The sequence below is a fragment of the Oreochromis aureus genome, linkage group 6, assembly GCF_013358895.1.
Source record: "Oreochromis aureus strain Israel breed Guangdong linkage group 6, ZZ_aureus, whole genome shotgun sequence".
NCBI classification, from domain to species: domain Eukaryota; kingdom Metazoa; phylum Chordata; class Actinopteri; order Cichliformes; family Cichlidae; genus Oreochromis; species Oreochromis aureus.
In genome coordinates, this window is record NC_052947.1 from 28740472 (window position 1) to 28884650 (window position 144179).

Below are 144179 nucleotides of genomic sequence, written 5' to 3' on the forward strand. Positions count from 1 at the left end.
AGTAAAAGTAAAGCAAAAGTAAAACAAAACAGTAATAATTATAAATAACTTACGTGTTCAAAAAGCAGTAGGAAGAAGCATAAACTTATTTAATCCCACCCTGTTTCCACTATTTAGTAACTAATAGTCAACATGTCTGTGAAGGTTCTCAGGTTCTAATAGTCAACACTTTTTCGTCTTCTTTACGCGTTATCCATCATAAATTCTTCCTTACAATTTGTTACATGTATTTGCTTTTATAACCCCAGTAACACACCAAAAGAAATACAAATTTACAAATATTCCTTACTTCTTATAAATAATTACACAATTTGTATTACCTTTTACAAAGGGTGTACTCCTCACTGCTCGTGACTCCTCTCGGAGGTGGTCGGAACCGCCAGCCATCTTGGACCTCTGTCAATGTATAAGCAGGGTGGTCAATGTAAGACTGACAAAAAGTGTAACCATTAATGCTAACTAGATTATACAATTTCTAGAGAAACTATGCTGGGATTGTTGCTACTGCTGGGCATCGCCTTAATGACTGTTGCAACTCAGCTTTTAAAATTTTCCATTTTTAAAAACAAGCTGGTCTTCTATTAAGAGACATTTAAGTTTAAATTTATACACTGTCAGTTCTTATTTTTAAGTTTGTCTGTTGTCCTTCAGTGTGTCTGAGAGAGACAGCTACAAATCACAGCCTAAATACTTAAAACTGTTTAAAAGATCTGCCTTTAAACTCAAATATAATTGGAGCAGGAATTTCATAATCTAAATGAAAAATGTGCATTCATATTTTCATCCTTAAAAACACACTCAGCCATTTATAGTGACACACAGGTCCATTTCAGAGGGGAAAAAACAAAACAACATTAATGTCATTTTTTTTTTTTGTCATGGTACACATTTGCTTACCTTCGTCCTGGTCATCTGTGTATTCTGGTGCCATCTCCCCTTTTACAGCCTGACAGAGACGGGGGCAGAATGAGGAGCTTGGAGGTGGTGCATAGATTTTTACTAATATGTCAACTAGTAACTTGAGATACATGCATCCCCTGAACCTTTCCAGGCATTACCCAATGGAGGTGCACATTTGCATGAAAATGTCACACATAGTTGGATCCAACATTAAATGTGAGAAAGGGCAACTTTGGACAATGTTCCAGTCTGACTTTCCTGAGGTTATCCTCTGTTCATGTGTAAAAACAGCTCCAGATACTTTGGAACAGATACTTTGGCTAGAACCAAATCTTAATTATTTCGATCTACAAGCATTAAAGAATTCCCTGTAAAACCAAACACCACATGACATGAACAAAGGAGGATGACAAACAATAGGCACGTACCTCTATTTCAGATAACAGCATTTTTAATCTGCTCAGGTCTTTTGCAACAATACCATTCTGTTGAGAAAGAAAACAACTACTTTAGTCCTTTTTAGTCCGCAAAAAAGCCTTTGGCTCATGCATTTATGGCTTCCTTACAGCTAGGGTACTTAGCAATTCAATTTCTTAGTGAATTATTTGCTAAATAAAACTCTTGTTTGATTGTACATTAATCATACCATTGGCTCTCCATACAAGGCTTTAGACAGGATGCTGGCCACCTCCTGCAGGCTGCCATCCAACAGCATGGAGCGCAAGTTCGCCTGTAGTGAACCATCTCCCCTGGCAATTTCTTCTGCCAGGACTATCAGAAGATGAAGAGGAAAGAGGAGTGGGTATGGAAAGAATAAATTCAGTTCGGTCAGTTAGATATTTTTCAATGTTCTGTATGTGATAAGTCTCGATGCCTGCTCTCTAGAAAAAGAAAACATGACATTTTAGGATTATCGTGGGCTTGTATTTTTATACAGGCTGAAAAAGGCTACATTGTACCATATACTTTTCTATGATGCAAGCTTCAGCAGTCCCCTGCTATGCCAGGTTTACTGCAGTAAACGACTCACTGGACAACACTGGGACACTATCTTTGACCCCAGGCATCACCTGAGTGCTGACCTAAACATTTGTTTTCTTCTGTTTTTCAGCTATAACACTTAAAGTAGATGCAAAATTAACATGTCAGACTCTGCAAAGTAAATGAGCCCAAAGTCAAGATTTCTTCTATTGCCCAGACCAGGACATGGTGAAACTTCTACCACGGGTACAAAATTACCTACTACATTACACTAACTTACAGTATCAGCACTGCTCACAATTTGAGTTGCCACTCACCATGTTTGCAGTCTTCATCTGCTTCATCATAATTTTTCTGTTGGCAGAAATGGGGGAGAAAATTTATGACCTTTACAAATGAGAATACTTGGTGATACTTCCTCACATTATCAGACTTATAAGACTTAAGTAGTTTCCATAATCTTCAGCCTCAAGCAACAGGTCTAATTTTAGTCTTCAGCAAAGATGACCTAACAGTACCCTGGAAAAAACAAGCAGACTTCTGTTTTCTCATTTTTAATCTTCTCTTCATTTTACAAAGGTTGATTCAAAGCACAATGGTCAGTTATTTCAATGTAATGTAATAATTTCGAGATGAGTATTAGATGATAATTTTATATTTCACATTATTACTGTTAATGAGTTCTGGCTCTATATTGTGATTTGGGGGGATTTTAAATAGTTGTAAAAATCAGTCGTGTCCTCACCAGCTGCAAGAAGGCAGCAATTCGGTAGAGCAGGGCACGGCTGCGGAGGGGTCCGGTGGCGGCGACAAGAGATGGAGGGCTCAGCGGGATGGGGGTGCTGGAGGATGGGGGTTGGGGTGCAAGGACCACCAGGGCATCCGTGCTATGGCTGACTGCCGCCTCGTACTCCCGCCTGGCTAACGATCTACTGGCTTCTTCACATGACTTCTCCGCTCTCCTGTCCGCCATGACTTAGGGACAAACCGTCTACAAATAAAACAAACAGCACAAAAATAAGAACACTTAAAAAAAAAAAAAAAAAAAAAAAAAAAAACACAGGGCTAGAGAAAAGATAACAATTTCCTTTTTCTCCAACCCCTCTGAAATTGTCATCCTGATTATTGTCAAACAAAATGTAAAACGCAGCCAACATCAGCTGCCTAACTTTCCACTGAAAACTGAATTCAGCTATTTGGGTAATATATAGTTTGTTGCTTCCTATGAACTCCCTATTTGATAGGTCATTTTTATTTGCTTTTACTTGTACAGAACACACAGAACATCATTATTTTTAACTAAAGTAAATTTTTTTTTCCACTCCACATAACGTCACAGTCATAAATTATTAACTTATGTTCACTTTAATAATAAATTATATATTGTGGGTTTTGATTTGGAACAAGTTTGTTTTTGTTTTGTTTTGGGGGTTTTTTTTTTAAAAAAAAGGGGGGTTCTACAGTAAAATGTCATTTTACAGTGGCAACAAGCAAGAGTCAAGGTCTCATGTGACTGATGTTTGCCATAAATCAACAAGAACAGAGGATAAGACTCCTTTGAGTGTTTCTAACATACCTCAACCTCCGCCTGTGCTTACACAGTGTAAACTGAAATACATTTGCAAAGAGCAGAGAAAGATGTAGTCATGTGAGATGTCTTAAGCAATATAAGAGACATTCTTCTTTATGATCAAGCTCTGAAGTCAGTAGTGGAGTCAGCTGTCTGGTGTCAACTGACTCATAATGGGCATAACTGATCATCCAGAATAAAGGGGCATTGCTGAGACAAGATAGTGGACATGCTGGACAGTATGCAGAGGAAATGTCAATATAACCTTTATGTTGAATTTCTAGTAGGCAGTATTTTTATTTTTGCAATGTTTCAGATAAAACCTCATCATAATCTATCCTGATGAGGCTTGCGTATTTTGGCACTAGGAGTGTAATGGTACTTGCCCTCAGCCCATCGGTACAGTGTTCAGTTCAATATTGCCCCGTGACAAAAACCACTACTGTGAGAAGTTTGCACTTATGTCTACACACTTAGATTCCCAGAACAAAAATTCCAGGCTGAGAGCCACTGGGAAAAGCACAGCAGTGCACCTTGAAAGCAGGTAAGGCATTATACGGGGACTTTATCTGACAACTCACACAACCCGCTGAGTTTTTAATTTAACTTATTGTACCGCTGGAATCTGCAACTTCCCTGCTCACATTGTGGGACTCCCCAAGGATGGATCTTGATAAAATGAAATTATCAATGCCAATACAGTTTCTGGTTAGGGATACGATCATTTCACTTTGTATATTCCTAATCAACTTTTGGAGAAAAAAAAAAATAGGAATAGGAAGTTTTCTACATTTTAAATCAATGTAGATTTATTATCAATAAATATAAACATAGTATAGAATGAACAGTTCAAAAAGCCTCACATGTGACTCCGAAGCACAAAGGGCCCTGTGTTAACTGTGGGAAAACATAATAGCACAGATAAAGGGAATTCATAGGTTCAGAGACACATGATTCAAATGGTCTAGACAATTTGGTAACCATTCAAAACCAATTATCAGTTCCAAATCCTAAAGGTCACACTAAATGTAAAGACCAACGTTGCTTTTATCTAGTGACAATCACCGTTTCCTCAGTGTGGGCAAAAAGACCAACTGTGCTTTGTACAAATATTCAAACTCAAGTGGCACCACTAGCGTTTAATTGTTAACACGAGATTTTTACAAATATACATACAAATATGTTGCAATCATATTAGTTTCACTTACTAAACCTTCTTGACAGTATGCAAAACTTGAACAAAAGGTTAAAGTTTCAAAGTATATTTTTTGTTTAGTTTTTCCTGCTGTAATGAAAATGTACTGAGCCATGAACGTATTAATGTTCTAGGTGTTGTGTTTTTTGTTTTTTGGAGTGGGGGGGGGGCTGTTACCAGTAGTTTTTCTAGCAACTTCTAATTAATATTTTGTACAAGAACATGTAAGAAACAGCCTCAATCTGCAATTACAAGAAAGTGGCTTTTTTTTTTCCAGGATAGGGAGGGTACACCGTGAACTCCTGTCAAACGCCAAAGCCTCAAATGCTTAGCCTTGGATAACAGCCTAGCAACTTCTGGCCCAGTTTCCAACCACGCTGGTTTCAACACCAGAACTGCAACTTATCTCAGGAAGGCAGATAAAGAGCTTTTGTCACAAAAATACTACACTAAAAGCCCCTATTATAGCTACGTGCAAAGCAAACTGAGTTTCAACAGTTAGCTGATGCTCATTTTCAATCCAAGCACTCACCACAGTATGGAATTTAGATTTTGATTCTGACTACCTCAGAGGAACAGGGAAGCTGTCACCTACAGCACAGTAATTTTAGGCATATTTGGAACAGGGCGTCCTTGAAAGAGAGTGAGGAGACACCAAACTACTATATGCTAACTGTGAAGTTGCAATTTACACCTGCATCGCATGATGAAGAAATTAAACAAAAGATCATTTGACATTTCACACATTGTTAAAAAAATGTTTTCAACATCAAAATCAACCATGCAAGAGGGGGTGGGTGGGGTAGTCTGTTAACCCTGTAACAGTGTTTGAGACACTTCTTCAACATCCACTAACATACAGCTATGTTAGTAATAGCTGCTCTGGCTCAACATGTCTCTTAGAACCATAGAGAGACAAGTTTTTCAGCTTATGTGCAGTACATGGTAATACGCATGACACACAATACTGTATTTGAAGGTTTTTTTCACTGTCACAAAAAGCATATGTGAAGCAAATAATGCAGTCATTGCACTTATATTAATTTTAACGCTAACAATACCACAACCATAACCATTGGCCTGGACAGATATTCCATGAGTCAGAAAAAACATAAGCTAACCAAGCAGGGAGGGGACCATAAGCAGCTAATTCTTTGCCATTTCATTTAGGAATATGACACATTAGGTCTGCTGATCTTCAAAGAGTGAACTCCTGATGTGAACGCTTCCTTTCCAAAAAAATTAGAAAAAAAAAAATACAGATGAGGAACAATGCTGCATTTTTGATTAGTATAACTAGTTTTTCGTCATCATGCAGACATGAAACTAACCAATTTTGCCACACCTCGTCATCACACATTGTCTGGAGCATTTTGCATAAAAATGGTTCATCCACAGTTTCAGAAAAACTTAAAATAACTTCTGGGATTTAAGTTTAACGTAGCTGTGTGTATTTGTAAAACAACTTTCTGCAAATATAATAATTAAAATAGTCTTAAGACTAAGGAGAAAACATGTAATCATCCAAACCTAGCTGAGAGTTAAAAGTTGCTTGACCAGAGAATGATGGCTTATGGGAAGATGAACAACAAGATTGGAGAACAAAAAAAACGAAAACAAAAGAGATGCATGACTGATATTAACACAGTGCTTGCTACGATCAAGTAGGATTAGTTTAAAACCAATGTAGCGATTCACAGCCCTATTTGTTACTGTGGGGATATCCGTTACCTAATATTAGTGCTTGCAAGCCAGCCACTTCACTGGTGCAACGAAAAATAGTTTGGCGGGATGCAGCGGGTGGGCAGCTGTTTTATTTTTGGTGTCCAGTCGTGGGACTCCACGATTACAATATACAGTGGAAGAAAACGCTGATATTTATAACGGAAAATAGTTGTAGAGCAAAGGCGACTGTCTCCGTTGTCCTCAGATAACGTTATTTGGCTTGACAGTATCGTCAGCAGCAACGTGTGCAAAATACGGCTGTAAAAACTTATTTCCCTGAGCTTAACTGGCAGGAGGCAGCAAGAGTGCATACATTAAATAGCAAATAGACTGGAGTGGACATGATTCGCCTTTCAGTAGTTAGTTATAGCTATTGTTTGTCTGGCAAACTTGTCATGACTGCTGCAAGTGAGAGCGATGACGGCAGCGTCACAAAGCCTTACAAAAAAACAAAAAAACAAAAAAAACGTCCCCACTCAAAGTGTTGGTCAACTTATCGCTCGCCTTTGCACAGGGCACACAGTGTTGCCACTAAATAGAGTATGCGTAGCTAGCAGTTAGCCTGCTAGCCAAAACACGGCCTTTCTTGGAACCAAACTGGGAAGCTCACAACAAGAATGGCTGTCTGGTTTGTTAATGTTAGCGGGCTAGCTAGCTAGGTTCGCCGAAACAAAACGGGTTCGGGCCTGTGATTTTGCCACGGTGTTTGGACGCATATAACTGGTATGACATCGTGTTGTTATTCGTGCATAAACTCAAAGCATTCGCCATTATCCTAATGATTTATGGTGGGGTTTCACGGCAGTGCCTTTGAGATGAAAAAGACAACTGAAAGGGCTGAAAATGGGAAGTCAACACTTACCTAGCTTTACTTTCTACGCCATCTTGGATCCACTTGTCAGACCGTCATCGCAAAGCATAGTGGGATGTACAGATCTGAAGGTTGAGGGGACCGAAACGTGTGTTTGCGTGCGCGTCTATATATGACAAGCATCCTTTTTGTCATAGTTGTTAGTTTTATTCCCTGCAAGCACACAGATATGGGACTCAAATTCAAGTAAAGTGTGTCTACGGGTCATTCTGCAATTGGAGCACAATTTAGGCATCGTTTTTTAAAATTGGTCTTTTATTTTATAATTCTCTGTTATGTTTTTAAGAAAAACAAGTTTTTTTAAAAACTTCAAAAACATAGATTTGTCCATCTCAGGTATCAAAAGTACACTTTTATATGACATTTAAGTTGCTGTGTGCTTGGTACAGCTTGGTACATCTCACACCAATACTCTGGAATATGAAACAGCATATTTTATAGCATATAATATAAATTCTTAAGACTTAATTTATATGCATTTTTGAAATCTACTTTCCCTAACTTTTCATTTAATTTCAGTATTTATCTTTCCTCAAATACACTGTCCACATATATAAACCCTTGTGAGCTCATTTTATAATAATAATGATAATATTTTATATACTTTTAATATGTTTAGAACGTTTATTTTATATATATATAGTAACAGGGTTTCAACTTAGTGCTAGTTTTGGTGTTTTCTCAGAATAAAGGTGCCAGTTGAGTAACATAATGGACTCCAACAGTCATGAATAATTGTAGTTATATATATATATATATTTTTTTTTAAAAGGAAGGAAACACTGAAATTAATTTCTCTTCTTTTTGTAATACAGGTAACAGTGTTGCATTGGTTAGAGTGACACAGTCTAGTCAAAAAAGATTGGAAAAATACAAAATATGCCAAAGAGAACAGACCTCTGGACTATCTATAGTGTAATCACAGGACTCGTTCATATTACTTCTTTTTTGTCGCCTTCTAACTACTTTATCTTTCCCTTTTCCCGGCTAAATAGGCTTCACTGACATAGTTGAACAAATAATCTGGGATACAACCACTGTTCTTTAAAGTATGCTGATGTTTTTAAAAGTTGTTTTAACACACGTGCCAACAAAATGAAAAGAAAAAATTTGTTTATAACATTTTAATTGTTGTATTTGATATGCAATTTGGTTTTAAAGAAGTTGGGATAAGAGAAAAATGCCATTTTCTTTTGGGGGAGGGGCTTCTCAAGAGTTCTTCCATATTTTAAATAATAATTTTGGAACCACTTTATCAACAACTAGGTTTACATTTTGTCTTGTTTCATGAGTGGGACAGACAATGTTCTACAACTGTAGATTATCTTATATCTCTGAATATATAAAATCTGAAATGTAGCATTACGTTTAAAAAAAAACTGAATCAAATTATGTTTATTAAACTAAAAAAAATTTGTATAAAACTAAAAAGCATTTTGAGTTTATGTCTTCTAGCTTTTATATATGGAACAACTAAAAGGAATGACAGAAGTTAACTTTGCTTAACCTAAAGGGTTTTTCCTTCATCCATCCAGTCAAGCCTTTTAAAACTCTCGGGAATGTACAATGATATGAGCTGATTTCATGACACAGATGAGGTGTTTCTAGTAAATCCAATCAAGTCCTCAAGGTGACCAAAATTAAAAAATTAATCTATATGTTTCATAGAGCGCATTAAAAAAAAAAAAAGACCACACACACAATAAGTTGCATGTGTAAGATTAACCTGTGATGCATTTAAATTATATCCACAATAACATTTGAATCTTTATGTTGACTTGCCACATTACATTGTGGACATAAAAAAAAGAGGGAAAATGTAACTGAGCTTGTTAAAATTGTATTTTCCGCACTCATGAGCCAAGAAATGAGGGCACATACACATAGTAAAAAAAGCACAGAGGTAATTGCTATGATTAAAAGCAGTTTTCCATTCAAATAAGAAGTTCCAGTATTCTGCTATTGGGCATGCTAGCTCATTGTTATGGTTACCCCTGACATTTTATTATCCCGAGACACATTTAATGTCATTAGTTCTACCTGTGCTTTTGTGCTATTACCACTCAAAACGCCTACCACGGTGTATATTGGTGCACAACTGGATGCCAACAATTTGTTAATTGTCAATATATCTGCTGGTGGAAAAAAAAACTTTTTAATGTGGTGTATGAATGTCTCAAACATTTCATTTTGGGCCCCGTGGAGAATAAAATCAAAGTGAAGAGGGGGAGCTGCAATCTGGATAACCCATTCTAATTAACGCATCGGCACATATAATTCATGGAGTTTGTGCGCCGTACGCCCTTGGTGTTTTTCACATTAATCCTTTTATCACCTACTATACACTCATGTTTTCAGGGTTTGTCATAATAGAATCAATGTAAGTCAGGTTACAATAACACCTACATATATAACTGTTAACCAAATGTCAGAAGTTTATTGTTTACATTGCTAGATGTACATTGAAAACCAGGTTTTTATAAGGAAACAGAGACTAAACTACTGTATATATTACATCAAATGGCAATGTGTAACACTTTGAATATCCAGTCCAGAGTGAGATGCAAAGGATAGGTGTTTGCATGTTTATGTGTTGGAGACTTTCTTTGCTAATTCTATCACATCGGAATTAGATTGCTTTCACAGGCTGCCATTATACTGTGTATTCAAAAACATTTCCACAGAAGGGAAAACAAAACATGGATCAAAACATAAAATAAAGCACTTTGTTCTTGTTTCACTGCAGGTTATGAATCATTTCCTCCTTGGCAATGAGATGTGTGGTCTTGTTGACCAGAGACATAAGTGAGTTGAGTTTGTGTGACCAGTCGTTGAGCAGGTCATTGGGGTCTTTGGGCCTCTGAAAGTTGATGATGCCAGCCAGCCGGTCAACCTTGGCGTAGATGGTCTTGTTTACAACTAGGCTGGAGAGGAACTCCTCCGATTCCTGATGAAGTATTTAATGAGAGACAGAGCTGGTTAGGGTCTCTTATTTGTTTCTTCCATAAACCCAAATTATCAAATGTAGTTTTCAGTCTTATCTGAACACAAGTTTCTCAAGCAAAAAAACCAAACAAAAAAAGACACCACCTACAAATGTTCATTCACTTTCATTTCGTATACAGTTCACTTTTGGCAGTGCCGAGTTACACTCAAAAACTACATTTAAATTAGTTATTTCACTAATAAAAACACAGATTGACAGAGCACATGATCTGGCATAAAAATGAGATTCAGATTACAAGAAATTACTTTTTTTTTTTTACTTACATCAACAGAGAGGTCAAGGAGGTTAGCCATCCTTTTCATTGTGATTCTCGTGTAATATTTGGCCATTATTCGGATGTTCTGGGGACAGCAGAAAACATTATCATCACATACCTCTCTCTCTCTCTCTATATATATATATATATATATATATCTATATATCTATATATATATATCTATATCTATATCTCTATATATATCTATATCTATATCTCTATATATATCTATATCTATATCTCTATATATATCTATATCTATATCTCTATCTCTATATATATCTATCTATATCTCTATATATATCTATATCTGCATATGTCTGAAGTTAGAACAAAAGAAAGTCGCATAAACACATGAAAATCATGTCACTGTTACCAGTGCACGTACAATGTACCTAAATATAAGAGCCACCCTGTTTATCCACTGAATCTGCATAAAGTTTCAGAGTCATCTTTATCCCAGATGCCTCCAGTGTATTTCTATTGTATGTCCAATTGTGTTCCATTTATTCCTATTGCATATTAATGATCATGTTCATTCAGTGGGCTAAATTCAGTCATTGTGCAAATATACTGTTTATAAGGCTGGGGAAACCTGCAGTTAGCTGAGACTGAAGAAGTCACCTGGATGAGTGACAAAACGTTTCTCCCACTGAAAACGCTACGTCCAGATGAAGGGAATCAACCTTTTGGGTTTAGTCCTATAAGATTGTATCCATTTAAATTGAACTCAGTCTCTTGATCATTATAAGAAAAAAAAAAGGTTGGGGATGGTCCTGGCAACTACTTTACTTTAGTAAAAAACAAGGGGAAAAATGTCACCCACCGACTAGTTTAAAACTAAGAAAGCAATCAGAAAACTGTCAAAACTGAAACGAGTCTAACAAAGTGTCATAGTTGTGTGTTCAAACTCCAGGTGAGGAGCCCCTGCTCTCGACAATAGGACTTACATGCTCCACCACTCTATTCTTCAGGTCCTTCCATCTTTTCTCCCCTTCCTCTGTATAAGAGAAGACATCTGTTGCAGGGCTGTTGGGTGAACCCTCTCTCAGCTCTTTCCCATAATCCTCCACCAAGGAAGCCCAGCGCATTAACTCCATGGTAGTGAACTGTTTCAGAAGGTCCCTGGGACAAGAAGAATATTTATTAACAAACCTCCCCCCCAAAAAACTTGTATCTACGCCTTGCTACAGAGAGGACACCCAGTGTCAACATATGTGAACATTGCTGCGGTTAGCTCTCCCGAGTAGCTTAGCTTAGAAGGAAGTACTGCCTTGAACTGTTTTGTTGATTTATTTGGATTGTTTGATTACGTAATTATGTAGGAAAACAACGGCAAAAGATAAAAAAAATGAAGCAAAACACAGTATAATACTGCTCCACCTTTTTTGACTCAGTTTACTTATCTGAAAAGAGGTGGGAAGAAGGGCACACTTATTTCATCACATCCTTCCTTCATAAGTCATCAGATACTATTTACCCAGCTTAATTATTGTTTTAGACCTCAACAACAACATTATAAATACTTCTAATAACAGAGAATATAAACAAAATGAAATACACAAAATAATAATCATATCATCTTATTTTTACAACTCCATATCTGCACATCAAAGCCAAGTAACTCCAGTTTTGGAATGTTAATTACAAAATCCAAATAAGCACGAAGTAACAACCAGAGACACATTCACTGAAATTCAACCTCGGCCCCTTCTTTATATCTTGAGGACCTTATCCATACCACATCTCACTTTTTGACCTGCTTTATGTTTGGACATTGATTCAACCTTTAACTGTTTAACTCCACACACTGAAACTAGAAGTTTTCCTGGTAGTATACACCTTCAGTGTTGAAGTTGCAAAAGCCCCTTAAATTATAACTTCTTTCTCTCAGAAAAAAAGCTTTGAATATTTCCTGATAGTTCATTATTTTTTGCTCTGAAAAAAAAAAAAAAAAAAAAAAAAAAAAAAAAGAGCCGTCCAGAATTTCACAAGATCTACAAATTTTAATAATTTAACCTGTAAAAATAGTCAATTTATAAAGTCATTATAACCTGCATTGTAAATTAAATTATAACTGCCTTTACAAAAAAAAAAAAAAAAAAATAATGACAGTGAATGTGATGTACTTTACTTTTGTAGTTATTGCCCCAGACCTCTGCACAATAGCTAAAATAAGGTGAAGCCAGCAAACCATCACCTGAGCAGAAAATATTACCATCATCAGCAAACAGCACCATTTTTAAATACAGTTTTCACCATTTTCTTAAGATAAAAAGCATTTATCAACTTTGCTAAAATAGCAAATACCCACTGTGCGTGGGACTGTTCACAAAGATTCATATAGTAATTGAGAAAAGGTAGCAAGCCACATTATACTGTAGCATATATTGCATTTTCTTTGTAATTTCCTATTATCTAGCCACGTCACATCCATAGCTTACTTTTTAGAGTACAACAGCACCAAAAGCAAAGAAGCAAAAATTATTTCTCACTTGTATTTCGGGATTTCTTCCAGTTTCTTGTCTCCACTGATTCTGTGCACAAGGTCTGACTGCTCGTTGTCATAGGGTGAAAGAATCACATAGAGCACCACACTCTTCAGGGCCTGAAAGACATAAGTAGTTGCAGCATTGAACAAGCAAAGTAAAGCTAAGATGTAGACATACAGATTTGATGGTGCTTAAATCTATGACATTGTTTCTGTTATTCCAAAAGATGTTCACATGGTTTGCAGGTGCTTCTTGTACTGTTTAAAAAAAAAAAAAAAAAAAAAGGACCTAATTAACTGTTTTTAATTAACGTCTCCCTCCAATACTTAAGGACACATTTAGTCAGGTTAATCAAATACACTTGATTAACTGATCTCCCTCTTTCATTTCTAAGTTTTATGTGTAAAAAAAAAAAAAAAAAAAAAAAAAAGTAGTATCTGGTCCTTATCAGGTCTTAAACTTAGGTAAATACAACCTCAACTGAACACCACCACAGGAAATATTACACCATCTCATTATTTATTCAACAAGTTAAAATGCAGAAGCAGTGAGTGAAAAATTAAGTACATTCCTATTGTTTGCATAGGAATTAAGAGTTAAGTAGCAGCCAGGTACTTAACTCTTAATGTAATCAAATACACTTGATTAACTGATCATCAGCACGCATGATCACCTCTATAATGGTGGATGGTTTGCTGGACAATGATCCCAAGGACACCAGCAAATCTATAACAGATTGATTCTTTTCTTTTTCAGCCAAAGTGTTGCAATGGCCCAAGTCAAAGTCCAGTCCAGATTAAAATGCTGCAGGGTAACCTTAAGAGAGCTGTGCATAAACAAATGCCCACAAAGCTTAGTGATCTGAAGCAGTTTTGGGAGCTGAGATTCCTCCACAACACTGTGAGGGTCTGAGTTATACAATAACTATTACTTCAAGTTATTCCTGTCAAAAGTAGCTCTGCTACCCATTGAATCGTAGGGCGTACTGGGGTGCGTGTACAGGGGTTTGTGCCCTCTCCCCCGGAGACAGACAGACAGACAGACACACACACACACACACACACACACGCTTTTGTCAAATAATTACATGATGCAATATGTGTTGTTGCTCATCTGAGGTTGTATTTATCTTACTTTAAGACCTGCAAATATTAAAATACAGCATAGTCTCTAGCATAATTAAGTCAAATTTGAAAAACTAGTAATAACAAAAGACAACTAATAAATGACCACAAAAAAAACAAAACAGTATTATTTTCTACAGGAAAACCCTGTCATTATTTTTACACACACATACATACATATACACACACATACACACACCTGTTGCCACTTGCTGCTGTCCTCCAAGATGCAAGGGGTATCATAAATGGCCCTGTAGTGTTTGCAGATGGACAGGTAGGAGCCCTCATGCTGGTCCACCTGAATCATCAGGTTGTAGTACTTCAACTTCAGCTCCTGAGTTGTTCATGAGACAAAAGTTTGATTAGGTCAGCCCTTGAAGCTAAAACTTACCAAAACTGATACAACAGGGTATACAGAGGCCACCCATGAAAATACATTCAAATATATTTCACTGCCATTTTTAATTAATTCGTGCCCAGTTCTGGTCTGTTTCATACCTCTGTGCCCTCCTCTTGAAAGAACTTGGTGTTTATCTTCTTGCTGATGATCTGGGTCCGAATGTAATCCTTGACAGCAATGCAAAGCCTCATCTGTTCTAATATAAATTCCACCTTCTCCTTTTTCTCCATAGAGCCATATGTCTCCACCTGATCAGAATATATGTGAGTAATGAAAGAGAATATTTATTTAATGTTAATCTATGTATATCTAAACCATATTTATACACATTATTAAATATCTCCCATACATCCAACATGAACAAGAAAACAACAACTACTGTACAGACTTCGTCATCTTGGAGGTATCAAATTGAAACCATCTGTTCCTTACCTGCAATTCTTGAAGAATGGCAGCTGCCTCTTTGACCTCTCCATTTTGCTCCTTGATATTAGCTAGGGTCTTTGTTAGCCTGGCACGCTCGATCTCCACATAGATCTGTGATGTGGACACATTTAGAGTATTAGTTAAGCAAATAGTTACTATGACCTGCCTTTAACAGACATGACCACATTCGCAAAATAGTTACTGTGTAAACCAGTACACATCAATTTGTGACTGGAAGTTGAGGCATTACACATGTAAAAACAGAAAGAATTTTTCATTCTGTTTTTCAGCGAATTGAATTTTTCAAGATTTTCGTTGATTACAAATAAATGCACCTTTCAGATATTAAGTTACTGTGATCGTATTCAACCTGCAATGCTTAAGCTACCCCAATCTCTCATTATTTAGCTTTAACTTCTTTGATAGCTTTCCAAATCTATACAAATTTTATCTCCATTAGATCCCATATATTCCAGACCTTCCCAGCAGTCACAGTGCGAAGTGTGTCGATTAGCCTCAGCTTGATGGTGAGATCAGTCACAGCATCCACATACTTGTAGCATTCTTGGACCATTTTGGCAACAGCCTAATAGCGGAAAAACAAACAAATAAACAAAAACAACAAACAGATTCAGGTTGTATTAACTTTCAAAGAATGGTTGTTGGTTATTAAGTTAAGCTTATTAAAAGAGCTCTGAATTTAGGGGCTTGTCTTGAATACATTTTTGTCTGAGTGGTATTTTCCAAAAAAAAGTGTATTTAGCATTTTACCACTCAGGGGAAATCATTTCAAAACAGCTCCTGATCTTACACTACAGATAACATTGCAGCATGTTTCATTAAAACAGTTACAAGAGCAATAATTATGATTGTAATACAATTTGAAAAAGGGCTTTAGATGCACGATAAAATGTATCTGTATTCAGACTGTAGATTCAAAACTATGTTGTAGGAAAGAACTGATATAAAATAGGAATCAAGACAAAAGAGGTATGTAACCTGTTTGAGCTGACTCCTCCGTTTGGTGAGTAGCATGATGTTTTCATTCAGTGCATCCCAGTCCTTGGCTTCATAACACATCTGAACCACAGCGACAAGGATTCTGGAGGTTGATACCATGTCCGATGCCTGCACAAAGGTTAAAGGCAGATTAAAAAACAAACAAATAAACCAAAAACAACAATAAAAAAATACATGTTAACCAATATACATTGCAATCATGAAAATTTCTTATTTCATCAACACATCTTTCAATTTTACTGTTTTACAAAAAAGACTTTGCAAAGAGAATTATGTGACACTGTTCTCTGGTTAACCGCGTCCATTCATTTACACTCCTGTGATCAGCTGCACCTATTAAAGACTGGGTCTGAATCTCACATCTACAAATAGTTTGAGAATGGAAAAACAACTTTACCTTAAGAATGTGTTTTAATCTCAATTTATATTATCTATGTTATTGTCACTTCGGACCCAAGTTCTTAGATGTATTTCTGCAGCTAAATGGTGAAGAACACAAATTGCAACAGTGTACATCGACTTACTGTTCTGGTTTGCTTCTCCAATGATAACAAGCTCTCGATGGCTTCTTGCAACTTGCCCTCCTGCGACAGAAGAATGCACAAACACGGTGTCAGATATATTTATTGCTGTAAGCTGACAACAGGTAAGTCCTGCTTTTGTACCAGCAAAATGTTTAAGTCACTTTTCCAGGTTAGCAAACTAGCTAAAGGTTTAGCTAACGCTAAGACTACTAGCATGCTAGCGAGTATAATAACAAATAAATATCTGCGTGTGTGTAAACAGAGTACATTGGAAGTTTTTGAAAGTTAAAAAAATCCTTAAAATACAAAGTAAAGTATATTTAGAGTATATCTGGTCATAAGAACTATCCAGACAGAGCCAGTAACGCTAGATGTTAGCCTGAATGCTAACACTGATCTCGCTGCACCATGACTCAGCCGGCGCTGGCCTCTTTTACAACCCGCTTACTTTAGCCATTTTTTCACATTCCGGGAGACGCTGGTCTACAGTTGAACTGTAGTCGATCTCCATCTTGACAATCTTCCCATCGGATCTTTCAGATCGCTCCTCAGACATCTTTGCGGTGTACAAATGAAGATAGCGCACGGAGCTTTCTTTTCCTGCAGACCACTGTTTTACTTGTCAAACGAACGATGCTGCGAAAGCGACCAATCAAAGTCGAGAACTAAACTTCTGTCCGAGGCGCCTGAAGGACCGGCTATGGACCCCCGGTATTTGTCAGGCAGACCTGATAAAATCCTGATTTTCCCTGATCGCTGGTCAGTAAATTTATAGTTAAATAATTTAAAGATTCTGACGTTGAGTGGAATCAAATCGCTTTACTATCTTTGACTAAAATTCAGAGGGATGCATACGAATCTTTTTATCTTAGTTATAGAGACAGAATACAATAAAAAAATGAATTAAAGTTTCTCTAATAATAGATTTTAGGGACTCGTGGACAGGTGACCAGTCTGTCCCAGTGTTAATAATATATAGAGAGCCAGACATTAACACCTATGGTCAAATTAGAGTCGACAATTAGCTTAAACCCATGCATGAAGGAGGAGAGCAGAGTACCCAGAAAGAACATGCAAACTCTACACAGAAAGACACCGGATTAGATTTAGATCAACGACCTTCTTGCTGTGCGGAATAATAATATTATTATTAATAATACAATTTAAATTCAAAGACTTTTACTCAGGCGGTCATTTTAATCTGTCTAAGCTGTTCTTTTGACATTAAAAAAGACGATATAACCATGCATCACCAGCAGGATGTGCTGAGTCACCATTTTAAAGCAAACCGCAAAATAACTTCTTGAGTGAGTTCGAGTTTATTACATTAATGATGAACCCAAGTGTGCTTTTATAGGGACACAAGTGTTTGTATGGTGTAGTTGGGTGTAGGCGACCTGTGGCTGCACTCTAATTACTTCTTCCGGGCACTCCATTAAAACCTTATTGTTACCGTTTAAATATTTGGCTTCATGTGATTGCATAGTTTCTTATGATGAGCCGCTTGCTTCTGCTTTAACTGAAGAACCTACTCACATATTGGCATACATACTGGTGATACTTATCAGTCTTTATTTCATAGATATTTGCAACAAGCCTGCTCATATATGTTTGACATGCTCCGTATATTTGTTATGTGGCCGACTGAAAGAGACTGCCATATCAGTCCGCCGCTGGCATCATGTGAAAAAAAATTATAGTGGATATAAACTGCCTGGTATGGCTTTCCCTCCATAATAAAAAACACAAAACAAAACACTCCTTTGGTAGTAAGGCTATGCTGTTTACATTGCTGTTCATATTTTACTTTCCTTTTAATTTGCTCTTAGACACGAGGGTTTTGGTGGAATCACCACTGACCACATACATATAGCTTAGAGGAAATAAGAAGCCATACTTTAAAGAATAATAGTGGAAATCATGTCGGTGGTGAAGACTGAAATGGAACAGACACATTATTTTACCATTCACAGAATTAACGTGCCTCACGTGCTTGGCAATCATCAATCAAATGGTCAGGGTGAGTAAAGAACTTAGTGAATGGACAGGATTTGATTGAATAAACACATCGTGTAATTACAGCAGTCCACCAGGAGGTGTCCTTTTAATGTGTGCGTTGATGTGTGCTTTGAAAGGCTCCCAGTAAATAGAGCCAATGTGGGTCAGTGATTTTCTTCCTCGTGGCAGAGAAAGCCCCTAAGCCCTGAACTAGAATCAGTTTGATCCCAGGGCAGGCCCAGCATAGACCTCAGAGGCCTGGTAAACTGAACATGACTCGGCTCTGTTGAGAGAAAGATCAAACAGGAGCAAGAACTCTGATTGAGAAGGCATAAAAATAATCTTAGCATACTTTTCAGACTTCAAAACCATCAGGAAGAGCTCAGCATGAGATGGAGCTTCAGATGGCCTCACCATTATTGTGATCATCAGTACAGTCAGCAACAAAAATATCATAAATGTCATTATTTTAGCCAGACATTTGACAACTTTTCCTGAAGTGACCCAAACTACAGAAAAATTAATGTATTTTAACATTTCATACTGTTGTACAGGTGCTAAAGAGTTTTGTGGATCAGTGTTCATCTTTATCTACTGAGAAGGATTTTAGATCCAGCAGTGTGGGACAAATCAAGGAAAATTGTATTTTTAAGGAATCTTGAAACTATGAAACTCGAGACGGTATGCCTGTGTGTAATTTTTATAGGACAGTGATTAGAGAGTTCAGTGGGTACCTTGACACTGTAATGAGAACTGTATTCCCACCATACTTGCCCAGGATCCCACAGAGACAGGCATCTGCTGGTCTTTAAAGGATCATGGGAGATTCTCTAAACACTGTATCAGTAAAACAGCATAAGTGATCGTGTGTGGTGCACATGAAGAACAGAGCCCATACAGAGGCCAGAGGGTCCATTGACAAAGGTACTGAAAGGCTCTGAAATGGGGTGGCATGCTCCAGAGTACTTCAAGTGGGTGTCCTGTGGTTACTCTGGCTTCCTACTAAAGACCAAAGACATACATGTAAGGCTAATTTGTGATTCTAAACTGGCTGTGGATGTGAGGTTGTTGAACTGTATAGTTAAAGTGTAACTTGCAGTTGGAAGCTTTTTAAGCGGTCAGTAAAACTACTCTGTTGTTGTGAACCTGCAGGCACAAATACCCACAATATAAGAAAACCTGTAAAAGTAAGCAAATTCAAAACACCCTGAACTGAGATTAAAACAGAGCTCAAAAGAGGGTTTTAGAGGGGTCATAAGATTATAAAAGCACCTGTGCTGCCATTTCAGTGTTTGGGAAATGTCCAAATCCCACACATGCAAGTTTTCCTGTCACTGCTTTGAATGCACAGACTAGTTTGCAATGAGTAAAATTTGTGCTCTAACTGTTAATTCTTATTATTATCTAATTATAAATAGACATTATGATGATTTTTTTCTAACACAGAAGTGAGGACAACTTTTAATAATTGCAGTGGTTATACACTTCTAGAATTTTCTTGCTATTTTCACTTCCAATGAAACATAATTAAAACCTTATGGCTTTTGTGCTATCTATACATTCTAAACAGATCTGTAGTTCAAAATGTAAGTGGTGGTGGTGATTTTCTGCTAAAAAGTTCAAAGAAGGTTAGCTGTTTTTCCAAGCTCACATTTTTATTTATTTATTTCTGTGTTAATAATGCAGCGCTGTAGTTCAGATGACATCAGGCGCTAATCTCTTTTCTAATCAACACAGACGTTATTGAAATTTTTGGGCCGTCTTTAGGTCATGGCAAGTAGTTACGCGAAAGACGATCACTGTTCGACAGCCGGGGGGGTTTAAGATAAACACAGACTGTCAGAAATTAAATACAGACTTTAGATTTTAAGAAGCTCTTCCTTGTTTTATGTGTCACTGACTAATGAATTAAACCTTTGTGTGACTGTGCTTCATGCAATGAATGAGTTTTGTGATATCTTAGGACATGTCTTAAGACATGTCTTAAGACATATGGTTTTGAGGCATTTAAAAGAATGTCATATTTACCCAGGACATGGCTATAAAACAGTTACACAGTTGTATCTTAGGCTTCTTTTTAATGAAGGCATGAAGCACATTTTTGGTATTCCCCTTTGAAATCCATAAAAAAAAAACCAATACCTCCCATGCATCTCTGGAGTGGTAACAGTATTCGAATACAGCAATGATTAAATTCAATGTAGTGTACTGTAGTACTGTGGAATACTATAGCAGCCGTGAATGTGTTTCTGTGCTTTGGGTTTAATAATCCTTCACCTTACTGGGCTGTTTTAAAGCCAAATGTGAACACAGTTACATTGAATCACGGTGTATTTTATAAGACATTCTTTTCAGTGCAAGCTCAGGTAAATTTAGCACTTAAATTAATATTTGGAGCTTCCCGAGGTTCACAAAGAAGCGCCACATGCTTTATTGCTGTGCCAGCGGGGTTAATTTTCTCGAGTGCTGTATTATGCAAGTTCTTTCTTTGAAAATGTGACTCAGTTCATTCATAAGGCCCAAGTAAAATGGTGCTACTTAATGTTAGACCATTAACTAGAACGCAAGAAGGAAAACTGTAAACATTTCCCTCAAAAAAAGTGTTTTGAATCAATTTTAAATGTCTTGAATCTTCATTCAGTTAAGTTCATTAAGAAAGATAACTTGAGCTGATGAGGAGCTGATATAGGCTCAAGCTTTGTGTTAAAGTTATCTTTTGTTATTCCCAATACATGGTGTAAAAACCTACATTGCTGTGAGGAAACTCACATTACATGATGCTTGTTTTCATATAGCTCTTCTGTAGCAACTGTGCCACCAGATATTTTGAGTTAATGTTAACTGAGCACTTATTAATGTATCCCTGTAAGCAATGCCTTTAAGAGCATTAAATGTTTTAGCTATTAGGTGTGTGATCTGTACTTTAACATTAATGATGCCACAGTCATGCACAAACTGGTCACATTTGCGATTTTTTTATGTACTTACCATGCTTTTATTAATTTAAACATTTTTTTAAAATAATGTCACACATTAATTAGAGCATTAAGAAGATATTTGGGATAGTTTAAATTTAAGTGCTGATTCAGGGGATTTGCTACACTGGCATGAATATGTTTCTTGGGAAAGATACTGATAATCAGCAATTTTAGTGCTGAAATATGAACACGGGGTTTGCTGAGTAGATTTGGAAATGCATTAATGAATCCAGCAGTACGACATCTATTTGAATTTATTCTCTGTGTTAAAGTATGACAGATTCTAGCAGGTGTAGCTGACACTAATGGACAGCAGCATTACTGTCACTGACAAAATTTCTTGTTTTCAAAAGGAACTCACAAACTACAGAAATCCAATTACAAATACAGAGTGTTATACAAGTACCAGAAGGTACTTACTGAACTCTACTGGAGTCAGAAATATCATACCAATATTCTGAAAGTCCTGCAAGGTTTTTCCCTTCAACACTTAGTTAGGATGAGACAAAGATTTGTGCTTGTGTTAAAAGAGGACACTGGCTGTCAATGTTAAAATAATAAATGAGGGTTATGGAACAGTATAATAATAGTTCCTGGATCCTTTAGGCCAAATGTTTGGTCAAGTGAGCTAACAATCCCGACTTCCTCTCGTCAGATATGTTGTGAAACCTGTGTGTGTGTGTTTTTAATGGGTGAATTGTGCAAACTGTACAGGTCGTTTACATCCCACTGAAAGGCCAACATTAGCAGTTTATGAGGCATGTGTTTGCTGTCTTGGCTCTCACATATGCATCAAAACCCGTGTATTTAGCTTCTCCTTAATTCTTCTCCAGCTATCTGAAGCCATCTGGACTAAGAACGCAGTCCACAGCATAACCCCTAACTCATTTTGCTGTAGTGTCTGATCCTCTCAAAATGTTCCCATCATACGCACCCTGCTGTAACTATCTAAAACTCTTTATAGCTCACTCTCAGTGGTCTGTGCATATGTGGTAAACGCGTCTGTGATCGAGAAGCAAAAGGGGTGATAGCACTATGTAGACGTGTGAGAGGAGGTTGGGGGGAGTGCAGCAGTGAGCTGATGTTTCCTGTGCTGTGGTTGAGCAGACCGATGTTTCCAGCAAGCCGCTTCGTATTTCAACCGGCCAAGCAGAGGAAGGAAGGGGGGCCTAGACTGCTGTTAAGTGCTTACATTTTCCGATTCCCCTGCGAGCTGTTTTTACAAGTATGTGTGAGTGTTTGTGTCCGGGGGGCGGAGGGGGTTGCAGAGGGCCTCATTCTCATCTGACTGAAGGACTCGTTTAAACCGCAACTCTGCACAATAAGTTCAAAATGCGAATTTCCTACAAGCTGAAGGCTGCTTAACAAACGCTGCTCACATTTTACCCGTCAGCAATTTAGCTTTTTACTTCTTGTGGTATCCCCGACAGAAAGCTGTGCAGCCAGCATGCAAAAGGCAAAGCCACATCCGGTGAATTAGACATTTCAAAATAATAGCTTAAGGAAACGCACCTTAAAACTTTAGAACACTTTTATTTATCAGAAATATTAACCTACTAAATCTTGAATAATCACTTTTTTCCTTTTCTTTAAAAAAAAATACATTAAAGATCTTTTGTTTTTAGTGCAAATAAATTTGCTTTTGCATCTTTGTACTTAGTCATTTACAAATTAACTGAAAGGCGAGTTCGACCAGTGTTTGATACCCACAGATATAATTAGTTTTGGCAGTTTGATGATAATCAGAAATATTAAACAACTTGCATAATATAAACAAATTCAGACTAAAAATTAAAGGCATTATTGTATTCTGACAGAAATATGGAGAAGGTCAGAAGCAGTTGCACTATGTCTTTCTGGATCTAGAGAAAAAACACATGATAGGGTGCAAGGAGAGGAACTGTGGTAGTGAATGAGGAAACCAGGAGTGGCAGAGAAAGATGTAAGGGTTGGTGCAGCATACATATGATGACGGTGAGACAGTGGTGAGTGTACGGTAGGAGTGACAGTGGGAGTGGGATTACATCAGGCATTGGCTCTGCGCCACTTTGTTTGTGATGGTGATGAACAGGTTGACAGATGAGCTCATAGAGGAGTCTCCCTGGACTGTGATGTTGGCAGAAAACACTAATCTGGAGTGAGAGAACCTGGAGAGGTGAAGGTATTCACTGGAGAGAAGAGAAATCAAAGTCAGAAGAAGTGAGACAGAATACATGTGTGTGATTGAGAGGAAGACGGGTGAAACAGTGAAGATGCAAGGAGCAGAGGTAGTGAAGGTAGATGCTAGTGATAGGGTGAGATGGAGGCAGATGGTCTACTGTGGTGACCCATAAAAGGAGAAGCCTGAAGAAGAAGAAGCCTCACACGTGGCAACATATTCATGTAACACCATACTGATGCAAATTCTTAAAAAAAGTGGTCTTCTTAATAAAATATCCTCCTCTGTGAAACCAACATCCACTCCCCACTACTTTCATCTTCTTTGCGGACTTCTTTTCCCCCCTCCTGCCTGACATTCCCATGTTTAACATCCGTGATCCAATATATCCACTATCCCTCTGCTGCACATGTCCAAACCATCTCAGCCTTTCCTAATGTTGTTCTCAAACTCACTTCCAATTAAAACTAAAAAAAAGTAACCTGTGCCTTTTGACCCTTTGGAATATGGCGTTCCACTTTCTGGTAATACAAAATAGAAGTATATATAGTTAAGTGAAAAAAATGTCGCCAAACAACAACAATAATGCGTATATGTAGAAAACGGGATCAATTCAAATTGCAGTCGCACACTTCTGCTCTTATTTTAATGGTTCATATGCTCACTTCCGGTTGTGGCCAGCGTCATTTGCTTCGAATTGACGCGTCATCAGTGTGTTGGGAGGGAACAACCCAGAACCGAGTTCACTTCTCCCCTCACGTTCAGCGCCGAAGACTGCGTCCTCTGGTTCTGATGAAAGAAGTGAGCTGGAACTCCGGGAGCGTTTTATAACTCGGGCTAAGCGTCCCCTCACATGCTCTGACACGTCTCCAGACTGTACACACATCCCGTCGGTCGGCGGAGGGAACCTTTACTCAGCTGGTTTGACACATTGTGAATAAACAGAAAAGAGGGGGGAAGATGCTGATGAAGGAGTACAGGATATGCATGCCCCTCACAGTAGAGGAGGTAAGTTCTCCACCACTTGTTTCTGTTGTTATTTTTTAAATCACGAGCGGGGTTCAGTGCTGTTCGGACGACCTTAGTGGCTAACGCCGTGGGTTTGCTTGTCCCAGACATGTGGCAGGAGGTCATATGAAGTGAGAAATGCGTTCAGGTTAACTTCACTGGAGACTAATCCGTTATCTGCGCTTTATGCACACTTCTCCGCCTTTATCGGCACTTTTCTACTCGCACTTTAAATCACTACTTTTTGTCTGATAACGCATTGCAACACAAAGAACTCCCAATACAAGCAGGAGCCTTTACACAGCTCGTAAAACGCTTCCATCAAATATAAAACCAATTATAGATCCGATTGTTTGATCAGCTGGTGGTAGAATTGCGAATAGTGGCAGTGTGATCTCACTGTTCCTCTTACGGCCGCACACTCTGACTTGCTCACATGCAGGCAATTACATGCATATTACATTGCATTGATGTAACGCTGCACATGATGACACTAACACAATGCAGAGCAGGGGTCGGCACACTGATACCTGCATGCACTTGTACCGCACGCAGCGATGTCAGAAAGAATTGTCCTTTGTCTGTATTCAACCTATTTGTCTGTTTGGTCCCGTGACACAGTCTAAAATTAGAAGGTGAAGACGATTGCTGCTCTCTTGTCCTGGCATGCTTGCTGTGCAGCACAGCAGCATCTTTTTCAATTGTCACCCAGGCCTTTGTTTTTCTTATTCATCTCCATCCCTCTTGTCGTTGCGATGTGTGGGTGTAGGGGGTGGTTTTCTTATAGCTGGGGGCTGGTATAGTCACATCGAACAATGCTTTCCAGTGGCATCTCCTCAACCCCAGACTTTAAGAGTAAAATCCACATGAGACTTCGTCACCTCTGAGGAAAGAAACACGTATTTTAAAGTTGAGCAGATAATGAGACCACTCTTTTTCAGGTCTTTTACGGGGAACTTATTCATTCATATTTTCCTAATTTTTGCTCTTTGATTATACATGGATGTGGTGATTGAGTTCTCCAACAGCAAACTTGTGTAACCTTCATTATATTCTTGTTTTCTGACACCTTTAGGATTTGAGGAAATCATGATTAGAGTTGAGGGAAAAGAAGATTTTGCACTGAAGTGCAATTACACGCATCCCCCGTTTACATGTACGGCCTTACACAGTAGTTTTACATTCACCGGGAAAATCTTGCCAGATAAGTTCACTTTTCTTCCCATGGTCAGCAGCAGTTTTCTCAACACACACACTACGCAAGGTTTCACACCAACAATTCATGTAGGGACCAGCGGTTAAAAGAGAGAAGTTATTTTCTTGCACACGGGTGTTACAGGGACAGTGTGCTCATGCCTGTGTTCTTGAATACCTTTGTGGTGTGTGTGTGCGGTGATATAGCATCGTTCACACGTTTGTTTTTTTTCCATTCAGTAAAGCAGCCTTTCCTGTGAACATTTTATAAGCTTAGAGGAATAGCGAGCGCTTTCTTGTCACGTCGGTTTAACTTGTGAACAGATGGTAGTTATGAGAAGCAAGAACAGTGTAATCAAAGGCTCAATCTGCGATCGCGTTTTCAACAAGAGGGTCACCCTAGCACGAAAAATTCAAAGCACCACATAGGATGCTGCTGTTTTTTCCTTTATTTACAAGTCTGCTGATACGTGGGAGCACCTGACAACCGCTAAACCTAAGTTGTTATGTCTATATTTATGAGAATATGCTGAGCCAATGACACTTTAATTTACCAGTTCTTACTTTTAAAAATGCTGTTATAGTGAGGCTTGACTTTTTGGCACCTGCTGTTGTAACTTCCTGTTGCTATTTTTTTCCTTCCTCTGCAGTCGGGCTAGACCCAAACTATGAAAAGCACATGTAAACCCAGGGTGAACTTAAACAAACCCAACCCCTGCTATTTATGGTTATTGTCAAGCTTTAAAAACCTTATTGAGGTTTGTATGATGACGTGCAATGAAGCTAAACAAAATACTTAAATATACTCTTAGAAATACAGTAAAATTGGAAGTATAAGAAGTATAGCGTGTATGTAGTTAAAGGTGAAGAAAAAAATAGTATGGACCAAAACGCTCAAAAACACTGATGCTTTTGTACTGTACTCAGAATGTGATAGTTAAAAAGAAAAGGGGGATGGAGACATTACTCTTACTTTTCAGCAAACAAGGAGGAGAGTGGTCATCCATTACTGATCACACAGGCCCCGCGCTTTACTTCTTTTTTATTTGTGAAGATAAATCCCTGTTTGGATGAAACACAGGAAGCAGGATACCATTGTTTGCTGACAGTCCTGTTACAGAAAGGAACCTCCTTAATGATCTGGGGGAAAAACATATTAGGCTGTAGTTTGGCCTGTTTGTTCTTACTATTCTTATCAAGCCTGCACACATTGAGCTGAGTGTCGTCCCCTCGCTCCTGAAAATCCAGTTTCCTGCCAGTCCAAAGGGATAGGAAGGATGGATTAAGATAATGAAAGACGGAAGGGTAGAGTAGACAGATGATGCGTAAGGACAAACTGCGTTGTGCTGCCGGTTGATGCGCTGAAAGAAGGGAAAGGATGGCAGAGAGGACAAGAGGACAGGAGTGGAGTGGGGGTAATGGGGGAAGTTCTGGGAGATTTTTTTCCCCTTATAAGCGCCCCTGTGTCATAAACCGATACTGCGTACGTACGTGCACTTAGATTCTTAGAGTCGTGGGGACATGTAAGGTCACATCTCTCTGTGTATTGTCTCTGGGAAGAGATCACTGTCTGCTGCTTGCTGTGTTGCGTCATTCGAGCCCTACTACTGAGGTTGGACTAGCTATCCGTGCTGTGTTTATACAAGTTTAACAAACATCATGCGCACTGAAGGAATCATTTAGCAATACCAGAGCGTATGAGCTGTTCCATGAGGCTCAGTTCTCTTTCCTCTTAATCATCTCTGGGTGATGATTAAGACGCCTGTCTGGGTGTGTTCCTGACATATTACTGCTGCAGCATTTTTCCATCCATACTCTGCCTTTCTCATTCTTCTTTCCAACTTTAAAAAGAGGAAAGTGGTCTTCCCAATTTCTTTGGAGATGAAACTAGAAAAAAAGAAATCACACAGAGAACACATTATTATGTTCACGCGAACATTTTCCTATGCTTAGCGTAAAGATTAGAGTGAAAGGAAAGAAATCCAGTTTGCACAGAACCTTTAAAGCTCACTAATTTCCAATCTTTACCCCTTTTTTAAATCTCAAATATGAAGTGTAAACACAGCACATCATGGTCTTATTGGAGATTATTTTCTCTGTTCAAATCTAATCTTTTAACCACACATTTGAGTGGCAGGCAGCAGATGATGTCACAACTCTCAGCCAAGAAAGAGTCGTAGACGTTACCAGACGGCTGGTTTGCTATACTAGCTGAACTTTAACTAGACGTTTCAGTATTTATGATCAGCCAAACTAGCTCCTGCTTCTCATCTACATGTTAACACCCGAGGCCTGTACTATGAAGCTTTGTTAGTGGAAGGTTTTTGCATGGGGTTTTCAGTGTTGGTGAGGTAACTTAGTTTATTTGGTTACATGGCCATAGTAACTTCTTTGGTGCAGGTTATTTTCGAGGTAAGAAAATGACACATAAAAATACATGGTGACCAGTCAGTTCTCTTGAAAACATCTCCTCATTTCCTGAAAAATCTCACTGTGTGCATATAAAGAGAATCTGAAGATTCTCAGTAGTTGAGACTGTAAACGACACAAAATACATAAGGTAAGACGTGGCACTCCAAGAATCTCGACTTTGAAAAGCAGAATTTTTCCACAGAAATAATGGTGGTAGAAGTTTTTTAGTTTTAAAACAAAAATCAGATATCACTGGTGACTTATTGCTTTTTATTTGTTGACAATATATAAAATTTGTGTTAATACAGCCAGGTTTTTAGGTGAACTGACAAGGCTAGAGCCGTGTTACACAGACAGCTTTTTTCCCCCTGGCTTTACACTGACAGCACATATGTGGCACTTTCCTGATAGTTACTGTCCAGTCAAAGTACTTTGTACTAGAAGCAACATTCACACATTAACATATGGGACTTTACCTCTAAGAAAGTCTTACATGCTTTGCTTGCAAAACTGTATTCAGTGCACCATGTATTATTATTGCAATATTCTCTGTAGTTTTTTCTTTTCTCATAGCTAGAATGGAAGAGCCTGGTTCGACTTATCGTCTTGATATCCAGGTTCTTGTTACTGCTTCGTGTGATGTAGCTAAGTAAAGTCATACAACGTACATTTATAGTACAGACCAATCCCTTGTATAATGTTATGATAAATTATGGTTTTTGTCAGCAATAGCTGTTGACAGAAAGAGGGTCTTTTTGGAAGATAAGAGCATCATGATGTTAGAGGAGATTAAAGTCAGGCACCATGTATTAGTCAGTAGACTGAATAGCCGATGGACAAACAAAGTGAAACATGTGGCGTGGACAAGTCGGGGCAGAAAGAGAGAACTGTGTTTATCACAGGCTTGGACTTATATGCATTCCAAGTGGTAATATTGTTAGATTTGCCTCAGAGATGAGCTCATTTCAGCCTCAAACTTAGATTTTATAAGTAAGTATTCATAATTCTTGAAATTGCAATTGCAAAAGTTTCCACCTAAAGGCTCGCAAGCCTTGTTGTAGATTGGACTCACCTAGCAAATGAAAAGATTTGCTCCTATTAACTTTAATTTTGTCAGTGTAATAATAACGGCCAGGATGACTCGGTGTAACTCAAGCCTTTGAAGCAGTTCACTCACAGTGTAGCTTCTCTGTTTGAGTTTTGGTTTAAAGTTCCATCTCAGAAGATTTACATGTAATACTAACCAGAACCACTTAGCCAAGAAATAATCATTTTCCCTTTTAAGTGCCTTGGGAATAAATCTGCTCTCTTCTTCTACGAGCTGAGCCATTCATCAGCCACCGTGGCGCTGAACCATTCATCAGCCACCTCTCTATCCTTTCCAGTAAAGGATAGGACACAGATGGATGTATTCCTCCTTCTCCTCTTTCTGTCTGTCTGCCATTATATCTTTTTCCTTCTGCAGCAGCTCTCACTTGCACCTCACTGTCTTTGTCTGATATGTATTTTTGGTCAACCTTTGGCTAACCCGAGTCTCTATGTGGCACCATCAGCACAGTTGTTTGAGATCGTAGCCCTGGTGGATGAATTTAAAGTTTTCATTGCGAGTACAATTTCACACTGTAATAGCTTTATCTGTGTCATGAAAAGGGCACCGGAGAATCTCTTTGAATTGTGCTCAGATGTAGACCTAGACCGTATCATTTGAATAAGGTTGTCACAAGAGCGCATGATGTTTTCAGGGGAAAAGAAAAAATGATGCAGGGCCTCATTGCAGAAGGTCAGCCTCTTTTTTCCTTATTAACTGTAGTGACTCAGAGGATAATGACATTCAGCAGAGGATAGTGAAAAACACACCCTCTCAAAACTGAATAAACTGAATATCCATGAGTTTTTAGTCTGTTTGGTGTAGTCGACAGACAGTAGTACCCTTTGGCTGAATGCCTGTTTGATGGGGTGTTAGCGCTGGCAGTAACTGAAGGATTATGACAGCATCTGATTGCGAAATGCTGTAATCTCCTCAAAGACTTGAGCTGGGATAACATCTTTTTTGGGAAAAGAATGACATATTTAGAGGAAACCCGGAGGTATATCCATTATTGACCGCCATGTTTATCATTTGGAGGGAGTAGTAAAGCTAGATTTTGCAGAAACTGCTTGTTTTAGGGGCTAGAGAGAATGGATGTCTTGATGTATAGAAGGGTGACTTAATAAATGGGAAGACTTAGGGTTGGCCGACTGCTTGAAGGGATGTCTGGATGGTAGGTTCAAAGGACACCTAGGTGGCTTTCTAACTCGCCATTTTTTTGTGGTATTCATATGTTTGCAATTACCAGTTTTGTATAAATTCGTTACAGAATGCATATCATGATGTAGCATGCCCACATACTTGCCAAAAGAAACCTGCATACCTTACTGTAGTGTAATTTATGTTTGCACAGCTTAATTTCAGCTGAACACCTGCTCTGCTTCGACACAGCTGAGATTATCATTGATGTTGCTGACTAAAAGCAACTTGGACACAGAAGTGCAGTTAGCATCTGTTAGCTGTAGTGTAGCGGATATTTACAAAGCGCCATAATAGGAGTCATTTTGTGATTTCTGCCATGAGGGAATATCAGTAGTAAATGCACATGAAAGCGTTCATATTGTTCTGACATTGTATGAGCCCTCGAGCTTGGCAGTTTGAACAATTTCACGCAACACTGGCTTCCATCGCTTGATGTACTTAGTGAATTTTATCTCAGTAAAACTGTTCAATAGACAGTAGAGGGTTACATGTGTTGGAAATATTGTCTATTTCCCCAGGATATCTAATTTGTGTTGGAGGGGAAAAAAAAGATCACTCTCTTTAACTTGATTGGCTGCCATTGTCAAGTGACACTTTGGCCCAGAGCAAATTTTTATGACACTAGCAGTTATTTTCCATGTGTCCACAGGATGAAAGGCAGAAAATATGTAAGAACAAATCTGTTATGGCTGAATGAAGACAGCAATGCTTCTTTGCACATTAAACTTTTTTTTAGGCAATGTAACTCAAGAAGACTGTCCTTGGATGACTTGGTGTTCCTGTGGTTAGAGTGGATAATGTAAAACAGTATAATAATGAAGTTGCAAAGTGAGGTATTGGTGATTGCTGTAGGGAACTTCTCTTTTTGGTCTTGTTAGATGAGTGAGGCGGAAGTTTGAGTTTTCGATTCATTACTTGCCTTCCGTAGTATATTAACGTAACCTCAAGATGACCCCAAAGCTCCATGATATCCCTGTATCAAAATACCAGTATGTAATTCAAAAGCAGAGCTGCACATTTACTCAGTATATTGTTTTCACACTTCATTGTTAGATCCCTCCTACCCACTCCAGAGTTTGTTTGGGAAACAGGGCCCGTTACATGCTGTTTATTTCGTTGGTTTCGTGGTAAGGTGCAAGACCTTTTTGCCATCTGGTATACATGACAATGCTATGATTCAATCAGCGTCTCATTTACTGCCATTTACTCTTCTAGAGGAAACCATCATGGGTTGTGACGGACCATTATCCTCGGATGAAGACTATTCTCATTTCCTAAATGGCTGTGTGTGTGTGTTTGTGTGCCGGTGTGCTAGTGTATCTGGATTGTATTGGGACAAAGGCCTTTTCATAACATAAGAGCTCCATGATGTCGTCATGCAACACTGACAGCCTCGCCTGGACCGATCCTCTCCTTTATGTTCCATACTTTTAGTTGGAATGAGTGTATTTGTGCCTCTTTTTTGTTTTCAACAGTAAAGCACATGATCATTGCAAGCTCTTCAGTGATCTGTGCTCTATAGCAGCATCAAGCACTCGAGCCCTGAGACGCTCATGCGAGACTGATAATGAGCTCAAAATGATGGACAGCAGTTCCCAACATTTTGCGAGAGAGTGAAAACCCAGTGATCACTTACTGGAAATTTGCATGACACACAAAAAACCCCACTCGGATATCATTAGGAGTATTGCTTAATCATTTTCTGTTTTCCCATAAAGTCACATAAAAATAAGTAATGGAGTTAAATGAGTGCAGCGCAGGCTCTTTTTGATCAAGCTTTGGCATAAAACAACCTCGTGTCACCATGGAGAAAAAAAGGATTTCTTCCACCGCACTAGCAAATCACACAGGAGGGATAAGAGACGTTTTCTACTGGCAGCCACAGTTAGAAGGCGGCTGCTAAATCTGTAAAATGTGGCTATAAATAGAGACAAAGCAGCTGATTCTTTACACCAAAGCAACTTTTCTTGCTGTGTTCAATTTGGGAAATGTCACTGAAAATGCTTACTGTTTGCTACTTTGGGTGCATATGCCAATACCGTGTCTCGGAGATGCTTTATAAAAAGAAAAAAAAAACATGCTGAGATTAGAATAAAATGTAAACGTCCTTTTTACTGTTTGCTCTACATCCTGCTACAAGAGTTTGAAGGGTTGCTCTTCTCTTTGGCCCTCAGTGTAATTGCGAATGCTCCCTTGTATAAAATCACCAAAATATGCACAAATGTGATACGAGGATGAGAGGCTAGAGGCTAGATAGAAGATGAGTGTAAATTAATTTACACAGCCTCTTTACAGCACTTGACATTACAGGCATTCATTGGCTGCTCTCAAGTGGATTTGTGCAAATTTTCTTTGTTGTTTATGGAGAGAGCTTTCACAGGGGTGTGGTTGAAGAAATTTTGCAGGAAAGATGACAGGAATTACATGAAATGGTCTGTGTGAATGGGATTAGTCAGTGCCAGTAGCAGACAGCAAGGGCATCAGAGAAGTAATGCATGACAAATTAAGGATGAGAGGCGAGCTGATGATGATGTAGTGTTGATATGCATGATGTGTACTACTAATAACGCATGGAGACATGGGGAACGCAAATCTAGTCACGTGGAGTGTGTGCATTCATCATTGTGAAGTGATATGCATACACATAGAAGCACTATAGCAGCAGCTGACCTATGTGAAGATCTCCTTTTTAGTTTCTTTTTATTAGGAGTGGCCAAGGTAGCCTCAAAACTATATCACAACAGAAAGAATTTGTGATAGCGATATTTAATGTAGTACAGAAACCCCCCCCAAAACTGAACAGTATTTTGTTGATGCTTGCAGCTTGCACATAGCAGCATCGATAAGTAAATAAAGGGCATTTAAATTCTCCTTTTCCAATAAGCTGCCATCAGTGTCACTTCCTAATTTGAAGTTTAACTTCAATGGAAAATTACAGTGACACAGCACAAGTCAAATGTAAGAGCAAAAGTAGCCCTGGTAGTGTTCTGGCTGGAAATTTTAAGTAAAAGTATGACATCATTGCCTAACACAGCTTATTTAACAATAGCTTAAGCAACTTAACTTTGTAACTCTTGAGGAGCTGCATGTTACAAACTGAAAACTGAAAAAACTGAAGAATCTTTTTGGGATGTTGCATTTTGGGTCGAGTTTTTAAACAGCTGCTTAGAATCCTGTTTTTCCAACATGTCAGTAATTTGCATCCACCGTTTGCTCTTCCTGTCATATGGGATGAAGCTAGCGATGCTTGGTTGTTTGCACATCACCAGCTGCTAATATCTTCTTCTTCGTAGCCTGGTTTTACTTGAAGGTTGTTGCCCCAGTGGTTAAACTAATTTGAAATTGAAACCTTTAAGGGGAACAGTTTATGGTCGCCCGCTCACCCCAAGAGCTAAACTGGTGCCCAGATTAGCTCCCTTCTTTGGTAGTAAATCGTCGGAGGAGGACAACACTCGGCTCTTGCTCCCAGACGTGCCTGGGCTTATCTCATTATTGCGTGCACTGCAGGAAGTAAATGCATCAAATTGCTATAGCAACAATATCACAGTATGACATTTTTTATATCACGTAAAAATTTATACCTACATTATTAAAGACGATATGATATGGCTCAGCTCTGTTTTGTTTTTGTTATACCTTAGGTGTAGCATAGAACTCTGTGGAGCCTCAAGAGCTGTCACAGTACGGCTGTGTGTAGGCAAGAGAAGGACCCAAACGCAAACTCGCAGAGACAAAGGTAAACTCAAAAACACAGCTTTATTGCTGGTATAGGGGGACACGATAAACAATACAAAACTAAACTGGGAAAACTAAAGCACAAGGAGCCACAGGGAAAATCACACAGCTATGAGGGAGAACGCGACACAGAACTGAGGGAGACGCAGACATAAATACACAGAGGGTTAACGAGGGAAGTGGGAGCACACGGGGAACACAGGTGACACTGATAATCATAACGAGACATGGCAGGAGTAAACACGACACTGACGGGAGACTGTCAAAGCAAGACAGGAAGTACACAGAGGTGCAGACAGGAGGAGAGAGAGCACGGGGAGAGCACAGACATAACGGGCTGGGGAAAACATGGAATAAAACACAAGGAGAGACGAGGGCTCACAGATACACAGAGGGCACACAGGGGGTAAGAGTCACAAGGGGAAAACACATAAGGAACAACGTAACAGAGCAACCCAGGAAGCATGGCCTAAATAAGGAACAAAATACATGAAAACTAAGAATACTGGGCCAACATGGCCCAGGACCATGACAAGAGCGTCCCGAGAGACTACTCAAAACACTTTTTACAATATGTGGTATTTATTAATAATAGATTTTAGGGTAGATACTCAATAATATTTCATTAGTAAATCTGTCCATTTTCCCAAATCATTTGTGAAAACAGTGGAAAATTCCCATTAATTTTTTTCCTGCACTTGAGTTGGCGCCATTTAATGTCCCCTCCTGTCTTACCATCGGTGCCAAAACATCCCCATTCATTCAAAAGCGAGACATCGACTCGCTCTCGCTGCGATGTTAAGGCGATATGAGTGAATGGGTGATTAAAATTGATTGATTGTACGAGCAGTGTCAGAGTCATATCGCCCACAACGCACTTATGTCTGCAGCTGTCAGTGGGGTTCTGCTCTCCACAGCAACCCCTGCATTTCCCAATGATCACTTTAACCAAGCTCGTGCACACTCTATTATTTATCTTGCCACAACCGAATTTCCACAGCCCCTTTTTGTGTTTTATGAATTATTGAGTAGATTCCTGCCAAAAGCAGAGGGGTGTGTGTGGGTGTGCAGGGTGGGGGATGGAGGGGGTTGAGTGGTTGGGGGGGTTAACGCGATAAACAGAGTAAACACATCACTTCTGTCTGAGTAAAGTGTTGGAAATTACGGTCCTACAAACGCACACAGGAAACTAGATTCTGGCCGTGACGCTGAAAGTGATTCTGAGAGGACAACTATTAGCACTGTTAAAATTTCAAGGGTGATTTGATTTCACTTTTAGGAAGTTCCTTAATGTATTTTGTAGTGCTACATGGTGCTAAATCCAGTTGTGATGCTGATCTAACATTACACTATTAACAGACTTGCTGTCCCATCTTTTGAGAGTAAAATTATCCGAGTGAACAATCTGTGAATTTCAAGATCACGCAGTGTCTTCAAATCAGTTATATTCCACAAGTGTTTATTTATACAAGAATTATAACATGCCAGCATTAACTTTATACAAATGTAACTGACTGTTTACATGAAGTAAACTGCTATCTGGGAAGATTACCTCTATTGACTTGTGGCCTCTGCTTTTGGGGATTTGAATTTGTTCACGGTCTCCTGAATATGTACAAACACACTTTAGCAACTCAAATATAGACTTTGCACTTGTACTGTGATATTGTGGATAATGAGTCTAAGTTCACACAAGACTATAGACTAGAGTCGGTTGCTGTCGACAGTCAAGACCTGTTACAGCAAAGACTGGCGTTCGGCTGCAGAAGAGCACAAAATAAAAATGACGGCATCACGTAACATGTTAAACGATGTTTTTAGTCACTTCCTTTTGAACTGTAGTGCTCTGGTTTTGAGAGGCAAGAGGGAAGGTTCCAAATAAATACAAATTCCACAAGTTCCAAATAAATACAACAAGGTGCTTAAAGCTTGATTTAGGCTTATATCTTCAATACTTAGCGTTATCAGTTTGGCATTTGCCTATCACCTTTAGTATGAAAGTGGCTTTAAAGTGGCCTCGTGCTTGGCTACACTGTCTGTGGTTGGCTATTTACTGTGTTCTGTGTGTTCTGCCCTGATTAGGTCTTTGGCCTTTCTTTCTTGACTAGCCTTTAGCTCTATAATCTATGAAGAGTGAGTTGCCATCTGATTCAATTTAATGTTCCGGTGGTCCTCTTTCACCGTCTGTAGTTTCACATGTTGTGCGTGTGTATTTTGTATTTGTGTACGTGTATACAGGCATAGAGCCGATGTCCTTTTCGCAACCTGTATTTGTACAGTAGCTGCTGGTCCCTGCTGTCTCTCCACAGAGAGACTTAGAGAGAAAGTGCAACACAGGATTGCAGAGAAATGGAAAATTAAAATCTGCAACCCCGTCCCCCCCGCTCCCTCTTTTTTTTCTGCCTTTTTTTTCTCCATTAGTGCGTGAAGAGGCGAGAAGGAAAGATTTACCAAGATGCGGTTAGGGTATTAAGATGGAGATGGAAAGTGGAGGTTCACCAGAGGCTTTCATTCAGTGAAATACATGCAAATAAGAGGAAGAAGGGGGAGAACAAAGATAGACTCAGATGGTGTACTCGCATGAAATATGGAGAAGGAAGGATACGTTTAAAAAGTCATCTTTGGTTTAGTGCTGCTTACTGCTACATTAGCATGATTTCACTGCCTGACACTGAAATTATAGCAGCTTTAAGAGTGTTTTACGAATATAATGTGCTTTAGTTTTTTGTTTTTTTGGACTTTGCAAACTTCCGTCAGTTACTTTGCCGTCTTCTGAAATAAGTAAGGCTTAATTCCTCAGGTGCGTCAGTCCCCGTGTGTGCAAAAATGCATTTGGCATTAATGTAGCTATGATTCACGAGTGAATCTATTTTGTACTCGCTTTTAGAAAAGTTTCAGTTTGCTCCCGCCATGTGTAACTGAGCTGCTTTTACACTCGGGATAAGAATACACTTGCGCACACTGGTCATCATGCTGTGCTGCTATGCCTGCAGCCCACACACAGGTGCAACGCATCTTTGGAAGAACTATCATCTCAGCCTACACACGCACACACACACACACACACACACACACACAAATTAGACAGGCTATAGATAGCTATATGCTGACACGCTTCATTATCGTCTCTGGTTTCTATGGTAACCAGCACCATCCTTCCCTACCATTACCCTGATCGCGGACTGGATTATAGTGATTATGGTGTAAGGCTATCCCTAGGATAACTGTCAAATAATGAGGCAGTTGAATGAGTCTTACTTTACCCCAAACCTGGGATTTAGCACCAATCACTTGCTTGCAGTGTGGATAATTTCAGCTTAGACATATTGATGCCAAGGTTAACAGGCTCTGCTATTTTTTTTTTAAGCATTTGTTTATGTTATGTTTCAGCGGGGTGTATATTCAATCCAGCACATACCTCTAAACGCAGCAAAATTTAAATGAACCATGAAATGTCATAAGCTTCTTTCTCTTTTCTGACAACAAAAAGACAACACATGATGACGGAGCCCCAGTGAGGAAAGAAATGAGACGTTCAAGTGGTTTTTAATGTGCATAAAAACTGTTAATGAGAACAGTGCGCTAATAAGATACATGAACTAACCTAATATTTTTGTGCTAAAAAGCTTTTGGGCTTGCTGGGGGTCCTCCCGCTTGTGATTAAACTGGTAGAAATCCTAGATGCATCCAAAGTGTTGGACTGATTGAATGACCTTGCAATACTCAGACACTAGATTTTACTTGCAAGAGGTGATTCTTTATTTAACCGGCTGACAAGAAATGCCACGGGAGTAACACAAGCTTTCAGATGGTAAGAGCTTTAATCTGGATGTGAATTAAAAGCTTACATAGCCTTTAAGTGATTATAATGAGAGACTTGATATTTACCATCATCTGTGCATCGAACAACTTCTGCAGTTTGTTTTATAATTGATTGAATATTTACAGCACAATAACTGCTATTCAGGTGCACATTTTGAACTTCTCAGCTTGAAAATGAGCCTTGTCCAAGTACGCTGAGCTCTCCTTGGGTACAAGATTTTTAAGGGAGTGCTGTCTTGCAGTAACCTGGGCTAGATGTAAGGCCAGTATTTCCCCTGCCACCTCTGCATGAAGGAATTCTGATGAAGGAACACAGAGATCACTCGCTGAATGAAGCTAATAAACTTCATGTCTTATCTTAATGGGCTCACAATGACGCTCAGGCAATCTCTGCAAGGGACTGCCTGAGCGTGAGAGAGAGGGCAAATTATTTTCCACACCGAGTTACAATTCCCCACGTGATTGTAAAGGTAGGTCATGTTTTGAACTCCTCCTTTGAAAAAGAAGAGTTGGTATTGATTTCTTCCCTCACTGGTGCAGGTGCGTGTGGCGTGTGTGTGTGTAAATTTTCCCCTATTTTAGTGTCCTCTTCCACCGAGTCAGCCCTGACCACGGTTGATTTGCTGTGTGATTTGCAGGATTAAGCAGCGAAAATGCCAGCTAAGATGCATTGACCGGAGAAAGTGTGTGTGTGTGTGTGCATGCATGGAAGCTACATGGTTCAGAGTAGGGGGATGGAGGGGATAATGTTTAGAGGAGCAAGTAGAGAGATGTGCTTGTCTAATCATTTAGATAACAGAATGGTTGATCACATTGATAGTTGGCAGTCAGCTTGTAGGAAAGTACAAAAGGAAATCGATGTTTTTAATTAGACACTGAGCACATTGCTTCTCTGTGCAGTTTTATAAAAAGAAGCGGGTAAAGAACAGATAATAAGAATAATGATTTTTATTTTTTGTATATATGCATTTAATATTTGAAGGTATGGCTATTGTTGGTTTAAGAAGTTGTTTTCTCATTTTTGTCATTCTGATTGTGTTTTAAACACTTAGTATTCATTTTGTTTTGTTTTTTTATGTGTGACGGTCACACTCCTGGTTAAATAAATATTTCTATTTTTTTCTCCTTTCTGACAACAAACAGATAAAAAATGATGATGGAATCCCAGTAAGGAAAGAAATTAGACTTTTGACCTGTTTTTGTTTTTTTGTTTTTTTTAATTATATGTGTAAAAACAGTTAATGGCAACGGTGGGCTAATAAGATACATTAGCTAATTTAACAGTTGTAGCTTTTATCCTAAAAAGGGGTCATCTTGCCTGTTGGAAACCCTATAAGTGGCTTGTTTTGTAACATTTTAAAGAGATTGTAGTCTGTAGCAAATCAGAACCATGTTAGTGGTTCTGTGAAACTGTACATGGGTATAGCAGTGGTTTGGAGCTACTTGCTAACATTAGCCTGCTAATGCTCGCTAACTGAGCTTGTTGAAGTAGTGCAATTTCCCCAGGTGGGTCCTTTAAGGTCATACCAGTTTTTGTGCCAACTCATCCAGTATGTTTTATAATTGGCAGGATTAGGAATTTGATATTTTACCTGCTGGTGGCCCCCGTGGAGGTCCTGCGTGGATGAAAGCGCTACGACAGGGTTGTAAAGTTTTGCAATGGTAAAATCACCAGACTCGGCCCAGCTAGGATAATCAGTGATGAGGACTGTACATGGCAGCTGAAGCTAAATGACCCAAAGAGACCCTACCCCACCCCTAGGAATGCAATTATAGCAATACTCTGTAACATTTCACAAGGGATTACTAAGGAACGCGGACAAGATTTATTTTTATATATGTAGGAAAGTTAAGCAGGGTTCAAGAAGACTGTTGTCTGTTTGTTTCAAGCTTTAAAAAACGTGTTATTTGTTATTGTTGTTTAGTTTGAATCATTTCTACATTACACTACAAATGGACGTAGCCACAGAGTAATTCTCACAGACTTTTATGTTCCCTTTTAGACTTTTCTGTTTGCCACAACATTGATATATGGTTGAATCATGTTTTAAAAACCCATATTTTTGAGCATTCTCATAGACAATGATTCTAAGGATTTTTTTTGTCTCTGCTAAACTTCAGATTTAAAAAAATAAGAAAAATCCTAGGAGTAGCTGTTCAACAATTACATGGCATGATAGATGGCAACAAGAATTTTAATTGCCCATGCAAAGAGAAATTCTTATGGTGGAATTATGAAGCTGTGTCCACACTGGAAGAGATTTGCAGTAATGTGGTGACCAGAGACGTTCGACCTCAAGGGACGGGACCTGAAATAACCTTTTCTCAACTTCCAGGCGAGCGTTTGCAATGATCACCAGTGAGAGCACAGTGTCCTGTTAATTGACACATGACCTGGTAGTAAATGCATTAGTTGGTTAGGCAACCCAATCCTCGAATGTTGACAAGTAACCAGCTGTCAGCTTCAAAGCAATGCACAATAAATAAACTGCTTTCAGTGTGGATGAAGCAGAAGTTTCTGCCTGTCCCTCATTATAGTTGGAAGAAGTGAATGGAAATGGAAAAACCTTTTTAAAGTTGCGTCCACACTGGAAGTGATTCAGAGCAATGTGGCGACCAAAGACCAAGACAAGTGACAGACATACGGTAACTAAAAGTGATTCCAGGGAAAATAACTGCTGGCATGGACATGTGGGCACAACTTGAAATGAACTTTTCTCACCTTGAAGGTGAGCAATCGAAGCAGCTACCAGCACAGGATACCGCTGATTGACATATGACCTGGTAGTATATACACGACAGGGTTACCTAGGAAACTAAAGCCTGGAACGTCTGCAAACGACTGGGAATCAGCTTCAAAGCTTTCAGTCTGGATGCAGCTTGATAGAACCTAAACCAAACACCACCACCCTAGACACAGAGAACATCTGTACGTCAAGATTTTAATTTGAAATCGGAATTTTTACTGAAAAATATAGCAAACATCATGACCAGCAATGTTACCATACACCTATACACAGAATCAGAATTACTGATAAGAAACGGAAGTGATACAGTAAACACCACTGTACAGTGTACATGTTGGTGGTTTCGGTTCATTTTGGAGACTGGTATAGGTCGCTATGAACATCCACTGGAGGGGAAGCTGTTCAGTATAAAGAAAAAAACCCCAAACAAACCAAAACAAAAACCAGAACCAAAAAAGTCTCAACATTAAATATCATTTTCTTAAATAAATTTAAGAAAATGATGGAATCTTTAAATTGCTATAGCAATCTTTAAATAAAGATTCCATAATGGTTTAAAAAGGGGTAACTACCAGCTTTGTTTGCAGAGATGTCCTCATGTTTCAAACAGCTGCTGTTTGGGATCACTAGCATATAAAAATTACATAATGCTGCTTTAAGTTGTCTCCCGTGTGCTCTTCATTTTCATTCTTATTTGAATTTCCATAACAACAGTGCAGTTTTTCTGTTCAGCCTCCCTCAGTGTAGCAGCTGGTGAAAATGGAAAAAAAATACTGGGGAAGTTTGATTTGTATGCCCAAGTCACTCTCTGTTCATTTGATGCTATTGGTTCAAGCCATCCAAGTGTGCATCTAATAAAGACTATCTCCCTTCTCTTCTATCACCATTCACTCTCCTTTCTCTTTCCAGGCTTTACAGCCCCAGAAAGGCAAACAGGGGGCAGATGTGCAGGCTCTTTAAATAGACCTAAAGAGGCCTTAAAAAGCAGGCTACTTAGCTCTGGCTCTTGTTAAAGTCTGCTTGCCCCTTATGGCCCCTCAGAAATTCCACAAAGCCCTCAGTTGCTGTCATTTATTCTCTGTTTACTTTATTTTCCCTTTTTAATACCATAACTTCTAGTACACCTGTTATTTGTCTGCTGTAGAACAGCTGGCACCATTTCTAAGGAAATATAATTGTTGCTGCAAGCAGAGAAGCGATTGATTTACTTTACTTTGTGTAAATACAAAAACCAGCATGCACGTAATGCCCACAAAGTCCAAACACTCAAGTGCAAGTGTGAACTTCTAATACTGATTGAACATCAAGCCAGCAGTGTGGGAAGGGCAGGGTTCTACTACAAAGTAGATTCAGCCTGCTAGGTAAAGGTTTATATGGCATATGTCACATCCTTGATCTATTTTTACACAGCCGTTTCCAGTTCTTGGTGCTTTAAGTCTCCGTGGTTTCAGTCCTGAGCCTTTTTAAAGAACTTATAGAGGTTACATGGACTCACCGGCTCCTGGGATGATTCATCTCATATCGATCAACCTGTGCTAATTTTTTACTCTCTCGTTTGTTGCTTTCTGGCCCCCAGAGTGTAGCGTTTGTTTGGTGCTAACACATCTGCTGATCACTTCCCACACATTTCTTTTCTCGGTGTGCACGCTCGTATGTGTTTGTATGTGCATGACTCACTCTCATCCCACATCCTTCTCCTCAAAGGACAACCCCTTTTCAAAGTCCAGTACCACAATCCCAGAATTCAACAGGGAAGGGAAAGAAAGGCAAGTTTAGATTTTTTTTCTGGTGTTTGAAAGTATAGAAAACATAAAATACTATATGGAGAAACCCACACGGTAGTGTGCATGAATACTGGTATATTTAAATCTCTATACTGACAGGTGTGTAAATTCCATATATACAAACACAGAGAAGATGTGCAGCAGGTTATAAACAGGTCATAAGGATGTGCATTAAGAGTAATTGAAGACAGAATATGGAAATGTGCTAACCAGTGAAGAGAGTGTGCTGAGAAGATGTAAGGATTACTTTAAGGAGCTGATGAATGCAGAAAATGAGAGAGAAAAAGAGGATGGATGGAGGATAGTTAGTGAATCAGGAAATGCAGAGGATTAGTAAGGAGGAAGTGAGGGCAGCTGTGAAGAGGACGAATAGTGGGAAGGCAGTTCATCCAGATGACTAGGAGGGAGGGCAGTGGACAGGTTAACATGATTTTGAAGAGTGAAGGGATGAAGGGGAATGGAGAAGAAGTGTACTGGTACTGGTGATGTGCAGAGCTGCAGTATCCACACAGGGATAAAGCTGATGAGCCATACCATGAAGATATGGGAAGGAGTTGCAGAAACTAGGTTAGGAAGAGAGGTGACAATCAGTGAGCAGCAGTAAGACTTTATCCAGAGGAAGCACACTACTGATATGATGTTTATCTTAAGAGTGTTGAAGGTGAAGTTTAGAAAAGGTCAGAGGCTTCACTATCTTTGTGGATCTAGAGACAGCATATGGTAGGGTGGCAAGAGAGGAACTCTTGTACTGTAGGTGGGAGTCAGGAGTGGCAAAGGAGTATGCGACAGTGGTGCAGGACATGTAAAGGACAGAGAGACAGTGATGAGGTGTGTGGTAGGAGTGACAGATGGGTTCAATGCGGGGGTGGGATTACATTAAGGATCTACTTTGAGCCCTGTCTTGTTTGCCATGGTGATGGACAGGTTGACAGATGAGTCAGGCAGGAGGCTCTTATTTGCAGATGACATTGTGATCTGTTGTGAGAGTAGGAGAGCAGGTGGAAGAGAGCCTGGAGAGGTGGAGGTATGCACTGGAGTGGAAAAGAATGAAAGTTAGTGGGAGTGAGACAGAGTATATGTGTGAATGATAGGGAGACTTGAGAAATGGTGAACTTGAGAGGAGAGACCGTAAAGGTAGGTGAGATTAAATGCCTGGGGTCAGCCATTCAAGACAGTAAAGGAGAGAGTGCAGACAGGGTGAGGTGGCTGGAGACAAGTGTCAGGGGTCAGCAAGAGTTAAAGGGAGGTTTACAAGGTTGTAGTCAAATCTTGCTATGATCTATGGTTTGGAGACGGTGACACTAGCAAAACTACAGGATTTAGAGCCAGAAGTGGCAAAGTTGAAGATATTAAGATTTCATTGGGAGTAACTGGGAGGAGCTGGATTCAAAAGGAGTAGATTAGAGGGGCAGCTCAGCTTGAGCGGTTTGGAGACAAAGTTAGAGGCAAGGCTGAGATGATTTGGACATGTGCAGAGGAGGGATAGTGGATATATTGGACAAAGGATGTTGAATATCGAGCTGCCAGTTCATCTTCTACATGCTTAATAATGATCATAAAGGCTTTCCTCTGTGTGTTTCTGTGGGAATGTGTGTGGGCATTCCTTCTAATCATACAAATAAAGGATTACATCTAAGAGATACCAGTGAGCCTAACTCAGAATGGTCTTCATTTCTTCAGTTTGTATCGAGCTAAATCTCTAAAAACACAAAATAACAGCAAATGTCCTTTGTCTTTTGCTGCACAGTGTTCACACAGTGTTTGGGCTCTGTTTTAAACTGTCAGGTTAGAAAGGTAGCTGAAAACAGAGGTGATACACATGCAGAAACTGTTAGGCACTAATCAAATGTTGTTTTAGTTACATGAGAAGATAAGTTGGTGTGTTGCTTCTTTTGGAAATGTGGGAGTTCTGTTGAAAAGCAGGATCAGTGTTACAAATATTGATCATAAATTAACTGCTACTGTTGCAATTAGTCAGAAGAAGTTGCTGAAGAAAAATAAGACTGTGGCATTGTGATCTTTCTTATCAGCCTGTTTTTTAAAACTTTATCCCAGAAGAAATAACAGCAGCACTAACAAAATAACAGTAACCTATTACTGAGGTCATGTTCCTGACAATGCTGCCCATGCATTATTCATGGAGAATCCAGAATTGGTTTCTATTTGTGGTCCTTTCTTAAAAGGGTGAATAAATAATACAGGTGGGCCCATGTTGTTAAAACTAAACAACAGAGCAATAATGAGCTGCCTCTCCATGAGGACGGCAACTGAACAGTCTTGGAGAGCAGTTAACGACGGCAGTCTTTGTTATGCCCTGCAGCCTCGGTGAGCTCAGTGTAGCAGCATATGAGCCAGTTCTCTGCTTCCTGCAGATTCTGGGTAAAGTGAACCTTTAAATTTGAGAACAAATACTGTTCTTGCCAGCTGTAGTCCTACATGATGGACGTCAAGTCTGCTCCGTTTTGGGAGGAGAGACACAACAGTGACTTTATCAGCTTGAAAGTAGGGGAAAAAAAGAGGGGGAAGTCTGAGACTAACTGATGAGGATTTGTTTTTGCTCGAAAAATCATTTTAAACCATGCTTTTTTGGAGTTTACTTTGTGGTGTGGTAATACAGTCACATTCCTGCTGAACCTGATCTTCTTAACATAAATTGTAGTATGATGTATTGCATAACACAGTAATGTCTTCCAAAATATTAGTACTAATAATTCGGTACTGGCTCTAGCACCAGTTTGAGATATGCAGAGGCAATAAAACTGAGTCAAGCCATCATTTAAGCTCACTCTGAGACTCTTGCGTTGTGATTACAAAGATCGGCTCTGTCTTTTCTCCAACTCCAAACATTTTCTAACTTCCTTCCCCTTTGCACCCCCATTGATGTCACTGCAAAGAGCCACACGCAGCTAAACACACACATCCAAACTCACATGCTCACACATGCTGGCCAAGAATCAACAGTGCAGATACTTTGGAAAAAGCTGAGTAATTTCCTCGAAATACAGAAGGGAAGAGAAGCATTGCTGCCGGGCTGTTTTGGCCTTAGCAGGGACTTGACGTCAGTGGGAGGTGAAACTGGACTCTGATACGCATTTCTGAAAACTGGACCCAGGAGGCCTCAGTGGATGATCCATTGGATTCTCTTTTTTTTTTTCCTGTTACTGTTGCCAGTGGTTGACATTTTTGTCAACCACTTGATAAGCATTGTTATGAGTGGATTGTACAGAATTCCAAAAGTGTAAAAATAGCACTTGGAATTAAGCACTTGAACTGCAAACATAAAGTTCATGATGTGAGGTAACAGTTTCATTATAACTTAATAAACCTGTAGTTAAAGTGACATTTGTTTATCTTTTGAACACATTGCAGTAGCCGTCAAGTTTAATTTAGTCAGTTATTAACTTCACACTGATATGAACTTTTAACTGATAAAAGTAGGGTTTTTTTGAGGATCTCGCATCCAGAATTTTTTCTGAGTATCTTGTGTACCTAAATAACATTACATGCAAAAGTAGATGGATTTATATGAACTTTGAGGCCATCATTTCACAGACTGTGTTGTGGTACAAAGCACAGTTGCAGTGCATTTGCGGAGGATGACGCAAGCAGTTGGTTATGGAAGTGTGCCAGAGTGCTGACTCTGAATGTCAAGCTCCTTTCTTTGTTTTTTTAAGGTTTTTTTTGGTTTGTTTTCTTGCTGGTCAGTGTGAAGATATGTGGACGGGGGGGACACAACAAAAGGAATTTGTGAAGAGAAAGAAAGTAAAAAAGGGAACTGTTTTTTGAAGGATTTTGTAGGAGGTTGTTAGTGTTTCACTTAAATGATAACCCCAAGTTTCTACTTTGGGCTTGATTACTTGGAACATGATCAGCCCCACTTTGAGGTCTTAAAGCATGCTTTCAGATGGCCAAACACAACCTGGTGGCATTAATTATACTGACAGTTCTCTTCTTGTGACATGATTTGTTTTTTGCATTTGCCCATGATTTCCTCATGTTTGGGGTTAGTTTAAGTTTGTGGGCTCTGGGTTTTGAGAAGAAGGAAGTGATGCTTGGATTTGTGACTGCCAGAAGATTCGTCACCGGTCGCTCCTGTTTATGACGCCAATATTTAATGGAGAGATGAGATACATGCATTGAGCAATAATTGTTTATGTGTGTGGCTTGTGGTTATTGGCCTGTGGTCACTCAGCGAAAGCTGAAGCAATGGCCACAAGGCCTCGATGATCTGTGTGAAATAACAATCCAATTTATGAAGCCACAGATTCAGCATCATGGAAAATCATTTAGGGGAGCACTCGAGGGTGGGCATATTCATGAATTGCCTTTAGGGATGTAAAGCTGTCATGTAACTTTGAGAGAGTGAGCTGGTGATTCTCACGTTATCAACTATTAATGTGACTTGGATAAACGAGATGTGATTAATGGTGAGGAACTTTTGTAAACCTGTTTAAACACGACAATGTTTAAACACATTGTTGACCTGTAGCTGTTTCACAGTCACATAAGAATGAACTCTCTGTCTCAGAATTATTAATGTGGTCTAAGATTGAAGACCTCTCCGCTTGTTCTAAATGTTATATAAACATCATTCTTGCATAGCCTGCTGTAAACACATTTCCTCAAACCACAAGAAACACACTGTAGACACTGGAATCTTGGTCTCTATTATCGTCCTACTGGTGGGAAATTAATGTTGGTTTGTGGTAAAAATGATTTTCTTAGGAGTGCCTTTTATTTCGAGCAAACAAAGATGACAGTCTAAGCCTGTGTTTTGCTGAAACACTGTTTGTTGCTTTGAACGATGATGGCTTTTAGTTCACATTTAATCGCTTGATATTTTGACAAACTATATATTACCACAAAATTCAAAGTGTGCAGGCCCGAGGGTGTACACATTGCACATGGTCAACCTGCTCTGTTTCTTTTCTAAAAATATTTTTTGACTTCTTAACTGCCTGTTTCTTACGCTCTTCCTCCTGTGTGTTTTTGACCTTGGAACAATGGCTCCGGTTAGCAACATTGTTATGGAAACATGGTTAGCTTGACAGATAAAAAATCAACAGACAGAAAATCAAGGCCAGTGGACAGAAAGCTTTTAAGTCAGTCACCACGCTTTACCAGCAGCTGTTTGTCAGACATTTTTGCTGCTGAAGAATCAAATAGCTTCATGAGGCAGCTTCTTTCTGCTTGCTGACCAAACAAAGCAACGAGTCTTATAAAAATTCCAGAAATAATCACTGATGCTGGTTACTAGTTCTTGCTATAATAGATACAGTAGTGCTGGAGATATATTGATTTCTGTACAAGGCTTCCTGCTTATGTAGTAGAATCAGTAGCCAAAGTTTCTGCAATTAGCTTTGTGTGTGTGTGTGTGTGTGTGTGTGTGTGCATCACTTGCATCACTTTTTGTACGTTCAACGAAATGTACAGCGAGTTTGTGACGGCTAACATGTTTTCCTGGTTGCTTATCATCTCATATGTCATATGTTGTAATGACCACCCCCACTTTGAATGCTTTCCTGCTGTTTGCCACCAGTGTTGTTGCTATAAAAAAGTTTCTAATGCTGGGAGTAGTTATGTAATGCAAATGAAAGGACCTAATTACTCCCCGTATATAGTAATTTGTTTAACTACTCTTCAGATTACTTTTGCATCCCTCTGCAACATGGCTTGATATTCATTTCTCATAATTACCAGTTGTGGCCCAGTGAGGATGCACAGGCTCTTTTGTTTCGTTCTTAAGTCTTAACATTAAACTGACAGTGAAGTTGAAAGCCAGACGAAAGAGCAGTTCACAAAAAAAAAATGTTGTGGCCATAGAGATAAAACTCTAGAAACAGAAATGGGTGCTACACTGCTGCAAGTCTGGCTGCTTTTGTTTCGTGTTAAAAATGTTGGCAGCTTTGTCTGCTTGGCTTGAGTCGACATTTGGGATTCTTTCCTACGAGCTCTGAGTTATCACTGTGTCTTTCCAGATGCTTGCAATGAGTTGTCACGTTAGCAGTAACGCGCACTTGTTTCTGGCTTGGGTGCAGTTTGCACTTAACCGTCACATTCTTGTGCTTTGTGTAAAAAGACAAATTAAAAGTAACGTCTGCCACTCTGCTATTTTTTTCCTCCTCCACACAAACTGAAATCATCTGACTGTAGTGCTAGTGTGCACGGGAAAAATCAACTATTTTTTTTCTGTGTACCCAGTTTACAGATGATTAAGGAACTTATGTAACCCAAGTAACAAGATAACTTTGTGATTAAGAATTGTAATGTGATTACTGAATTTAGTTGCATTATGACATTACAGAAAAATGTAATGTGATTATAGTAAAGCGTAACACTCAGCACTGTTCCCCATGTAACTGGCTACAGACGTGGTAATGGGGAACTGGGCCTGTCACTTCCTGTTTAAAACATTAACAATAAACCCTTTTGTTTAGGATTTCTCTTCTCACCCAAGATTACTGAAGTCTTTACTCCTTTTGTGATTCCAGGCTATTACTGTCTTTGATCACACAATCAGCAATTTACAGCTGATGGCCTTTCTGATCACATGACCTCATCCCTTTCATGCCACTGTAACTTTCTATTTTGCCCTCTCAGACAGACATGCATGCACACAAACACACACACATGTATATTTCCTATTTTAATTATTAATTGATGCATTTAATTCATTTTGGTCCATAGATAGAGTCCATTACACTCGGAATTCTTTGATTCCAACAGTCTGCTTATGCCCGCGTCACATGTCTCTCCCTCTCCAGCTCTCACTGTTTCCTTTTGCTCCATATATAGACTAAATCACAGCAGGACTGTTAGTAATGTGATTGTATGAAATGTCACTCTTTGTGGAAGGTTAACCTGGAGAAGCCCTCTGCTTTTCGGAAGGCAGCAAAGTTGTCGGCAGTAATGATTTTTTGGTCAGTACCTGTAGTGGGCAGCAGAACCTCAATACAAGTTGATAGATGTTCATTTTATGGAAAATGCTGATAGCAAACATTTGTCCATATTCGCAAACAGCAGATATAGAGACTTACATTATTTGTCCTGTTTTTGGTTTCAGTTCTGATCTGATGTGCATATTCAAACTTCTTCTAAAATTTCATGTAATAACGATCGCATGAGTTTGAAGCAGTTATTTAAATGCGCGCAAGTATTGCTGTGGACCTTAAATGGTTAAATTCCATTCATAAAAACCTAACAAGTGTCTCGTGAGTGGAAAACGGCAGTGTCGAATGATAAAAATGCAGCATCAGTGGCTTACCCACTGTGAGTCACTGGGGAATCACTGGTCAGCTTGGAATGAAGACAGATTTGCAAATTGTATTTTTCTGTTACTCAGCATAATGTCAGAGGCACTTTATACTCTTTCTATTCCATCACAGAAATATCTGTTGCTCTTGTTGCATCAGTTTAGACTCTAAAACAAAGAAATATGTGGACTCGTATCCCAGACACGCACAAAGATTCTGCCTTTCTTATCCTTCCTCACACGTGACCCCGCCCCTCAGGGAGCCACTACAGTGGACACTCAATGAGGAGAGCTCTATTGATCTACCTGCTGGTGGGGAGGTAAAAGAGACCCCATTACTGCTTTAATAACAAAGTCTCACTTTGTGTCGGCCTGTCATACACACTCTGTGGCACTTAGCCGGTCCTGTCACTCAGCCTGAGCCGTGTACAGCATCGTCTAGTGACTGACACTGAGGCTGTTGTCATGGTGCACTGACTGACTGAAATCATGTGCTGCTACTATTCATCACATTCTGCTATGTTCCAGACAGTCTCCAGCCAATTGTAAATTTGTTTTTCTTTTAATTAAAGTTTCATTTAAGAAAAACATGTCCTGATTTAAATTGAGAAATCTTTAAAACAGGGAAGGGAGAGGAGGCGTGCATGTCTCAAAATGATCTTGTTTTCCAAGATTCCCGGCATACCTTAACCCTGCTGACTGGCATTACTGAATGGGCTTTGTGCCTATACAGGCTTTGATTAGCGTGCATACTTTAGTTTTTTGCTGTTATTCTCATGTAGAGTTATATACTGTAAAGCTGCTGTCCCATTTTTCTGTATCCTCACTTTGATTTCACTCATACATTGTGGCACCTTTCCTCACCTCTGACCTTCACCCATTACCATTACCATGGCAATCGGCATAAACCTCCAATTAGCAGTTCTGGGAAAATCAGGTCATTCATTGCTTCCCAGAAAGCTCTGTAGTGCTCCAAGGGAAAGAAAGAAGGGCGATTTGGAAACGCTCTGGTTCCCATGTTGATACACCGCCAGCTGAGCTCATTTCTGTGCTTTCACTGTTCTTCAGTTTTCAGGGCTTGTTATTCGTCATTCATTGGCGGAGATTTTTGTGCTCTCTGTTTGTAGCTCGGTTACCCAGGCAGTGGGTCCTGTGAAGCTAAAAAAGTTTGGAGTTTAGTTGGTTGTCAGCGGAAATGTAGGCGTTAAAAGAAGTATTTCTGAAAAGACACTTTGGCTGGCTTGGTCTCTGCTTCCTTTTCCTGCTGCATTATGCGTGGTCTGCCTGTTGGATAGTCAGAAGAAATACAAAACAGCTGGTACAACTTATATAGGAAAACGTAAACCTAATTCTGAAAAAGTTAGGAAACAGTGTGAAATATACATTAAAATAAAATGATTTGCAAAGAACATAGAATGTTTGAACTATTTTAAGAAAAATATTAGCTTATTTTCAAGTTCATGGCAGCAACACGTCTGAGAAAAGTTGGTAAGGGGGAAAGAAAAGACTGGAAAAGTAAGTGGTGCTAAAAAAGACAAGTTTTACAACTAATTAGGATAATTAGCAGCAGGTCAGTGACATGATTAGGTATTAAAAGAGCATCTTAGAGAGGCAGATTTTCTTAGAATTAAAGATAAGCAGAAGTTCGCCAAAGCTGTCTGCAAATAGTGGAACAATTCAGAATAATGTTCTTCAACTTAAAATGACAAAGACTTTGAATGTTCCATCTAAAAGTGTGAAAACTGTTCTGTGGTCTGGTGAATTGAAATTTAAAATTCTTTTTATAAAACAATGAACATTGTAGTCTCTGGGCTAAAGAGGAGCGAGACCAATTAACTTGTTATCAGCACTCAGTTCAAAAGCCTACATCTCTGATGGTATGGAGGAGCATTAGTGCCTATGGAAGTGGCACCTATCACATCTGGAAAATATCATCCATGCAGAAAGGTGTATACAGGATTTAAAGCAACATATGATTCCATCCAGATGACATCTTTTTAGTGAAGGACTTGCATATTTCTGCAAGAAAACGATAAGCTGCATACTGAATCTGTTCCATAGTAAAGGAGTCTAGATGCTGAACTCGCCTGCCTGCAGTCCAGATCTTTCACTCACTGAAAACCATGCGGTGCGTCATGAAAGGAAAATGCCACAAGAAGACAGCTAGAATGGACAACATCCATCTCCCAAAAGTCCAGTGCTGTGAATTTCATGAGTGTGATCAGACAGTACCTTAAAGAAAATATATTTTTTCTATCCCTCAGGTAAAGTTTACAGATGTATTAAAAATCAAAGGAAATTGAAGCTGCTCTGGCACCACATGGCTGCTCAGAATCATTAGTTGTGCATACATTCACCTAAATACAAATCCTTTAACTTCCAATCAAAGCTAATGGTCCAAATTACAGATCTCTGCAAAACTGGTGTCACTTTGATGCTTTAAGCAGACACTGGTACGCTCACCACTTTCTTCATCCACCATGCATTTGTATGAGGACAATTCACAGTGACACTGCAGGGAAAAAAGTAAACTAGTGCAGCTCTAAATGACATCAGTATGCAGTAGCCTAATGACTGTCACTCTCAGCTAAAATGACCTTCAATAATAATTATGTTTGTTGTGTAAAATACCTTTTCACTTAATGTATACATTAAGGTTGATTTATTTGCTACTTTAAAAAGAAGCTTGAGTCATTTGTTTGCGTTACACATTAAAGAATGATTCATGCTTTCTTATTATTTCTTTTTATTTTAATATTGGCACTGGATCAGTTCGTGGTATTTTTTGCTAGGGCTGTGCCATATCCTACTGTCCACAGTAATTTTGATGTGATGTAAAAGTGTAATATTGCATTATCAGTGATATAGTGTCATCCATTCCCTATGGTGCTCTACAATAACACAAGCCCAGACATGTCTGAGACCAAGAGCAGTGTTGCAACGTCTCAGCCTCCGATGATGATTTAGTACCTTAAAGGCGAGCTACTTCCACAGTAACCTCCAACTAAGCACACGGCTTTACAAAAGATGCAAGAAACTGCTCCTGCTTAAGGTGGAAATATAGTGGCTGAAAGTAACTGATGCAGTTACACGGTGGTAAAAGAGGGCTTTAAGTAGCTTGTTTAAAAGCCCAGCTCAAAACAACAGATAGAAAATATTTTTCAATTACAATTTTATTATATGACGATATTGTGCAGCAAGTTACTTCTCACTAAAGAGATACTTCAGTGATTGTTATTGTTAAAATAGGGTGTTAAGCAGTAATCTTATGCTTCTACTCATAATTGAAAAACACTGCCTAGGTTACTTTTGCATTGACATTTGACCCAAACTGTGTCACCACGCTGTATCACCGTATGCTGTGTCACTATAGTATTTCTGCTGCTTCTCCCTTGTGGCAATAGATTCTCACTTTGAATTAGGTTAATTCAAAGTGTGAATTAGGTGTAATCAATGACATTGGGTTATTGGAAAAGAATGGAAAATGACGTTCATTTTGTTTGTGCTAATAAAAGCTGCTGCCAGCAAACTACAACCTCCAATGAAACCTCGTTAATGAAACAAAAATATTGTTATAAATGTGGTTATTACAAATGTCCTTGTAATCTAATTTTGAAGATATAATGGCACACCCCGACTCTAGAAGGTACAGCTTTTTATTTATTTGATAAGGTCAGCACCAGACCCATGAAAACCATAATGCCAAATAGACGATCATCATCAATTTGTAGTTTTGGTTGCTCCTTTTCCTTTTGTTTTGCTTTGTTTCTTTGTCTCTGTTTAATTCTATGTTGTTGTACTTTTTCAACTTGTTCAAAATAAAGAATCAATCAATCAATCAATCATATTAACTATCCAGGTTTGAACATATCTTCATTTGACCTACTGCCTACCTGAGACTCTAACAGTCTCATGCACATTTAAGAAAATACTGCTTTTAATGTCAGCAGTCACTGGTTAAGATTGCTGACATTAAAAGTAGGCATACATGCAGACCTACAAACCTTTAGTGTAGCGCCTACATTCACATGGATACACACCAGGATGGAAGCTTATTTATACTACAGTGTACTCTGGGTTTACAGAGTAACTCCAGTATGATTGCACAGATGTCCTGCACTTTTAATTTCAGCAGTCTGTGCTGTTCAGTGCATGCTGGGACTGTTTGTAATGAAGCATTTTAAGGTTTTAGGTCCCAGCGAATGTTTTCTTTTATTACTTTTACTTCATTAATTAGTCATTAGCTTATTATTATTTTTGTTGAAATGTAAAACATAAAACTGGGAAGAGCAGTGAATTTTCATACTTGAGAGGCTAAAGCTGAATTTTTTACCAACCCAACTGAAACAGGTAACAGATTGTTAATTAAGTTTCCTGAGAAATGAATGAACTCTCTCAGTACTGTTTTATTAATACCTTTGTTATGAGGGTTAAATATCTGCTGTTTTGTCAAACCCATTGGCATCCCACAGCATACTGAACGTGTCCTTAACTGTTCACTCTGTGATACACTGAGTTAATAGTGAGACAGATCTCACACTTGCGCTTTTAAACACAGGGTAACCTAAATTATAGAGACTGATTAATGTTCTGAGGGTTGTTTTTAACCTAAACTATGATCTTTTCTTAGTCCAAACAAGTAGTTTTTCATTCCTTAATCTAAACAAGTACCTTGTGATACATGAACTTGACCAGTGAGTAAAGTACTTGAAAACTAAGCTAATAACATAGCGAATGCAAAGCTAAACAAAGTAGCGGGAGCATTCCTCTTAGGGCTACATTACACTGAGTAGTGTAGCCCTAAGAGGAATGAAAGATTATGAACGTCAATAAATGAAATGGAGAATATAACATAACCATTTATTTCTTGTGTTCAGACTCTATATATGGACTTATCAAAGTGCTGTTTGGCTGCAGTTCCATGAGGAGACGCTCATCCGTGAGTCCAATTTAAACAGGGTTAGATTCACCATAGTGGGCTCAGTAATTTTAATTATTATTAATCCAGCCACAGCTGTAATCCACTAGGCATCTGCCATATCAAATCTAAACAAATTACCTAATGGTTTTCGGTCACTTAGAATTTTTATAATTCCCGTAATAGCAGTGCGCTCAAATAGACACTGCTGCAGTGCAGAAGTGTGCCGTTTTAAGGCTGAGCAACATATTGTGCCATCACTGTGTGTATACGTGTAAATGCATCCGTGTACCATTTTGAGCTTTAAGCAGTGGCTGGAATACTGAAACTCTGGCTCCCCTAAGTACTAGATCACACTTTGCATCTGTATCTGGCAAAGCAATGGATTTATTTAACAGTTAAAAAACAAGTTTGAATAATTCTGCACAGATGCCGGTTTATATAAAGCGAAGAGGTTATTGTTGAAGATGGCTATGGATGACTGCACCCACTTTTCCACCAGAAGATAATGGTAGCTGTCCAAGGTACTGAACTGTGTTTACAGCCCAAGGGGTTGGTACGCACACACACACACACACACACACACACAAACACAGGCGCACTCAAATCCTTGTAGGATAAACTGAGAACCTCCAGTCAATCAACAGTGTTATGTGATGATCGTTGTTATGTTTTTATTTTGTTGTAGTTTTAAATTTAAAAAAAATTGTATTTTTTTGACTGCACCAAGAGTATAATGTAAATATAGATATATATAGGAAAAAAGGTAAAAATTTTTGTGTGTGTATGTGTATCTATCTCTGCATGGACTAGCCTTTCACATTCCTTCCCGCAGTCCTTATTTTCTATTTAGTGAAAAGCATACCTCAGCCTCAGGCTAGAAAAGGTTTCAAGGAAGAGGGCTTGTCAAGATAAATGACAAGTGTGGGGTTGCATATGAGACCAACTGAGACATAGGACAAACAGCATACACTCTGCCTTAGGGCCAAGAAGTTGCACACTGGGTATGTAATGAAATGTGAAAAGGGGTTGTTTTGTGCCATAATGTAGCTCTTTCAGAAAACAAAGAATTAAAAAGAGGAAAAGCACAAGAAGAAGCAATGAAAATAAATTGAAAAGTAAAAAAAAAAAAATTATTAAAAATTTAGACTTTTGAAATGTTCACCAGATGCTCAACTTTAAGAATTCCAGTCTCGCCTGTTTCCATGCTGACAGAACACACTCATGCTCTGCTCTTATGCAGCAAGGTGGGAAAGTGTTTACTAGATGTGCAATTTTCAGAGATAAAATGTTGGCCATGTGGTTTGTCTTGAGCTACTGCTGATTACATTCTTCAAGATGCAAATTGAGGAAAAGCACCACAGAGATTGGATAACAGTGAGCAGAAATAGGCTGGTCAGAGGAAATAGCCTTATTTCCTGCCTTGGGTCCAAACTGATTTAGCGTAACTCTTATGCCAGCTCTCTTTTTCTCTTTGTGGGTTGATCGCACCTCTTACAGTGTTAAGTCCAGCTGCTCTGGCTGGTTGGAGGATATTAAAGGCAGAAAGGGTCTGAAGGTCTGCTGTGCTTAATCCAATCCCTGCACTTCCTTTTTCAACATTGATTAGTGTATTTCTGTCAGCAGTAACCACGGTTAATGTGTGCTTCAGCAGAAAATGAGAAGTAGAGAAATTTTAGAAAGCTTCCAGCTGCTTTATTTATTTTAATACTTCCTTTGTAGATTTAATATTTACTTTTTTCTCGGGGTGCCAGTGTGGTTCACTGGGTTAAACAGGCGACCCATGTGCCATAAGGCGATTGCAGAGGCCCATTGCAGTAAAGACTAAAAATGTGATATTTAAATGTAATAAATGTATTATGTATGTTGAGCACCCAAAAGAATATTTCCTGAAATTTACAAGCAGAAGTTGGATGATTGGAATATTTTTGTGGCTGCTGTGAAATGCTGATTTGATGCTGATGCTGTTTATGTAGTTCAGGGTTAGGCAACTCCAGGCCTCGAGGGCCGGTGTCCTGCAGGTTTTAGATGTATCCTTGATCCAACACAGCTGATTCAAATGGCTAAATGACCTCCTCAACATGTCTTGAAGTTCTCCAGAGGCCTGGTAACGAACTAATCATGTGATTCAGGTGTGCTGACCCAGGGTGATATCTATAACCTAAATCAGTGTCCTGGAGTTGCCCACCCCTGATGTAGTTTAATGCAACTCCAGCATATTTTGTCAGAAATCTGCATTTAAGTATTTTTACATTATTGAATCTTTTAATGTAGCTGTGACACCTACACATGCAGCTGAAAGTAGCTATAAAGAAAAGCCCAGCCTTAATAGTATCTTGAAAGGGCATTAAAAAACTCAGTTACACACTCTGATTCAGCAGAGTCACTTATTGTGAAATTATTTGGTTATATACTTGGGATGGGATTGATATTGTTGCCACATTCTAGTACTGAGTATGCAGTATATATAAATAAAGTCCACAGTTATATATCCATATGGAAGTGTTTTTTTTTCATCCAGCTCTAAAATCCTTCTGGACCGCGTCTTACATGTCTTTGTATTTTGATGGTGTTTATATCTATTTCCATCTATGAAATGCCTTCAGTACATCTCAGCGAGCATATGTGACTGATTTTCAGTGACTTGTTCCTTAAGCCGTTCATGTAGAAGAAATATAGGCTGCTCATTAGCATATTATCAGAGAACAGTTACATGTGCTTGCATTGCCACAGATAGCTCCTAATTACCAAAAATACCACATTACCCAGTACAGGTCATTTATTAGCATATACAAAAGGAATATTCAGATTTGTGATTTTATTCTAGGAGGAACTTCTGCAAGTAAAATAAAATACTTTCAGAATAAATTGAAAGTATTATACATGTTTTGTGACTGAAGCCCATGTGTTTAAATGAGAGTTGTTACTGGGAAAAACAAAAACACGTGGTATTGCCTTTGTGTATGTGCAATCATTAAAATCGTCTGTACACACATATACGTGACTCTTTATAGTAGGAGGTTGAGCAGCTGTGTTCATTTTCACATAAGCACTATGCCCGTTGACTTAAAACCTGTAAGGACTGGGATGTATTGACAGCTGCTTTGTGTGCTTGTCCTTGTAAGTGTGCCTGAGTTTCATCCTGGAGTCCATAGCTGTAACTATAATTAGCTCTTGTGTTTTGGTTGCCTTGGTAACGCCACAAAGTCCTTGTGACTGTGGCTGTGTGTGAATGTGTGAGCGGATTTGCCTTAACAAGTGCGCTGTGGCATTTTCCCCTTATTGTTCAGCAGCATGCTTACATAGATATGGGGCATAAGGGACTAAGCCAAGCAAGCTTGTAATGCACAGAGGGCTGCTCTCGGAGTAGCACGTGATGCTCATGTTAAGAACAGAGGAAAGATGAAACTGGACTAATTAAGGAAATGGTTTTTCTGGGAGTTGTTTGAGCTATTTCAGCAATCGTAGTAGATAGAGAGTGAATTCACATCAGTAATATTTGTAGCAGTTTATTTGCACTTTCACAACCTCCCAAGGTTATTGGGAGTAGTGCCATTTAAACTCTGGTGTCACTTTACTCAAATAAAGCACCTGAAAGGATCTGGTCCTCATCCAAGAGAGCCACAGTGCATTCATTAAGAAAAAAAACTCTTATCCAATCTGACATGCAGGGTTTTGTAGGTGTCACAAGACTAGTATTAAAGCATGCTAGAGCTTCTTAGGCTTGGACAGATGAGCACAATACAAAAAAAAGGCAAACTGCACAGAGCCTCTGCTATGTCTTGCAGGTCCTCTGCTATGTTCCTTCCTGGGATTAACACTGACACAATATTAATGACAGAGTACAGGCGAGACAAGTCAGTGTGTTTAGTTTAAGTTACAGTAACTGGAGTCAGATTTGTTTTGAAGTTCCCTTCTGATGCCAGGACGACTGGTTGCCAGATTTCTCTCCTATAATTTTGCTACTTGTGGGAATGGAAACTATTTATAAATGCTGGTTTGCATTAACACACCAGTGTGACTGGAGACTAGAGATGGCACGATACCACTTTTTTATGTCCGATACCGATATCATAAATTTGGATATCTGCCGATACCGATATGAATCCTATATAGTGTATTTTGTAATCAATAAAAGTGTTTTTTTAATATCTTGCTGCATTTTGTATAAGTTCATACTCAAGTTTAAATAAACAACAACACTAAAGCTATTCTGTTATACCTGTATGTAAAAAAATACACTGCACCCAAAATATTTCATAGTTCAGCAATACTGATCAATCTAATAAACTTAAACCTACTCCATCCTCCCTATTCTGGTATTTTAAAGAGTACTTAGCAGAAATATTAAGCAGCTTAACTAATAGGGTTGCAAACTCCCAGCAAAAAAAAATAGGGAACCTCCCCCCACCCTCCACCTCATGATGCTTAATCGATGAAATCAACTTTAATTTGATGCAGTGTGGAAAAAAAAGTGCACAGAAATAAATTATTTTTCAAGAATAATTAAATAGATTCAACATCTTTCTTCAACAGAATTGCAGACTGCACAGATGGTACCTTCCCAAAGGAAAAAGTACTATAGCTTACTAGGGTATATTAGACTTAACTGTTACTATATACAGTAATGGACTTCTATACATTTTACATCAGAGTAAAACTTTGGGTGTAAGATTCAGATAATTATTTATTAAAAGCTAGACATTTTAAATGAGAATAAGAAAGAAAAGTATGTCTTTGTGCCCCCCTTTTCCCTGTTCATGCCCTATCGGCCCCTCTGGCTACACTTTGCTAGATCCGCCCCTGCACAGTTACCAGCTGTCAGCTACGTAGAAAAGGATCCTGGTGTAGAAAGTAATATTAAATACATTCTAACAACAGCTTATCAAGGTTAAACGTGCTGCTGTTGTTCAGCTGCTGGTTTCCTCTTTCTAGCGCAAAGTGGGCCAAAAACAAAGAAGAGAGACGGACTCGCGACAGAAAAGCCGATCAGCTGATCATTAAGCAGTTTCACGATTGAAGTAGTAGCGGCAGGAGAGAGAGAGAGAAGAGGCAGTCGCTCCATATATTGGTTGTCAAGCTTAACATGGGAATGCTTTATAAACATTCAGAGATGAACTTACACACTTGCTTTACTTCTCTCTGGGATAACTTCCTCGGAGATGAAAATGCCGGTTTGGTAGCGAGGCTACAAATACACACAGCCGCTCTATCATGTGAGCATACTGCTCCCACGTGCTACGGTTATGAGCCGAGTTACGCCATGTCGCAAGTTTTGTGAGGTGCTTTTTTGATATTTAATGGATCGATTACATTTTTTATTTCTCTCCGATATCCGATCCAGTAATTTACGTCAGTATTAGACCGATACCGATACGTAATATCGGATAGGTCCATCTCTACTGGAGACTGAACCATGTACAGAATGTTTTATGTAAGCACAGAATTATATCCATCAATAGATTTGGATCTAATTTGGAATGGTGTAGTTATTAATACTCATTCTCTCACCTGGTCACATTGCTGGTTTAAAGTGGTTAGGTCAGATAGAAAAGTGCACAATTAAAAATGGAGACCAAAGTCCCGACTGGCCTCTTAGAGTTAAAAGATCTTATTGTGTGGTAGATTTGGCATGGCATCAAACAGATATGAGGCATTATGAACTCTTCTATTAAAGGTGAGTTAATATTTTGAGGTGGTGAGAATTAAAACCACAACCACAATCTTCTACATTTGCACTGAAAATAAAATACAGGTAGTTAATAAGGTTTAATTAATAAAGCATTGGTAGAAAGTACATTTGTGAAAGGCAATTTCTTTTCCCTTCCTCTTTTTGAAAACAATGTCTTTGATAACCGAGGAGTAAGTGAACATGGGTGGTGAGAAATCCACCTCGGCTTACTTGCCATGCCGTCATGCTGCATGGGGAATCATTAACGCGTGTAGAATTACACCACCATGGACAGTAATGCTATCTGAACCGTCATTATGCAATAGCCCAGCAGGCCACTCACAAGTACACTGAATCAGTAATGCGCGGGTCACGTGAGGTGCCCCATGCATTAATGCATGATGAAAGTATGAGGCATGGAGATGGTAGGGGGTGGAATATAGCAATATAAAAGGGGGAAAAACATTTCAGCGGTTATTGTTATTGCAACATCACATTAAACAGATAAGAGGTGACGTTAAAGTCAGGAGAGAGGTTGGTAAAAGTGTTTTCAGATGGCTGTATCCGCACTATATGGAAGCAGGGTTTATCATTTCCTAAATTCTATTCTGTGGTAAAATGCCAAAAGCTATGTGCTAAATGCTAAAAGTCTTAAATACTTAAGTCTTAAAGACTTAAATGTTACCATTAATAGTTTTGTTTCATCCTGTTTTAACCACACCCTGCAAAATCTGTCATAAGCTCATCAGCAAAGTCAGTGTGTAAAATGAATAATAAATATTGAGCAACATTTGAGAGTCATCAGTGTTGAGTAGTCTGTTGGCATGAATGAGGCAGTGAATGTGAGTCTTTACTATTGAAAAGGATTTGAATGCAGCAGTTTATTTCCAAAGACATGGACTGTCTGTTTTTCATTAGATTGGACCTGAAAGCCTCCATCAGCCAGTGCAGTGGTCTCTTAAGTAAATCTGTCTCTCCAGTGTAATTTGTCTGCTTACTGTAGAAAGGGAAGACCAGGATTTTTATTTGATGGGCATACTTTGATTTGATTTTTGGTGAACAAACATCGGCAACAGAAATAAGATTTGTAGCAAAGTTTCACTGCGTGACTCTCCCTGAACTGGTGGATAATGCAGTGCAGCACAGTTTGTGAACTAGTGTAAACTTTCAGGATGTTACAAAGCAACTGGAAAGATCAGTTTCATGATGAATGAGAGTGACACAGATGAGAATCAGTTCACAGAAGCTTTACACAGTTTTCTTCTTTCAGAATAAACCCGTTCGTTCACTCATTTATACAGCAGCCACTACAGTTGGATGATGTGTCAGAAATTTCAGTTGCAATCAATCCCAACTAAAAAGCTTATCTTCTGATCATGAATAAATTTGACTTGATCTTATTTGTAGCAGATGGCTTGGTTGTTTTCGATGGATCAGAATGGTAAGGTTAGACATATCTGCAGTTTGTCAAGACCACATCTCTGCTATTGTTCTTGCCCTCAGTGATATAGGTTATTTGGGTTTCTAATGCTAAAGCCAAACTAAGAAAAACAAAACAAAATTATTCCAGCCATGTGTAATGAACTTGTACTCTTGTTACCTTATTAAAGCAGTTGCTTCAAAGGCAAGGGCGAGGTCTACAACCACTTCTTCAAAGCAGCTTTGTTGTGTCAAGACGGCAATAATATGGCAGTAAAACGGAATTAGTCTGCTATCAGTTTGTGATTGATGAGGTCAAGATAGCAATTGCATGCAATCTGTTTGTGATTATAAAGCCATTGACTGTAATAAATTGGTGACAATCACAGATCTGTTACTGTCTACTTACACAGAACTTTAGTTTCATAATCCACCCTGAAAACCTCACAGATTTGAAATAAATAACGCTGCACAGTTCACAGTGGTGATTTACCTGCAAAATGACAGAGGCACTTAGCTGCAGAATACAGCCAACTGGGTCACAAATACATGTATCAGCGAGTTTTTTGGTGCAGACTGAATGAGATTGATTGCAATGTGATGGAGACAGGTTCCCTTGCACCTTGCAATCGAAAATGGTTGTCCAGAGTATGTGGGTGTTGCATGTGCAACCTCTGGATGGCAAGTTGCTTGCGACTGGTTGCCAAATGCTAAAGAAATTCTTTGCAATCATTGGGCAACCACCAAATGTAGTGGGAAGGAGGTTGCTGCCCTATTTTTGCTCTGTGACTAACCCACAAGTGTAAAGAAACAATATCAATAAAGGCCTATTCTTACCTTTAGAGGGATAAATGCTTTTGCTAAAGTGCCAATAAATTTCCTGATTTCATTCATAGAAATCAATAAGCTCATCCTGGCAAAGGACTGTTATTTAGATTTTATTCACTGTCAGATTTTCACAGCATCTCATTCAGACCTAATCAGACATTTAACAGCTTAATTAATCTAATCAGCTGTGAGTTGAGATGTTATCAGCTTAATAGTCATTTTTTGTTTTCCTTCCTTAAGCTAGAGAAACTGGCTCTAATGTTAAGACTTCTTTTTTTTTACATATACTTTACAGCTTTTTAACAGGATTAAGATTACGTTTTTTTTAAGTCTTAGAGATGGAGGTAAATATGGAGAAAAACTGTGAGGTGGAGAAGGGATAAAGACGAAGGAAAGGGAAAGTGGAGGAGGCACTGAAATTGATTGTCTTTAGTCCCCAATGATGAAGTAAAACCTCAACAAGCAAGGCTAAAAATAGTACAGTGAGTGGCCCTGCTGATATCACACACACACACACGCACACACACACCCCAGTGGGGATTCCCATCAAAGCTGCTATCAGCCATCCTGACCTTTTCATTTAAGTTATGTTTGTTCACTCTCTCAATCCACCATTCATATTTACAACCTCCCAGTGCAATACAAACCATTCACCTGCACTCCTACACCCAGCCACTACATTCATAAACACTAACGGATTCAGACACAAAAGCAGTCGCACACAGGCTTCTTGCTATTCTTTTATTCATACCCTGCCTATATGCTGGAGGCCTGTGATTTACTGTGTTTTCCACAGCAGACTTGTTCTTTGAAAATTCTGTTGAATTGCTTTCATATTAGTTCCCTCAACATGTAGTACACTGCAATGATAATGCTTAAATAAAGAGAAAGCAAAGTGGCAAATTATCTTAAATGAGCACACAGCCCACTCTGCAATGTATAGCCAAGGAAATACGAGAGAACAGTGAAGCCTCAGGGGATTCTTTGTTGCTTCAAGTTGACAATTCATTTTGAATAATGTAACGTTTCAGCCATCGCCATCACTTTAGGGCTATTATAGAAACTGTGCGTGTGTGTGTGTGTGTGTGTATATGTATATGTGTCTATATCTAGGCTCAGTTTTAGACAGTGTTTCTACTCTGCATGACTTCTGCTAGAACAGTCGAGTCCCAGCGTAGGACATAGAAAAAAAACATCTCTCAATTGAACTGTGACTCATGCAAAGATGCAAGTCCAAGAATACAAGTATGGAGTTGAAAATAAACATAATATGGGCCCTTTTGGACATCTGCAAAACATAGAAATATAATGCTGATTTCGTAAGCTGTTGAACTTCTCGTCTTGTCTGGCAGTAAAAATATTACTTCACAGCGACTTTAATTTATATACACACATTTTGCACTCCGGAGGAAAAAGTCTCTCTTTAAAGAGGTTTTATGGCACTTGGGGAAATAATAAAATACACATATTATCTTTGTTGGAGGGAGATAGATGTTAGTTAGAGATAGATGCACTGTCAGCAATGAATGACATCATTAGTATGATGTTTCTGGATTTACAGGTGCTGATTGGCAGAAATTATTCCCTGGCAGATTTTCTCTGCTTACTGTCTTTACATTTTAAATTCAGTTTCAGTTTTATCTATATAGTGCCAAATCACATCAACAGTCGCCTTAAGGCACTTAATATTTTAAGGTAAAGACCCTACAATAATACAGAGAAACATTAACAATCAGACTGGAAACAGCGGGAAGAAAAAACTCCCTTTTAACAGGAAGAAACCTCCAACAGAACCAGGGACTACCAGGCTACATCAGTATGTGATGACACTTTCACTCTCAGCTTCTTACTCTGCTGGGTGCTCGCGCTCATTCTCGGTCTCACACTATTTATTTTCGGTGTACTGCTTCAAAACCTGTTTTTGATTATTACAGTGACAATATTACAGTAATAACTCAGTTATTATTTTTCACTTGTCAATACTAATTCTAAGGTGTACTTAGTGAGAATTAGCATAGAGGGTTGAAACAACAGCGGTAAATTGTAAAGACTAGAGAAAAGAAAGTTAGGTACTCAGAAGAAAACCATGGCATTTTACAAGGTTAGTTACATAAAGATAATTATATGTAAGAAGTATTGTTATAAGTGGAAAAAAGACATTACCAGCAGGTAAACCTCTAAACCTTTGTTCTGCAGTGTCTGTTCATTGTCACTTTGTAGCTTTGTCTAGCTTCTGTAGTCAGTCTGGAGTAGTACCTCTTTGGCTACTGTGTGCAGTGTCTCTGAGCAGGAAGTACTTTCACATATGCATACATTTATGTGTTTTTGCAGCTCATACATTACGTTTAGCTCTTTTAGTCTGGAGAGTAAAAATAAACATGTCAAGATGAACTATTATTCTCCATGTTCAGGAAATTCTCACAACTCCAAGAAATCTGACCATCTGCACAGTGACAGTGTGAAGAGCAAAGCACCGATGTGTGAAAATGAAAAACAGATTCAGAGTTTCACTGACATGGAAGTAAATCGAATTAGATTGTAGGGCAGTGGTGAAAAGACATATTAGTGGAGTGAATGAAGTGACAGAAGACAGATGACATGATTATAGTAAGTTATAGAGAACGGAACTATATAGATAGAGATAACCCCCTTTTTTGGAAGCAATATAGAAGCTTATAGTTACTGACAAGCTCAGATGACACCAAGGGTGTCCTGGTCAGCACCTCATCTACTCCCACACAGGCTTCATGCCCCCTAAAATTGGATTCAATGCCCTCTCATGGCAACCGCCCATGACGTCGTTAGAATCACAGCTTTTTGTTCTTGTACAAGAAATGCGGGAAGCATTTGTATACATTACTCCTAATATATTTAACCCTAAAAATTTGTATTTCACCAGAAGTGCTGTACTGGTTAAAGCCAAGTTCAGTATTGAAGCCAATCCACATTTTTTTGCTATTCTCATGGTATAAAGTCCTCTGGTGCTGTTGGTAATCTTACTTACAAGTGGTATATGTGTATCAGGAGCTGTGAATACACTGCTTTATTTAAAACTATGGGATGGATTGCTACTAAACTTGAGATATTTATGGTTAAAACAACATCAATCCTAGTAACTCTGATGAATCGTGTAGATTCTACAAAGCTCTTTTGCAAGATTCTGGACATATTCAATTGAGAATTTGATTTGGTTGATAATCATCCATCTGTCCATTTTACCACTTATCCAGTGGGGAGGGGTCTAGAGAGCTTTGCACAGTTCGCAAGTCTGTCACATGGCTAACACCGAGAGGCAGACACATTTACACCTACAACCAATTTGGACTCACCAATTAACCAAACATAAACTTGTTGTGAGGTGACAGTGTCTCCCAGCAAAAGCTCAGGTTTGAAACAGAGCTAAGGGTTTGTTTACATCCTCTCAAGTTTCGGGGGGGGATTTACAGTCCCTATGTTGGCTAGAAAGGACAAGGAGGGAGGATCCATTGAATCAAGAACAGTTTTCCTTATCTGCATCCTCTTCCTCCATCGTGATTTATGCTTCTCCTCAGTTCCCCTCTCTCTTTCCACATGAGATGAGGCTTTTTCCTGCCTTTTGTGAAGAAGCCGTTATTGAGACTCTGATTAAATATCTCGACAGAGTTGAAAGCCGGGCAAAGGGGTAAGGTCCTCCTTTTTTCATATCATTTTTTGGCTTATTGCCTTTATTGGACAGTAAGTGAAGATAGACAGGATAGCGGGGAAAGAGAGAGTCGGTCGGACTTGAATCTGCAGCCCTTTGCTGCGTGTCGTCCCATCTCCCTCCCTGCTTTCCTGCCATGCAGCAGGTGGTGGTCTCCTTACCCACTGAACTAAACCGGCGCCCAGTGTAACCTTTAACATCAATTTAATCTACTTATTTTTGTCATTCTAATCCGTTATTAGCTAAGACACAAAACATTATGCTCCAAAGAGTTAGCCAATCAGCAACCACAATACAATATTGACATTGTGTTGCTCCAGTGATAATCTTCAATTCTCTACCCCAGTATTTACAGGAGTGTGATTAACATGCAGTAAAGGGATAGAGTACCGTATTATGACATGCAAATTGCAAGCTAATATTAAATGTATTTTATTTAGGCCAGTTCAGAATAGTCAGTAATTACATTTTTGCAATTAAGAATCACAAATGTCTCTGTGGGACTGAACACAGCACAGAAGAAGTTTATTTTGATGTTTTGCTGATGTCTTCTGGTCCTAGTTTTTAAAAAAAAGAATTAAATCCCCAAGAAAATGAATCTCTTATGCATGTGGTAATGGTTTGTAAGGGTGAATTTTTAACTAAAACCTAAAAAAGTAGTTTTGAAGTTTTGCCTTAACCCAACCGAACAGCGAGTCGAGTACACTTAAATATAGTAAACACAGTGAAATTTTTTTTGCCCTAATCTGCCAAAATATGACGTTACTACCACACATACGCACACAGATACAGACACACAGTCAAATGAACAGCAGTGTTCAAACTAGTGACGTTAGAGACTGCAGTGCACTATTTTCATGTGACAGGAACTGCAATTCATGGCACACTACCATGACCTTCACCCAGCCCACCTCGGGATTCGACTCAACTTTCCTTATTATATTGAACTTTTTTCTGTCCAGATAGCTGTAATATTATCTAGGAAATCCAGCATTTGAATTAGGGACATTTTAATGTGGAAATATCAGCCAAAATATCTGGCGTCTCTTTAATGCTTCAGCCTCTGTTACTGGAAAAAACAATTATCTAAAAATACTAGTCGAGGGCGAAACATTTCCTGGTCCAGCACTTTCCATGACTCTTCATTTTCTTTATTGTGCCAGAGCCATCATCTTAGCCACAGCAAAGCAGCCATCTAACTGTCTCTGGCATTGGATTTGTGTGTATAAATGTTACAGTGCATCATCTGGGTGCTAAGGCCTGTCTGCTTAGGTGATGATATGATGAATAATAATAGTTTGGGTGATTAATCGTACTGTCTGCAGCAAGATGTGCATCCTGGTCCTATGCCTCAGCTGGACAGCACTTTATCCCACATTAGTGGGAACTTGGAGCTGACAGGTATCAGGTTAAGTCACAGGTGGACACCTCAGCTCAGTTTGTTTTACTTAAAGGTCAAGGCAGTAGCCTTCGAAAGCAATGCACAACAACTGAAGCATTTTTAAATAATTACCTTTTAAATGCAATAATTCAGGAGGGTTTAATGGAATTGACATTTGTTCCATTCTTCCTGTTTTCTATAGTTTAATATTCCATCCGTGCAATTCAGCCAATGTGAAAAATGTCAACATTTTCACATAGATGGATGTTGCGCCTTGTTTATGGCATTAAATTGATTGTGAATCATTCTGTTTTGACTGATGACTGAGGTTGTCAGGCAAACAGCGTATAGTCTGAAAATGAAATAAGAGCACCGCTGTTCTAACTTCGGCACACATCGAGAACATTTACCGACTGCCCCCAAATAACAGGAAACTTTGAACTCAAAACATTGAATCGAAACGGATTCGAAAATTCATTTCATAATTTTGATCAATTTTGCGAGTTAACCCCTTTGTTAAACCCTTTTTGTAAACAAGTGCAAGTGCAGAAAATAAATTACTTCTTACCAACAAAGACACACAGTACACATTCTCCGTGTGCCCACTTAACAGGGAGCAGAGAAGGTAGGAGAAGCAGAAGCATAGATGGCACTGCAGATGTGTTTGCATCCTTCACACTGATTTCTCATGTTTATAGTGCTCTGCTGGGCAACACTGATAACTTGTCTTTGTGCTTTTCTCTCTTATTCACTCAATTTCTATCTTTACCATCTTTATCTGTGTTGTTCATTTACCCTTTCTCCCTTGGCCTAATACACATACACACACACAAACACTAATTATGCCCCTTGTCTAACCTATTGACTGTCAGGCCTACAGCTAAAGGATAATCTTATCTGGAGAGTGCAGCTCAGAGCAGTGCACACTGCCACCCAGTTGATTAAATGCGCACAGAACAGGGCAAGAAGGGCTGCATGTGTCTGCCGCTCAATGTGAGTTTGTTAGTTTGTTTGTAATGAAACGGCAAAATGATGGCCCCGTGGGTGTGGCAGCAGTATAGGATTGTGGATGTATGTATTTCTGTGTGTGTGTACCGGATGTATGTGTCGTCTTAGTGATTTTTCTGTACAATGACATTTTCTCTTATGGGTTAAGAGAACTGGAAAACTAAATTAAACTATTTTAAAGCCCAGAGCAGAATTATCTAAATGTGCTGAATTGCAAAGCTGAAAAACAGAAGGAAGAAAAAAACACTTTTTTTGTTTATTGTGTAAAAATGGTGCAATGAAATACCGGACAACTGTGAATGACTTCTGTGGATTCCAGCATATTTAAAAAAAATGTGGGGATGATGAGCAATTGAATAATAGTTGATTTTTGTTTGCACGTACTTTTGAAAATTAGAATCTGGAAAAATAAATATCTGCAGCTCATGCTTAGGAAAAAAATTGGAAAACAGCCAAGAAAACTGCAGCCGGTGCATCACTAACTACGGGACTTACACTAAACTCTTAGTTTTGTCGAAATCCCAATAGTATTCACAAAGTGAGTAACCCACATTGAAGCCTACATAATCACAGGTCTTTAATATGCAGTCACTATTTACACTTACACTTCCCCTCACAGGCTCTTTCACCCTGCAGCTAAGAGAAACACACTGAGCAAATTAGCTCACAACCCTGCTTTCCAAGTTGCTCTTACAAGTTGTCAGTGTTGTAGTACCTGCCAAGCACAAAATGGTCTCTCAGTTTTGGCTGCCACAGTACTCCCAGAGGGCATTAACGTGGCCCTGTGCAAGTGGAGCACAGTGATTATCAGAGCTTTTAGTGTAGACTGTTACCTCACATTGACATTCAAATTGAGAGGTGTGCTGACAAGGCTGCCGAGGAGCAGCCTTGTTAAACTGCAGGTTAATTATGTGCTCACTGATTCCATACTCATTTAGAAGAGTATTTGGCTAATGTCAGAAGCTCTATGTGGAAGGTCATTTTACTTGCTCTGGGAAAAAAACATCTAAAAGATTTATAGATTTCTGAATGTAACAAAAAGTCGTCTCACTTTAACGAGTGCGACCTTGTGTTATTAATGGGAAGTTTCTCGAGTTATTGTTGTCTCAATCTGATGGGAGTCTGGTGTTTGGCAAGGCTACATATTTCCATCTTACACCTTTCTATCTTACTCAGCTAATGATAAATCACCGTGTGTCTCATTAGTGAAGGCAAATTTCATTTTCTCTGCAAAACATAATTTGCACTCCATCAGATTAACCAGTAATCTGTGCTTGGAAAGCAAAGTATAATTTAAACTAGCGTATTATGTGGTTCAATTGAACAATGGGATTCATCTTAATTACACAACGATGGTAAAGTGTGCTGTAGATTTAAACTCGTCTCATTTGTCAGGCTCTTTAAGCCAACTCAATAGAGCAAGCTTGATACTGAGCTTGATACTGTAGCGTGTGCCTAGTTTTATTGCAGTTAAACGAATCATGGAATAAATGAAATCCTGTCTGGGTAAGTAAACTGCTTGATAATAGCATTTTTTAAACTCCATCATATAAAATCAGGTTTGCAAAGGTGGACTGAGTATTTATTACATAGTAAGAGATATAGATACTTTAATTACGTTTATTGAAATGAATTTTCAGCTTTATTAATCAAAAATTTGGAAATTTAACTAATATGTGTGGTATGAATGAATCAGGGTTTATATTGTAACATTATTTTGTGCCAATGATGATGTTGACTGGACATCAACATCATAATATCAAGCTATTTATTTATGTCTGCTGTATCTGCAAGAGCTTTGCAGACACTCAAAATCCAACTGTTGACCTTTTGCTGAACATTTGTTTTCAAAAGGCCAAAGAAATGACATGCCTCTTACAATGACAAAATAATTTTCTGTGATGTTTCTGTTGCTCTTACACTTAGTCTTTTTAAGCACAATTAAACTCATTCTTAACAGCAACATTAGACTTAGCTTTCATGCTAAATTGATTCAATAGGTCTTTTGTTTAAGTGCTGCAGCCTAAGTCTTATCTTTAATTAAAAGCTAAGTTCAAGATCTTTCATCACTGTGTTGTTCTGAGGGTGCAGGCAGAGCCAAAGTACTCAAGACCTCCACATCTTTGATGAGAGATGTTGTCACACAGGAGGAAGATAATCTCTCAGACAGTTAATAATTCTATGTTTTCCCCAATCCATTCTTGTCTGTCTTGATTTATTGCTCTCATTCATTTCAGTTCCCTCTACTGTGTATGCAGAGGCCTGGAAACAGAGTGACATACACTGCTAATCACACCCCCTCTCTCCTTTTCTGCTAACTCCCTATCCCTTCCCTGTCCCTTTCTTCAATAATCCCTCCCCTTTTTTTCCCTTCTTCTCTTTTATCTTTCTCCCTCATTATCCGATGTCCACTCCCAATCGCTCCCAGCAACAGACGATACAAGGATCAACTGTTTTATCAGTATTGCCACTGCAGAAGCATGTCTGAGTCTAGACACTTTAAGCCGTTAGAACTGGTAGCAGAAGTACTCCTTTTTTGGTTAATGACTCATTTCTGTTTATGGTGTCTTTAGGTATTACAAATTACAGTTTGGACAAAGCTTATGTTATTTCTTTAAGGCAGTAAGTGGGCAGAAGAAAAGTGAAGTATAAGTGAGATGGGGGAAAAGGGAGGAAAAAAAGAAGAATCCATATTTGAAATTATGTGATAATCAAGTGATAATAGTTTTCTGAGGGTGAGCTCAGACATGCTGAATGCAAATTAGTGTTAGATGTTTTAGCGCTAAATGACTCCTCATATTTTATGATTAAGAACTTCATATCAATGACAGTGATTTTATTATTTCACAGCAATGATTCCCCTCTAGATATTTTTGTTATTATTCTTTTACATTAGATGAAAGAACCACCAAAATAACATCTGCCACTCCATTCTTTGTACCTTATGGATGTAAATAAAACTCATGGCAAAGTATTCAATGGCTGTGTATACTTCTATAGGTCTCCTACTATGTTCAGTGCAGATATCACTACTTTTCAAAAGTTATAATATATCCATGAAAGCCATAACATAACTTTTCCCCATTGTGTTGACTATTTTATCTTCATTAGTCACCATATGGAATGCATTGGTGACTTCAGTGCGTCTTTGTGGGCTTGATGGATATGCCGACGTGCTCTACAGGCTAGCTTTTATGGACACCTGAGCTGATGTTGGATTGATTCATGTTAGCAGCCTTTGTATTGTTTGTTTTGGCCTTCATTATAGTGCCTTTTTATGGTCTGTTTACAGGTGGTTCAATAAGTTAGTTCTGTTGCTTTGTGGTGCACTCACAACTAACTTTCCATTAATGTTGATCAAGTTCAATTGACAAAGTTTCCGCTATCTGCTATGCCAGACATTTGATTTTCGTGTCGATGGTACGTTATTCAATTTTAGTTCAATTCAGTTTTATTTATATAGCGCCAAATCACAACTACAGTTACCCTGAGGCCCTTAATATTGTAAGGTAATAACCCTACAATAATACAGGAAAACCCAACAATCAGACAACCACTTTGAGTGAGCACTTTGGCAACAGTGGGAAGAAAAAACTCCCTTTTAACAGGACGAAATATGCTACAACTGGTTGGGTTGATTGGAGGGAGAAGGGACAAAAGACATTAATTAATAATGACTCATAATTAAGTGGTATTATTTGTTTTTGTGATGTAGTGTTCAGATGACATTCAGGAAACTTCAAGGGGACAATTGTGAATGGCACATGCAGGAACTTCTTCAGGTAGTGACTTTTTATTGGCAGACTTCCAATATTGGTCGATCATGTTCATTTAATTGTAGAAATCCAAATAATTGAGATTAAATTGGATTAATTCTGCAACCCTAAACATCAATGCCATCAACACTTTTCCTTACATGGAAATTTAGGGATGATTATGCAGTTTGCACATGCAGGCACTCAAGCAAGATACCGTAGTTGGTTCGTCTCACATCTGTAAGAATGTAGTCATCTTAGTTTGTGAATTTGGGTTTCAGTGAACTTGCCCAGGACCTCGTAATTGGGGGCGATGATGACAACACACTCTAGTTTATTAGTATTGATTAATGAGCAACAACAAACCAGAGTGCCTTGTTATCGGACAAATCAAATAAAGGCAAGGCAAGCACTGGCCAGCTGTGTCATAAAGCTAAATGATTGATCACGCTGCGAAGATTTCCAGAAAAGGGACAGAGTGCGTGTACCTCAACAGAACAGCTTTCACAGAAGTGATTACTTCAAAGGGAGAAAATAACAGGTTATTGAACTAATCAGTACAAGACTTTTTTATTCTTTTTTGTTGTTGTTGCCGTTCAAAGCTTTCTTTGTACTGGGCAGCCTCTTTTTGGCTTCTTCATGATTGAGGATATTAATGGTGGGGTGTTTTTTTAATATTTTAAAATCATCACACTGACCCACAAAAGAGGGCAAGATGACGTATGCTAGTCCTTGATATTTTTTAGAAGAACTACAACTCATCAATGACAAAACGAGTGGACGAGGACATGTCTTGTCTAAATGAATAGTGAATTAAGATGATGTCACACTTGTATAACCTGTTCAAAGCTTTTATTTCAAGGTGACAGTACCTCACTTGCATTTACTTTAACTTGTCATTACTCACAAAACTCCGGATATCTTCATGACGCTCCCCTTAGTTTGTCCTCTGCCACTGCAGTGTCTTTCAGTTGACACTACTCACCTCACTGGGTTTTTGTGTGGCGCACAGAAAAGCAGTGGAGTGCAGATGCATTATTTACAGCAGCTCTTAACTTATCAGGCTCGATCTCTCCCACAGCCCAGAGCTGTTTTTAGAAATGCAGCTTTTGAGACTTCATTGAAGAGGTGAGCTTTTATTAATGAAGCAGCCCATGGCTCAGATTAGGAGAGACAAAACTGACATGATGCAAAAATAACATGCATTTTGCCCTGGATGTTACTGTAATGGCTTCTTGACAGTGATGTAAGAACTTGATGTAATAACTTCAGATCATTCAGCTTTGGGTATATGCTGTAATAATAAGTTAATACAAAACTTTTATTTTTTAAAAAATATTCTATAGCCCAAAAATTCATATAGTGTCCATTGTCACTGCTGATCTCATGGACATTCCATCCAGACAGCTGTTTTCTCATTGCTTAACCAATTCAGGGTTGCGGTGGCGCTGGAGTCTATCCCAGATGTGATAGAGTAAGAGCCAGGGTACAGCCTGGACAGGTAGCCCGTCTATCGCGGCGTATACACATTCTCCATGACAGATTTATTGTCTGTGACTGAGCTATCTGAAAGTCAACATATTACAAGCAGAGTGAATGAAACCATTGACTTGTTTAAGTGTTATAACCAAGGAAATAAATGCTAAGTGCTGTTTACATAAGATTGAATAGGCCTGCCCTTGCATAACACTTGAAGATTGGTTATGCTTTTCAGGACTTCAGTCGAGGTTGTGAAGTACAGAGCACTACACTGTACACGGGTTATTTCAGGACTGAGCCTGATGTCAAAATGTCCTGAAGGTATGCTGTGAGTGCAGAAAATGTCCTATGCCTGATGAATTTCATAATCTTGCAACATGACAGCCCTGTGCTAGACTGAACTCACTGAACTTCATTGAACTTCACTGAACTTTTTAGTGGGTTCTGCACCGCTGCTGCTAAAGTTGGCTTAGCAGCAGTGGTGCTTTTTAGATGTAAGTGGCTGTTAAAATGGCTACGTGTTGTCATTATTATCAGCTTCGTTTTTGTTGGCTATATTACATTACATTCACTATATTATTACTGTTGTCAGTTGAAAGCAACTTTGGCTATTTGATGGACATCGAGCAGCTATTAGTGCTGAGCTGCATGAACAGTTAGAATCATATATTTCCAGAGCTAAAAAGAGATTTAATATTGGCTGTAACTTTCAGTAGGTAACCAGAAACCCAACTCCAAATGAGTGACAGCGATTCAGGAGGTAAGAGCAGATAGCCTACTAATCAGAATGTTGGAATGTTGGCGGTTCAATCCCACCAACCTCAACATATCTGCCGTTCTTCTGCAAGAATTGAACCAGTGTTTTATGACTCAAAAATGTCATAAAATGCAATCCTGTGTTGATGTGTATGAAAATGACTTGTAGTGTAAAAGAGTTCTGAGTGGTCAGCAAGACTAGAAATGTGCTATCTAAATGCCAGTCCATTTAACACTAATTACGTGAGCTGTATGTGAGGCATTGACCATAGTATGTTATGTAATGAATTAAATGTCATATGGTGTTTGGTTCACTGCTTGGCCTGTCTCTCCTCATGGCTCACTGAAATTCAAAAACTGTGCAGTACCAGTACTTTGAAAGCTAACTAAATGAAATGTGGAAGTATTGTAAATTGAGACGTTGGAGAGAAAGTTTTTTGTGAAACTATGATTTATACACAATTATTACTGTTTTGGCTTTAATGTGAGAGCAACGCAGTACAAGGCACTTCTGAATCTCTGTAGAGTTGTAGTATTTTTTTTCTTACTGTTTATCGGTGCTGCAGCAGTAGTGGTTGGAATACTTTTTTTAAACTTAGCTTCATCTCGTTTCAAGTTTGTATGAGGAATCTTAAACTGTAGTCTAGGTTAGAGTGTTTAACCAAAACCATTCGTCTGAGCCAGTGTTTGTTATGTTGAATACAGAGGGGTTTTTTTGTTTTGTTTTTTCTAAAATAAAATTCACTTTGTTTTGGCTTTTATTTGACCAGTGGAAGGAGGGACAATGCCTGTGCGTCTTAATCTTTGACTGTAGCCTGCTTCTGTATCCAGATCTGCACTGATAGTGATGTGCTTAGACAACTATCTTTATGGTTAGTTGGTATGTGTGCATAGTGTGTGTGTGTTCACGGATGTAATGTACGTGCATGCATGCACATGCATGCATATGTTTCTATCTGTGTGAAACAACAAATACATATCATTGACCAGAGCAGTGTGTGGACCAAACAGCCTCAAAGGATGTGAGTCATTGTGTTACTTTCACATTGAAACGAGTCCACCACAGAGGATGCAGAGCCAAGGTGATGCAGCTGTGCCTGTGACCTTTAATGCATAGATTGCATGAATGCATGGGGGGAAAAAAGTGATATAGCTAAGGAATGTAAGCACGGGAAACACATTATGCCAGGTTTAGAGGGGGATTTCATTCAACAAAAGCACTCTATTTAATTGTTGCTTTGGTGTCATAACAGAAAATGTATGTAAAATAGGCTTATTGTGTACTTTACCTATGTGCCTACATGCTGTAGTTTCGCATATATTTATGTGGCTTTCTGCCCCTGTTGACGACATCATGTATCATGACCTTAGACAGAGTCTTCTTTTCATTAAATCGATAGCATTACGTGAGGGTATGAAGTGTTTAAAATTCAAAAGGGATGATTTTTTCTTTCCTCGTGGCCCACACTTAATCAGAACTAATCAAAAGCTATACTAATTCATCATCTGTGTCCTACTCTGTGTATGTGTCCTGCTCTGGTGGGAGTGTCTGTTTTTCAGATGATTACACTCTTGTCCCTGAGGCTCTGTTGGCCACTGAAAGCTCTGTTAAGCATAACAATGACCATCACCTCTCCTCAGCAGGACACTTAGACTTATTAGTTTCAGGGAATTAACATGTTTGTTAAGCCATAATAACACAGTGTTGTATTTTATGTTTTCAGCAGACTATTAGTTAATTGGGCTAATTAAGTCATAAATATAAACTCACACTAACATACTATGTTGTATGTATATTATTTGACCCCCATGCAGCTACTTTGAGGTGTTGTGTGCAAGTACATATGTACTGTATTTGACTAAATATGGCGGCCTGGAAATAACTGTTTGAAAATGTTCCGTGTTAAACATTCATCACGCGAGTGATAAAGTTAACCTTCTCATAACCACACACGCAAAGCCTCCATGATGAAATCTCTTGTGACTGCTTGGTTTCGCATTCTTCAGAAAGGTATGCACTAATAACTTTAGGGGTTTAACATAACTGTTTCATTTTGTTTTATTTTATGCCTGTTTATTAAAAAAAAAAAAAGAAAAGAAAATTTAGAGCCCTGCTGGGAGCTTGTTTGGGCGACTATCTGAGCACCTCTCATTTTCCCTCGACAGCACATCACAGCTTAGCTAACAGCTGAGGCTGGAAAAGGTCAGGCGAATCCACAGAAATATGGTTAATTTGATTTACCAGGACAAACTTTCCTTTTGTGAAGCTAGTATCTGTTAACGAAGAGCTCAGACAGAACAGAAAGCACATGCAAGTGAGACTGTTTATGCCTCACCTTTATGTTTCCTTATTCACTTAATTATAATCACTCTAGAATTTACAGTTGTCTGTATCCTCGGTATCTCTTTGATTTGCCATCCTTTGATCGTCTTCAGTCTTTCACTCACACTCAGCTCCTGACCTCCTCTTTAAAAATCAGTCTTTCTCCTTTTTGGGTCTTTTTAAACAGAACAATGCTTTGGATTTATGCATAGCTACACTTATTTGATTAATTGAAAATGTTCCAGTGTGCTGCAGAGTCATGTTCTATAGAACAGGAGTTGCTTTTTTTACCTTTGTACAGAGATCCATTATTGCAGAAGAAGCATCTGAGACTTCACTTTGTTTTCTATGTTTGCTTTCAGTCAAATCAGGAGTAACATTAAATGCAGTAAATACACAAAGATTGTTGACTGCAAGATAAGCAGGTGGAATTCATTGTTGCATAAACATATAATTTTTACTTTGTGATTGTCTAAAGTGTCTCTTCAGTTAGAGTTTAATTACTCTTTTATAATTTTAGCTTTGTAGAGATTCTTGAAGTCATCTTACTAGAACACAGTCCCTGTCTGGTTGTTTGCCTACAAACTCCCACATGAGCAGGAGTTGAGCAACCCAAATTGGTACGTAGCTACATCTAAGGCCCTGAAGGTTCTTATCTATATCAGATATTAGGATGTCCTCATGTTGCCTATCAGCCACCTGGCAATGGACTGAAATCACAGACCACACAATACTATAGCATGTGCTATTAATTAGTTATAAAATTTAAAATTCAAATGTTAAGGCTAATGGATTAAGAGAGTGTATTTATCTGCTTTACTTGTAACATTTCTCTGAGGTGATCCACAGTGCTAAAATCCACAGAACAAAAAGAGTCCTGATTCTTGCTCCAAACTACCATGCACGTATTCCTGAGGTAACTTGTGCATCAAAAGGTGTAGAAGTGTATAAACCAAGTCTGCCGTTAGCATGGGTGCTTTGATGCCCTGCTGAGTTCCCTTTGAATCTAGTTCTCTTAAGATCTACATGTGTAATCACTGACTAAAAGGAAGGTGACCATAACTGCTTTTGGCATATGCTTCTCTGTGGCTGCAGTGATAACTTCTAACAACAAACATTTTAGACTGAGTCAAGGGTGCAGTTAGTGAAGCACAGTTCGAGGCTCTTTTTTAGGTGTCATTGATGAATCATAAACTGTGGATTTTTTTTCTTGTACTTTTTGTTAGTGTTATTAGATTCTGGTAATGGTGTTATGATATTATCAACTGAATATTTGCTTTTAGAAATAAAAAAAATATTACTGGCACACCTTTTCATTTGTAATTTAACTGTGGATGAATTTTTTCGGTGAAATCTTTTGATATCAGTGTTTCTTTCTGATTCTATCACAGTTTTGGTTGCTTCACAGTGTGAACTCACCCTGTCTGTACGTTTTGTCTTTTAGTACCGGATTGGGCAGCTGTACATGATCAGTAAACACAGCCATGAGCAGAGCGATCGAGGGGAAGGGGTGGAGGTTGTCCAGAACGAACCGTATGAAGACCCGGCACATGGCCAAGGACAGTACACAGAGAAACGAGTCTACCTCAACAGGTCAGTGGAATATTTTCCTGCTAGTTGAATGCCTGACATGTGATTAATTAGTAGTGTGTGGGCTACTTTTACATGCTGGCCACCGTTAATCTAATCTAATTGTCATTTGGTCTGCAACCAGTTCCTGAACATTTCTTGAACATTTCTGTTTGCTATCTTTCTTTGGCAGAATCTTCTTGTCCACAGAACATATTTTGTTTGCTTGTTTCAAAAGAAGTGGTAAGAACAAATTCAATCCCTATGGTTGAATATTTACAGAAAAGACTAATCAGTGAATGCAATGAATCAAAATGAATCAAAAACTTCCCACACTGACTGGCAGAACTAAACTTTGTAGAAGTTTACCAGAAAGCCAATGCTTGAGGGATTGTTGTTTTGAAGGCTGTTCTCGCCACCTGGGACCTAATTCCCTGTTCCTAAATGCATTCAATCAAATAAAAGCAATGCAGGGGTTAAAATCGTGATATAGTTTAACAAGAAATACTTCAAATTGCCTAAACACCGCTTGCAGTGTTTCCTGGTGACGAACTACTTGCTACATTATATTTACAGCATTTCTTCCCGATGACGCGAGCGCTTGCAGGATGTGGTAATTTCAGGTAATTCAGTAAAAAATGATTAGACCTAAAATTGTGCTTGTTTGTCTGAGGCAAAGATGTACAATCTAATCACAATGGCCTCTGCATCAAGAAGCATTGAGAAGCATCAAGTCCATTCGTTGTATCTTTGGCTGTTTAATGACAGTACTGGCAATATTTTTATGTTCTTTTTTTAATTTTAATGAATGATTAATTACTTATTTGTTATAATGAATTATTATTTAAATATATATAATTATTATTACAAATTAAAATGAAAGTTAGCAAGAAATACATTATTAAAAAATGAAAAGGTGGAAATTATTTTGCGGAAAAAAATATGACAGAGCCTAAACAAGGTCAAGAGAGAGAAAATGGAAGAAGGCAGAGATGCTGTAGGCCATTTGTCTGAGCACAAATACCCATGTCAGCATTCGCTATGCCAGGGAACTAATTATGTTGAGTCAGCACACCTCTGCTCTGCAGAGGAAATGAAGAAGGCAAAGGCAGCATACAGAGATCGTCTGGATCTCCATTCAGGTATTTTCAGTCGGTTTGCTTTGTATTGAACTAGAAATTTAAATAGATAAATTGAGTATTTTGAGCAAGAGTGTTCAGGAAGGCACTTGCTTGGAGCTTTGTTTAAACAGAAATGAAAGGCAACAGTTGCTTTGTACAAAAAAAGACCTTAGGCTATAATCTTCATCCACACTTTAAGGTGGAGCAGTTCTTTAACTTACTGTTATTGGGAAAATTTTTGTGAAATTTTGCCAATATCTAAGGAGCGATATTTACTCATTTCAGAGCAGTTCATTCATGCGCACAAACAAAATTGTCATTCAGGCAAGGAGAAAAAAGAGGGAAAGAAATGTATTCTAAACATTTAAACTCTCAGCTTTGATGAATGTTTGCATTTGCAGTTAGATGGAGCTCTAGAAAACACTAACCTTTCCACAGCAGCTGACATTTTGATGGAGTGAAATGTATGAGTGCGTAAATGTGTGTCTGCGTTTGGCAGAATTCAAAAGCTCCACATATTATAATCCTGATGAACATCCCTGTGGGTTAATTCGAAACCCTCACTTCTCAATGGAAATAACAGCTGCGTTCCTCTGTCAGCCACTCAAGCTGCCTTTTATATCTCTGTCTTATAAAATATGTAGTGAAAAAATTATCAAGGAATTCTTACTAGATAGTAAGTGGTGCATAATCATGGAAAACAACTGATGTGCTTTCACATAAAACAAACAAACACACAAACCCGGGTAATCTCAGCAGAACCCAACAGTGTAAACATGTAAATAAATAAGTAAATAAAACCATTGTTAGGAAAGTCTGTTTGTGTTTTGGGTTGACTCTACTGCCAAATGCAATAAAATTCCCTTCAGGCGTTCTTGAGATATCAAATTGACAAGAAGACGTAAAAAAAAATAATCTGTAAGTAATATTGTTATATTTTAATGATGTTATTTGTGTAAACTTGGCAAGTGTAGCAGAAGAAACTGTATGGATGGAAGTTAGGCTTGTATAGACTCAACAACATAACTTTACTATAGTTAGCTACTGTTCTGTTTACCTTAACTGGTCGTCCTTCTGGAGCTGCAACAAGTAAACATTAACTTTAAGTCACCAGCAGGGAATCAATCTGCCAATCTGTCACACTTTAACCGCCTCATTAGCCCTCACAATCTGCTCTGCACAGTACTTTACTATTTGGCCTGATTTCATCGAACCTGAATACTGTTTTCCTTTTTTATTATCATTGTTTTTATTATTATTATTACTATTATTAAGGTTGGTTGATTATGTTGCCATTCCTCAGATGCGTTGAGATAAACCGGGATGCTTTTTTTTTTTTTTTTTTAAATATAAAGCAGGCATCGATTACGCTTGCACGTTTGGCAACATGGGCTGGCAAAGATCTTTACAAGAAGAAGAAGGAGGGAATAGGAGAAATCAACAGATGGAGGTGTAGGAGGGGTGTCAGTCTCTTTGTTGGAAGAGAGAGAGAATATCTGGCAGCATTCACAAATTTTTTATTCACAGCAGTCACGTATTTCACGGAGTGCCATTTTTGTCCTGTTTTGGAGAATATGTCAGTCAAAGTAGGTGGCGGCTTTCCAAAGTACATAATCGAAGATAAGTGAATGTCAAGCACAGACATGCATTAATAAGTCTCCCGAATACACATATTGGTAGAGTACTGAAACAGTGACCTCATGGTGGATGATACAGAGATCAAAAGTTTCAACAAAGTGCTTTCAGGCACAGAAAACTCAAATATCTGCGGCTACAACTAATAAATAGTGTGATATTTAAGGAATACTGCTTTGCTTTATTTTTGAGAGTTTATGTTACTATTTTGTTTGTGAGATAAGTATGACACTACCTTGACATAACTTAACCTGCTTCGTGCTGATTCCTTGTGAAAAAGGGGGAAAAGCCAGAAGCTTTATTAACTTAGATTAATATGTTAGTGAAACAAAGCTGTGAGATGTTTCAACTCGGAATGAGTTATCGGTCAGTGTCGAGGATTTGAATTGTTGAAATGTCATGAAATAAAATTATTATCAATTATGTTGCTGAGCAGCTGACGGGAAAAAGGGAAAGCACCACTTGTTCCTTCCTCATTGCTGCCATTAATGTGTCTTTTGGTCCCTTTAGGTCCTTAAAGCCCAACTGCTTCAACCATCGTTGGAATGAATGTGTTTAACTGTGTATATATAAAAAAAGAGAGTGCTCCTTTCAGTTAACTGTCCTGGATAGACCACATTTATATCAGCAGAATAAATTGTTATAACATTTTTTTTTGTCCGTATGTTCTTTTGTTGGTCTTTTGGTTTCATTTATTACATTAGAGTGGCTGAAAATCCTAAGCTGCCATTTGTATTCCCCTTAATCAAAGCTTTACAGAAGCACTCTTTTTTTCATATGGACTCTTTTATTCAACTGTTTTATTCTGTGAGTCCATTTTCCTTTCACGCGTAAAACAAGTTTTTGATGATTGCTGTGCCAAAGGAAGCAGTTTCAACCTCCTTCCCTCCTTCACTAACACAAGCTCCACATCTGTCTTTGTCTCTTTCAATGCCTCTCTGCAGTAAATTACCCAGCTGGGCTCGAGCAGTGGTTCCTAAAATCTTCTATGTAACAGAGAAGGCGTGGAACTATTACCCTTACACCATAACCGGTAAGTATACCGTCTAAAAGTATTTCTCAGGATGTCATGCTGTTCACAGCTCATGCTATATCAAGAATTGAGTTAGCTGTTGTAACTGAAGGAGGCCTAGTTTTGCCTTCTCAATACTTGGTGTTTAAAGCTACAGTCAGATTGTAAACACAATATTTTTTAAAGGTCAGCTTCTCAGGACTCGCCAGCTACTATAAACACTTGGCTGCATGTTTTACGTAAACTGGAGGAGTGTGAAAAGAAGATATAAAGGTTTAAGAAGCTTGGAGATAAAATCTGGTCCAAGATTGTGAATCTTTAATGGACAGTTTTAATAGATTGTGCAAAAGCATATATCCTTTTTTTAATCTAGGTAAAAGTCACTGAGAGCCCAAAGAAAGCTGAAATTACAGCAAAATAACACGTATCAATTCAACAAGTAAAGAAACAAATACAACCGACATTCAGTGCAGGTGAACACAAACATCCAAATCATTTGCATTAACACATTATTTAAATAATTTCTTGCATCAAATTTTTATTGGACTCAAACTTATCCATCATAACCAGCTCTAACAGTTTCAGGTCCGTCTGTGGATTATTCCAGAAAAAAGGAGCAGCATATTTAAAAGCCTTCTTTTTCCATTCCGACTGATACAATTTCCAGAAAGACCAATAAAGAAATGTTCATGCAGCGTATAAGTTTAAAGCAGCAATTTTTCTGAGTATTCGAGATTTGGATGACTTGATCTGTTAATTAGTTGTGAAAGATTATATGAACCCCTGTAGATGTAACACTGTCTGAGGCAGCAGTGCCAGTTAAAATCTGCTGCCGGGAGACTTTCATTAAAATCGCAGGTTAGTGGTTTGTTACAGATTCATAAAAAGGCTCCTGAAAAGTTGAAGTTTGAGGCAAAGAAATTAGCCTGCACTTCAACATTATTGAAGCAGTGTGGGATCAGCTTAGCAGAGAACAGAACTAAAGGCAGAAACAGCCAAACGAGAGATTTGAATGGCTGTCGAGAAGCCAGGAGGACTTTTTTTTAAGACTACTTAAAGAAATTACAAGAAAACCTACCTAAGAGAGTTCAGGCTGTGCTGAAGAATACAGGTGGTTATACCAAATATTGAATTTCAAGCTAATTAGAATTGTAGAAACTCTCTTTTTACCTTCCATTCATCAGGTGCTGGCCTATCCCAGCTATCCCAGCTGCCATATGGTGAGAGGTGGGGCACACTGTGGCTCTATCGCAGGGCAATCATTCACACTCATTGCCAATTTAGAATACCTACCTAACCTAATCCCATTCATGTGTGGCTGTGTGGATTTTCTCTTTGAACTCTGGCATCTGCACGTATTTCCCATTTTCCTTACAATATATAAAGAAATGAGAGGTGGATCAAGACTTTTGCACAGCACTGTAAGAAAAAGTGAATAAGTGGTCAGAGCCATCAAAGTTACTATGCAACCTAAGTCATAATTTATGGTCAGATTCCAGCAGCTCCATGTGTAATCTCTGAAGGACATTTGGAGGTTTCACCACATTAAGCCTTCTAGCAAATTTGGGCACAGTGATCATGAGCTGGATGCAGTGACTTTGGAAATAAGAGCTTTTATAGCAACTTAAGCAAAATGCTAATTCAGTGTTAAAGGTCGGTGACTGCCATAGATGAAAGATGAGGGAGGATTTTCAATGTTGATCAATAAAGTGCAATCTTAAACTCTACAAGGTGATGGCATTTACATGGGACAGCATCTTCAGTCAAAAAGAAAACTGCAGACATTGTAAGTTCCTGAGTGCCCTTAATGCTCGCACGCAACATTCAAGGTCAACCAGAATGGGATGTTACATCAGCTTTCTGGTTGCCAGTGTTTCGGTTTGGTAGCAAAACACAAAACTATGTAAAAAGTATGAACATGTCACTCATTCATGTGTGACCGCGTTTAAATCTGCAAATGGTTACATGCTTACAGCCGCCAGTGCTTTTTATCCGCATTGAGCACAGCGGTGGAATAAGCTGTGCTGCGTGAATCACCAATATTACAAGCAAGCAGTAATCAGGAGTCCAAAGATCAGAGGCACAGTGGCCAGAACAGAACATTTCTGTGATGCTTTAATGATTCTGATCATTAAGAAGAGGTGTTACAAGATGATGAGCACAGATTAAAGGGAATGAAAACACACACTCTAGTGAGGAGGGATGATCTGGGTTTTCAGATATTTGACAGACATTTTTTGTATGTTGTAGCCTTCACTTATATGCTTTAATGATGTGTAACTAACTTGCTTTCTTTTGTGTTCTCCCATGGCTTTGACCCGATGTCACCTCATGCATTGTTCTGAAGAATACACTGTAAGTATCCTCAATCATTGTGGAATATTATTGTGGAACTATTAGGAGCTAATTGAGTATGATAGAAGGGGCAAAGATGTTTACCTCACCGGTAGATTTCAAACAAACGAAGGGAACCAATCTTTTTACCCCATTTCTTTTAATTAATAGCACATAGAAAAATTGATTATTAAGTATTGTGTACTTAATAATAGGCCCAGCAGAGACTCCACTCCGGCCCACTGGACAGGTTTGGAGAACGTGAAAGAGTGCATTTAGACCCCTCCCTGCCATTGAAATTCATACTAGACCAAAGTAAACAAGTAATAAATAAACAATAACAACAATTTGTTTGTTTGTATTTTACAGTGAGTTCACAGGGGGAAACATTTTTCCGGAGTTAACAAAAATTTCAGCACTTTTAGTAGCAATTTATTACATAGTTTCACTCGTGCAGTCTGGTCCACTCGAGATCAAAGTGAGCTGTATGCGGCCCACAGTATAAAATGACTTTGACATCCCTGCTGTAAATTGTGTCCGCTCGTCTTTCGTTTCAAACATCTGACTGCTTGTTACATGTCAAATGGTACAAAAATGCCAAAATTTACATATTAAAGAATTTTCCATTTACTGATTATGCAGTCTTCTGCTGTATGCAGCGTAGCCGCAGTACGGTGGTGGCAGCTCTGTCAGAAGGGTTTGTTAGTCTCTGCAATGATCAAAACAACTTACATAGCAACCACACACACAAACACACACACACACACGCTTAAGTTTTCTCCAATAATCAGAACTGCCTGTGTGACCCATGATTAACCCTGATACATCATTTAAAACATATGAATGTGATTGGGCTTAGCTATAGGGCTTCTGTTATGCAGAGGGAGAAATGTCAGTAGCGTGAGTCACGACGTTTTTGGGTGTGGGGATAAGCGGGGAAAGAGGACAGTGTTGTGACAGCGAAGGAATGCTTGATATTGTCTATGTTCATGTGTGGGAGCATACTGTGCTTATGTATGAGTCAGTGCAAATACACCCATGCAAAATTAGTTTTTAAGCAGGCTAGCAAAATTGTCTTGGTTTTTGTCACTTTTGACAAGGAGATTTAAGTACTGCGCTGTCACAGCTCATTTTAAACTATACAGTGATAAACATACAGATGGAGAAAAAAACCTTTGCAACTCAGACACTGTGCTCATAAAAGCACTTTGAGAGGTGTTACAGCAAGGCATGTATGAATAAGTTAGCCTTATGAAGAACAGACTTCATAAGCTCGTTGCTTCTATTTTTGCTCAGCTTTGGAATGCAGAAGAATAATAAAAGCAACACCGCTTCTGTTACGGACATTAGTTGATTAATTTGTCTTTACAAGTGGTTAAGCATCTTTTTTCTTTCTTAATCCACAGTGCTCGTTCCTGCCCAAGTTTTCCATCCACATAGAGACAAAATATGAGGACAACAAAGGATGCAATGACAATGTAAGTATACGGTGTGCACGTGTGATAGGCGCTTTGAACTGTGGTTTGGGTGTTTCCTCTTAGTCACATGCTGAGTGGAACACTGTATAGTATGACTGCTCTGTACATCTGCAGTCTGTTGCATGAATGTCTCTGCAGGCAGATGGACGCCTCCTGTGTTCCTCCTCCAGATGGTCTAAAGGCAAATAGTTTTCCATGCTGCAGAGATTTTAAAGTGTTTTTGAGGCAAACTTGTGAGTTTGGGCTATACAAGTTATATTGATTTGACCTCATGATGTGTTATTAGTAATGGCCTTGTGTTCCATTAGTTCTGGGCTTTCTGTTCTAATATAAAACCGTAGCATATGCACTTCGGTGACCCATAAGCAGCGCAATGGAACAAAGTAGAAAATGAAGCTTTTAGTTTGATCTTTATCGTGAAATGCACTGTTTGTGGTTTCCCAGCGAACACCCATACAGCTAATGTCAGCCCATATGCCCAGTCAGTTAATCAGGCAGGCTCTCACTCCCACGCAAATCTCTCAGCTTAATGTAACACTGCTGACTGTTTGCTCTCTTTCTCATAGAGAAATATGTAAAGCAAGATAACCCTGTCTAAGATAAAATAGCACATAATGTACGTATGGTTAAAAAAAACAAGCTCTCTACAAAGGCTACATGAGTAAAATTATCCAGGCAGAACTGGCAGCAAAAAATCTTTCTGTGCAATCCCATCATGTAATAATGCCAACAATGCATGAGCCTTAAGAGTCTGCCAAAAAACGGCTCCACTTGTTGGACACCTAATTTCATTTGGGTTGTTGGAATTGCTAACTCTCTGTATTCCCATTTATACGGGTATTAGTCATCAAATGAAAGGCTGCCAGCGCTCAGACATTAGGAAAAAGGAATCATGGAGTGGTGTGCCACATACAGATAGTTTTAAATGCATTGTGGTTACTGGTAAACAGGTTAAGATCACTGAGTTTTAAAATGATGTGTGATTTTTGCGATGTATACGTAGAAAATGGTTCCTAGTGCTTCAAGTGCTTTGTTTGTGTCTGGAACACACCACACTTGTACCCTTAAAGCAGGAAGACAGAAATGACCAGACTGTCAGTGCTCATTGAACATGCATGAAACGTTAGACTGATGCTTGCTTCATCTGACAAGACAAAGCGATAGACCAAAGAGTTTTTAAATGAAATTTAAAGAGCAGAAATCGCCTTCAGCAAGTGCACTTTGTGGATGAAAACAAAGAGAAATCACAGTTGTGTCGGATAAATATCTGGTTTCAATTTGAAATGCCTGTGGAGACACACACAGACACACACAGACACACACAGAGATTTAGCACAGATTTAGTAATGGAATAATACAGCTTTGCTACTTTGTATAACATCTTTAAGGCAAGTAAACAAGAGGCTTTGCATTTTTTATGACAAACAGTAACCAGTCTGAGTTATGTATGTTTCTATAAAGGATGCTGTGAAATGATAAGAATGCAGCTGTGTGTGTGGGGTTTTTTTTTTAAGACTTCAACAAACTTTCTGAAGAGTTGTCCCCCATAGTCCAGGGGTGGGGGAACTCCAGCAGGTTTTAGATGTGTCCTTGATCCAACACAGCTGATTTAAATGGCTAAATTACTTCCTCAACATGTCTTGTAGTTCTCCAGAGGTCTGGTAATGAACTAATCATTTGATTCAGGTGTGTTGACCCAGGGTGAGATTTAAAACCTGCAGGACACCGGCCGTCGAGGCCTGGAGTTCCCCACCTCCGCCATTCTTACGACATAACTTGCATTTGTCCACTCGGCTTGTTGTTGATAAACTAAACTGTAAAACATAGTGAAAGAGAGAAAGGTCAACTGCATGAATATGAAGGAAGCATGAATGGAAACAAAAAAGGAAAAGCAAGGAATCTTGAAAGTTAGGAGGACAGGAAATGAGTAGGTGTGCCTGGACAGAATGCACTCTTTGAATTGAGGGTGTGGTAAAAGAAAATGCATGAGAAGTGTATTCACACAGGGAAGCTGTAACCATAATAAGATCATGGAAAAAAAAAGATACAGATATGATTAAATTAGAGCTGAGCTTAAGGAATGTAGACTTTGGGATTGCCCAAGTTACAACACATCTTATAACAAATGAAACATGCTCATGTCTCATAAAGTCTCATGAAAAATAGAATACAGCTGTGGTTAATGTTAGGCAGAAAGTAGCAGTGTCTTTGCCATTGGACAGGATGACAGAGAAAGTGTAAGGCCATAAGTAGAGCTATGGCTTTATTACTGTTTATATTTACTGTTTGTCGTCATCTCTTACGTAGCCCCTCTTTCTGTACTACATATACATTCAGCAATTGTGCTAATTATTTTTTAGCCACTGAAAATGGGAGACTATACATTTAAAAAGGTTTTACTTCCTAAACCGTTAATGTAATGTGTTTGTAAAATCCAGGGAATTAAACCTGAGAGCCTGCGCTTCAATCACATCTTAATGATTTGAAAATCCACCCTTGTACTTGATGGATAAGGCTTGTGCTATTACCATTATTAATATTATCAAAACAATCCAATAAAAATAGGTCTGTAGGTTGTCAGTCATTCAGGTCACAGGAGTCTTGAGTCCTTGAGCTGAATGCATTTGGACTTTTTATGTTCGTGAAGTTGTTTCTCTCATCCAAGTCATTGATGACTCTCAGGACCACGCCCGAGTTGATACATGAGACTCTTCATCAGCTTATAGAACTAGGTGAAGAGGTGAAAAGTCTTCATTTAATACCATTTGTTAGTCTATCTAGAAATGTTATTATCTCATAGCTAAATACATAGACCAAGTCTATTAGAGTATGTTTGATTATTTCTTATCTTATCTTTATATTGAAATGGTCTCTTAAGAGTTTTACGTGCTGGTGCTGCATCAGTATCGTTAAAAAAATATTCAGCATCAAGTGAAAAAAGCAAAAACATTCCCTTCATTCATTACTGCAGATGTTTGTTTATATTTTGCAGAGTGACAAAGTGCAGATATTTTTCCTTTTTCTCATCTGTTGACCCAAATCAATTTCCTGTCACTTCTTTTATCACTTTTCCTCTCAGTCATTATCAGAACAGCTTGAGAGCGTAATTGTAACCTTAGAATTATTTAAGTGCCACAGTGTCTAGTTTGTGATGCATCACGGTGTTGCTGCTGTAGTAGAAAGGACTATTTCTAGAGGTCTGGTCTGTAAAATCAAATCAAACAACTTATTATTTATCAAGCTTTTGATTTTGTTTCACACATTTTAATCTTGCAGCAAGATGCTCACAAGCTCTGACTGTAGAAGAACTGATAAATCGACAAGTAGACGCATGCATAAATTGCACTGTATTATGAAATTGTAACACTAACTGCAACATAACCGTCCCTTTATTCAACATGAGAAATAATGACCGATAGCAATAAGAAAGCAACACAGAGAATGAAGGAGGGCCGATGACTTCTCAACATTTGATGCAGTTATTTGAGTCAGCACTGGCAGTGCTGCAATAAAAACATGGGAGAGAGCACCCCCTACTGGTTATTTAGACAATAACATGTGGTTCCAGTGATGAGGCTTTAGAGTGACAAGGTACAAGTCAAGCAGTGTTAAGAGGAAGATTGTATTCCAACTCTTGCACTGACCAGTAAGTACATTTCTGAGATGTATTTATGTGACGTCGGCAAATCTACCTCGTCTGTTTTCAGATCTTTGACACTGAGCTGAAGGACCAGGAGAGGGAAGTTTGCTTCATCGACATCGCCTACGATGAGATCCCGGAGCGCTACTATAAAGAGTCTGAGGTGAGCTTGTGTAGGTGTGTGTGTGTGTGTGTGAAGGCTGTTAGCTAATAGGAGTTAACGCCACTGGTGGAAACAGTAGTAAAAACAGTGTAATTTAGATGACAGTACAGTACTATTAAATCACTTCTAATGGAAAGGTTCTTCTGTTTCTAGATGGAAAATAGGAATACATTTTATTTTATTTTTATCTGTTCAGTTGTATAAATTATGTGGACTGGAGAGCTGCACTTACCTCAAATGACTCTTCCATCTCACACATTTTTATCTGGCATTTAAAAGCCTTCAGTATCAGAATTTACAGTGAAATGAAGGTTTTCATAGCTGTTTAATAAAAGTCTGAGATTTTTCAAGGACAAGGGTTAATGTGAAAAGGTGTTATATACTGACATTCAGTTCGAAGTTTTGATTATTTCCCAAGTCCGTTGCAGACACAGTGTCAGTTTGGGTTACAGTGTCACATGTGTGATCACTCTACAATTGCAGGACTTACGATATTTCAAGTCTGAGAAGACGTCACGAGGGATTCTTCAGGAGGGCTGGAGGGACACGCAGGATCCCATCATGTGCTCATACAAACTCGTCACAGTAAAGTTTGAGGTGTGGGGTCTGCAGACACGAGTTGAGCAGTTTGTACACAAGGTGAGACGTCAGCCGTGAGATCAGTGTAGTTTAACTTTCTCAAACCTTTTAATGGTTTTAAACTTGTAGTACTTCTGCTGTATGTTTAATGCTGTCCTGCTTTCCTTTTTATTACAAAAAATGCCATTAAAAAAATCCAACTCCCACTGTTGCTGTTATTCCCAATACCATTCACTCTTAAAATAGTTTGCTAAAATAAACATAAAAAAGGATTATTAATGTCTTTGTATATACGTTTGAAAAAATGAAGATGGACATACAAGTCTTAACAAAATGCATATTTCAAAGAAGACCACTTGTTTCTATTCTACTTTATTGGATGAAGTAAATTGCCATAGTAATAACTGAAACATACGTGAATGTTTGCAACTTATCACAGCACATGTTCATCTTATGGTTGGTAAATGGATTGAATATTAACAAACTGTAAGCGTGGCTATTTATATTATTTATGTGTTAGTTTATAAGGTTTTTCTGGACTTCAGACCATCTTTGGATTTTCTTACAGGTGGTTAGGGATGTGCTGCTGCTGGGACACAGGCAGGCTTTTGCCTGGGTGGATGAGTGGATAGGTAGGTCACTGCTGAACTTATGTCATTGAAATATTTAGTTTACTTGTCTAAGTAATAGTGCACAGTGCTACATGCAGTGGTAGCACAGCCATAGTTTAACAAATGTTTGCATTTGACACGTTCTTGTACTTTGCATTGTAGATCACTGTAGTTTACTTACTGCCTCATTCATTGCCATGCATGAACAGTCATTCGGCCTTCAGCTAACCCGGCCACTGCTAGTCCTGTTTATTCTCTTACAGCATGGAGCCTCTTCTCACCACTAACCCACTAATAATAAGCACTTTTTGAGCATGGTCAAAGTTTGTTTCAACTGAGACCTGCACAATAGGAATATATTTAAACCGCATTATTTCATGTTTCATAATGGAGACATTCATATGTACCAGTTGATGCAACAAAAAAAAGTAAAGAGTAGAAACAGTATTCGCAAACGTATTCTAAAACTGAAACAAAGTATCAGCAAAATAAAATGCGTGCAATGCATCTGACTGGCTGGTTGTAATTAAGTAAAGGAATAGGTGGTAATTTATTCCTTGGTGACGAGTGTGGTCCTTACTGAAACATGAAAGCTACCTTTGTCTGTTTCTGTCAGTTTTGTGGTTGTGCAAGAAGCAGCTCTGTTTGCTCGTATAAGTGGCTGCAGCACATTAACTGTAGGGCGTATAGATGAGCCCATTGTCTTTGCCCTGAAACATTCCCCTTCTCTATAACCACTAACCTTAAAACCATAGCAGCCTGCACTTTTTTAATACTCCTAAAACCTTTTCACTGTGGAATGACTTCTTGTTTTTTGTGCCTGTGGAATCGGTTTTGCAGGTGTTTCTTTTATGCTTGCAATGATCCAGTCTCTTCATGCTTTTCCTTTGTCTTGAAACATCCTTGACCTTATCAGTCCTTTCCTCTTTGTGTGCCTCGGATTTGTTTGGTTTTATCCCGCAAACTCTTTGGGTCTTGGGAAGCTGGCAGCTTAACCTCTAAAGCTTTCACTTCAAAAAAAAGCCTACCTTTGCCACCTAACGCTCTCGCTCCCCCACCTGTCTCTCGATTGGAGCACGTTGTAGAAGAGTTACCAACATTTCGACCCTCGTTCCACCCCTCCCCCCTTCTTCCAGATATGACTTTGGATGATGTGCGGGATTACGAGAGAAAAATGCATGAGAAAACCAACATTAAAGTTTGCCATGAACAGCAAGAGCATTCCACAACAAACGCATCTTCACTGGATGACATAGAGATCCATGACAAAGCAAGCGTATGTGTCTTTTTCATTGTTTTTTTTACTCCATTGCTCCTCTTTTCTTATATTTAAACTGATGATGACTTTCCTCTGAAGGGTTCACAGCTGACTTTACATGTTCTCATGGATCTACTTATTCTGAGTCAAACTACTCACTCACAAAGCCAAAAAACGAAATTTAATTTGAACTAACAGTTATGATTCCAAAAAAATGGTTCCTAAAAAATTCATGTTATCCATGTTCTTTTTGTAAATATGTGGTTTGTTTTGTGTTTTAGTCTTTTACTGACCATTTACCATTTTCTAGGTATGCCTGTGGCTGTGTTAACACATTCCAGCTTAATGTTTCTACATTTTATACAAAGGCTTAAAAATTGTATCCACCTTTCTGTCACTGGTCTTAATAAAAAAAAATTTCTGATCCAGACATGACGATGGATGAGGTGAGAGAGTTTGAGCGCGCCATCCAGGAGGCCACGAACCAGAAGATTGGGATGTTTCCCCCATCGATCTCTATCAGCGAGACACCCCTGTCCTCCTGTGCCCTCACTGGCCCTGCCAGCGCCCCCTCCACACCCATGTGCACCGATGCGCCTGAGTCACTCTCTGTCCCCAAGGACCGACCCCGCAAAAAGTCTGCCCCAGAAACCCTGACCCTTCCTGACCCAGCTCCGAGCGACGTCCCCCAGGGCTCAACCTTAAGTCCATTACCCACTTCAAACCACCTCCAACCATCCACACCGCCCTCTAATTCTGAGCTTGCTGAAGTGGAGGACCAGTAGAAGAACTTGGAATCTCTTTCCCTACCCCTTATTTTACTTATTCCCAGTACCTGTTGTCTTATGTGCCCAAATGAGACTAGCCTAACCTCCAAACACCAGTGCCCAAGACAGTCAAGTTCCTTAGCCATATCCAATGAATTGCCATAATCCTGGAAAAAACAACAATCACTCTAGAAGCCTCATCAGTGTCATTGATACGATCCAGGGCAGCTGTAGGCTAAGCCACTGTGACGTGGCAGGCTTCTTCTTCCTGTGACTCTAACCAGCCACATTTAATCTTAACAACCTCCAACGGTCTTTAATTAAAGCAAAGATCATCAGATTTTTTTAAATTTTTTTTTTTACCTCTTCTGAATAAATTCCCGGCATTGTTTCCTTAGTATTTATCGTCAACCAGAAAGGCTGGCTATGAACTGTCGAACTTTGAATAGTTGCCTTAACACCACAGAGCCATTGGTGTTTAATAGTTTTGACAACATGTGCAAATGAATGAATTTTCAGTCTGTAAAATGGCCGTCGTGTATACAATTAGAAATGTAATCACTGACATGCACTAGAGTAGCACAGTAGATGTAATTTGTTAGAAAAACATACATTGAAATGAAAAGACAGCCGAGAACCCTCATAAAAGATGCTCCCGTTTCTTGAGCCGTCCAAATTAGTCGTTGGATCAGACTCTGCCCATTCCTTTGTTTTCCAAACTCCATTAATATAAGTGATGCAATAGCAGTACAATCATAGAGTATACACCTCAGGTCTCCCCAACTCTATCTGGCACGCACTCCAAATGCAGGGATTGTACTGTGTGTTTCTCTCCCTGGTTATTGCCAAACACGTGTATTTTGTACCTCCGCAGACATAATACAGTAACTATTGTACTATACTAGTCTACCTAACCCTTGGAAATGTTTACACATCAGAAACCTTGGAGCATTTGCATCTTAGCAGTCATGTTCAGAATAAGCTGTTGTTATTACTGCATTTGTCATTTTAACGTGACAGTTGCAGTGTTGAAAGGTATTACTGCATATATCTTACTGAAGTTGACTGAGAGCTCAGTACAACAAAAGTACTTCATTACAACCAAGTCAAGTGTTGCCTGAAACTAATGCTGGACATCACATGTGACATAAATGTGATCCTTTTTGATCAAATCAGCGAATCACTTTTACGTCACATGCAGGAACAAGGCCATTTTTGAGGAGGTTTTTCTTTTTGTTTTGTGCATAGTGGAGGTAGTAGTAACTCAGTGTTTGATTGGAGGAGAAGGGCACGTGCGTCAAGCTGACTTGAGTATGTGCCTCATTCGGTGCAAAGTATTTGCAGAAGTGCTTACTTTTTTGTCTCACCAGTGTTGGCAGAAAACAGTTTTAAAACACAAGTGTCATTTGTAGTGAGCCATTATCTGTGACTTGTACCACTTAGTCACCATCCAAAACTGACAGGACAACAATTTGTCCTGTGAAGGAAAAAAAATAATGGTATTAATCAAAGACAGGTTTTTATAAATGCTGCATGGATTGTTCACACCATATATTATATGAAGTAGATGGATATAATGTAAATGGATTGATTTGATATATTTGGTGATTGAACCACGTAGGAATAACGAATGCTTACATTTGAAGTCTGTACTAATTTTGTAAAATATAACATCCAAATTTGAAGTGAAATGTAAGCATGTCCAGAGAATATACTCTGTAGGCCTATAAACTCTTTGAACTCAGTGCCTCTGCATGCAGAATTAAATCATTACCTACATGTGTGTAAACCAAACTCTTATATTTAAGCAACAGACACACAAAATGCTGTTGCATTCTTCTTTCCCGGCTTTTCTGGCTCAAATGCTGCATTTAAGACTAAAAATGGGATAAAACATCACATAAAGTAGCTGAATTACAACATATTCAGATCAAATTCATCATATCAAATGACGCCACCAGATATTCAAGTAACAGGGCTAACTTGTTATGTTTTAGTAAACAAAATTATTTGTTCTTTCCTCCCTCCTTAAGCGATGACTAACCTACAGCGCAATGCATTTTGCACTTTCCAGTCTTTGACACCTTATTTGACAATGAAGGAATGTGTTACATTACTGTCTTGCTGGGTTTGTTGGACCAAAGTCCCATAATACAGCATATTAACTTCAGAGAGAGAAGGTCAAAGAGAAGATCCTCGATGGTCTTGTCATACAATATTGTTAATATTTTGTACAGTTTCTCACTTGCTTTTGTTAAAAAACAGAAAAAAAACTGTAGCCATTTATCTGTAACTGTAGCTTTTGTCTTTGCCTTCTGAGGATACAAATGCTATATTCTGGTTATTGGCCCTTTGTTGATCTGTTATGTATAGCTTATACATACTTACAACTCTGGTATTGACCACCTCTCTTGTCAGGAACAAAGAGATCCAGGGACATGTTCGATCTACCATGGGCTATTAATAAAATGCAAAACATCCAACTGTGTAACATTAAGCTCTGCTCTGTTTAAAAGAGTAACACATTAGGTATTGTAAATACTGTTGTTAATGAGTAATATAGTAGATTTCTTATATTGAACCTGTTCAAAGTTTCATTACTGATGTGACATGAATGTGCTTACAGATTTAAAGCAGACAAAGAAGGTTACTCTTTTTGTGTTTGTGTGATTAGGATGGCATTTTCACAGACATGGATTCAAATGTCTGTTTTATTCTAGATCTAGGCTTAATATGTGTCTAATCAATGAAGCTGTCATCTATTGAGCATACTGAATTTGGTTATGTTTACTTTTCTCAGTTAAGTATCAAAGTTCCTCATCGTAGTGGTGCACGTTTGACTCGGTTGCTTTTTTGATGACCCTGCGGGGCAATATTATTTTTCAAGTTGTACAACAAAATGAAGCGTTTCTTTTTAGTGGTGTGGCTGCTTTGATGTTTACTCGCCATGTTTATTGAGGGTTGATTGGCTCTTCTGTTTTCTTTTATCTAGTAAACCTGCTGTACTTTGATTTAGTGATGATGTATTGTTCAGAGAAAAATGTTTTTAAAAATGAGTTTATCACTATTTCTTTTGTCGAGAGGACCAAGCATTTCCTCCTCCCCTCTTCCTGATGCAGTTTGCATTCGGCCAGGCTGTCGTGCTGTCTCCTGATATTTGGGACCTGTGTCACAAAGCAGAGTCATGGAGTTGTTTGGGATCTGTCACTGAGTAAAAGCACAGCTCAGTGTACTGTGTCGATACGTTTCTGGCTCATCAAACTTTCTTCGTTAATCGTGCTTTGCGACACAGGCCCCAGGAGTGCCATTCTTGTTTAGCTGCTGGAAGTTGCTCTTAGTTCTTCCACTTATACTGTTATTGCATTTGTTATATTTTTATTGCAGTTCAAGGTTAATTTGGTTGTTTGTTGTAATTATGACTTTACTTTTTTCTGAAATAAACTTTATTAGCTATTACAAATGTGTATCTATTCATTCTTTTTTTAGTAGGCCCAAATAATCACCCCTACACCACCATGCTTGACATTTTGTCTGAAGTGTTTGTCCTGACAAGTTGTTGTTAGTTTCTGACAAATCTTGTGGTGTGCACGATGAGTAGTGACAAGACAAGTGGCAATTAACACACACCTGTATGCTCCAGATGGGTAAACTACTAAAACCTCTGCTCTTCATTTAGAAGCTCACACTCGCTGATGAGCAGTTAATCAGATGCATTTGACTGACATTACAATTGAAAGTTAAACACTTTCTTTTTCACATGACTCCATTTATGTATATTTATACATTACTTCAACTTCCAAGAAGAAATTCACGACTGCCAGCAGGGACAGGGGGCAGCGATACTTTGACCTCCATGGTCGGTCGGTATTTTGTCCTTCAGCTGTATTATAATTGAACGGCAGAATTGGACAAATCTCGACACAGATTGACAACTGTGGTGAGGCGTAGTCGGCAGTGCCGCGCAGACGCACCTGCACGGCATCCGCAATCACGCCCGCCTGGTAAAACACGGGGACTCTGGGGTTGGTGTGTTGTTGTGGTGTGTTTCATGTGCGGCTGGCAGCCTGTGAGCTGCAGCCACAGCAAATAAAGATGGGTCGAAACTATGATCTGTGGTCCCGCCGTGTCTTATTCACACCACACTGGTGCCGAAAACCAGGAAGCGGAAAGGGAAGGAGCTGGCCCAGATGGTGGCCGAAATGGCGGCAACCCAGCGGAAGCAGGTGGTGGAGGTGCTTCCCAAGCAGGAAAAGCTGCGGGTCCACACCGAGCGCCACCTGGAGAGGATTGGGGAGCTGGCGGCACAAAAATGGGCTAAAATTGCCCCTGTATGCAAGAATCCTAGTTGGATTTTTGTTTCCACTCATATTTTTTAATGAAATATTGAAAACAACTCTGACAGACTGGATACCTGGCCGGGTGTACATTACCTTTCACTCACGGATCCCAGGACAGAGCCCTGCCCCACCATGAGCCTGGGTGGTTATAATATAAAAGGACTGATACTGAATATGAATATTTCATGAAAATCAAATTATAATACACATTCCTAGGTGTTTGTTATATCCAGCAAGAGTAATATTGATTATATATGTCTGAATTGCTAACCCTAGCTCAACAGACCACAATGCCCTGGACTGTCAGTATTATTACATGCTGTGAACATAAGTAGCTTTGATCACAGTTTATATTGTAAAAGAGTCGGAATATTGAAAAAAGATCAACATTGTGATATTATTTCTTCCAAACTGACCAGAAACATGCTTGTCATACTCTCACAGCATAGGATCAGACTCACTGTGCATGACGGCTCAGGCCAATAACGTTTGTTAGATTGTCAGTTGTTTAGTGCTTCTGTACAGTTAGGGTCACCATCTCTATTTCAGTATAATTAATATGCAGAAAACACTAAAAGTAGATTTTCTTCCAATATTCTAACATAGTTAGGAAAATTTGACTTTGTAAGTACATATTGTTACAGTCCTAATGCCAATGTGATTCTTCATAACTCCTGCTTTGAAATACTGAACTTTAAAATTTATCTGATGAAAGATAATTTACAGTGGCACTCTGTCAGGATAATTCTGACTATAAGCTCACTGTATTAATCTGAATCCTTCTGAAATGTGCTGTGAATGAATGCTGATGCAACTCACTGTGGGAAAGCTGTTAATAAAATGAATCTGTGACACATGCAACACATTCACAGAGGAAGAGGACACAAAGGGAGGACACGCAGAGCCTGTGTTAAAGTCAGAAATCCAAATCTTTAGTCAAAAACAGGCAGCGGTTACAAACAGGAAGACAAGCAGTCCATTAAACAGTCTACAGGGTCAAACATACAGAGAATTCAAACAGCAGTAAAAAATAACTGGACACTGAAAAACCTAAAGCAATGTGTGGCACAATAAAAGGAAGCAGCGCAGTATATTCACTGAATTATCATCAATTACAAAAGAGAAAAACAACGATTTCTAAGGTTTATTTTCTTAATTGCAGTTAGAGTGTAGCTGGTAAAGATGGAAACATACGGAATGTAAACTGTGTGAGTTTGTTGAACTTTGTTAGTAACAAATGAGGTAAAAAAAACCCCAGACAAAACCCAGAAAGAAGCTCTCACTATCCATTAATAATTAGACAGCATCTAAACATTCTGGTCATGGATTTTTACAGTCTTAGTTCCGCTTGCTGTCATCATTATAATCATCATGATCAGTGGCGAGGTCCTGAGGTGGGCGGGGCTGTCTCTGGTGATGTCACCGTGAAGGTACAGCAGAAGTGTCAAATGTTTGACATTTGACACTTCCACATTAAGGGGAAGAAGAAGAAACAGTGTTCGCTCAGAAAGTAACCAGGCCGTTAGAAATGGATGGCATGTGTTTATAGTTACTGTAGTTAGGTAACTCTACTTACCAAAAGCAGAAGCACACAGATGGCAGATCAGATGCTGAATGTTGCAGGAACATGCTCATGTGTGGTGATCATTCAATGCTGCTCCTGCAGGTTAGACAGTCCAAGACTGATATACTGCCCATGTGAGAGTTTGAAAACACACATGCAAAGATTTATTTTGTGTTACAGTCAAAGTTGGATGTTCGTTTTTGTCCTTTAAAAATGTTTGTGTATTTGAAAGCACTAACATTTAAGGATGACTCGGATCGTCTCTCTCTAAGAGTGTCTCCTTTAAAGGGGAGACAAGTGTATCCACTGATCCACGTCACTTTACCTGGACCTCCTCTCTCCCTCACTCAGAAACACTCCTAATATAACCAAGCAAATAAATAATATTGAAGATTTACTTACATCATTACAAAAACAGCAAAAACATCTCCCTTTGATTCCATTTCTCCATTCCTGCTAAACATCAGGCAACAAATATCCCAGAAAATCACAGTAAAATGTAAAGCACATATTTTCTCTGCTTTGTCTAACCTCTGCAGAGCCCCTCTGTCAAGAAAAACTTATCTGTAAGCATAAAACAAATATACATTTCATAACACTGCGCTGGACAAACCTCGGTCAGTTGATTTCCTCTGTGCAGTGCAGACGAGCATCAGTCAGCAAGTCAAGGCGGTGAGATGGACTGGTGCCCTTTGTGACTCTGCTAGTTCTTCTGAGGAAACACCACCGTCTCTCCACACCGTCACCATCTGTGAGCACAAACTGGCGCTCTGTCAGGAAATCAGATATCACACACACAGGGGTGAAGAAACATTAGAGCTCAACTTTGGATACTTTAGATCTAAACAGATCAAACTAGCTCTTAATCTCAGCAGTCAGTGAACAGACAAACAATGATACCATACTGATTCTGTATGAATACAATATGATATTTTCAATACAGGTGTCAAATTAATTTATTAAAACTAATACAGATATATGAATATATATATATATTTTGATAAATTAGTTTGCTAAATTATAAGAATATATTTTTATTTTTTTCATTTAATTGCAACTGAATGAATTAAATATTGAACAAAAATATATTGCCACATTCTGCATTCTCAAATACAAATTTCACAAAGTAAATTTTTGATTAACTGAAAAAATATGAATTACAAAAAATAATTGTATATTATTAAAATATTCTGCAACCATGACCAAAGTCAGAATCATCATTACAGTATTGTGGACTTAATGCTTGGGTAATAGTGATAAACTTCAGGGGAGATCATGATGACAGAAAACTGTAAACAACACTCTGAAGTCAAGCTTCTTTTCTTGTTTCTGTGACCTCAGCACGCTGACAGACTTGAAGTTGCTACAGATTTTAAAAAGTGATAATTATAGGGAAGAAACTTCTCTTTTCCATCTGTTTAATCAAACATTTGATTCCTCAGCTGTCTCAGTACTATAGCGTTCTGCAACTACAACTAACCTGAAGAGGCTTGGATTTGGCTGCAGGTACCTCTGTACATCCTCCTCAGCAGCACACATGTGGGTACCATTTAATCACACTTCTTCCTGAGCTTTGCTTCATCACAAGACTAAAGGTAGCATCCCGTGTCACGGTCTTATCATCATCCAATTGGAGAAGAAACATTTACAGGCCTCCTGGTTTTGTTTTCTGATCCTGCAAAGAGACTGAGGACAACAAAGCCCAGAGAACACGAGATACACAACATCCAACATTCAGACTCAAACAACCTCCATAAATGAAGAGCACCACGTTGGTTCAGTTATACTAGATATAAGCATACTTCACATTACTGTGTATGAATAATAATCAAGAGACAAACTGTGAAGATGCAGAGCATGATGTCCCATCATCAGACTGTAAACAAACATCCACCAGGCTTCTTTGTTGGCAGAGGTGATGATTCTCCCATCAGGGATCAGTAGCGTGTATTAACCTGTGGTATAAGCAGCAGTCAGTGAAATATTACTGTTTCAGATAAGAAATCTAGCACATAAAAGCCAGGGTGGGAGGGATCTCTGCAAACTGACTTACCTCTGCCAGTGTGAGGCTGTTCCTCCAGCCTCAACAAAAATCTGACTCTCCAGTCACAGACAAACAAAAAACTCCAGCTGGGAGATAGAAAACGCTGTCTGGGTCTTGCTGGATGTTGCTGGTCAGAGTCCACACATTAGCAGAGTGCTGCTTGGTCCCACTGACCCATGTGGACAGTGACTGTGGAGAACTGTTCTGGAAAAGAGAGAAGAGAATTAAAATGACAAAAAGCCATACGGGATTTCCACAAAGACTCTCTTGGAATCAGCAATCAAAAAATCATTGGTTCATATTTCAATTAAATATGAACAGGTTCTTTAACTGTAAGCAGTTAAGATCTGATTTGATTTACATCCTTCACACAGCACATTTGCCCAGACTGTCAGGTAAACATAAAATTAATCTCAGGTAACATGACTCGTAGTAGAGATTCAGTAAGAAAGATTGCCAGCTCTAATACTATTACCACACCAACAGCTCAGATTTCTAGAAGTATTTAAACAAATGTCAGTCTATCCATTCATTTTCTTCTGAATATTCAATTCAGGTTCACAGTGGGAGGGTGGGAGGTGTCGTGGAATTTTGTAAATAAAGTCTGCAACACAGAAAGAGCTGTGATCAAGCTATTTATTACTGCGTGCAGGAGAGCCAACACACATCAAACATCACAGTTCACAGTCATGCCAGGAAGTTACAAACTGATCCTACCACACTTCACGCGCCTCGCTATGAAACCTAACGGATCAATGGTTATGCTGTTTTGTGCCCTTGGCGTTATCAGCACCTGTAAAGGGAGCTGTTTTCTCAAACTGCTGACACTGAAGCAAGTTCATCTAGTTTTAGAAACTTTCACTGAACAGTCTATAATAGTGTCACAACTAAGCATATGCATAAGCACTTAAATACTTTAAATGAGAATAACAGAAAATTTCAGGAGCTAGAGCCTGACCCAGTAGTCATAGGTAGAGCACACCTGGACAGGTCACCAGTCTGTCAGAGGACTAACAGAGAGACAGACATCAGAGTAATAAAATTAATGTAAGCTTGCTACAGCTGTATGTATGAACATGTGTTTCTGTGCTCAAAGCTCCCCTCTCAGGAACCTGCAGTTCATTTTAAGTCTACTTTAAACAGACCTCACAAAAGGCTGATGTGGCTAGGTCAGTAGTCTGATTTAAGTACGATACCTTTGGCCAGGGATTAATCTGGTACATCGCTTCACTGCAGTCTTACGTATTTTCCCCACACCTGAATTAAAAAATACTAATATTTACATATAACAGATTCAGCTGATGCAGCCTGACTCAATCTGATTCTAGATGTTCAGCACACACACAGAGACACAGAGGTACTGTTTAAAGTTTAGTGTTAACCTGAGTCACTGATCATTTACAGTATTACAGAGTCTGGCAGTCTTTGCATGATGTCCACGTCACTGTAAGTTTCTAGCTGACTCTCAGGTGTGACAGGTGTGCCAGCAGGAAAGAGTAATAATAACCTCAATAAGAGGACCCACCACGTCAATTCTCGACGCGAGGGGGGTACCCGGCGCGTTGGTAAGTGAAGCAGAGGGAGCCTGACCATGCGTCACACATTTGACGAGTTAGGAGTGAGAATGTGTTGTTAAATTTAGCTGAAATAGTTTTACAAGTAAAAATGACTATTAAAGTAGTTAACCTGACTAAAAAACCTCACTCAACTAAACTAAGACAAAAGTTTAGACAACGTGTGATTTTTCATCAACATAACATAAGGTAAGGTTGTGTTACAAGAACAAACTCTATTTCTTGACTTAACTTAAAATTTTAACGCAGCCCTTTACATTATACTTTTATGTTATAGCAACATAATTTAATTCAATTAAATTTTATTTAAAACTCCCTTTTAACAGGAAGAAACCTCAAGCAGAACCAGGCTCAGGGAGGGGCGGCCATCTGCTGCTACCGGTTGGGGTGAGAGAGGGAAGACAGGATAAAGACATGCTGTGGAAGAGAGACAGAGATTAATAACAGGTACTATTCAATGCAGAGAGGTCTATTAACACATAGTGAGTGAGAAAGATGACTGGAAAGGAAAAACTCAATGCATCATGGGAATCCCCCGGCAGCCTACGCCTATTGCAGCATAACTAAGGGAGGATTCAGGGTCACCTGGTCCAGCACTAACTATATGCTCTTCAGTTCCAAAGGAGCCTCTTGCAATAAGATGTGAAACATCCTGACATCCTGATCTTTCTTTCTATTCTTTTTTGGGGGGTTTCAGAAATGACTCCATGGATTAAAGAGCCATTATGATGTTTAAACTAGCTAATTTAAAGTCTCCAAAATGACTAAAATCACATAAGAAAAACACAAACAAATTTGGATATATTTTTAATTTGTAATTTTTTTATTTCATGCCTAATTAGATATTTCAAAAATCAAGCGCCAAATCACAAAGTCTCCTCCCTGTTTGTACTGTAAGGTCAAAACCCTACAGTACTACAGAGAACCCCAACAATCAAATGATCCCCTTTGAGCAAGCACTAGGCGACAGTGGGAAGAAAACTCCCTTTAACAGGAAGAAACTTCCAACGGAACCGGGCTCAGGAAGGGGCGGCCATCCGCTGCAACCGGTTGGGGGTGATGGAAATCAAAAAGGAGACGAGATGGCATCAACTACAGTTATTAAAATTTGGATTTGAGGGCTGATCAAGAAATTTTATGGTGAGTGTTTACATTTTTGATTTGGCAGGGCAGAGGGGAAAAGCCAAAATGGTCGTTTTAATCATCGCTTTCCCTACAATACAGAAAGCTTATTATCTGCTGGTGCGGCGAAACAGTCGTCCTACAGATGAGAAAAACCGACGTATGCGACTTGGTTTCTTGGGTAGTTTGACTGCCTCTTCTATGAAAGTCACTGCAATTATGTTGTCATTGAGTGGGAGATTTAATTCCATCATTTGCAGAACTCTTTCTGCACTATTCCACTTTTTACACAGCGCTTTGAAAATCCTCTTGTAAAGCTTGTAGGGCTTCATTAAGAGAATTTCATCAAATTTATCATCGATTTCAGCCCAGATTTTGTTGGTAAGCCTCTTGTAGATGGCTTCAACTTCTCCCCAACTGATGACTTTACCTGATTTTTTTACCACCTGCTTAACCAGTTCTTCCATACACATTTCCAACAAAGATCTGTATTCGTTTCTGTTTTCTTTCTTGTCTGTTGGACTTCGGGGTTCATCGGTTTGTGTTTTTTTGTGATTTTGTATTAAAATATTTTTCCTGTCAATACAGCAGTTACAAGTGTGATTATGAATTTCTTCTTCTGTATTCGTCACATTTACAGACGTCAGGGGCATGGCATTTTCTTTAGGCTCTGAAATAACAGCTGACACACTGATTGTCTCTACCATGTCAGAGTCAACTATGTTGGAATTCTGCATGCAGCACAGACAGGGGCAAAACAGTCGACCTACAGATGAGAAAAACTGGCGTTTGCGACTTGACCTCTTGGATAATTTGGCTGACTCCTCTATGAACGTTTTAACAATTATGTTGTTAACACCTGACAGATTTAATTGCATGAATAGCAGAACAATTTCTGTACTTTCCCACTTTTTAGATAGGGTTTTGAAAATCATCTTGTGGAGGATTTTGAAATTGTGTAAGGAGATTTCATCAACTTGATCCTTGATTTCAGCCCAGATTTTGTTGGTAAGCCTCTTGTAGATGGCTTCAACTTCTTCGCAACTGATGACTTTGCCTGATTTTTTTACCACTTGCTTAACCAGTTTTGCCATACATATTTGCAACAAAAGTCTGTATTTTTCTTTCTTTCTTTCTTTGTTCTCTATTGGATATCCAGGCTCATCAGTTTCCCTGCTGATACAGCACTTCCAGTTGGAACACAACTTCCAGTTGCTAAAGCACTCACAGCTGCAGATACAACAGCAGATATTGCAGTTGCAAATGAAATCCTCACTTCTTTCGTTTTTAGGCTCTGAAATAACAGCTGGCACACTGAATGGATCTTCCATGTCAGAGTCAACTGTGTTGGAAGTCTCCATGCAGCACAGAGCGATGTTTTTGCATATTTTCTTCAAACAGCATTCTTTCTTTTCTTCATTCTCTATTGGAGTTCCAGGCTCGTGAGTTTTTCTTTTTTTGTGATTTGAAGTGTTTTTCCTGCGGCCAAACCAGCAACAGCAGTTACAAGTGTAATTATGAATTTCTCCTGTATTTGTCATATTTGCAGATGTCAGGGGCATTCCATTTTCTTTCGGCTCTGAAATAAGAGCTGGCATAGTGACTGGATCTTCAGTGACGGGGACTGAGTCACTTTTACCTGTGTTATTGCCCATTGTTTTCGTATATGTTCTTTGCTCTTTGCTTTTCTCTTTTCGATAGCTTTGAAAATTGTTTAGTGATATAAAGTGAGGGGATCTATTTAAGGGTTTGGGTGTTACGCAATGTCCTTTCATGTGTAAATCCTTTGATCTAAACTCCGCCCAGTGAGCAAAAAATAAACTGGCGCGCCAGCGGTTGCTTAGCAACCGCACCATTGATGACTAAACACAGACACAGATCAGAATCAGACCAGTTACCCTTTATTGTATCAACTCATCCGGCTCAGATCTCTTCATCGTCGCTTGTTGTTGTTGTCAACAGCTGACAATTAAGCTAACACTATGTCCACTAACGTTAGGCTGGAGTGTCCCAAAAATCAAACACTGCCTCTGATAACTAGTTTGATTACATTCTACCATCGTGTGACAGTAATGTCTACGGTGACGGTAGACGGTTATGTCTTTTCATTGGCCACTCCGGGCCAATGAAAAGACATACTGTAGACTCTGGCCCAATAGGAGCGCCGAATCCCATTGTAGACGACCAATCATCTTGTCGACGGAAGTTGCGTCACCAAAACAAGAACACGCAGCGGGACAGCGAAGCAGCTGCAACTCCGCTGTTTTACTGGAAACTGGCATTTTTATTATGTTTACGGCGAGTTATAGACTCTAGATATAGCGGAAATTACACGACGCTGAATAGCGCATTTAATCCTTTTCTTTTATGGTAAATGTTAGCTGCGCGTTAGCCAACATCTAATGTATTACGCCCATTTCTAGTCTTTTCAGTGGCTACAACTGATGATGGCGACACTAGCAATTCGTGTTATAAATCCAGATGCCCCTGCACCTTGTCAGCAAGCCGGGTGAGAAGTATGGTCTTCACCAAACCTCTACAGGAGCAACTCAGCCGAGTTGCTGACTTCCCTCACGCACAGAAGCTTCTTCGAGCAGAGGGTATCCACGCGCCTTCACGTCAGCAGTGCCCCCGGTAGACTGCAGCGAGAACTGCCAGCATCTGAACCATCCAGACTGTCTGTCTCTCTCGTCATGGTCATCTAAATGCAATGCACAGTAATAGCGAACGGTGTGTGGAGCTGAATGAGGCCGAGACCCAGCTCAATATTCAGCTCAAACAGGTGGACAAACTCACAGAGTAAATGACTGGCTATTAGTTGATTGATTGATTGAATCTTTATTTTGAACATGTTGAAAAAGTACAACAACATAGAATAAAAAGAGAAAAATAAACAAAGCAAAACAAAAGGAAAACGAGCAACCACAACTACAAATAACTTTCATGTTCAAAAAGGAGCAGGAAGAAGCATAAGCTTATTTAATCCCACCCTTTTCCACTATCTAGTAACCAATAGACTACAGAAATACCTCCTTGCAATTACATTATATGTTATGTGTATTTTTTTTTATTATTAATTTTTTTATATATATACATAGATAATTGATTGTATTATTTTACGTGTAGATCTTGGAGCAAATTGGTGCCCAGGAAAAAACACACTGTGGCTCTACAGCAGGCCATTCACAACAAAGAAGCTCCACTGCGAGTAGCTCAGTCCGGACTTTACCTTCGCTCCCTCAGACCCAACATGGAGCTCTGCAGGGATGAACCCCAGCTCAGGTATGCATACACAAAACAATAAACTTCTTTGTCTTTCTCACTTCTCTGTTTTTTTGCTTCTGTAGTTTGTAGGGGAAGTTGAAGCAGATTGATCCCACTCTGGCATCTCTACACCAGAAGCTGAGCAAAGCCAGAGAGTGCCTGTCTCATCTGGAGGAGTCACGCATGGATACTGAAAGGTTCAACACTTCTTTGTTTGTCTCATTTTTGTGTTGCTGTAATTAGTAATAAATCATGTGTACAAGAAAGCCTAAATCCTAATACTGGAAAAAAACACTGCATTTCAGTTCCTTTTCATAGCCATAATATTCTTTATTCATTCACGTATGCTAAAAAAAATTGACAATATGGGGCTCAAACAGAACTACCTTGGAGTGCAAGTGTTAAAAACTGCTACAGATTCTACAGGTATTCAGAGGAATACCTATAACTACAGGCAATGTACATAACAGGTGTACAGCTGAGAGAAGACAGGCTAAACAAAAAGTATACTTTTTTTAAGAGGACAGTAAGATTAGATCACAGTTTAATGCAGATATGTGCTTCTGAGAAATGGTTATGACTGATATAAAGATGAATTTTTACAATTAGTAATGAAGGCATTAATATGACCGCATATTTGATGTCAGTTTTGTATACTGTTCGGTTTGTTTTGGTTCTGCTGATTTAGCATTGATATGTAAAGCACATATCTTCTATCTCAGGGATATCTTCATACACATGATCACCATCGTCATTATCGTAGATGTGCCAGTTGTCCTGCTGCTCAGAAGAATCCAAATTGAAACACACTGTTAGGTTTATATTGTTGGATTGTCATTTATGCTTAGAAATATATAATCATATATGCTTAGAGGTATATAATCAATTGTATAATGATAGAGGTCTGATCCTTAGTAGTCTGCAAAAACGCTGTGTGCCTTCCAGAGTGTTCTGGCATCAGTGTTGGGTGTAATGTGTTAGGAAGTAACGCGTTACTGTAATTAAATTACTTTTCCACTGAAAAAGTAGAGTAACTAATTACTGTTCATTTTTAGGTATTTTAATTACAGTTACTTACAATGTACTTGCGTTACATTGTAAAATAATTAAACTCACTGAATATCATTATTTAATTTCAATAATTTATCTTCTGAAGGTAGAAGTAAACTCTGCCGCTTTACCATCGCTGTAGTGCAGGTGCACGTCATTTTGCGCCAGTTTGCTGCATAGTCGTATTCTAAAGCGGAAGATGTCGGACTCGGCTGAAGCGTGTGGCTGTTTTATGAAGTGGACATATTCCCGTCTCTTCACTTTTCTGAAACAAGCAGACAAGAATATTACAGTAATATGTAAGCTATGTCCTGGGGAGAAAAAACTATTGGGCGCTGTTAATAGCATGAGTAATCTACTGACGCGCCTGACACGAGAGCATAGATGAACACTTCTGAGTGATCCTTGTTCATCATCCATGGATAACACCGCGGCAACTCCTGCTAAGCAGGCAAAACTTGATTTTACTTCAGCAGCACAAAAAGCGTCTGAAGGTGAGCTTAAAAAATGATTGCAGGCTACATTGTGGAAGAGATGCTACCGCTGTGTACTGTAGAGTCTCCGTCTTTAAAAACATTTTATTATTTAAAGAGTTTAATTTCTGTTGTTTGCCGACTCAAGGTTTATTGGGATTTTAAGAAGTATTTAGTTAAATTACTTATTTAGTAATTAAGTTACTTTTCTGACACAGTAATTAGATAAGTATTTTAAATACAATATTGACTAAGTAATTAGTAATTAATTACTTTTTAAAAGTAACTTACCCAACACTGTCTGGCATGCACACACATCCTAAGGTCATGAGAGAGGTCGTACCTTCTCTTACTGATTTATGGTATAGGAGGACACCTACTCTGCATCTGTTTAAGTATAGGAGCCCTTTGTTTAGGTGGACCGCTGGACTCCTGGCAAAGGGCCATATACACACACACACACACACACACACACACACACACACACACACACAGTACCTCCACATACACACACATACCTACACGTACACACAGACGGTAGTCTTTAATCACATGTATGCCTGTGTAAGATGTCACATGTTAATGAACCTATGCATATTCATGTAACCACAATAAGGAGCAGTGCTACGGGGGAGCTCACGGAGAGTGACTGGGGTCACAACGCTCGTCTCGGATATCTCCCTCATGCACGAGATCACACAAAGAGCTCTGGTAACTTGCGTCTTGCTTTTGCCATTGTAGTAAAATTGTCTCTGATTGTTCCAGCGATGGGGTTGTGCCTAGACAACCCTATCACACACCTCAACAACACCTCAAGTCTAAAAAACAAAAAGAAAGAAAGATTACAATGACAAAGGAAACTCACAGTGAAATTCAGAGGTCACAATAAGATGGACACATGGTATAATAATTTCTTGATGATAACAGATTTTTTTGGCCCACTAGCACCAGGTGCATTTATTTCTCTGATCTTTTAGCCTAAATTGAGTAAATAGGAGTCTACAGAAATGTAATATTGAAATAATGCACACATGTTAGAGGACATGGTGGGAAGATGTGCCTGAGAAAAAAACTTAAAATTTGCAGGCCCACCGTCAAAGCAAGCTTAATCGCCAGTACAGTGGGCACGCAGTGTCATGGTCCTGGGTCGTGCGACCCAGTGTTTTGAGTTTTAGTTTATTTTGATGTTTATTGTTTGTTTAGGTTCATTAAGTTATTCCAGCTCATTTGTAATTATATTACCCTTGTGTTTAGTCTCTCTTGCCCTTCATGTGTGTTATGTCTGTGTGCCTTATGTTGTCAAGTTCTTGTAGTTATTCTGCCATCTTCCCCTGTACGCAGTCTCCCTGGTTCTGCGTCTACGTGTCATGTTTCATGTCTATGCAGTTATGTTAAGTTCATGCCATGTTTCATTTCCATGTCTATGTCTGCGTGTTTCCTGTTTTATTTTGGAAGAGTCTGGTGTTCTTTGTTCAGTGTAGTTAGTGTTACTCTCCCCAAAACTACAACATAGTAAATAATTATGTAAGGTGATTTTATTTACCCTGCCCAGCGTCTACTATGACTTCAGTGTAGATGTCATTTCCAAATAAGGAGATGCCACACCAGTATTTCCCTGCATCCCTTTTCTGCAAATCGAAGATCGTCACAGTGAAGATTTGAGCCTTTGTGTCATCATTGATGGAGTATTTGTTGTTTTTCGGTTGTGTCATCACGGTAAGAACATCACTGTTGGCACAGTTTGACTTGCACAGGTACTTCTCAGATTGAAATCCCTTTTCATAGGAACAAGAAACATTAACATCTGCCCCCTCATATCCAGACACATGGATCACCTCTGCTGTGCTGGTGACACACCTCAGAGAAACTGTAAACAGAAGAAAACAGTGTTAAGTACAGATAGGGACAGCTGGTATGGGCTGACAGGGCTAAGCCCTCTCTATGCTTTTCAAGAAAAAAAATGCAAGAAATTATATAAAATTTCCTTTTCGCCTCTGCAGGCGGTGTATCCTTCAACCTCGGGTCCTCTACCAGAGGCCTGGGAACTTGAGGGTCCTGCCTAGTATCTTAGCTGTTCCTAGGACTGTGCTCTTCTGGACAGAGATCTCAGATGTTGTTCCTGGGATCTGCTGGAGCCACTCGCTTAGCTTGGGAGTCCCTGCACCTAGTGCTCCGATTACAACTGTGACCACTGTTACCTTCACCCTCCACATCTTCTCGAGCTCTTCTCTGAGCCCTTGGGACTTCTCCAGCTTCTTGTGTTCCTTCTTCCTGATGTTGTTGTTATTGAGTATCGCTACATCTATCACTACAACCATCTTCTTCTGTTTGTCTACCACCACGATGTCCAGTGAGCCACCACCATTTGGTCTGTCTGTACCTGGACGTCCCACAGGATCTTAGCTCTGCCATTCTCCACCGCCGTCTCCCATTTTGACCTCAGGACTTCCAGGCCATACTCTGCACAGATGTTTCTGTATACTATGCTGGCCACTTGGTTATGGTGTTCCATGTATTCCCTGCCTGCTAGCATCTTGCACCCTGCTGTTATGTGCTGGATTGTCTCAGGAGCATCTTTACACAGCCTGCACCTGGGGTCTTGCCTGGTGCAGGCCTCTTGTGCTCAGAACTTGTTCCTGTGCTGCCATGATTAGTGCCTCTGTGCTGTCTTTCAGTCCAACTTTGTCCAGCCACTGGTAAGACTTCTGGATGTCAGCCACTGATAGGTTTGTAGCATAAACCTATTTGCTGGAACGCTCAGGACAATTTGCTACACAGCAAAATCAAGACACAAGTAGGCAAAGTTCTTTGTAGTACTCATGCATGAGGGAGGCCTGCCTGGAGCCAAGTGTCGTTCCACCCACTTGACCTCCGTCAGACTCTCAGCCAGGTTCCCCATAGCACTACTTTTATTGTGGTTACATGAATATGCATAGGTTCATTAACATATAACATCTTACATAGGTATACATGTGGACAAAGAATACCTTGTCTGTGTGTGTGTGTGTGTGTGTGTGTGTGTGTGTGGGGGGTCAAGATGTGACCCCGTGAAGACTCCCCAAAGCTGGTGCCAGGAGTCTAGCGGTACATCTGAACAAAAGGCCCTTACACTCAAACAGATATACAGGGAGTGCAGAATTACTAGGCAAATGAGTATTTTGTCCACATCATCCTCTTCATGCATGTTGTCTTACTCCAAGCTGTATAGGCTCGAAAGCCTACTACCAATTAAGCATATTAGGTGATGTGCATCTCTGTAATGAGAAGGGGTGTGGTCTAATGACATCAACACCCTATATCAGGTGTGCATAATTATTAGGCAACTTCCTTTCCTTTGGCAAAATGGGTCAAAAGAAGGACTTGACAGGCTCAGAAAAGTCAAAAATAGTGAGATATCTTGCAGAGGGATGCAGCAGTCTTAAAATTGCAAAGCTTCTGAAGCGTGATCATCGAACAATCAAGCGTTTCATTCAAAATAGTCAACAGGGTCGCAAGAAGCGTGTGGAAAAACCAAGGCGCAAAATAACTGCCCATGAACTGAGAAAAGTCAAGCGTGCAGCTGCCAAGATGCCACTTGCCACCAGTTTGGCCATATTTCAGAGCTGCAACATCACTGGAGTGCCCAAAAGCACAAGGTGTGCAATACTCAGAGACATGCCAAGGTAAGAAAGGCTGAAAGACGACCACCACTGAACAAGACACACAAGCTGAAACGTCAAGACTGGGCCAAGAAATATCTCAAGACTGATTTTTCTAAGGTTTTATGGACTGATGAAATGAGAGTGAGTCTTGATGGGCCAGATGGATGGGCCCGTGGCTGGATTGGTAAAGGGCAGAGAGCTCCAGTCCGACTCAGACGCCAGCAAGGTGGAGGTGGAGTACTGGTTTGGGCTGGTATCATCAAAGATGAGCTTGTGGGGCCTTTTCGGGTTGAGGATGGAGTCAAGCTAAACTCCCAGTCCTACTGCCAGTTTCTGGAAGACACCTTCTTCAAGCAGTGGTACAGGAAGAAGTCTGCATCCTTCAAGAAAAACATGATTTTCATGCAGGACAATGCTCCATCACACGCGTTCAAGTACTCCACAGCGTGGCTGACAAGAAAGGGTATAAAAGAAGAAAAACTAATGACATGGCCTCCTTGTTCACCTGATCTGAACCCCATTGAGAACCTGTGGTCCATCATCAAATGTGAGATTTACAAGGAGGAAAACAGTACACCTCTCTGAACAGTGTCTGGGAGGCTGTGGTTGCTGCTGCACCTAATGTTGATGGTGAACAGATCAAAACACTGACAGAATCCATGGATGGCAGGCTTTTGAGTGTCCTTGCAAAGAAAGGTGGCTATATTGGTCGCTGATTTGTTTTTGTTTTGTTTTTGAATGTCAGAAATGTATATTTGTGAATGTGGAGATGTTATATTGGTTTCACTGGTAAAATAAATGATTGAAATGGGTATATATTTGTTTTTGTTAAGTTGCCTAATAATTATGCACAGTAATAGTCACCTGCACACACAGATATCCCCCTAAAATAGCTAAAACTAAAAACAAACTAAAAACTACTTCCAAAAACATTCAGCTTTGATATTAATGAGTTTTTTGGGTTCATTGAGAACATGGTTGTTGTTCAATAATAAAATTATTCCTCAAAAATACAACTTGCCTAATAATTCTGCACTCCCTGTACGTGTGTTTGCTATACCATATATCAGCAAGAGAAGATACGACCTCTCCTAGGAGACGTGTGATCTATGCCAGAACACTCTGAAGAGGAGTGAACGCACTCCCCTCTTCATGCTACACAGAGTTGTTACAGACCTCCTAGGATGAGACATTCTTTCAATATGCCATCAACTATATACTTCTAAACACAAATGATTACATGTTTCTCAATACAAATGACAATAATAAAATATAAACCCAAGAGCCACTTCCTCTGTCTGCCGGTGGTAGATGCAGGGTCCTGTCCTTCCATGACAGTTTCTCCTCCTCCTCTATCTTGGGTTTCTGCTGCGTGAGGTATTCACTAAGCACGCAGTCGGTTGGGGCCATCTTCCTGATGTATTTGTGGATGTTCGTTGCCTCATCCTGGACTATGGTGCTGACACTCACTGGTCCTCGGCCTCCTTCCTTCTGCTTAGCATACAGCTTCAGGGTGCTGGACTGAAGCTGCCTCCATGCATGGAGGCTGAAACCCTCCATGCATGGTCAGGAGCTTCCTGGTCAGTGGCTTCTCTCTCCTCCTTTGGCCAGCTTATTATCCCAGCAGGGTACCTGATCACAGGCAGGGCATAGGTATTGATAGCCCGGATCTTGTTCTTACCATTCATTTGACTCCTCAGAATATGCCTGACCCTCTGCAGGTACTTGGTGGTTACAGCTTTCCTAGCAGCCTCGTCCTGGTTCCCATTTGCCTGTGGGATCCCCAGGTACTTGTGGCTGTCCTCTATGTCTGCAATGTTGCCTTCTGGTAGTTTAATCCCCTCAGTTCTGACTACCTTCCCTCTCTTTATTATTATCCAACTACACTTCTCCAGTCCGAATGGCATCCCCATGTCCTTGCTGTATACCCCACCAGAATATGCTGTATATCCTGGTGGATATAAAGCAAAGAAATTAATGGTTCCTTAAAATCTTAAAATGGGTTTTAAGGAAGCTGGGAAATTCCCATTTCTTTTAAATAAACACAAAAAAACTTTCTAAAATGCAGCAGCAGTGTTACACCTTGCCAACAACTCCACATTCCTCTCTGTACCTGGATAGTGCCTGCCCACAGCACCAAAGGACTCTGCGAGCGATCTTTGTCTCACCCTACGAGCACCTGTCCCTTACCTCCTTTTCAGTCTGCCTCATCTCTGTGCTATGTGCTATTCTGTGATCTCAGGAGCACACATGTTACTCCAAGCTAAACACAAAATACAATTTCATTGTATGTCTTTTAGCTAAGAAAATGGATGGAATTTCTTCTTGTTGAGAAAATTATATTTGATGAATGATTGTGATCTGTCCCAGATTGGTTTAGACATATTTGTAAGTGGTGACCAAAAACTGGAATCAAGTATTTGTAATAAGTGGCAATGAATCTTTCACATCGCTGCAGATGAATTTTGGTTCTCTCTTTTCTGCAGAAGCAGTCTATAACAACTATACTGCTAACAAGACTATGAACAAATATGCCTTCACTTGAAACAATACCAAAAATACATTACTATGCATGACCTAGGTATATCGTGACCCAGGAATTTGACAATAACCAAATGAACACTAAAAATCCCCAAAATGCGCATAACCAGGAAAAGAAGGAGTATTGCTGCACTTTCATGGTTTTGCTGTGGATAAAATTTTTCACACACATTAGCTTGAAAGCATAATCACATTTTCATTGCAGTCTTGCTTTATTTGAACACTTATTATTGGAACTTTTTGCCATATTCATCAGTTTCCAGCCACAGAAATAATCTGAGTTACAGCAAAATTTTCCTATGAATCATTTCCTCCACTAGAGAGAGCTCTTGAGCTTCATTGTCTCCCCTCTCCTCACATTGCTTTACAGCGACCTGGTTTCTGCCTCAAGGACAACATGAAGGCCTGGGGTGACTTCTACCTGCTGCGGAGACTCAGGTTGTTTGGAGTAGAGGGCCCACTCCTGAAGACCTTCTATGACTCTGTGGTGGCCTCAGCCATCTTTTATGGTGTGGTCTGCTGGGGCGCCAACATCTCTGCTGGGGACAGGAAGAGACTGAACAGGCTGATCCGAAGGGCCAGCTCTGTTCTAGGATGCCCTCTGGACCCAGTGGAGGTGGTGAGTGACAGGAGAATGGCGGCTAAGCTGTCATCCCTGTTGGACAACATCTCCCACCCCATGCATGAGACTGTGACAGCACTGAGCAGCTCCTTCAGTGGGAGACTGTGGCACCCACGGTGTGGGACGGAGAGATTTCGCAGGTCTTTCCTCCCCACTGCTGTCAGACTCCACAATAAAGACTTTTGCAGCTGATCAAACACACACATCCACACATGTGCAATAACACTAATGTGCAATAATCTTTTCTGGCATCGTTGTATTTTTACTCAGTTGTATATAGCATTTGTATTCTATTTTTATCTTATTGTATATTTTATTCTATTTTATTCTACTGTATATAGTATTTTATTTTATTCTATTCTGTACAGTTGTGTACTGTATTTATTCTTATTTTATTTTATTCTAATTTTTGCTTCATAACTTTTGCACTGTCCACTTCCTGCTGTGACAAAACAAATTTCCCACGTGTGGGACTAATACAGGTTATCTTATCTTATCTTATCTTAAAAATAAAAATGACTCACACATTAAAATGTTTAGGTAAGCCTTATATTTGTGATTTATGGAGAAGCAGAGCCAAATGGTGGTCAGGGAGGCCATGCTAACCACAGATCAAACCGTGGCCTCCCCGCACAAACCAATGGTGAATTGGGAGGAAAAGTTGTTGGGATACTATGTCTGCAGTCCCTGGACAGAGGCTTCACACATAGTCTTAGATGTGGAGTTAAGTTTAGTTTTTATTCTTTATTTTCAGGGACCACAAACATTGATCTCATCAGACCAGATTTAGCTACTAACTAAATCCCATCAGCAGTTGTTGGGCAGGAACACAATGTCACGCCGCAGTGCATTGTGGGATCGCGGCGCCATGTCAGTAGGCTAGAAGGCAAAACAAACGCACAGTGTTGGAATCGGGACTGCCAGAAACATGCTCAAAATCAGCGCAAAAGACAAAGGGCTGTATCGCGACCGATTGCGCCCAGACGCCAAGAGACGGTACTTTGAAAAAATTGCGTGCATCGGTAATGTGGACCCGTATGAAATAAGGAAGCGGAGTGGAAATCCAGACGACCTACCGCCTTTGTCCTATCCCGATCTTCGCATATCTTGTCTGTGGAGTCAGCGCATACACAGCGAACCAGTTTAAGAATTATAAATCCCTGGAGGCCGACATCCAATTCACAAACGGCTGGGTGCAAGATTTGTCCATCTTTAAGCCTCCACGCTGCGAGTACGTGTTCGTTAAGACAAAGGTAAGTCGGTTTGAACTTGATAACTTTCTAAACAACTTCCTTGTTACAGTTTTTGATTTGCACGTACAGCCAAAACATCTATATTAGCCTTGGTTCATTACAGACCTTTTATTAAAAGTGGTTTTTGTGTGTTTCAGGTACTGCACTCACAACGACTGAATGAAACTGCACTCCAACCACTGTGACCTCGTTGTGTGGACACAGAGAGACCTTGCTGTGATACGCATCTTCACTGATGTGTATTTCTGGGAACCACGTTTAAAGCAAGCACAAGACTTCTTTCTTAAAGTGTGTCTTCCTGAACTTCTTGGGAAATACTTCTCCAAACAACGTGCTGCTCTAAATAGCCTGTAATGTTTCATTTTGTGGTTCAAGATTGATGCCAGCTGTGTGTTGCCATGTAAATAGTTTGCATTTCATTTTTATGTACTTGCTAAGTACATGTGAACAGATCAAGAATAAAAAAACAAAGATACTATTATTTTCTGTTTTATTGAAACTACTTCACACAAAGTACAGTTATTTACAATGAACTACACATGCAACACAACAGCTTTATGAATACTCAACAAGAGCAAGTTTCATTTGGCGCTGGTTTGACAACCATACTGGGGCACATATTCACCAAAACACAGCAAACCTTAACAATCTTATCAAGCAGTGTTGTGTTTATTTCTGCTCTGCCCTGTTCATTGCACACACAATCCTTCGTCTGCCCTTTAGCTTCCGTGATGCTGTCTGTCCAATCGCCACTGTCCACATTTGCAGCTGGTACCTCAACCTCACTTATCCAACACAACTGCTGTCCACAGCCTCCATGACATGGTGATTTTGTTGTTGTTCTTCTGTCAGATCTTCATCGATTACTTCTGCAAGGGGCACACCTTCAGACTCTGCAGCTGCATAACAAAAGCCTGTAAGATAAAATTAGTGCACATGACAGGTGTGTGATTCATCTGGAAGTTATGTGCGGATTAGTGTACAATGAGAGCAATTTAGTATGTTTTTAGAGGCCCATGAGCAGTGTTGGTGCCCAGTCTGGATTTGTGACTCATTATCTATGACCTCAGCGCATTGAAAATAACACTAAAAGCCTTTTAATAGTGATATGAATTAATTTAGAACTCACCGGAAAGAAGATGCGGAGAGCAAACCAACAAAAAGCTGGGCATTGCACAGAACTCGATCCGCTCGTCTCACCGCTGCAATGCAAGCCTGACGTCTTTGTTTAGTATTATCGGATACATGGCATCCCTCACGTTGCCTCCAGGATGGAAAATGATGAAAAGAGAGCCCATTATCCAGCTTCTTGCCTTCACGATCGTGTGATCAAACGTTGCAACTGATAACACAACACATACGAACCATAGCTGAAGCTGTATCCTGTGTCTAGCCTACTGTCATGGCGGAAGGGGGCGTGGCCCACCTCCCGTGACATCACGCTCCAAAGCCCTAATAGGGATAAGATTGATTCTAATGCAGGTATGTAAAAAATACATATATTTAGAGTAATAGCTTGATGTGTGTTTCAAAGGGTTTTTTTCATAAAAGCTTCAAACAAACAGAGGTGACTGATCTCGGAAACGATTTAATGCATTTAAAAATGGCTACAGCTACCGTCAGCATGCTTGCTAGGTAGAGTACGGTAACGACTACACGTGGCTAGTGCAGCATTAGCCATTTAATCCAACGATGATCATTAAATCTGTTATAAACATTTAAGGACTTGTGTGTTGCAAAATAGCCTCACATGGTGTGTAAAGCAGTTTTTGCGCTAATAGTTCTGCTAGCTCTTTACAAACCTATGATGCTAACGTTAACCGGAGTGCCAAGCTTTAAGCTGCTGACGAACTCCCTCAAGACATGCAACCTTCTTTTTTTTTTTTTTTTGTAAATGTGATGTAGTGGAAACAAATGTTAAAGAGGGGACACACTTGTCTAATTTATTGTACGTAGTAAACGTTATATTATTTGATATATTTTTTTTTAATAAATTTTATATATCTGTATATATGTTTCAGTAAGTAAATATTCTCTTCTTTTTTTCCCCCATTTTCCGCAGATCAGCATCAATGTCCACGTGAAGAACCTAGTTATGTTGACAGTGCCAACCCAACAAAAGGCACTTTCACAATATATAAAAGAAGGTATTCCTTTTTTAAAGTTTACTTTTATATTTGTTGTTATAGTTGAGTTAGGCAGGGCTTTTGTGCAGTCCTAAGAAACATACTGCCTAGAGTGTTTTTCACTTTGTGGAAGAGTTTCTTTATTTATTTATTTTTCTGTTAGTGTATGGAACTGAGGTGCTTCCTCAGGAGCTCCTTCAGTTGTTGGAGGATGGAGAAGGGGACGCAGCCATGACTTGTGAGATGTCGTCTGAGTCAGCTACTACTCACTAGGAGATCAGAAACATGGTGTCCTTGCAAAAGTGGAAAGAGGCCAGGCCTTGTCTTATAGACAATATGTTAGCTACTCTGGATCCACTGTCACACCGTGTGTGTCAGTGTGGCAAACAAGTAGTTGTGAGGTGTCTGGAGTGCCTTCCTCTTCCATTCCTTTGTGCTGAGTGTGATATTGCAGTTCACACACGCTTTGTTCTGCACAACAGAGAGGCAGTAACAGGAGGGTTTTTGCAGCCTTCATCAGAGTTTCACAAGCCAATAGGTACGGTTTTTAATCCTATGCATTTCTTGCTATGTACTATGAGTGGGTGCTGTTATTGTATTTTTATTGTGTATCATTTAATTTCCAATTCTTTTTATATATATTGTGTGTTTTTAATGTTAGTTCGGCTTTTGCCTGTGCAAAGGCCAGACCATGTGTGTGACTGCCAAGCAGGTAACGTTGAGGTTTCACCCGGCGCAATTGTGGCTCTTGTAACCATAAATGGTAAGCTGCCCTTTTGTCACACAGTACATACACAATAGATGTGTTTGCAGGTTTTAGTGCAAATTGTACATTGCTATCATCATCATCATCGTTTATTTATATAGCACTTTAAAAACACACAAGGCTGACCAAAGTGCTGAACAATAGAAACATAATAGATACATCTATAAGAATTGCTATCTTGCTTTGAATTACCCTCGGCCCGCAGTATATGTGGGCACCTGTCAAAGGTCATTTGGATTTACCAGACCGCTTTGAAAACAACATGAAATCTTCACAACATGAAAAAAATGAATGCTTTGACCCATGACTGAATTTATCCTTATCCTTCCTAAAGGCTGTTATAACCTTGCACTGCCAGTGGTGAGCTGCACAAGCTGTGACCTAATGTGGTCCCCCTCAGTTAAGGACATCCTGGGTAGTGGATATTGGCCTGGCACCTTAAATTTCTGCACCCTGTTTTCAATGGATGTCTTTCAGTCTTTCTATGACATTAAGAAGGCTGCACCAGGGATGTCACTTAAGGCATTTGTCAAAATGCTGGATGAAAGAACAGCCCATTTTGGAAGGGTGAGTTTCTAAATTTGTCACGTTTAAGGAAATTGTGCAAATCAATGTTTATGATGACTGTCCGTGAATATTCTGTTGTTTGTCCTCTACTTAAAAGACTGGCCGAATATCAGCTGATGCCTTCAGTAAAAGCTTTGTGGAGTGGAGTGCTGTAAAGTTTGAGGTGGACAGGATGTGCAAGGAGCCATGCATTAGCTGCCCTGCCTGCACTCCAGACGTGCTTGCCGTCTCAGTTGATGGAAACCGTAAGCTTTATCGCATTCAATCAAATACAAGGTACGTTATGCATTGTGTACATAAATCAAATATGGCTTTGTAGAAAAAAGTATTTTAATGTTTCTTTTCAAACAACTGTCACTGTGTCCGTTCAGCACTTCAGAGCAGGCGAACTTTGAAGGTGTCTTCATTGAAAAAGATGAGGAAGTTGCTGAGTTTATGAAATACATCCAGAGACACACAAATGATGTAAGAGAGATATATATATATATATATGTAAGAGATGTATATATATTAGTGCTGTCAGCGTTAATCTTGTTAAAATGACGTTAATGCCATAACCATATACACATACGTGTGTGTGTGTGTGTGTGTGTGTGTGTATAAATACATATGGATGGGTGGATATTTATTTTATTTTTCTCTTGGTGTTGTTATAATACTATTTACTTTACTTTTTCTTAATGTATACTTAATTTTGTCACCATGTGTATTTAAAAAAAACAACAACAACATGATTTTTATGTTATGTTATCAGTGCTGTCCTGGGGAGATATGAGGTCTTGTGTGACTTAAGGCTAATTCAGCTAATTGTTATCTATTTGTTTTAAAAAGTTTGTCCCTGATAGGGCTTAATCATGTCATGTCTTTTATGTTAAAATCTTTGAGTGTATAGATCCCGGGGAAAGGGTTGTGCGGATCTTCATCTTGGACAGCAGCAAAGTAGTCGTCCAAAAAGTCCACTGGGAAGTTGGATGAAGAGGGCATGGAAATAGCTGTTTGTCGCCACGGAGTCCTCTTAGCTGCATTGAACATGTTTCGAGGGGAGATCTTTGCTTACCCCCTTTTTCTCCAGAGGAAGTTGGCAGCTAGCGTCCCAGGACATATTACGTTCCTTTGCTCCGATGTGGCCTGTAAATATTTCCCATATTTAACCAAGGTGGCTCAGCTGAGGAACCCCTTGTCAATGCGTCCTTTTCTCTCCGTCATGCATGCAAAGGCTCACATTTGGAAATGCGAGGTATACTGCAGCTTGTAGTTTTGGATTAGTTTGAGACATTTTGTTATAAGGTTGAATGAATTCAGCAGTCATGTATTGTGACCTCCTTTCTATAGATCAAATGGGGAGGTGCGTTTCAGGATGGGGCCGGTTCTACAGTTGGAAAAGAGGTGGGACAAGTAAACAGTTTCCTGTCTAGGGCAGCCATTGAAGTACATGTCTAAAGCAGGTATGTGTCTGTGTGTGAGATTCCACTCAGTCTCCTGCTCATTAATTCTTATTTTTATACGAACTGAAATGCAGGGCGAACAGACATGCTGACCCTCCTGGCTTTGGGGTGGAACAAAAGGAAAGTGGAACAACTGGGCCGCAGTTTGAGCCAGAGATATCTCAAGGTGATTTTCTTTTCAACACCCATTTTAATGTGTGTGGTAATGGGGGGGGGCGAAACACCTGTACTCTAAAAACATCGATGTGAATGACATTTATTAATGTATTCTTAGATCATAAGGATCCTTAGAGAACAAGTGGAGAGCCTGAATGCGACCAAAAATGAGCTGGGTGTGGATGACGACACACTGCAGCAATGGGTGGCCGATGTGCAGAAATGGGCTGAAGGTGAGTCTCAATATAACGCACTCGTGTATAACAATAGGACCCACCATGGCCTCATTAAAGAACTTAAGGTAGAATTAATATCTTTCTGACAGTGTCAACAAACAAAGAAAAATAAGCCTTGTAAAAGTGGAATTGATGGCAGAGTTGTTGCGTTTGATCAAATTGGATTGAACCTGGGTTGAAATGATGTCGTACTAGTTGGTTTTATAAACCTGAACACCGACATACTTGTTATCTCATGATAATGCAGCACATGAAGGCTACAGATGTCTTATAATGAATAGCATCAAGTCAGTGATTACAGAGTCCACTGTAGTTTGGTGACTGTTGCTCATCCTGTATTCTGATTAATATTCTTCTCACTTAGAAACTGATCAAACTGATGGCAGCCTTGGAGCGTTGCAGGCACGAATAGAGGAGCTTGTCGTCATCATCAGAGTGCGAACACAAAGTCTTTACAGACAAAATGGTACGTTCCAGTTTCTTTGAAACGGACCGCTTGATACTCAGTTTGTACAGCTACTTTGTTAACAGAATAAAATCAGATCCAGGTTTGTTTAATCTGGATGTGATGCGTGTTCTAGCAAACAAATTGATGAGTGTAGATTAAAATGTAAATATATACATTATGTGAAGGTGTGAATTTTTTATGATTATTTACAGATAGCAACAAGAGGGGACACAGAATTCGCAAGGTCATCTTAGATGAGAAGAAACGCTTGGCGGCTGCTGTTGACGACTACAACAAGCTTGCTGAACCAACAAACAAATCGTATCCAGTGATGCCCTCATCCAGACCGACATTTGGCCCTGGCAGAGCACAAGTGAACGTAAGCTCTTGATTTATAAATATCCTTGTTAAACAAACTCCCAGTATCTGAGCAGTAGTTGAATGTTTTGTTCTTGAGTCATAACGTGCTACTATGTTTTCCCATCTGATGTTGTTAAACTGTAGCTGCTGCTCAACTCCAGACAAAGAGAAAGGTCTTTGAGAAGGTGATGGCTGTGAGGCGCCTGAGAGAGGAGGAGATGATCCTTTGCAGGGAGATGCGGCATCACTGGACAGTGTTGCGAATGTGATCTGTGGTGTTGGGGACAATCTCCTCAGACTGTAAGCACATCTTTTATTTATTAATTATTTGATGAATCGATTGAAAATAAGAGCAGATGCTAAAGTCTTATGCCGGGCTCACACTGTGCGATTTTTGGCCCATTTTGAGCTGATTTTTGAGTCGTGCGACCGTTTTGGCAATCGGCCCGAGTTTGTCCTTCATCGTGCGTTGTGCGTTGTGTAGTGTACGTGGGGTAACGAGAAGCGATTAACACCTCACGACCAGCTCCCGATCATCAATAGCTTGGTTGGGAGGATTTCAAACATGTTTGAAATCCTCACGACCGTCGTGAGGGTGTCACCGCAGTTTCTCACACTGCGCACGCGCAAACGCATAAACGTCGGCGAAAAAGACTGAGTAGGATGGCAGCACAGCGTATTGTCTGGACACAAGCGATGGAAGCACAACTGGTTAAACTTTGGCAAGCTCACCCGAGCCTTTTTGATGTGGCTTCAAAAAATTACCATGACCGCAACAAACGTGACAGGAGTTGGATGGAGATTGCTGCTCAATCACAGCTGCCTGATCAATGTTTTTCATTAGCAATTTAGCGAAGTTGATGGTGGTGGTGTGCGTGTCTGTGTGAGTGAAAGACAGAGAGGGAGAGCGAGCGACGCACAGTGTGAGCACTCAGGTCGCATCAGAGCATGGGGTCGTATAGTGTGAGACCCTGCATCGTGACCTATGAACTTCTAACCCCTGCGAGTCAATCGTACAGTTTGAGCAGGAGCTGAATCGCATGACTGAAAAAATCGCACAGTGTGAGCCCAGCATTACTGGATCTTTTACCTATATCTAGATTGCTAGATATCACTGCCTTCTCCCTTTAAAAAAAAGTTTAATTACAGGATCCTAATTCCTTGTGTTTATGAGGTGAGGTTTTTTTTTGTTTGTTTGTTTTTTTACTTTACTCATATTTATTTGTTTTGTTCTTTTTACAGCCTCCCTTGTTGGCATGTCGGAGGATGCACAGAAGGGACTCCATAGCCTGGTTTTAAAAAAACAAAGTGAATTGAAATGCTCAAAATAAAGGACATGTACAAGAGAATCCTCAGCCACCAACCACTCCTGGAAATGGACTCGGAGGAGGAGGAAGACATTCCAGACGATGCCACTGAGAGTGATTTGAGCACTTCTGATGAAGACTGATTGTGTCATCATTGATGTTATTTTTGGTAAAATAAAAAGTTAATCACATCTCTGTTTAATGTGATTTTTCAACAGACATTTTACATTTTGAGAAGAAAAATGTAATTCCCTTGGTGCAGTTGTTTACCCATAATCATGCTTTCCCATGTAATTTAATGACTAGTGTACATGTTCAGATAGACTAACATAATTTAATTCATGGAATGCTTTCTGTGCTGCTCAAATTACCACAGAATTTAAAAGCACCAGGCAGCACACTCACAAGGAAATTTTTGTTCAGTGTTTTGTCGAAGAAATCAACAAGTACAATTGAGATGTTTGCTGTAGTGGTGTGTTTGTTAAGAAGCATGCCAGCACACTGGTGAACTGACAGTCCCAGAATGCACCCGAGCCAGTGACTCGCCCCAGAGCAAATGAAATTGCTTATCTAGAAAGACAACCGTCATCAAAGAATAAGTAAAAGAATAGGAAACTAACGGTAAGGGAAGGTACTGTGCAATAGGAAAGAAATGCCAGAGCCGTGCAAAATGACCTCCAGCAGGCCACAAATGTGTACGTCTGCTCAAACGGTCAGAAACAGACTCCAGGAGGGTGGCATGAGGGCCCGATGTCCACAGGTGAAGGTTGTGCTTGCAGCCCAACACCGTGCAGGATGTTTGGCATTTGCCAGAGAACACAAAGATTGGCAACTTTGCCACTGGCGCCCTGTGCTCCTCACAGATGAAAGCAGGTTCACACTGAGCACTTGTGACAGAGTCTGGAGACGCCGTGGAGAACCTGCTGCCTGCAACATCCTACAGCATGCCGGTTTGGCAGTGGGTCAGTTTTGGTGTGGGGTGGCATCTCTTTGGGGACCGCACAGCCCTCCATGTGTTCGGCAGAGGTAGCCTGACTGCCATTAGGTACTGAGATGAGATCTTCAGGCCCCTTGTGAGACCATATGCTGGTGCGGTTGGCCCCGGGTTCCTCCTAATGCAAGACAATGCTAGACCTCATGTGGCTGGAGTGTGTCAGCAGTTCCTGCAAGATGAAGGCATTGGTGCTGTGGACTGGCCCACCCGTTCCCCAGACCTGAATGCAATTGAGGACATCTGGGACATCATGTCTCGCTCCATCCACCAACTGCAGCACAAAATGTCCAGGAATCTGGGAGGAAATCCCTCAGGAGAGCATCTGCCACTTCATCAGGAGCATGCCCAGGTGTTGTAGTAAGGTCATACAGGCATGTGGAGGCCACACAGACTACAGAGCCTCATTTTGACGTGTTTTAAGGACATTACATAAAACCAGATTAATGATTCTGTATTGCATTGATCAAGGAACCAACCCAATAAGGAGCTAAAGGAATCCTCTTGACATTACTTCACTCAGTAAGTTTATATTATGTTTAATGTGCATTTTCTGCATCAGTTTAGAACATAACATGTTAGCACTCCCTGGTCCTTTTTGGAGACAGATCCTGAGACAGCAGGCAGCTATGGAGAACTCGTGTCATCTGTGGTAATTAAGTAATACTTTGATTTAATATTGATTTCATGACAACTATCCTCAGGCACATATTCCTGGATACATATAATGACATAAGTAAACTCCCATTTTAGAATCATTGCCTTCTTTGATCTGACTTACTGCCTCAGACTTTAGTCCAGTGTCCCCAAAAGTATAGAAAATCCATGACACTGAGTAAGAGGCCTTTATCATAAGTGAGAGAGTTTGGTGTAACAGTGGTTGAACATGCCAAATCAATCCACAACATACTGCCATTCCCCAGCTGTAACCTGCATATGCATCAAACCAAAATCCAGTATCATAGCCACATGATAGACATAAAGATGAGGTTAAAAGGGTTGTGTCATGTTGCCAGATAGCTTCATCTCCAAAAAGATAGACATTCTTCAAAAACAAAAGTTTGTGAATATTTGCTGTATTGCCAGGCCTAAACAAACCTGTTAAACTTATCAAATTATTGTCATAGATATGAAAATATTGATTGAAACAGAATAATCCATTGAAGCCTCCATCATCATCCAAGATCACTGTTATTATTCAGATTATTTTATCTCTATTTTCCTCTAGAATGTTTTGAAAATCAGCATTTGATCAATAGACTTTTTAAAAGTTTATTTTGATCCTATTGTTTACGTGTGTAATTGCATTTTTATTGAAATATTGACAGGAAAACCCTTAATCAAATTGTATCTTTGGTATCTAATAATAATATTAACAATAAAAATGTTACATATGCAATATGTACACAATAATAATGTGTAAACAAACAAGAAAAAATTTCAATTATTTTCTAATACCCTGTATATAAAAACCACATATGACCACAACTCCAATTGTGCAATTGTCACTGCATCTAAACATGACATATTGCAAAAGGTAGAAACATATAATATACAATATGTTCTGAAGCTGCTACTGGTGCAGTTAACTTTGCTTTAGGCTCCCATACACAGTACTGCTGACCCTAATCACCTCATACAAGATGTTGCTTACTTTACTTTAAACAAATTAGAGAGTGAAACAGAGACTGACACTGGCTGAAATGTATAGTAAATATTTTATTTTGAACTTTTATGCTGAACTACAAACTGAACTGTGCGATCGCACACAGGGATCTGGTTTAATGTGTGTAAAACAGTAAACCAGATAAATATAAATTAATCAAATCAAGTCAGAGAGTAATAATATATGGAGTAGATGTCAAGCAGGACCACAGCAGCAGCCACGATCCATCGGAACCTGCTGGATGAGAGAGCACAGAAACTCCAGGGAAGAAGTTTAGTTAGTAACATGCATGAACTGCATTACTGAGACATGTATGCTTACAGATGGTGAGGGAGAGGGGGAGAGTTTTCAGTAAAAGGAGATGTGACTGCATCTTCAACCAATACTGAGTAGGGCTGAATGATATAGCGCATTTGCGATAATATCGCGATATGATCAAGTGCAATTTTCTAACCGCAAAGGCTGCGATTATACTCTGTTTACGTGACATGCGTGAGTAAAACGTGATATGATCAAACGAGATTGTCTAACCACAGAGGCTGCACTCTGGTCACGTGACACGGGGAGCAAAGTTTTCTACCGAGAGTGAACTAGCAAGCAAAGCTGTAGCCTACACAATGGCCTCAGGTTCAACAGAACCAGAGCCTGCGGGGATGCTAGTACCAAAGAGGAACTGCACATCAGCCGTGTGGGAATATTTTGGGTTTAAAAGAGATGATGTCGCACAGAGTCAGGTACTGTGTAAAACCTGTCTTGGTAGAGTTTCTACATCTCGGGGAAACACTACGAATTTGTACCAGCACCTTAAGACTCAGCACAAAACAGAGTATGATAGATGTATGGCTAAAAAATCTAGTAGTGTGCAGAATAAACCTAGTAACGTTACTCGGCAAGGATCACTGACCGAACTGTTTGAAGGTGTTACGCCATATGAACGCACTTCAAAACGGCACGTGGAAATCACCAAAGCAGTAACCCACTGCATCGCGAAAGACATGATGCCCGTCAATACGGTGACCAAGCCTGGGTTCAATAATTTGGTAACTACACTGGATAAGAGGTACAGAATGCCCTCCCGCACGTATTTCAGTCAGACTGCAATACCTGAGCTACATATGCAATGTAGGCAGAGGGTTGCAGCGGAGTTAAAAGGCTGTTGAGTTTTTGCGGCGACAACAGACATGTGGTCAAGCCGTACAGCAGAGCCCTATCAAAGTCTGACGGTGCATTACATTACCGAAGACCTCCACCTCGAAGCTCGCAGCCTACAAACGGCCTACTTCCCCGAAGACCACACAGGGGAAAACATTGCTGCTGGCCTGAGAGAGGGGCTTGCGTGTTGGGATCTCCCTGAAGACAACCTTGTCTGCATAACGACGGACAACGCGTCAAATATGGTGAAAGCAGCACAGCTGAACGAATGGACCAGGCTCCAGTGTTTCGGACACAGATTACATCTTGCTATTGGTAAGTTACTGCCGTGAGAGAGAGAGAGAGAGAGAGAGAGAGAGTGTGTGTGTGCGTGCGTGTGCATGCATGTATGCACGAGCCTGTGTATTACTCTCTCCCACAAACACACCACACTATTATTTATCTTGTTCTTTACTGCTGTTAATTCTAGATATGTTATGTCAACCCCACACTGATGTACCCACCTCTTCTTATGTATTTTCTTTTTTGTTTTTATCTTATGGTCTTATGTTCTTGTATGTCATGATGTATGTAACAATAGCTTTGGCAACACTGTTCCCATAGTCATGCTAATAAAGCAACTTTGAATTTGAGAGAGAGAGAGAAATGGTGAAACCTTGCATCATAACTGCAATTGTATGTCTAACACTAATTTTACTTTTTACTTTATTTTTTTTTCCCTCCAGAAAATGCAATCAAAGATGGTACAGTATCAAGAGCAATTGGGCTGTGCAAGAAGTTGGTGGGGCACTTCTCGCACAGTTGGAAGAAAAAGGCAGCACTCACTGAGGCACAGAAGGAGCTTAAGCTTCCTGAGTACTCTCTCATTACTGAGTGCCCTACAAGATGGGGGTCCAAAAGAAAATGATTGCCAGAGTGCTGGAACAGATGAAAGCCATATCGCAGGTATTGACAGGTGACCGACATGCACGCTCCCTCATCCCAACCTGGCAGGATGCTGAAGTGTTGGAGTCCATTCATAAGGCACTGCATCCTCTCTCCGAATTTACTGATGCTCTTTCTGGAGAAGAGTATGTGAGCATCTCCTACCTCAAGCCAGTTCTCCATCTTCTGGCAACATCAGTCTTGGCTGAAGATGCTGAGGACACTGATCTGACTAGATCAATTAAAACCAAGGTCCTGGCATACCTCAACGACAAGTATAGTGACCTCAACACCCAGGAGCTTTTGGATGTTGCGTCGTTCATGGACCCTAGGTTCAAACGCAATACATCAGCACAGACAACCTTCCTGCCATTAAGGCCCGACTGAAGACAGAAATGGTGGAATCGGCTAGAGCGTACACATAATCAGGTAAATCCTTGAAAATTGTATTTCCACAAACACATAATATTTATATATAAGCTAACTGCAAAACTAATGTCTCTCTTCCCATCTGGCAGGAGAAGAGGTCTCGCACTGAAACTGCTCAAAATTCTCCAAGTGCACAGGCCTCTGGGGAAAGGCAAAGAAGACTCTTGGTAGTCTTTTTAAAACCAGTGCGGCCTCTTCAGCTTTGCCTCTGCCACTTGAAGATGTCGTGGAGGCAGAGTTGAATAGTTACCTGTTGACCCCTGTCATTGACGGAGAGGATGATCCCTTAGCCTGGTGGAAGGTGCACAACATTCACTTTCCACGACTGTGCAAGATGGCCCGCAAATATCTGTGTGTGCCAGCCACAAGTGCCCCCTCAGAGCGTCTGTTCAGCACTGGAGGAATATAGTGACCTGCACTCGCTCATCCTTAAAGCCAGCAAAAGTAGATATGCTGGTCTTCCTAGCAAAAAACCTGTGAGCTAGGATGATTATGGCTAGCTGAGCCATACTCATTGTGCACTTTAGTTTGTGCTGTGTTGCTGTTACTTACTGCAGATAATCAAGATGTTCAGCCAGTTTTAATTTAAAGGCGTGTTTGTGTGTGTGTTTATACAATTGCTATTATGTTTGCACTTTATGTGTAATGTTACTGACTGCAGAGATCAGTAAGATGTGTGTATTTTTATTTATTAGTTTTATTTATTTAATATTATTCTTTAATTTAATGACTGTCTAGTAGTTCACAGATGTCGAAAAACTGAGTGTGGTAAAGCCACTGATTTTTTTATGTATATTTCTGCAATCTGCACATTGTACTGACTTTCATTTTAATGTTTACACCAGGGTTCCTTGTCAGCACTTTATGCTCAGATGTTTGTAAGCTAAAAATAAACTATTGTGTATGTTCAAATATACTGTTGTGATTGAAGAAGTTAAATAAAAATGTCAGTCATCAATTCATGCATCACCTCATGTCATCATAACAGAGGTCTGTCTTCCAGGAAAGAACAGTTTAAAATTAATGTAATATAGTATTGGCCATACTATATGATGTATTGCTTGTCTTTGTTTAATAATACAGAAGACAAAGACCTTAAAAAATAATCGCATATCGCATCGCAATCGCAATATTGGGGCAAAAAATCGCAATTAGATTATTTTCCATAATCGTTCAGCCCTAATACTGAGCCTGCATAACCCTGAAAGAGACAGACAGACAGAGGAGAGAGAGAGAGAGAGAGGGAGAGGGGGGGACACTAACCCCCAGCAGTCTGGTCCTATGACAGCATAACTAAGGGCTGACCTGAACCAGCCCTAACTATAAGCTCTATAAAGAAGTAAAGTCTTATGCCTACTCTTAAAAGTGTTGACCATGTCCAGCTCCAAATCTCATAATGAACTTTGGAGGTGGACTGCTATCAAGCTCCTCAGCTAAAAGCTCCCAATTTACTTTAGTCCAAATACATGAATTCAAACTGAGGTGATAACTATTTATCAACAATATGAATGTCTGTTCCGGGCCAACAAAGTTGTTACTACATACCATATCGAGCAGGGGTTCCACTTGACTTTAACTTCTTTTTCCTGAAAAACATGATATAAACAAACAGTTAATTTAGAAAGACATGCAAGTTGCATACAAAAAGGAGCTTATAAACATTTGTGTACTATTGAATGGCTCAATATATTATACAATTAGTTTACAAAAACATAATAACTACTACAATGCTTGTACTGCCAGCATCGAGTGCATGTCAGCAAAGCAACACTGCTTACATTGTGGCTCACAAGCAAAACTAACTGAAGCAGATGTTACTGAATGGGAAGGAGCACCTCCACATCAATCATTCCTTCTGAGCATGATGTCAGGAGGACTTTAAAGAACGTAAACACCAGGAAGGCAGCACGACCAGGTTGTATCAGGTGGTATGTTCCTATTTAATGTCCTACTTGGAGCGAAATCCAGACTCAATGGCTGAATTAGCGTAGATTCATCAAATACAAAAGCTCATGGATAGTCAGTCAGGCACAGTTCAAATCCGGGAAGTCCAAAGACGCAAACAAATCTGCACAACAGCAGGCTAAATTACTTACATTTACAACTCTCCTGTCTACTATCTCTTCATATTTGAAAATCTTCTGTGTACGGTGTTTTCAGCATTCTGAAAAATAACAAATGAAATATTTACATGATGTCTGTAAAACTGTCTGTAAAAATGCAAAAATTAAGAAAAAGAAATCTTAACGAACCTGTCATGTGTTTCGTACATTTACAATACCATAACGTCTAACCTTTCCTTGTCCTTTTTTTGTTTGGGACATCCAAGGTGTACGCCGTAGAAATTGAGGGAAATGCAGGAAGCGGAGATGGAGAGGAGGATGCAGGAGGAAGCAGAGATGGAGAGGAGGATGCAGGAGGAAGCAGAGATGAAGAAGAGGATGCAGGAGAAAGCCCTAACTATATGCTTTAGCAAAAAGGAAAGTTTTAAGCCTAATCTTGAAAGTAGAGATAGTGTCTGTGTCCCAAATCCAAACTGGAAGCTGGTTCCACAGAAGAGGGGCCTGAAAACTGAAGGCTCTCCCTCCCATTCTACTTTTAAATACTCTAGGGACAGCAAGTAGGCCTGCAGAGCGAGAGCGAAGTGCTCTAATAGGGTGATATGGCACTACAAGGTCATTAAGATAAGATGGGGCCTGATTATTTAAGACCTTGTATGTGAGGAGCAGGATTTTGAATTCAATTCTGGATTTAACAGGAAGCCAATGAAGGGAAGCCAAAACAGGAGAAATATGCTCTCTCTTTCTAGTCCCTGTCAGTACTCTTTCCAATAACTGACTGGGTTCTTAAAGAACTTTTTGGCAGGACTGCTATGCTTGTGGTCATCTGTTTGTCACTATGTAATCACTTAGGTTGTTATTTACTGCTGCATGCTGAGCTGTGAGAGTGCATTGAGGAGTTGATTACAGGGAGAAACAGCTGAATTTAGTGTCTATGGCAGAGTACAGGGGAAAACTTGAAAAAACTACACATTTTTACTGTAAACACTACAGGACACTAATCAAGTGTCCTGTGTTAAAGTAACAGTGAGTTGTGGATTCTGTTAAGGGTCCGAAATTGAGGACGAGAGTAAAACAACGATGGTCCAGAAGAGCTTGGTCAAACAATTGATTTTAATGAATACACGCAGCGTGGGGAGATGTAAACTGCAGAACATCAGTTGTAAATCTCCGCCCAAAAATACACTTCAGATTGCTTTTATAACATCAGGGTATTATAACGCCCCCTCTTGCGTTTACAAGCACATAATTTGCATCTTAAGAACATTGTTTGCCTCTTTTACAGACAATGATCAATTTTAAGAGATAAATGCAGACACAGAAGTTCCCCTTTCTGGCATCCTCTTCCAAATATGGTGATGATCTCAGGTCTTTGAGGTCCCCATGGACTTGTCCTCCTTCCGTCACCTGTTGTCAAGTAAACTCTAGTGCAACATGTTGCTGAATACACTGAGGCCTTTGCTCAGCTACTATTTTACTGTAACAATATACTCAGCATATAAGCTTTTAAGATTATAGATTTAACTCAACGATTTAAAGTGGTTATAACTGCACCTGTAATAAACATGTTAATATGTGATTATGATAACACCTGTAATACAAATTATAACATAATGCCAACAGCTTCAATAAATGCTTTGATGAATGATAATTAATGCAATGATAAAGATGATGGTTATGAACAGTAGCAGTAAAATAATTTCTTTAATCCTACAATTCCCTCTCTTGACGTCTCTTCCAGAGACGTCACCACACCGTTTTCTTGTGTCACTCCTCGACCCACTCTGTCACCTCTAGATCCATTAATGGCATCATGGGCCCCGAAAGCACCATTCCCAGGTCCACTGCCTTCGCTCTGACCCTCTCTAGCCGTCCTCTGACTCAGCAAATCAGACAACAACCTCAGGTCATCTAGGTGGTCCAGTAATAAAACGCCAGCTCCCACTTGAAAACACTTCATGCTTAAGTGGTCTCTGCTCCTTTTCTGGGTCCCCCTCTAGTGGAAATCTTCTCCTATAAAGGATAGAAAACAAACAGCCTCTCTCTGCTACACCTCACTAATCTACTGTGTTCATCTAATGTTCCTTTAATTATTCAAAGTTGGTTCACAATATCATGTTCTGGGCTCTATCCATTATATTAACTTTTCTTGATCTTAATTTACTTAATCTCAATGCTCTTTATGTGTGTGAGCAACGCTTTTAGTTCTATTGAACACACCCAGGGTAAAATATACACCATCCCCATGTCAGCCTAACTCTCCGCTAGAAAGCACACTTCAAAATTTTCTATCAGGATTTACGCCTCTTTTTGCTTCAAACATATACATAACATGCAAAAGTTACTGTTAATGCCAGTTAGACAAGTTTCCATTATCTACAACATTTTGTTTCACCCGTCTCACCCTCACACGTTTCCTGTTCACTTATTACATACTTATCTTTAACACCTTCTGCCTCAGTAGTTGCTAAGCAGAAACAAAGCAACATGTGTTCCACCTTTGCCCTATAAAATAAATCTATGTCATGTTTGTGTCTGTAAGCATGTTATGCATTCATCCATTACACTCCACGCCATCCCTGCAAGTTAGGAGCTATACAATTAAAAGCTAAATGAATACCAGGCCTTTGGCCTCGCCTATGTATAAATCATGTGTGTTTGTAAGCGTGAATGCTGTTTATCCTTCTATTGCTCCAAGTCCCCTGCAATATATCGACTGAGACATCGCGCTCATCGAAGCTTATGACCTTAAATGGACCGAACATCAACTCTGTTAATGAGCACGATCGCAATGTGTAAGAAAAAATCATTTCTACGTATATAATCTCCAATGTTATTCATTTGAGTCAGCGACACTTTAACACTCTCTTAAGAAAAACTCTCTCCTCTACCCTAGAAATAAATCTATGTAATATCTGTATGTGTAAGCCTGCATTATAACCACTTATTCTAGAAATCAAAAAGAAATAACACCTTTTTTTACTCCTAAAAATCTTCGCTAGTTTTCCCCAAAGCATATCTTTTTATTAAAAAATGTCCCACAATTTCCCTTTAACTTTGGTGTACAGCTTCTCATGAACACCGGCCTTTTATCTTCTAAACAGGATTCAGTTCATTTTAATCCTTTAACTTAAACATGAAAATAACAATTTCTGCCCCAGGTTTACCATATCTAAATCATCCAAAACTCCAAAAGTCATAAAATGATCCTAGAACCCATTTCAAATTCCCCCTTAAATTCCCCCTTTATATTTGGACACGTCACATGTGTCCAAATAAATAAAAACTCAAAAACTCAAAATGCATCACCCGGGCTTAGTAAATTAAAGCAATAAGGTTAGTCATCGAACTCCTTGCTCCATTCAAAGTCTGGATCCTTGGAATTTCCTGGAAACAAAACCTGTACTCTACATTTCATACTCAACTCTCCCCCTTTATGATCCAATCTGTGTTATAACAAATAAAACTTAAAACAGAACAGTTATCAATCATGTGTTTCTTCAGTTAATGGTAACATAAGTTATATCAAAAAATGTTTCCCCTTTAGCATTTAGCATTTTATAATGTAATAACATAGTCTAACCCCAATCAATAAAACAGAAATTCCCTCAAAGCAAACATCAGCATCCCCAGAATTAAGTCTTCCACTCGTCCTGCTTATGACAAAAGCAAAACAAAGCATCTCCTTCCTCTTGCTGGCATGGTAAATTGTTTGTCCACATTTATTCATCCCCACCTTGGTCCAGTCACACACATTCACTCACATGCATTCACACCAGGTATTGCCAATAGTGGAGACTCCCGCACGAATAATCAGATTCTCCACATCAGCAACATGAGCTCATTCATTTGTTTTATTTTCTTTTTTCTTTTTAGGAAAATAGTTCTTTATACTTTTGGACTGGATTGGCTCGCTACAATCCTTTTAAACAGAGACTCACAGCCAATCAGGTCCCCACCGGTAGACTCCTCCTCAGCCAATTATAATCTGAAAAGCCCACCTTATGATTGTTCTCCCAAGAATTTTGTCAGCGCTGTTAGTTCACTCTCTTGCAGGCCTGCTTCAGAACAAAAATGAAAAACAACAACCTCAAAAATCTTAAACAATCTTAAATTTCACCCGTTCAATGCACTGAAAACCTTGTCAAAAGCTGCACCGTTTTGCACACAACAGTGTTCCCCTTTGACACTTCACCATACTTAGATTCAGCCTAGGATATAAACAGGTTATAACAATGTGTCAACACTAAATTATAAATTTCTTGTCCAAATCTGCACCTCTGAACAGTCTACTTTGCTTCCCTTCCTGAAGGCCTCAATCACACCCACCCACAGGAAGCTCCTCTGTCATCACTCACTCGAGCTAATTTGCATACTGAGTCATATCTCAACTTCAGGTTTTAAGTGCATTTTATTAACCCATTCACACCATTATATCAATCATGAACTTAGCAATCTGATTTAATTGCATATGTTTGTGTACTTTAGCCAAGTTTTAATCACTATCTATGCATTAATCTTCATGAGCTTATCTCCGTAAGGTTAGTGCATTTTCTGTTTGTATGTGTGATTTTGTAAATGTTTCTTTTGCAGTGTTTCAGACTCCTTTACAGTTCTCAAGCTGATTTAGACAGGGAGTGTTTTCTCTCTATGGCTCATCACTGGTCATTGTTAATGACATTTCCCCTCCGCCTCAGCCCAGCGGCTTTACCCTTCAAGTCCCGTCTCCACCAGTGAGTCCAAGCTCACACGGACTTAGGCCAAGTAGTCGTGACTGTGCCTGCCTTAGGTTGTCCCAGGATTTTCAGGTGGGATCTTACCCGTCATGGGCTATCCAGCCTTCCATACTCGCCTGATACAGGGGCCAACTGGGCAAGGGTGTTATCAGGTTAGGGGACACACTGGTTCTGGAAATTAAAGGAGTGTAAACTGCTTTCTTTATTTCATGTGTATTAAACTTTCCAACAATAATTTCACATGTAACAATTTGTGTACGTGCGTTTTCAATTCATTAATATAATTGTTAGTTCTTCTATTTATTTTCTCGGTCTTTCTCTTTTCTAAAACATGTAATTAATATAATTTTATTACTTTTTCTTAAAACATGCATTCGCTTCATCTTCTCAGAATTTAACTCGTCTGTCTATTTCTCTGGGTGCTCCCCTGACACAGTCAGTCACACACACACCTTCCTGTCACACACACAGCAGCACAGTATTTTCTGTTTCTCTTTCCTGTTTCTACAGATTAATCAAACACTTGTTTTTTCATATTTACAGTCTACAAACCCTCTTTAGTTTTACCAAGTCTTGGTCTAAAAACAATACACCCTCTTCTCACACACACACACACTTTTAAATATACCAAGTTCTTTGCATTTGTCAGTTTTTGTGACATCATTCACACAATACTTTCATAATCGTCTCACACACACTGCCTCTTCTCTCAACCTTCCACTTTTTCACTCACTCTACTATTAACCTTCAAAGTGTTATTATTTTGTATATTATTTTGTACAAATCACACAGAATCACTCAGATCCAGTACTCACAGCATTCAGACAGTTAAAATCACTCAAAATACGCTCTCCTAAGAGTATTTTATCAGAGATGCCTTTCATAATCAGAAAGAGCAAGTCAAAGAAAAACAATTGAAACCTCTAATATGTCTCACAGCACACACATAAAATGGAAAAATAAAACACGCCAGCATTTATTGCTGAAGAGAGGTAACTACTGAAAGTAATATGTTAGTCTTAGGTATATACACAATGGACTCAATATCTATCTATCTATCTATCTATCTATCTATCTATATATATATATATATATATATACACACACACACACATCAAAACTCAGTCAATTACTATACATCCTGTAACAACTCAAAACTTTATTTATTTATTTATGCCCTCTAATAAACACAAATGGCATCTTAAACACACGCATTCAACAATGTTCGCAGCATTATTTGTGAAACCAACCGTGGTTTAACCAGTTCACAGCTTGCTAATTTGCATTTTATTGCTTTCTAGGACATTCTAGTCTCTAATTCCTCTGTTTTCATGTTACAACGTCTGTCACCAGCTCACTAGCTGTATTCAGACCTCCCGTTTGACACACACAAACACACACTCCCCCTAAAAACCCACAAAAACTATCCCTAAAAACACACACAAAAACCCTTAAGAAACTTCCCTGTATTTATTCATTTATTTATTATTATTTTAAACCCTTAACATGTTGTGCTGTGTTTCCTCTGTGCCCGCTGCAACCTATATTAACATAAAGCCAAAATGTAAAAAGTCTGTCAAATCTAACTACTTCTATATTATCGGACTAAAAGAAAAACCACTTACAATCTTCTAAAGTCCTCCTCTGCCCAACAAACGTCAAATGACTTACACCTATATTTATCACTCAAAGTCAACAACAATACATTAGAAACACCAAATGTAACTGTGTATATTATCTCAAACTAAAACAAAACCCATCTCAAAATCCTAAAACATCTTACTTGTAGACACCAAAAGAGACATCACTTACAGACATCTTTATTAATGAAATTATTTCAAGGTCAATTTCAGTTTTCAGACCCCAAATAGCGGTCCTAAGTATCAACAGTTTATGTATTGTATCTCAAAACCCAGCTAAAAAGTCATACAGTCATGGCAAGAAATAAAAACTTTACTTACAATATTGTAATAAACAAAACCAGCATCTTAAATGCAGGCATTCAGCAATGTGTAACAGTCTCTATAAAATTCCTAAAACTCTAGGGACCTCGCAGCTGCCTCATTTGCATTTTCACACACACACAGTCTAAAAATAATACCAGCCTGACTCAGACTCCTCTCACACACAAGTCTCTTTTATATTACACAGACGTCTTTTAATTACAACTGCAGAGATTATCAGGCCTGACATTTCGAAACCTACACAATTTCGACAAATTTAAGTTAACTCTCCAAGGGATAAACTCCAAGTTTTTTATTGTCAATTACCCAGTATCAGTTCCAAACTGTCTCTGGTCTAATCTCTAAAGTCCCTAACTCGAATTTAAAAGCGTCCAACGCCCAAGCTCCAAGCTTTGCTACCCAAAAAAGCGCAAATACCATTCCAAACGGTCAAGTGATCCAATCACTAGTTATTCTGGAGTGCCCCAAGCTCCACAGTGACCAACTGACTATTCCTCGTAGAGGACAACGGCGCGCGTCCGAACCGTTGGCAAGCGTTACCTCTGGACAATGCGCTTCTTAGAACTTCCAAAGTTCTGTCCTACCAAACTTTAAGTAATTTGCAGACAACCCATAAAATCACACAAGCAATTATATTGATGTCCAAGCCCGGCTTTATATTCAATTGAGACTTTACTGTCACAAACACTTCACCAATTACCTATTACACTAAATTCACTCAGCAGTCCAACTGCATTAAATTCTCTTAGCAGTCCAACTGCTTTCTCTTTACTCGGTACTGTCACTTTCAACGTTTCATTATCATTACTTCAGCTTCAATTCTCATGAGAACTTCACCAAAATCAAAACAGACATTTACCAGTAATTTCAGTGAATAGACTTAAATTTTCAATGTCCAATTTGGCACAATTTGGAAATAATTCAACAGGTAGTGCCTTACCTTTGAATAAGCCGGCTTATGTCAATTCACTTTGATCACTGGTTTATATCTGCCCGTTCAAACTCATCGGAATTTGTCCGTCCTAAACTCCCACTCTCTCCCTCCTCAACCACCGGCCAATGCACCACTAGCTAGCAGGCAGTATGAGTTATTGTAAGTGATTGAAAAAGTCAGCACAACGAAAATAAACTACACCTAAACTCGGTTTATATCTGACCCAAATAGAGTGCAGTTCATAACTTCTTACCTGAAATTCAGTTCACCTCATGCTCCTGCCTTTGGTTTCCCTGATCCATGATTGACCTCCGCGTTAGCAACCACCAGTCGATCTGCGGTGGCCTCACCGCCTCGTATGTCTCGTTCGCGGCATGTCCTCTCTGTCACACACCGGTGGATAGCTGCCCTCTGTTGTAGCTCCACCACCAAACAACTCAGTTATTTTTTCCGCATTGACCAGCATCATCGGCCCATATAAATGAAAAATAAGTCCAGCTAAAACACAGACTGTTGGTGAGCGATCAGGTGTTGAAACGAGTTTCAGCCGCGTCACTATAAGCCAAGCCTGGGTGCTTTTTCAGGAAGGGTCGCTAGTGGCGCTAGCTAGCTAGCCGGCTATCAGCAACACGTAAGAGAACTGTCGCTAATATGGGATGTCTTGATAAAACGAGCAGATATTTGAAGTTTACACACCTACATTCTCGCCTGAAAATATCTTAAAAGTTTATTTTGTGACCTAGAAATACTAATAAAAGACATATAAAAGGAAGTGGTGGCCGCCATTGTTTACTCTGTAGAGGTGTGCTACGAATTGTGGGATATGGAGTTTCCCCCCCAAGCATACACCGTTTTGGCTGTACTACTCCGGGTATACCACTAGAGAGAGCCAACACACCACAAATGAAGTCTGTTTCTATGGGGCCAAAAGTAGAATCTTTCTCAGGAGCCTAGAAATTGGCCCAAATTTGCACTAAAATCAAAATATTTCAAAAACTGTAAAAGTCATAAACACCAAAAGTCATACCACTCGCCCCGCAAAATTTCAGGCGGAAAAAGGAAAATAATAATAAGAATAAGAATAATAAATCCGAGGAATAGTAATAAGTGTGCCTCTTGGCATAGGCACACTTAATAAGAATAATAAATCCGAGGAATAGTAATAAGTGTGCCTCTTGGCATAGGCACACGCGCCGAAATTTAGGCGGAAGATGGAGAATAATAATAAGAATAAGAATAAGAATAAGAATAAGAATAAATCCGAGGAATAGTAATAAGCGTGCCTCTTGGCATAGGCACACTTAATAAGAATAATAAATCCGAGGAATAGTAATAAGTGTGCCTCTTGGTATAGGCACACTTAACAAATTGATTTTATATTTACTACTTCCCTTGGCTGCTCCACTGCTCTTCCCGTCAGAAGGGTTTCCCTTCTGTTTTAAACTTACCACCTGTGAATCCACCTATTACATATGTGACCTGTTGTGCCAAATTAGATGTTGGAACATCTTTCCACTGGTTTAGGATTATGCGCGATTTTCATGACACAAAGACACTACATGTTTGTATCATGAAAAACAAAAATGAGAAATTAGTATCGTTACATTCAGTTTGAGGGCTACAACAGAATATTATATCTTTGTTTTCACGTGGTATCGCACGTGTCGTGCTAGGGAAACTGACACCGGGACCCAAACACTATCCCACTGCTGCAGCTACTGGCAGCGGGCGCTGGAGCCACTGACAGCCGCTGCCGGACGCACAACTCTCCCGATTCCCAGCAACATAAATGTTTATGTTCATCCTTGTAAAATGTTTTTCTGGCTCAAAGTGATCTTGTATTGTTATTTAGACTTTTTTTTGTGTGGATGCTTTAAGGCATCCACACTATTGTTTTCCTGTTTCTCTTTATTGTGTGGATGCCCTCAAAGGGCTTCCACACTATTGAGTTCCTGTTTCTCTTTATTCTTTATCTTTCTACTTTATTCTTCTAGTTGCTCCGTATTTCGCCGATTAACTACTGCTTCAGTTTTCAGCCGATTTTCTCCGTTCAAACTCTAAACTGTTCTGCTATTTCTGCTAACGACTGCTATGACTTTTGGTGTTTATTACTATTATACTTTTTAAAATATTACACTTTTTTCCTTTAATTTGTCCCATTGAAATGAATGGAAAACTTCCACAATTCTGCCAAAACTTGCTTGTTTTTGAAACTTAACTACTTTGTCATACTTTCACCTAGAAACTCCATTCAAACTTTAAAATGTTCTCAGATTATTGGGCTATTCATGTCTGATTCAGCTTTTTCAGATCTTCTACCGTTTTAATCTTATCTCTCTTTAAGTTTTCAGTTGCAAAATTGTGATTTTTCAGAAAATACATGCGTTGCTATGGTTGCTATGCAATTAAGTCAGAGTGAGTGCTGGTCCGTTCTGAATTTTCTCTTCATGTCTAAACAACTTCTTGCTACTCGCTCAATTTCCACTCAACCCCCACAAATTATACATCAAAACGTAGGTATTTTTGCTGGCTTTCAGACAATGTCACTATCTTTATTGTGAGATTTACCGTTTTTTCGCAATTTGCCTCGGAGTGACACAAGGTCTCAATACTCCCCATTCAAAGTCTGTGGGGAGGTTTTGAAATTCAGAGCTGAAATTCTGAAACGGGAGGCATTTTCAAATCGCCATATCTCTTTAACAAAGCAAAGTTAGGACATGAGGCTTGTGCCAATATATCTTCAGACACTGCTGACACTCACAGTGGAAGCAGTTTTTACAATTATCTTACCGTTGAGCAATGAATTACGTTTGTTTGAGGGTAGGAAATTCGTCCCTCTCTCAGATTTCTTCAGATTTCAAACTCTGGAAATGAGGCACTTTTTTTCTCTCGTCATATCTTTTGATGGATTTCAACAGAGACCTGAAAATTTCCATGACTGTTCACCAAAGCCTGCTGTTTCTTACGGTGAAAGAATGATTTTGATGCTCCATATAGATTTAGAGTTACAAAACGTTGTTTGAGGGCAGGTCAAGGCAGTTTTGCTTTGCCTCTACTCAGTTACAGTGTATTACAAGTCATATATCTTCAATAATTTATATTTTATCTCTGAATTATGAAGACCTGCAGATTTCCCATCTCTTCTGAACAAAACGGTGTCAGAATGACCGTTCTAGCTCCTACGGTTAGGAAATTATGGCCATTTGTTCGAGGGGAATCCTGAATGTGAGAAATACACTGAAGGAAACCCTTAGCTGTCTCTGTGTCTGTGTGTGTAAGTGCTGATTACAGCAGGTGCAGCCAATTTAGCTGACCTAGATATACCAAGCCCAGACTCTTAACAGCCCCTGTACACTTTGCTCTCTGTGTATGTGTGTGTGTGTATCAATATTTCTCCCATGTTAAAGTATTACTCCTCCATAATAGTATTTGTGCTAAATCAAAGTACTTCTACTACATCTTAGTACTTCTGCTCAATCATAGTATTTCTGCTAAATCATAGTATTTTTGAAAAATCATGTTGTTTGTGCCAAATCATGGTTTTGGGGCAAAACCATAATATTTATTTATGTTATAGTATTACTACTAAGTGGAGGAATGTCTGTTATGTTATAGTATATTTGCTGAATACAATATAGCTGCCAAATCATAGCATTTATCCCAAATCATAGTATTTATGCAAAATTAGAGTATTTCTGCTAAAAGCAGAAATAGTACCTTTAGCAGAAATTTCTGTCAAAAGATATTATTTATGTTAAAACATAGTCTTTCTGCTCAATCATAGTATTTCTGCTAAATCATAGTATTTGTGCCAAATCATAGTATTTATAGCAAATCATAGTATTTGTGCCCAAACATAGTATTTCTGCCAAATTGTAGTATTCCTTCAAAATCATAGTATCACTGCAATTTCGGAGTATTTGAGCAAAATCGTAGTATTTGTGCAAAAACATACTATGTCTCTTGAAATCACAGTATATGTGTTATGTTATTGTACTACTACTAAGGCATAGTATTTCTACCTATTCATAGTATTCCTTCAAAATCATAGTATTACTGCAATTTCATAGTATTTGAGCAAAATCGTAGTATATGTGCAAAAACATACTATGTCTGCAAAATCACAGTATATCTGTTATGTTAAAGTATTACTACTAAGTCACAGTATTTATGCCAATTCGTAGTATTTGTACTAAATCATGGTACTTGTGCAAATCATACTATTTTTTGTAAATCATAGTATTCGAACCAAAACATAGTATTTGTATGAAATCATAGTATTTCTTTTAAATCATAGTATTTCAATCAAATCTCAGTAGTTGTGCTGAAACGCAGTATTATTGCCAAATCATAGTATTTGTACTGAAACATAGTATTTGTGCCAAAAGAGTATTTCTACTAAATCATAGTACTTGTGCCAAATCATAGTATTTCTGCCACATTGTGCTAGTTGTGCAAAAACATAGATTGTCTGAAAAATCATAGTATATCTATTATGTTATAGTATTATTACTAAGTCGTAGACTCTCTATTTTGTTATAGTATATCTGCTGAATACAGTATATGTGCCAAATCATAGTATTTATAGCAAATCATAGTATTTGTGCTAAAACATAGTATTTCTGCCACATTATAGTATTTGTGTAAAACCAGAATGTCTGCAAAATCATCATATATCTGTTATCTTATAGTATTACTACTAAGGCATAGTATTTCTGCAAAATCATAGTATTTCAACTAAATAATAGTATTTCTCCCAAATCATAGTATTTGTTTCAAATCATAGCATCTGAACCAAATCATATTATTTGTGCCAAAACATTGTATTTGTACAAAGTCATAATATCTTTTCTAAATCATAGTATTTCTGTTATCTTAAAGTACTTGCACTCAATTATAGTATTTGTGCCAAAGTTTAGTATTTCTGCCAAATCATATTATCTCTGCTAAATCATAGTGTCTGCCAAATCGTAATATTTGTGCCTAAGTGCAGCATTTGTACCAAAACATAGTATTGCTGCTATATCATAGTATTTGAGCCAAATCATAGTATATGTCCTAAAACATAGTATTTCTGCCAAATCATAGTATTTGTCCTAAAGCATAGTATTTCAACAAAATCACAGTATTTCTGCTATGTTATAGTATTTGTGCTTGTAGAAAAACCTGTG

The 144179-nt window shown here is 39.2% G+C and overlaps 4 protein-coding genes and 3 long non-coding RNA genes across 10 annotated transcripts in view; 3 read left to right on the forward strand and 4 right to left on the reverse strand.

Annotated features, from left to right (window-relative positions):
• Positions 1–7347, reverse strand: part of helz (helicase with zinc finger) — a 52455-nt gene extending 45108 nt beyond the window's left edge. Inside the window, exons 1-7 of the mRNA XM_031729010.2 lie at positions 7234–7347; positions 2627–2872; positions 2199–2235; positions 1547–1671; positions 1329–1385; positions 898–946; positions 321–396 (exon numbers count right to left, since the gene is read on the reverse strand). Coding sequence (XP_031584870.2) covers positions 321–396; positions 898–946; positions 1329–1385; positions 1547–1671; positions 2199–2235; positions 2627–2854 — 572 coding nt within the window. The 5' untranslated portion in view covers positions 2855–2872; positions 7234–7347. The remainder of the gene's footprint in view (positions 1–320; positions 397–897; positions 947–1328; positions 1386–1546; positions 1672–2198; positions 2236–2626; positions 2873–7233) is intronic.
• A 2306-nt stretch (positions 7348–9653) lies between these two features.
• On the reverse strand, positions 9654–17165 carry psmd12 (proteasome 26S subunit, non-ATPase 12). The gene is made up of 11 exons (XM_031729009.2): positions 16940–17165; positions 16492–16551; positions 15947–16075; positions 15426–15533; positions 14954–15058; positions 14620–14769; positions 14321–14455; positions 13001–13113; positions 11456–11630; positions 10513–10590; positions 9654–10189 (listed from the first exon to the last, which is right to left on the reverse strand). The coding sequence occupies exons 1-11, from the start codon at positions 17045–17047 to the stop codon at positions 9980–9982; spliced, it is 1371 nt and encodes a 456-aa protein (XP_031584869.1). The 5' UTR covers positions 17048–17165; the 3' UTR covers positions 9654–9979.
• A 7169-nt stretch (positions 17166–24334) lies between these two features.
• Positions 24335–95907, forward strand: LOC116311799 (cytoplasmic phosphatidylinositol transfer protein 1). Of its 2 annotated transcripts, XM_031729008.2 has the most exons (10): positions 24336–24633; positions 78534–78682; positions 82359–82447; positions 84774–84781; positions 86167–86238; positions 89946–90041; positions 90525–90680; positions 91189–91252; positions 92368–92507; positions 92919–93057. In XM_031729008.2, exons 1-10 carry the CDS (start codon positions 24586–24588, stop codon positions 92922–92924), a joined length of 828 nt encoding a protein of 275 aa, XP_031584868.1. In that variant the 5' UTR covers positions 24336–24585; the 3' UTR covers positions 92925–93057. The 2 variants fall into 2 exon arrangements, with proteins under 2 accessions (XP_031584866.2, XP_031584868.1); XM_031729006.2 differs by lacking the exon at positions 92368–92507 and having other exon boundaries at positions 24335–24633; positions 92919–95907.
• A 3135-nt stretch (positions 95908–99042) lies between these two features.
• On the reverse strand, positions 99043–99916 carry LOC120440802. Its single transcript, XR_005613526.1, has 3 exons — positions 99771–99916; positions 99170–99516; positions 99043–99058 (listed from the first exon to the last, which is right to left on the reverse strand). It is a non-coding gene; the product is annotated as an uncharacterized LOC120440802 (long non-coding RNA).
• Positions 99917–106123: 6207 nt separating this feature from the next.
• LOC116311812 lies at positions 106124–115397 on the forward strand. Its single transcript, XR_004198834.2, has 3 exons — positions 106124–106679; positions 107024–107358; positions 115237–115397. It is a non-coding gene; the product is annotated as an uncharacterized LOC116311812 (long non-coding RNA).
• Positions 115398–117418: 2021 nt separating this feature from the next.
• LOC120440441 lies at positions 117419–117933 on the reverse strand. Its single transcript, XR_005613256.1, has 2 exons — positions 117871–117933; positions 117419–117655 (listed from the first exon to the last, which is right to left on the reverse strand). It is a non-coding gene; the product is annotated as an uncharacterized LOC120440441 (long non-coding RNA).
• An 870-nt stretch (positions 117934–118803) lies between these two features.
• On the forward strand, positions 118804–124362 carry LOC120440518. Of its 3 annotated transcripts, XM_039613181.1 has the most exons (13): positions 118804–119405; positions 119551–119630; positions 119968–120200; positions 120298–120476; positions 120572–120665; positions 121093–121437; positions 121533–121586; positions 121720–121811; positions 121920–122034; positions 122402–122503; positions 122698–122864; positions 122990–123145; positions 124088–124362. In XM_039613181.1, the coding sequence occupies exons 6-12, from the start codon at positions 121431–121433 to the stop codon at positions 123032–123034; spliced, it is 582 nt and encodes a 193-aa protein (XP_039469115.1). In that variant the 5' UTR covers positions 118804–119405; positions 119551–119630; positions 119968–120200; positions 120298–120476; positions 120572–120665; positions 121093–121430; the 3' UTR covers positions 123035–123145; positions 124088–124362. The 3 variants fall into 3 exon arrangements, with proteins under 3 accessions (XP_039469115.1, XP_039469117.1, XP_039469114.1); XM_039613183.1 differs by having other exon boundaries at positions 121093–121645; XM_039613180.1 differs by having other exon boundaries at positions 121093–121586.
• The last annotated feature ends 19817 nt before the right edge of the window (positions 124363–144179 follow it).

Bases quoted from the DNA above. Each gene is read 5' to 3' on its own strand.
- LOC116311799 (XM_031729006.2), top strand. From the start codon at position 24,586: ATGCTGATGAAGGAGTACAGGATATGCATGCCCCTCACAGTAGAGGAG. The intron at 24,634-78,533 runs GTAAGTTCTCCA...TTTGTCTTTTAG, and splicing joins TGCCCCTCACAGTAGAGGAG to TACCGGATTGGGCAGCTGTA. The intron at 91,253-92,918 runs GTAGGTCACTGC...TTTCTGATCCAG, and splicing joins CTGGGTGGATGAGTGGATAG to ACATGACGATGGATGAGGTG.
- psmd12 (XM_031729009.2), bottom strand. From the start codon at position 17,047: ATGTCTGAGGAGCGATCTGAAAGATCCGATGGGAAGATTGTCAAGATG. The intron at 15,534-15,946 runs GTTACATACCTC...TTCCGCTATTAG, and splicing joins GGAGGAGTCAGCTCAAACAG to GCTGTTGCCAAAATGGTCCA. The intron at 14,770-14,953 runs GTAAGGAACAGA...TATTCTGATCAG, and splicing joins CCATTCTTCAAGAATTGCAG to GTGGAGACATATGGCTCTAT.
- LOC120440518 (XM_039613180.1), top strand. From the start codon at position 121,493: ATGAATTCAGCAGTCATGTATTGTGACCTCCTTTCTATAGATCAAATG. The intron at 122,035-122,401 runs GTGAGTCTCAAT...CTTCTCACTTAG, and splicing joins TGTGCAGAAATGGGCTGAAG to AAACTGATCAAACTGATGGC. The intron at 122,504-122,697 runs GTACGTTCCAGT...GATTATTTACAG, and splicing joins AAGTCTTTACAGACAAAATG to ATAGCAACAAGAGGGGACAC.